Below are 104,176 nucleotides of genomic sequence, written 5' to 3' on the forward strand. Positions count from 1 at the left end.
TCCCAGGGTTGCATTTTGCACTCCCCCACCCAATACACAGTGAAACTTGCACACAGGAGCATCGCCATTAGGCACTCCTCTCTTTTAAGCAACAATGTAAAGTGTCATCAAGGTTTCCAGAGCAGTTTTATTTCTCCTTCATTTATATGCCCATCTCTACTAAGCAACCAATTTTTGATGGTCTATTGCATGGTCACATGAGGCTAGGTTCAGAGCTGGGCAAAAAAAGCCCAGTAAACTGTAATTGACTAGCACAGAACCAGCCAGGGATACATTAGAACTGCCATGAAGAGTGGTAATTGCTGTCTCCGGACACCTAGTATTTAGGTATCTAACTCCCTTGGAGGATCTGGGTCCTGGTTACTATGTAGGATTCTCAGGGAAGAGGGATTTGGCTGAAAATCAATCTGCGCCTTCTCTTACTAAGTACAAATAATACAAAGAGATTCAGTGGAAATCAAAGGCTGGACAGACTAGGCTCTGGTTCATCATATTTGGACCATTTCTTCACTGTCCAGAGTGTCTCCTTTAAAAAGGACCAGTTTCCTTCCACTTGGGGCAGAATGCCATCCAGCCAAGAGGATGGACCCCTCTCTACAGTTCTGGAGAGACCATACCTCTAATATTGTGTCCCTTTCTGTACCTCAGGTCCAACAGATACAGATGTGCTGGGGATAGTATAAAAAAGAGCAAAACGATGAAGAAAGGTTGAGGGATTGATTGATTTACGAGGAAAGATGTGCAGAGACTGGGTAATGCATGAACGTAACGATCTCAGCTAACCGAGGTATGTAAATACCAAAAAGAGAAAATATTTAAGGTGTGCAAAGAGGCATAACTGGAAATGAGGGGATGAAGTTAAGAAAGGGAAAATTTAGGCTGACAATAGGGGAAAATCTTCCTGGCAGCGAGCGTGACACCCAGGCACCACAATATTCACCACTATCATGTAATTAGGATATATTTTGCACAAAGTATGTCTTGTGAGGTATCATGTCTTGATCTGCTAGACAGTAATATCTCATTGGATTGTATGTGCTATCATCGTATGTGAAGTTTTGAAATTTGGCTCTGTGTGTGTTACTGAAACATGTTGTGAGATTGAAAACACCCACAAGCAGCCTTTCAGGTGCAACAGTAAAAAGGCCAAACAGTGTGAATGGTTTATTCAGGAAATGCACACAAGCACAGGGATTACCCCAGGAACTGTGTACAATAGAAAGTTCTCAGAGATAGCACTGCGCAATGGGAACTGTTTGACCCAGGTCATAGCAAAAGAGCTTTCCAGCAAGTGAGTAGAAAATATAAAAGGGGAAAAATGACATCATGGGCGGTCCTCACTCTCCCTACAACACCACACCTGGAAACATCTGAGGAATAAAGACTGAACAGGGGGGAAGTGATGATCCCAGGCTAAGGGATTGCTAACCCATGTATGAAAACCTGGGAAACCCAAGCTGCAAAGCCAAGGTAGCCTGTGCCTTAAGAATCTGCCAGCCTGTTTATCACTCCGGGTGGGAATTTGCTAATTCATATCCTATCTAGTATGTTAAATTCAGTTTGCAGTTTTGTTTATTTACTAGGTAATCTGCTTTGAGCTGTTTGTTATCACTTATAATCACTTAAAATCTATCTTTTTGTAGTTAATAAACTTATTTTATCTTTTAATCCACACCAGTGTGCATTTGACTAAGGTGTCTGGGGAAAAACTCAGCTTGGTTACCACAAGTGTGCATGGTCCTCGTCACATTGAGGGAGAGGCGGTCCGGATATTAAACTCATATACTGGCCAGATTTGACTAGGGCAGGATGGTACTACTCTGGGGTCCTAGGCTGGTGATTAGAGAGCCCGCATGTGACTGCAGCTGGGTGTGACCCTACCTGTGTGAATGCTGGTGGAAGTACAAGCTTGGAGGGCTTTGTAACTTGTCACAGCAGCACAGTGTGAGAGGGAGCCTAGGCTGGTGGGTCAGAGGGCTCAGTGATAACCCCAGTTCCAGATGGCACCCTGCGGGGAACCCATCACAGCGAGATCTATGGAATAATCTCCCAAGGAAAATTATGGAAACCACGTCTCATGGGATTTAAAAGTAGACTCGACAAAAATACTACCAAACATAATGCTGAAAACAATACTACAGTAGCAGGGGAATATACTAAATGCATGATCTATTAGGCTTTTCTAACTCTAATTTCTATGAATTCATGGAACAAAAGGTGTGAGACTCAAGAGCTTTTGGGCTGATGTCCAGTCCAAGTCTGGCAGCTTGATAGCCTTATACATGGACAAGACATTCCTCTTAATCGAGGGGTCACTTCACATGGGTTGAACTCTGATTCCAGACAGTAAACAAAGCTTGTCTTCCATATCTACTTGAAATGCAGGAATGTCCTGTTTGTTTGGATGATGGAAGCAATCCCTAAATTGTCCACTTAGACATAAAGCCATAGAATTTAAGTCCAGAAAGGACCATCAGATCATCTACTCACCTCCTGTAGATCACAGCCACCAACACCCTCCAGCATCCACACACTGAACCCAACAATCAAAATCAGACCAAAGTATCACAGCCCACAGGAGACTAAACTATTATGTGCCACAGACAGGGGGACCGAGGTGGCCTTGAGGGAGGTGGTTCCATAGAGGAAAGCTTATAAACAAAATTTTGCTTTTGAACAAAATCAGACCATATTCTCCCCTGCTGTGATTCCAATGACTTCTGTGAATAAGTTTGGCCACTGATGCTTAATGTTCAGCAGCAGATTTGAGACTTTCAAACCCAGTAAAACAATGTCTTGGATTACATGGAACAAGAAAGGGAAGAAATTAGACTTTTGAAATAAATGGTGATTGGTTAACTGCTGTGCAGGGACTTCTTATAGCCTAAATTGGAAACAGATCAGCTCATTTGCCCTACGCATCCTTCACAGCATAAGAATACTGCTGAATGCCAGAAGCAACCATGTTTTCGGCAGATTAGTGTGTTCCCTGGCAGTTTAAAGTTTAAAAAAAAAGTTACATTCCATTGCCAGATGATAAAAGAATTTATGTTCCTTTCATCCTTTAATTACTCTTCCCTTTACACCTTGCTTTCCAAATTTCCAGAAGTGATGATTAGTGTGGTGTATTGTGGACTGTGTTGGAATTGCAAGGTATCACTTTAAGAGTGGAGGGAGGGGTTCCTGGTCCTCCTTGCTAGGGCGTTTTGTAGGGAAGTATGTGAGCTGGGTCTAGCAGCAGTCATTCTGCAGCTAGCCAGCCTACAGTAAGGTGGGATGAGTTGTCCCTCACTGCCGTAGGCAGCAGCCTGCTTTGTCTTTCTCTGTTTTTTGCATTCTTGTGTGTTATCATGCTGAATTCTCAGAAATAAAGTCGTGTTACATTGCAACCTCCCAGCAAGAGCATTTTATGTTTTTATCTCACTTCTCTGTTTGTGTGCTGTGAAATATACCTGGTAGATCAGCACTCACACCTTTTGGTAGCTGAAATTTTGGTTTCTGCCTCTAATGAAGAGACTACACCTTGAACAATGCAGTGCAGAGAACTAGTGCAGCCAGGATGTGCGTATTTAAAGAAAAGACCAAGAGATTTCCACACTTTTTCCATTTAATTATCATGATTACAAATTATTGCCATCAGAACTCAGCAGAAGATGGCTTTTGCTACCATAGTTTCTATCAATCTTTTTTTGGTAGAATACCCCTGATCAGTTCAACCGCCAGCTGCCATAATCTCCAAGGGCTTGAAAAAAACCAGAATGGAATGGGCTGGGACCTGCAGCATGCAAACCAGAATGGCGTGTGGCTGGAGGACCTTCCCATCTAATGGGTGAAACACATCACACACAGAGGCGCCAAAGCACAGCACCGAGACTCCATACCAAAGTTCTAGTGATTAACTCGACCAAGCTCAAGCAAGCAAGCAACCAACCAACCAACAAAAAAAGCAGTGCCCACGTGAGCTTCGACTGCAGGAATCTCCACCTGCTCGGCTGCTAGGGAATCACATGCCACCACTTGAAGGAGAAGGGCTTGCGATGGACATTGGTACCGCAGTGGACCTCTCCCAGCATCTTATGGTAGGAGGAAATGTCATCAATGAAGCTGCACATCAGCCCGAGTGGCTCCAGCAGAGAGCGGACATGTGCTTCCAAGCAGCAATCTCCCTCGATGATTGGCCCGAATGGCTTTGGGATTCCCAGGTCTTGAGATAGGACAATCATGTTCACCTGTGTAATAAGGGAGGAGATCCAGGGTTGCATTTCAGGGGAGCCAATGCCAAGGCATGTATGGGGTTTTGAATATGTTTTGATTGAAATGTCACCTTAACATATAGAATAAAAAAGGCTAGTAACCAAGGTAAGAAGCAAAGGTAAAACTGACGTCTTGCTGTCCCTCCATGACTTCCCTGAGGAACTCACAGGTCACAACAAACATCCATGGAGCACATTGCTCATGTGTTTTGGAGACTGCATTGCTTTCCATTGGCCTCTGGGTGCAGTGCAAGGTGCTGATGATAGATGGGTGGGAAACGGTTTTCCTGTCCAGCGAAAATTTTTACGATTTAAATTTTTTTCCTGTTCAGGGTCAGGATGAAACTGTGACCTTTTGAAGTGGTTTGCAAAAAAACAGAAGAGACCAGAATAGCCTGGTGGCTACAGCACTCACCTGGATGTGGGAAAAGTTCCTGTTCTAACCAGTTGGTAATTCGGCTGTCTCTCTGGTTTTGACCAGAAATTCCATTCTGGACATGAGAAACATTTCCCAATGAAGGTTGAGTAGAAACTGTTACATTCCTACAAACAGTTTTGGTTTCAACAAATTGATGGACCATTTTTTAATTCTGATTTTAAAAAAATTCCATCGGAAAATTCCCAACCAGCCGCAGTATTGATCTAGCACTATAAATCTAGCACTTTATGGTTCAGGTCACAGATATGGTATCTTTTGCTCTGTCCCTTCCTTTGCGCTTTACCCTGACAGTGCATCAGCTGGGCTACTCAAGTTGGGTTTGAATATCTGAGAGTTCAAGGCTAAAGTGTTCTGAACAGGGGGCTCTTAACTCTGAGATTTGCTTCCCTTTCCTTGGTCTGCAAGACCCTACGTTTGCTGAGCTTGTGGGCAAGGGGCCAGGTCAGTCTATTTATTTAGGCCTAAATTAAAAAAAAGAAAAATCACTAAATGTTGGGTGCCCAACAGGAGACACCTCGGGGCCCCATTTTCAGAACGGCTGAGCACCCGTGACGTCTAATGAAGTCAGTGGGAGCTACAGGTACTTAGCAGCTCTGAAAATCAGACCCACAGAGTCCCAAATTGGCCCCCCAGAAACCAGGGAGTCTCTTAAGAAACGTTGGCCCTAGGCTTTGTTCTCAGGAGAAGGGTCATTTGGGCTTGGTAGTTCATTTCAGCGTCGGCTGCGGACACTTGGCACATATTGTGGAATTTATATTGCCTGTGTACCGGCAGCGATCATGATAGGCACCCTATTGAAACATTGAAACAGAATGGGTGGGGCCCTGAGCCAACCGGTCCCAGGGGAGGGGCCTCTCTCACCATGTTGGGGAAGTATGCCATGGCTTTGCCCATCTTGTCTATCTTGAAGAGCGCCGGGAGGTCTATGATGTCTTTTTCAGTCAGCCCCAGCTCTTTCTTGAGGATGTCTCTGTTCCAGTCGATGCAGCGCTGGGGTGGGTGGGGGGTGAAGAGAAGGAGGATAATCAGAGGGTTAATATGGACAAGCACAAGTTGGTCCAACAAGTGGAACAGCAGTATGGGATGGTCTAGGTGTTCTTGGTCCTGCCTCAGTGCGGAGGGATGGACTAGATGTCCTCTTGAGGTCCCTGCCAGCTCTACAATTTTATGATTATCTGATGACAGGGTAATCTCAGCTCCCACTGAAATTGGCTTGGTTCTCTAGCATGATTAAGGTGCAGTTGCATTAGCAGTGCAAGATCCCCACAGGAAATTCAAGGAATGAGGCTAACGTGAAAACTTCCAGGCAGCTGGCACACAGGATCACCACATTTATCTTCATCCTCGACTCTCGAAGCAGGTCAGGAGACCCCAAAAGAGCCTGGAGATTTATTGCCCAGGTCCCTCTTAGAGACCTGAAGATTTGCTTATTTCACTCCCTTGTCCCAGTGTTGATTCATGGCGTTGAAGGCCAGAAGGGATCAATACATCAGAGAAGACCCATGAGAATGCTTAAAGGATTAGAAAACATGTCTTACAGTGATAGACTAAAGGAGCTCAATTAATTTAGCTTATCAAAGAGAAGGTTAAGGGGTGACTTGACCTGCCAGGGTACTTAAATGGGGAACAAATATTTAATAACGGGCTCTTCAATCTAGTAGAAAAAGATATAACCTGATCGAATGGCTGGAAGTTGAAGCTAGACAAATTCAGACTGGAAATAAGGTGTACATTTTTAATGGTGTGAGTAATTAACCATTAGAACAAGTTTTCAAGAGTCACGGTGGATCCTCCATCACTTGCAATTATAAAATCAGGATTGGATGTTCTTCTAAAAGATATGCTCTAGGAATTATGTTGGGGCAGTTCTCTGGCCTCTGTTATACACAGGTCAGACTAGATGATCATAATGGACCCTTCCAGCTTTAGAATCTATGAGTCAACAGTGTGCCCTTGTTGCCAAGAAGGCTAATAGCATTAGTAGGAGATGAGCATTAGTAGGAGCATTGCCAGCAGATCGGGGGAAGTGATTATTCCCCTCTGTTCGGCACTGGTAAGGCCACATCTGGAGTATTGCATCCAGTTTTGTCCCCCCACTACAGAAAGGATGTGGACAAATTGGAGAGAGTCCAGCGGAGGGCAATGAAAATGATTAGGGGGTTGGGGCACATGACTTATGAGGAGAGGCTGAGGGAACTGGGCTTATTTAGTCTGCAGAAGAGAAGAGTGAGGGGGGATTTGATAGCAGTCTTCAACTATCTGAAGGGGGGTTCTAAAGAGGATGGATCTAGGCTGTTCTCAGTGGTGGCAGATGACAGAACAAGGAGCAATGGTCTCAAGCTGCAGTGGGGGAGGTGTAGGTTGAATATTAGGAAAAACTATTTCACTAGGAGGGTGGTGAAGCACGGGAATGGGTTCCCTAGGGAGGTGGTAGAATCTCCATCCTTAAAAACCTCTAACAAAGGTTTGACAAAGCCCTGGCTAGGATGATTTAGTTGGGGTTGGTCCTGCTTTGAGCAGGGGGTTGGACTAGATGACCTCCTGAGGTCTCTTCCAACCCTAATATATGATTCTATGAATCATCCATTCTGATCTCCTGTCTTTTGCAGGACATTCAGTTTCACCCCGTTGCAGTGACTGCCCGCCAGCCACGAGAGTAGGAAGGTTTCCTTTCATCAGTCCTCCCACTAGGGAATGAAAATGCTGCCTTTGCAAACTCTTAGCTCCTGCAATGACCCCCCCCGTGCTTCCACTAGCTTAACCTTGCCAGCTATGTTTCTCGTGGCACATATTTACTCAATGGGACAATACCATCTTCCTTTTTCCCCCTTGCCCTCCTCAGCAGCAGCGAAGCGCCTTTTGGGATGTCCTCCACATGCCACAGCCCCACAGTCAGCCCTCAGTAGCTATTTACCTGTACGTATTGATTCTCCTGCACCATGACCTCATTGGACAGGACCTTGTTAATGGTGACCCGTTTTGTGTCTGCCCCAGAATAACCTATACAGAGAAAACAAAATCAGCCATCTGATTAATGAAATGACAGCCAAAGCAAGCACCCTACACTAGAACATTCCAGTTCATGCTGGAGTTTCAGGGGCCTTGATCAAGGTACTTAAAATTATGAATAAAGTTGAGTCAAACCAACGCCCTGGATCAGAACACCCTGAACTTTGAATTTACATCAGGTCCATCAATAATTATAAAGGACACAGGGCCTGATCTTGAAGTCAACAGAACATCTCCCCCCTCCCCAACTTCTGTGGGTTTGGAGCAGGCCCACAGTGACGCGTGAGCCAGACCTTCTGTTTTACAATAGTTGATATACGCAGAGGTTTCTGGAATCAGGATGGAAAGTCCTGTGGTCAAGGCACTGCACGGCAGCTCAGGAGATTGGGAGTCAGTTCTAGCTTTCAGAGTAGCAGCCGTGTTAGTCTGTATCCTCAAAAAGAACAGGAGGACTTGTAGCACTTTAGAGACTAACCAAGTTATTTGAGCATAAGCTTTCGTGAGCTACAGCTCACTTCATCAGATGCATTCGGTGGAAAATACAGTGGGGAGATTTATATGCACAGAGAACATGAAACAACGGGTGTTACCATACACACTGTAACGAGAGTTCTAGCTTTGTCATTGTCGCACTATGTTACGCTGGGCAAGTCATCAAGGGCTTGTCTACACAGGGAAGTTAGTGTGGAGTCAGATAGGGTGTGACTTTAAAGTGCACTAACTACTCTAAATTAACTCCCTGTGTGGACACTCTTGCTCCGCACTAAGAGTGTCTTTGTGCACTTTAACTTAATATACTTCCAAAGTGTTCACGTGGGAGTTAGCACATGCTGGCGGCTCTGGGCTTTCCCCCGCATGTAGATAACCAACTAGGCCAAAGTTCCTAACCACGGCCAGTGATTTTGGGTGCCCGACTGGAGACGCTCATTTGCAGGGGTGCTGAGCACCCAGGGTTCTTGTGGACTTTATCTGGGGCTGTAGGGGCTCAACGATTGTGGAAAATCAGGTGAGCACGGTCTAAAGCTGTGTCCTCAAAACCAGAGGCACCTAAAAGCTGTGCTCATCCTGAGAATGTTGCCCTTAATTCCTCTGGGCCTCACATGGCTAATGATACTTCTCTACCTCGTATGGGGGTTGTGAGGACGAAGCTCTCAGTAACTATGGTGATGGGAGCTGTGTCAGTACCTAGGCCTGCACCAGAGATGGGCTGAAGAGTTTAAGTGGTGCACTTGTCCCTGACACTAGGGGGAATTTCATCCTAAGGGAAGAACTCATAATCAGAAGGTGTCCAAGCCAACTGTTCAGTCCAAAGAATCTGAAATGTCAGTGCTGCTTTGTGTGCTATGAGCCATCTAACGCCTTTACTGTTCATGAACGCTATTCAACAGCTGCACTATCTCGGTAATCTTCCTCTTTCTAAATGAGAGATTAAGTCCCTGGCAGAGCCGGCACAAAATAAATCATGGCACGTCAGGCCCTATATGGGAGAAAAGCTGCTGGAAAAAAAAAATCTGCAATTTGCAAACTATGGACCAAGTTTCAAGAGCTGTCAACAGAAGCATTAAAATATCTACTGTTGGTGGGTCCATATATCATTGTCTCACGGCCTCCATGTTACACAGTAATCCAGAGATTTAATGGCATTTCACCCCGGGGGAAATTCACCCCTATGCAGAGGGCCAACTCAAACCATATGCATCACTGAAGTCCCACGCAACTTCTCAAAATAGAGCTTGAATGGGACATTTGTGAATTGCACCCTCAGCAGGTGGTTATCTTGTGGGATCGGCTGCTGCAGGGGTTAGAGACAGTCAAATACCGGGGGCTGGATAACTTATGATAATTAACAACCAGCATGCTTGCTGACAACGAAAATACATCAGCTTCATTCTTCCGAGTGTAAGACAATCACTTCCGGGATTAGGGAAGAATTCCTTTCTTATTCCCCCTTGGAAATCATTGATGAATTGGCCAGGTGCATCATGGGCTTTTCCCACTGATGCATCTTGAGGCAGGACGTCTGACTTGATGGACCAAATGACCTCATCCAGTTTGGCAAATCTTCTCTTCTCTTTGGGAAAAAACCCCCAGCACTTTAGATGCCCCTTTCGGAGACCTAATCAATTTCTCCCATCTGATGAAAATGACAGTACTTTGGATACATTTCAAATGAAAACACAAGTACATTCTATGTGCCAGCTCAACATTTTGTAGATCCCCTTCTTTGTAAAGGGGCGCTAATTCCTTTGGCTTGTCCTGAAGCACAAAGAAAATAAAGACATGAAATCAGATGCATCTGTAGGGAAAAAAATACTTTGGAACACTTCAGATAGAATGTCCAGTTCAAAGTAATTATTCCACAGACAGAAAGGCCTATCTGATGACACGATGTTTCAGTTTTGGGTTACAGTCAGAGTTGCCTGAGTCTGGGGGTGTGCAGTAATATATGGCTCTGCACCATTCACTGAGGGTCAATACCTGAAGCCACATTTTATAGTTGGGGAAACTGAGGCAGGGAGCTGCTAAGTGACTTGGGATGAGTCAGTACAGGGTGGGGAATGGAACTCAGGCCGTCTATCACCCTTATTTGCTCTCACCACTAGGCCATACTGTCTCCCCTTACTGACTGCCTCTTTTTGCCGGGAAGCAGGTATGTAGTAACTTACCTTTGAACATGGTGGCTTCTCCATGGCCCTCCTTCTGCTTCTCTCGGAAGAGCTTGTAGCAGGCCGACGTGCTGGCCATGAGCATCCGGAATTGCTGGGAGAAAGAGGGGGAGGAAGGGAGTAAGGGACTCGCGAAGAGGAAAGCACCAAATAACTATAATCAAGAGCAGCCATAATAATTTACAACTCAGTAACAAACGCACAGTTGGTCCACCGCACTGAACACAAACTCCTTCTGGTCAGGGACCGCCCCTAAGAGCCAAGGGAGCTAATGGGAAAAAGCCAGGTTACTATAACTCCCTCTTACTCCACTGGGCACGGCCTCCCTATTGTACCTCATCAAGATTTGGAAACCCACAGCTCGCTGGTGCAGTTTCTCGGATCCTCCCAACCTAAGAAGCACCCGGCGCCTTTCACCCTGCATTGAACCCTATATATTTACTCCCATGTCCTGGAATCACTGACACTGGTTACAAAGCTCTCAAGAGCCATCGGTAAGGACCAGCTGTGCTAGATCTTCTTAAGGCCAACCAGCCGCTTCTGTCAAAACAAGGACTAAGAAGGTGTTTGCTTAGCAGCTGTGGCAAAGAGGACTGAACTGTCCATTATAATGGCTGTGCAATGAGCAAGGGAAATTCAGTGAACCCGCTCCACTAGGCACGCACTTCACAGGCAGAAGAATTTAATACATGTCTAGATGCAAACATTTCTGGCCATTTGTTTTTGGCCGGGCTTGTTTTTGTTTCGGTCGGTCAACGATCTAGTTCTTGGGATGGCGCGGCAGTCAAACTATTCTCTTCCGGGGCTGCATCCTGAGGGGTAAGGAGCAGCTGCAGCACCCACTGAACCTGTCTTGCCCACAGGAAATGCTAAATTAACCCTATGCCACTTTAGCTACTCGCTGCTTTTAGTCGCCCACATTTTAGACCTTTCTCATTCATTCAGAAATGAGCAGGCTGAGTTTTCTTTTGCGCCTGTCTCACATCACTGAGGCCTCGAAGCGCCTCACAGGCAGAACAAGGCCTGGGATGATCAAAGGAATCTAGCGGACAAAGGCCTGGTCTCTACTACAAAGTTTTGCAAGGATAGCTGTGTCAGCTAGGAATATGGAACGGGTGGGGGGGGGGAATCACACCTCCTAGCCGACACAGCTATGCTGGCAAACCCCCCCAGCGTAGATGTGACGACGATGAGAGAGCAGTGCTTCTGTTGGCAACACTAATGTCATCAGGGGTGGCAGGGTTGTATCATTTTTGGTGGTGCCCAGTACGGGTCCAAGTCCTGGAACCCCCCCCCCCCGCCTGCCTTGTAAGCCGATATATATATTTTTAAATAATGTAAGAATGTGAGGGCTCTGGGGTAGGGCTGGTGTTGAGGGGTTTGGGGTGTAGGAGGGGGCGTAGGGCTGGGGCAGAGGGTTGGGGTGCGGGGGGGGGTGAGGGCTCTGGCTGCAGGTGCAGGCTCTGGGGTGGGGTGGGGCTGGGGATGACGAGTTTGGGGTGCAGACAGGCAGCCCCGGGGCTGGGGCCAGAGAGGAGGACTCCCACCAGCCCTCTTCCCGCCGGCAGCAGCGAGCTCCAGAGGAGGAGCCCCTCTACCCCCTCGGCAGCACACTCACCCCGCACCACTGTCCCCTCTCAGGTGCAGGAAGCTCCCTCGCCTCCCCTATGGTGGGTGCTGGGTGCGGGCGGGGGGGAGGGCTGCCATCACGTGTGCACCTCCTCCCCTGCTGCTGCCCCTCACTGTAGCCTCACTGGGGGTGGGGGATGGGGCTGCCCCATGCCCAGCGTGCGGCAGGAGTGGTGACTGCGGGCAGGGGGGCCCTCTCTGCTGCTGGAGGGTCCTGCCAGAAAAGGGAAGGGTCCGTCTGTCCGTCCGAGGCAGAAGGGCAGGGTCAGGGTCAGGTTGCCCTGGCACTTGTGGTTGGGGGGTGCTAGGACCCAGCGGTGGCAGTTGATGCCGGGCACAGAGCGGAGCATGGAGCTGCAGGGGGCAGCCCCCCAGGGCGCAGGCAGGGACGCCCGGGGGCGGCAGGCTGGGCCGGGGCAGAGACCCGGCCCCGAACATTGTTGGAGCTGGGCCCCCGGGCCCTGAATATTGCTGGAGCACGGGCACCACGGGCCCATATAACTTGCCGCCCCGAACGTCATCCAGGAGGAGGTGTATTTACGCGGGCAGAACGCCTACTGGTGGTGTCTGCCAGCCTAGCAGTACCAACGTGGGCCCTGTAGAGTAGGCCTGGCCTTAGACACCCAACTCTGACTGAACTCCCATCGGTGCTTTTGAAAATATCAGCCCATGCCTCTAACAGCAAATAGATCAACGAACGGCCTCCTTCCCTGCCCTGAGACAACAGGGGCAGGTTTCCCTTTCAGTTTCATTTTTTCAAAGATGGGGCAAACATTATGCCCAAAGAGCTTGATAAATTTCCAACAAAAACCTAGCAGGGGCTTGAAGCTTGTTCCTTTCCCTTGTAACCTTTGGAAAATTGCCACCTGGTAGGTCACCTTTTTGTCAGGAAGGGGCACAAAAGTCACAAACTCATCCACATGACCCACGGTCAGCCAATCAGAGTAGAGCTCCACAGGCGACTGGACTTGCTGAGCATAGAGGAACTCTCTCACCACCTTGGTCATCCTCCTCCCAGCAGATCTAGCAGTTGATTGTCCAAAGGGCAAAAAAAAAAAAAAATACAAATGAAGAAAATAACATTTTAGACGGGAGACAAAGTGACAATGACGATGGTTTGAAGAAAAAAGCGATGCAACCAAAAGCGTGACTGCCCCGTCAATCCCCATCCAGCCCGGCAGAGACAGAGATTGTGGTGATGCTAACAATTCCTTTTCTACTGGCGTTTCCTAAAGACACCAACAAATACATTCATGAAGGTCACTCTGCTCCTGTGCGGACAGACAGCTCAAGTGCATGACCCACTTAACATCCATCCCAAGGTGATGCTGATAAAATTTCATAGCAAATTGTTGGTGACGAACGATTGCCATGGCCAAAACAGCTAAGAAGAGTCAGCCCGTGACCTTGCTAAACCACAGTCATTCACGACTGGAGAGGAGTCCAGACACTGCTGATCTTTGGAAGGGATTGTGAGGGACGATTGGAACCCAAATTGCAAATTGGATTTTGCACACACCCCTCCGTAGATTTACAGATTACAAGGCCAGAATGGACCATTGTAACAATCTGCTATGGCCTGTGTAAACCAGGCTGTAGGACTTCCCTGACTCAATTTGTGTTTGAACCTAGAGCAGATTTTTTAGAAAAAACATCCATTCTTGATTTAAAAAATGCCAGTGATGGAAAATTATGACGGGCCAAACAAATCCCCCGAATCTGTTGACGAGGTGTCAACAACCACAGCTCACCCTACAAGAGGGATCGAGAACTGCTCGGGCTAGAAATACACACACACACACACCATATACCCAGCTGTGTGGAGACAGATGGGCAGTTAACAGAGAACAGTGGTATCCTTACGACCCCCGATTGCTGTGAAACACGCCATCTTCCTAACTCTCTCTTACGTGGGGAAGCTGCTTCCAATGAGGATCCTCCCCAGGGGATATGCCTTCCCGTTGACGGTCACCGGAGGGCTGACTTCCAGGTTGCCGAAGGAGTCGAGACTGGTGACAGCCTCGAACAGAGGCTCCCTGGTCACGTAGCCGAAGTCTGGGCCCTGGGAACACAGCAATCAGCACAAGTGTTTATAGTGAATTCTCCTTCCTTGCCCCAACCCCATGTGGTCTTTACCAGACACGCCCATTACGCCTAAAGTTCCTGAACTCAGCATAGATGAATAAAATTAGTTTACCAAGATTGCTAGGGAACTAGAGCAGTAGGCATAAATTGGGCTAATGCTGCACTAGGGATTAATGGTGGAGCAGCACCCTTGGACCTGCTCTGTCTTTGGCATTTGACACACACAGTGCTCATAGATACAATGGCTTAACTGCTTCCCTTACAGCCTGAAGGTTTGATTGTGTCCGACAGTCCATGGATACATGATGAGGGTTCAGGAGGAGGGGGTTACATGGCAAGGGACCCCCTTCTCTCCATGAGATGCCCTCACTCTTCTCTGCACAATTGAGCAGATCTGTTTAGGCACGGAAGGAAGTGCAAGTGGACGAGAAGCTGGATATGAGTCAACAGTGTGCCCTTGTTGCCAAGAAGGCCAATGGCATTTTGGGATGTATAAGTAGGGGCATTGCCAGCAGATCGAGGGACGTGATCGTTCCCCTCTATTCGACACTGGTGAGGCCTCATCTGGAGTACTGTGTCCAGTTTTGGGCCCCACACTATAAGAAGGATGTGGATAAATTGGAGAGAGTCCAGCGAAGGGCAACAAAAATGATTAAGGGTCTGGAACACATGACTTATGAGGAGAGGCTGAGGGAACTGGGATTGTTTAGTCTGCGGAAGAGAAGAATGAGGGAGGATTTGATAGCTGCTTTCAACTACCTGAGAGGTGGTTCCAGAGAGGATGGTTCTAGACTATTCTCAGTGGTAGAAGAGGACAGGACAAGGAGTAATGGTCTCAAGTTGCAGTGGGGGAGGTTTAGGTTGGATATTAGGAAAAACTTATTCACTAAGAGGGTGGTGAAACACTGAAATGCGTTACCTAGGGAGGTGGTAGAATCTCCTTCCTTGGAAGTTTTTAAGGTCAGGCTTGACAAAGCCTTGGCTGGGATGATTTGATTGGGGATTGGTCCTGCTTTGAGCAGGGGGTGGGACTAGATGACCTCCTGAGGTCCCTTCCAACCCTGATATTCTATGATTCTATGATTCTATGTTTGCAGGCTCACATATCCCCACCCACAATGCAATTATCGGAAGATCACTGTCTGACTTACACAAACCCTTTGCTGGCCGAATGAATAGATAGGAGGGTAAAGTGGCAGCTGGAATGGTTTACAGTAAACAGTCAGACATGCAGATGGGAAAACGTCCTCCTCCTCAACTCAACACTGCTCCAACTTCCGGAGGGTCAAAATATCAAGAGTATTAGCAGAGGGAAACCTGTGAATGAGCAGTTCTTGATGAAAGCTGGCAAATGTTCATGGTACAATGTGGTCACAAAGGATGAAATTCACCCCTGTGCAGAGTCATGCCAAGGACTATGTCCCACTTAAGTCTTATTTTCAGGGGCTTACTGGAAGTGGCACTTAAGCGGTCTTGGGGTGATGCTCTGCAGGAGTTGAATTTCACACTATCTGCATTGCCCGCAATAATTTGCTGACATTTTGGGTCAACTGCACGGCAATATTGAAAAGGGAAATAAATGCTAACAGTGCAGCAAAACCGTTCACTGCCGTTCCAGAGGTATGGTAAGACTGTCTGGCAAGTGGTTTACAAAAGACAACACAAGAAGCCATTGATGTGCATACACATTGCTTTCACACTGTGATGTGTGAGTGACAATCTGATTTGCAACGTTATGGTTTAAATTCTAGGGGAAAGGGAAAAGCTGACAATGGAAGAGGCTGCTCGCGCTTGGGTATAAAGAAGTTGCATTAGCAAGGGAAAATGTATTGCAATGTTGCAGAATTGGCAGGCAGAATTGGCAGGCCGCTGTGCAACTTCATTGACATCAGCCTAGTTGTGCCAGGGATAAATTTGGGCCACTTAGTTTAGTGCAGCTGGGGGGAGGGGAACGGGGGGGACTGATTCTCCACTACCTTGCATCTTGTGTTCTCATTTACACCCATGCAAAATGCTGCCAATCCAGAATCCTACACTCACATTAAACCAGGAGGCCTGCTCTGCATTCACTGCCACAAGTGCGTATCAGCCTATGCGCAAGGTGCCCAGCCACTTGATGGCGTCGTCATCAGCCAGGTGGACGCCGTCCAAAGAAGTCTGTGGGCACTTGGCAAGGACATGCGACACCGTCTGGAGTTCGGAAGCCTCTGTCTGAACGAGCGGACGAGGACACATTGGACGGTGCTGGTTATAATGGGATACGCACTTGGACATGGGCCTCCGGCATCTCTTTCTTTTTCTGGAACGGTCACAGGCTTGTTTACGCTATGCCCGGGAGACACACTTGGCCAAAAGGGATCCCTTCACGCGCACAGTAGGCCCCATTTCTGCGGGGGCCATTAGACTGATTTATACGAGAATGCGGACGTGTCGGTTTAACAGGTTGGTTTCTGCTTACTCCTCCGAATGTTCTGGGCTCATTTAGCTCTAGAGGCACGAGAAGGGAGCCTGCTTTTATACGACGGGGAAGAAGATCTCACTTTCTCTTTCCATCCTCTCGCCAGCTTCCAGAGATTAGTTGTTTGGACTTTTTTTTTCTGAAAGGGCCTGAAATCCTTCCCTTGCCAGGATTTCCCTGGGGGAGCTCAGGGTTTATTTTTGCTTAAGCAGTTCAGGTTCTAAAGCACGGTCTGAACCAGTGATACTCAGATGGCTCGGGAGCCGCAAGTGGCTCTTTAATGCCTCTCCTGTGGCTCTGCAGCATATGGTATTAAAACACAGTGTAATATCACTGTTAACGAATCTAAGTTATGAACCAATCAGGATGCTTTCCCTGTGTTATTAACCAGTGAAGTTATCAACTTGCACTCAGTTATTAACTTACTTGCTGTGAGAATAATATATAAACTAAATATTTCCCAGTCACACTGTTTAAATATGAATGATGAGCGATCACTCGTTACCGAGTATGATCATCTTCCATGGGAGTTATGGGTCCTCAGGTGGCTAATAAGGCCAATCCTTGAACCATAAGTTCTATTACAATGAGGGCAGATGTTTTCAGGCTCAGCAGGAGGCTGTTCACCATGACTGGAAGCCAGTCTCTCCTTTCTTCTGCGCCTCTTGTCCTCTTCAGCTTGTCGGCGAGCAAGTTCACTATGCAAGGGACCATCACGTAGGACTTCACTCCATTTTAAGCGATCCTGGGCAAGTGTCTCCCAAGTGTCAATATTACACTTTTTTAGGTTGTCCTTCAGCAAGTCCTTATAATGCTTGTGTTGTCCACCCACGTTATGGTGCCCTTCTTTCAGCTGAGAGAACAGGACCTGTTCTGGGAGGCGATGGTCTGGCATCCGCACAACGTGACCAGTCCAGCGGAATTGCTGACGGATGATCATTGCCTCGATACTGGTGGTCTTTGCCTCTTCCAGAACATTAATACTGGTGCGCCTGTCTTCCCATTTGATCTTCAGAATCTTACAAAGGCAGCGTTGATGGTGCCTCTCAAGGACTTTCAAGTGGTGTCTATAGGTTGTCCAAGTTTTGGACCCATACAACAGTGTTGGGAGAATAACGGCTTGATAAACAAGAAGCTTGGTGTCTGTTTGAATGTCATGATCTTCAAAAACCTCGTGCCATAAACGAGAAAAAACTACACTGGCACAGCTCAGGCGGTGTTGAATTTCTGCATCAATATCTGGCTTGGATGAGAGATGACTTCCAAGGTAGAGGAAATGATCGACATTCTCCAGTGCCACTCCATTGATTTTGATAGATGGGGCATGAAATACCGCATTTGGAGAAGGCTGATAGAGCACTTTAATCTTCTTGATATTAAGAGTGAGACCAAAGACATGCGTAAGCATCGGCAAACACGTTCAAGACAGTTTGAAGATCTTTCTCAGAGTGGGCAAAGATTGCGTTGTCATCAGCATACAGGAGTTCCACAAGAGATGGTGTGGAGATCTTACTCTTGGCTTTCAGCCTGCTAACCCTGAACAGCTTTCCGTCCATTCTGTAAATGATTTCAATGCCAGCTGTAAACTTCCCAGCAATCAGGTAAAGAATGACAGCAATAAAAACTGCAAACATGGTTGGAGTGATGATACAGCCCTGTTTGACTTCTGTTTGTACTTTGAAAGGTTCACTCTGGGAGCCAGTGCTGCTCAGAACAGTAGCTTTCATGTTATCATGAAGGAATTTTAGGACATTGATGTATTTATCAGGACATCCAATCTTAGAAAGTACAGTCCAGAGGGCACGGTGATTCACTGAATCAAAGGCTTTAGTTAGATCAATAAAAGCTATGTACAGTGGTCAGTTTTGCTCCCGACACTTTTCTTGCAGCTGCCGTGCTGTGAAGATCCTATCCGCAGTTCTATGACATGGTCGGAAACCACTCTGTGACTCCAGTAAAATTTCTTCTGAGAGGGGCAGAAGGCGGGTTGCAAGGATCCACGCCAGAACTTTGCCTGCAATGGCTAGGAGGGAGATACTACAATAATTTCCACAATCCACTTTATCTGCTTTCTTGAAGAGGGTAACAATCAGGGCATCCCGCATTTCACTGGGTATCTCCTCCTTTATCCAGATTTTAAGGATAAGCAGGTAAAGCTGCCAAATTAGCTCTGGTCCACCATCTTTAAAGATTTCAGTGGGGATCCCATCTAGACCTGCTGCCTTGTTGTTCTTCATCTGCTTGGTGGCATTGTGTACCTCATACAAATCGGGAGGGTCTCCGAGCTCATCCCTAAATTGTTGGTGTGGGATTTGCTTAAGGACTTCATCTGCAACCATAGAATTACAGTTAAGGAGCTCTTCAAAATGTTCTTTCCAGCAAGAATTGATGGCTTCATTGTCCTTCAAAAGTGCGGTTCCATCCTTAGAGTGAAGAGGATTCATACCATGGCAAATTGGCCCATAAATAGCCTTGGTGGCACTAAAGAAACCACATGTATTGTGGATATGCGTGAGATGTTGGAGTTATTGCGCTTTCTCAGTCCACCATTTGTTCTTGAGTTCTCTGGTTTTAGGTTGGACTTCCGCTCTTGCTTTGGCATGGGCTTCTCTCTTTATGTTACAGTTTATGTTGTTCTGCCAAGCAGAAAATGCCATTCTCTTCTCATTGATGAGTTGCTCAATTTCAGCATCGTTCTCGTCAAATCAGTCCTGATGTTTTCTGGTTTGGTAGCCTATGGTTTCCTCACAGACATTGATGATTACTGCTTTCAACTGGCTCCAATGTTCCTCAATTTCTTCCAGAAACTCTGATGGGAGCTTTTCTTCTAAGAATGCTTGGAAGTGGTCACGCTTAATAGGGTCCTTCAAATCTTGAACCTTCAACTTGCGCCTGATCTACTTCTTTTGCAGCCTCCATTTGGAAGCGATCTTAATTTTCACTGTGGATCGAATAAGGCGACGATCAGTCCAACAGTCGTCAGCACTTGTTATTGCTCTTGTGAGAAGTACGTCACTATGAACGCGGGCACGAACTATGACGTAGTCGAGGAGATGTCAGTGCTTTGACCGTGGGTGTCTCCAAGATGTTTTGAACTTTTCCTTTTGTCGGAAGAGAGTATTCGTAATAATAAGTTCATGTTCAGCACGCTTGGTAAGGAGCAGAATTCCATTTGAATTGCTTTTGCCAACTCCTTCTTTCCCAATTGTTCCTTTCCACAGGTCTGGGTCTCACCCAACACGTGCATTGAAATCCCCTAGAAGGCTGATCTTGTCTTCTGTAAGGGTCTCTGATAAAATGGTTTCCAACTGAGAATAAAAATCTTCCTTTACATTCTCACCAGCATCCAGTGTTGGTGCATAGGTGCTCACAATAGTTGCCTGTTGATTTTTGGTGAGCCTCCATCGGAGTGTCATAAACCGCTCATTGATGCCAACTGGTACCTCAGAGAGGCACCGTACGAGCTTGCTCTTTATAGCAAAGCCCACTCCATGCAATTGGGCTTCATCCATAGATTTTCCCTTCCAGAATTAGGTGTATTCTCTTTTCTCCTCCCTCACCTGCCCTTCATCAGCTCTTCTAGTTTTGGACAAAGCAGCAATATCGATGTTAAACCGACTCTATTCACAAGTAATAATGGCTGTACGTCGCTCTGGTCGGTCGCTGTTTGAGTTGTCCATCAGGGTACGTACGTTCCAAGTTCCAAAGTTGAAAAGTTTATTACATTTTCGACTGCTGAGGTGATGATCTTGCTAGATGAGCCTATCCAGACAGGAAAAACAGAGGCAAGACTATTTTTAGGGTACCTTTTCTAACCCCCTCCCCATGTGGGGTGAGCAGAGTGGATCCTAAATAGGACTGCTCAGTTGTGGGTGCAGCTGCTGAGATGCTCGACCCACTTCGATCCTCGAGCAAGATCACTGTATCAACACCCACCGCCTGTGTGTCGTTCTGTAATTAGGAACTTCCGGATTTCGCTGTCCTGTTCCTGTTGCCACTCGCCGACTGCCATCAGACTTTTGATTTGTGCAAATGTTATTTTCCCCAAAACTGGAAGATGCCTGTGCGGGACTTCTTTTAAAGTGGGGAGATGGTGCACAATAGTCACCATGCTATCCTTGACAGATAGAGGACTTGAAACCAATGGCCTGGGCACTGTGACAATTGGAGATCCTCTATCTGCTGCAGCCTACGTCCACCTTCACAGCCATTGTAACAGAACACAACAGTTATCCTCCGTCTGCTCTGCCGTTAGGGACTTCTTGGATCACACTTTGTCTGGAACCTCGCCCTTGACCTTTCTGCCATGGGTAGCCCTAAGGGAGTACATCACTCCAGGCAGCATCGCTCTCGGGGTCATTGAGACACGCAAGCCTCTCCACCACTACAAGGTGGTGATCCATGGAGAGGAAATATCAACAGTACTATAGTAAATGAAACAATTAATTCACATGACTGGAACTCTTTTGGGTCATGTCGGTTGCTAATTTGGCTCCTGAACTACTGAGATCACTGGTCTGAACCATGGTCTCATAACCTGCTCAGCTACTAGCCTTTCCACTGCTTTGTATAACACTTGGCACCAACCATTCCTTTCATTTGAGGATCTCAAGGTGATTTACCAAGGTTGGGAAATAATATATTTTATGCGTGGGGAAACAGACAGAGAAGTTAAGACCAACATTTGCCAAAGGGGCTATTGGTTTGGGATGCCACAAGGTTTTGGTTCCACAACCCGAGACGCCTTGAGCCAGATTTCCAAAAGAGCTCAGTTCCCATTAAGGTGCCTTACGTAAGCAGCCCGATTTTCATAAGTGCCTGGCACCTGGTACCCCCTGTTGTTCTCCAAGGGAGCTGCAGGGAGCTGAGTGTTTCTGAAAATCTCACCTCTTTATTTAGGCCCCTAAATGGGAGCTAAGTTCTTTGGACTATCTGGTCCCCAGTGCTGATTTTCAAAGCTTACGAGCGCACCTAGCTCCAAATGGAATCAATGGGAACTGCTGGGGATCAGTGTCTCTGAAAATCAGACCCTGGATGTCTCAAGTTGGGCAGACAAATAACAAAGCAGCCAAAAGCAGCAGCCATTTGAATGTTTTATCCCAAATGAGTAAGTGGCAGAACTAGGAACAGAACCTCAAAGTCCCTGCTCCCAGTCCTGTGCTCTAAGCACTGGTCATTGCCAGATCCTTATTTACAACCTCACTTAGATTTGCATTTTTGAGGGGGAGCAGAAGGCCCATTGATGCCCCCAGTAATGGATATTGCTTGACTGAGGCTAGTGGATCAAGAGGTCTCTCATGGGGTCTATAAAAGGGAGCTGAAATGAGGAGGGAAGCTTTGCTGAAATCTCAGCTATGCTATTGAAACTTCCCGAGACTGAACGGTCTTGAAATCCCATTAGTGGTTTATCCCAGCAGCTGGAACACTGCAGAGATGCCGCATGGTGTTGCTGTCTCTGGTCAAAGCTGATCCTATGGGCACAGCTTGCAAAGAGCCCACAGACATATGGCTCTAGCCTGTTGGCAATGACTGTACATGGCAGGTTATAAGATTGCTGAGTGAAAATCAAATTCTAAAATATAAACAGTGGAGAAAAAAATATGCCCTGGATGAGTCTCCTTGGAAAAAACCCCTTGTGTGGGGCACAGTCACTGTTCTCAATCACCTGCACATCTGTTTTGTTTCACAACGGGTCCAATCAAAGGAGTCAGCAGCTGATTTTGGCAGGGGAAGGAAGTGGGTTTTCAGCGAACGAAAGACAAGACTAATAAGGCCATTTGTGTTCAGCTGTGCTCTGGGTATTTCCCCCGCACCCAGTGCTGCAAGATCTGCAGCTCCTGACTCTTGTGTGAGTCTCAGCTGTGGGTTAAAATGGCACAAGAGAATCAGGGGCTAATACAGCGGGTTCAGAGGGCCCCACCTGCAGCAGAACCAGCACAGATCTGCTTTGTGGGGGTGGTGGGATGGGACAGGGTTTGCGGCTGCCTGTACACTGTTTGTTTGGAGATGGCCAGGGCAGATGATCCACCACCAGGTAGCTCATTCAGTTCTTCCCTCCCTGCCAAAGGGGGGCACACTAGTGCTGTGGGGTGGGGATCTTCCCCCAGGTCCTAGATTGGAGTAGTGACCATGGGGTGGCTCAACTCCTGCTCTGTGGCTTTGGGCAGAGGGGAAGGGAACGCCATCCTCTCTCACCCTGATGAAATTGCTCAAGGCCTTGCCTAGTTATTGCGGCAAGGGACTGGGTCTGTAAGACATGCTAACCGTCTTTGTTTTAATGCACAATGGGGAGGGAGGCTGCCCGCAAGGCTCCAATCTCCGATACACCCTCGTTCTCCTCCCCACGGCCATTTCATCCCCGCTGCCCTGGGAGCATTCAAGCCCTATCAGCTCCAGCAAAGCTCAGTTTCACTCCAAGAGGCTAATTCCCTGCATCTCTTTTTCATGCTGCGGGGGGAAAAAGTGTGTGGGGCTAAATTGTGCCAGCTGGAAAATGAGATTGGGGAGATAGAAGGGGGATTAGGTGAGGCTTCAAAGCACAAGATTGGAATATAATATGTTAGCACTCCCAAGGCTGAAATTGCTTCTCTAAATACTAAGGAAAGAATTTATCAAGGGGGGGCAGAGATAAGTAGTTGCCTGGCTTATTTGTAAAGAAGACGGTCAATGTGCTATTCCCATCCTGCATGTCGACTCCAGGACTGCTTGTACTCATTTGAGGCATGGTAAATGATATATTTCAATGCATTTGAAAGCGATTAACCTTCTCAGAGTGGACACATAGCAAAGGGAGCCGCTTGTGTTAGTTCTGTGGCACCTTGCTCCCTTCTCCGGTTACCAGCTGCGCCGAGAGATGGGCCTGCCGCCATTGGCTTGGGATCCAAACCGCCCCCCATGAACTCAGATCTGGGCACCTTCTGTAGAATAAATAGGAATCCAACCACCGAGCAAGAAGTAATGGCTGTGGAAAGCTCCCTGCTTGACCCCTCCCTATGCCATAGCATTGCTAGATGCCGACAAGGATTTTGCCTGCCCTCAGCTGGAGCTGTCTGTTGCAATCTCTGGATGGATCTGGCTGTGGGAGGTTGGTCACAGGGTTCAGAGCTCCACAGAAGGACACTGAGAGGCAGGGGGATACCATTTTTATAACAGAACCAGAATACCTATATGAATAATAAAAAAAAAGACACCGGCCTCCAGCATGTAAAGCCTGGGGATGGCTCTCAACCAGATGCCTTGCATTCAAGCCCTTCTTTGCACACACAGCTGCCTGTTCTCTACTCTAGCTCCCCAGGTTAGAGTCCCTGCTTTGATGGGAACCTTTCCCAGCCTAACTTCTGGAGAGCTGACCCTTCACATTCAGCAGTGATAAGCCCTGAAAACAACCTAGTGGCAGCTGGCTGCATCCTCCCTCCTGCTCCGGGTCCAGTGGGTAAGTGAATCCTAGTAGGTTGTCCTTTCCTCTCCTTATGAAGGGGATGCCGCACATTTACAGGGGCACAAAAAAGCCCTTGGCCTCAAATAAGCAGGATCAAGGAATCCCTGGAATGGTAGCAAGAAAACATGACTGTGGCCTCTCAATTTAAATAGATATTAGGGCTATCCCATGACCCCCTTGATCTGGGATGCCTCGGCAGGAGAGCTGGGGATGTTCCCTCCCCTTCTGGCTTAAAGGTCAGCTGGAGAAATCAGAATGTTTCTGTGAAGCAGAAGAGGAGCTGGTCCCTGGACCAGGAAGGATTTAGCAGAAAGGGTGATTCATGGGACATGGGACATCTCCCTTGATGGCTTGGTCCTGCCATAAGTGCAGGAGATTGGATTAGAGGACCTCTCGAGGTCCCTTCCAGTCCTACAATTCTGATTCTTTACTAAACTGTGACCTATAACTTAAAAGCCTCAGCAAGCTGGAAGTGGACACAGGGGGATAGTTGCCTCTCTCGGTCACCTGCACAGCAAATAAATGGTATTAAAAACTCATCTTGTAGCAATTTGTTCCAGAGTCTCCCTGCCAGCCTCCGCGGTTTCTCTTCTACGCATTTCCTCTACTTCTTTGAAATAGTAAATACTGGGGCCACATTCTCTGTTGTGCTTTTGGGAGTCCAGTGAAATCCATACAGCTGCACGGTCACAGTGCAGAGGAGAATTTGGCTCTTGGTTCTTAGCAAAACTGTTTGAAAAATTTTAGACTGAAACAGTTTTCCAGCAGGAAAAGTGGTTTCAGCAAAATCAAAATGTTTCATGGGAACGTGTCGATTTCAATGAATTTTCCAAAGGAAAATTATTGAAACAATTCAAAATTGAAATGGAGTGTTTCATTCGGCCTTTCTTGTTTCAGTTCACTTTGACTTTTATATTATAAAACATTGATTATGATATGTTATATTTAAAAGATTATATTTAATACCACATATATTTAAGATCGTATACATTTAATATTATAAGAGGTTTTGTCATTATCAAAACAAAATAAATTAAAATCCGAGAATCTAACTACCAATACAGATTTAGCATAAAGAGCTATTTGAGATTGAGGCTTGGAAACAATCAGACAGGTTTTCTGGTCACAGGGAAAGCAGGAAATGTTGACACCATGTGAACTACCCTTACAGAATTATGTTCTTTCACACTGGGAAGTTGAGCTGGGAGCAGCCTTTGGAGAAAGATCTAAACAGATCTTAAACCCAGAACTGGGTTAAGCATCGGATTCCTCTTTGTAGAGATAAAGCACAATACAACACCAGACTATGGGGGAAATAACCAAGTGCTTTCACAGGGCCCAGTCCTGTTTCAGGATCCATGACACAGACCCCTGAAGTCCATGGGACTCTAGGCTAGGCAGATCCCAGCCCTCACTCAAGCAAATTCCTGTAGTCTTCAAAGGGAGTTTGCATGTATAGGGGGCCTCAAGATTTGGCTCCTACTCTTTTGTCACCTGGCCTAGAAGATGCTCACTGATAACCACAAGCCTCTCCCTCTGCCAGGAGACAATACAAGAGAGACCAAACATGTCTGCAAAACAGATAGGCTGCTCTTACCAGAATCTCTTTGATGGGAAAGTCTTTCAGGCCCCCATCTCTGGGAGAGTCCAGAACCACAGGGAAGCATTTGTGAGGAGCATGTATGTAGCCAAACTCAATTTCATCCTGTCCAAGTGAGAAAAGCCATCTATTACATACAGGCAGATGGAGAAGAATTATCCCTCTCTAGTAACACGCTCATACTCAGCTAGGATGGCCACCTTTTCAAAAGGCAAAAGTAGGATGCAAGCAGGAGCCCCGCCCCCATCCATGGCCCCGCCCTCACTCCTCCTCTTCCCCTGAGGCCCCACCCCCTGGCCAGGCAGAAGGTGGAACCGGGTCGGGAAAGAGTTTCCCAGGGAGCACGGGCTGCTGTGGGGAGCCCTGAAGTCCCAGACTCTCCATGTGCCCTGGGCAGGGGGCCGGGATGCTCGATAGCAACCCCCAGCCTGTGTCCCCACCCCGCCTGGGCATGCCACCCAAGGCAAGTGGAGGGTCTGGGACTCCAGGGCTGCCCACAGTGGCCTGGCTTCCCTGGGCAGCTCTTACTACTGCCTGGCTCCGGCTTCTGGCCTGGCCAGGGGCAGGGCCTCGGGGGAGGAGTGGGGGGGAAGAGAAGAAGCTGGGGGGGGGCCTCATCGTGAGGGGGGGGCTAAGGCCCACCTCAGTCCGCCACCCCACCAGGAAGAGGCTGGCACTGCCCCTGAGCCTTGGGCAGGCGTGGAGCGGCGCCGCAGGGAATCCGGGACAAATGCTGTCCTGGAGTCATTCAACCCAGGACCGGGACTAGAACTCTGCATTTTGGGACTGTCCCACGCAATTCGGGATGGGTGGGTACCCTATACTCAGCACTGATTGAGGCCCAGATCCTCAGAGGTATTTAGGCACCGAACTTCCACGGATTTCAATAGGAATTAGGCAGCTAGTTACTGTGGAGGATGTGGGCCTGAGGGCCTTTCACCCAAGCTCCTGTTGGCAACTATCGGCCCCATTTTACAGATGGGGAGAGGGGTGCAGAGAAGGGAAGAGTTACGTTTTCACAAGCATCCGCTCATTTGCGGGGCCTCAACGTGCGGAGACAACTAGTGTCTGATTTGCAGAAGCGGCGCACCCCCAGTTCCAGCCAGCTGGTTTGTGCAAGCCTTCCTCCCCACTTGGACAGTGCCCCTCAATCCAGCCCTGCAGCACCCTGAACAGATCTGCCAGTAAGCCTCTGTTAGGATTCAGAGTCCCCTCCCCCATCCCCAGAGTGCCCCACCCAAAGCAGAGATGATCCCAGTAAGCTCCCTGGGGCAGGGACCATCTTTGTGTTCAGTGTTTGTACACCACTGGCACAACGGCGCCCTGTCCACCAGTGGGGCGCCAAGAAGCTACAGTAATGCCAATAAGGAACTGACCATCATCAAGCGAAGCTTTGTACTTTATACGATTCAGTCTCTGGTCAGCTGGCCCTTTAAGGGGTTGGGGCTCAGCTGCATCCGTGCCAGGCTTTGCCCAGCTTCCCAGGTGATGGGCACGAGTTTAGGGGATCACATGACAAGGATGTCATGTGATTGAACTAGGTCTGCTGGGAGGTATTAGGAAGGGGAGCGAGGCCAAGGAGACGGTGAGGCTGCTGGGAAGAGAGCAGATGAGAACTCGCTGGAGTTCCCATGGGAGAAAGAGACCTGCAAAGGAGCAGGAGGTGAGAAGCCCCAGCTAGGAGGGCTGCAAAGGAATGAGTCTGGAGGGAGAGCGCTAAGGAAGGGGAAACGGAGGCAGTGTCTGAAGCCAGACTGGGCAAGCCTTGCCATGGAGACTAACACAAACCAACTTCATTTAACAACGGCTTTTGGCTGGCAGGTTCTAACACTGGAATTGTTTAATGTACTAAAGGAAGGAAGAGTCTTTGTATCGTCCGCCATCTCCCACGCCACCTCACCTGCATCCAGCGGTCTCCACGATTCACATACCCAAAGCAGACCTTCAGGTCGCAACTGGCTTTGCTCACTAAGCTCTTCACCGCCTTCAGGAAAAGATAATTATCCTTCACACTGTGAAAACAAAGGGAAAGGGGAAGACATTGGAAGAGGAGGCGGGGGGGGGGGAAGCTCACAGAAAGGAGAGGGGGCCGAAAATTACATTCCTCGTCCCAGGCTTCAGAAGTGAATTGTCCCTGGCAAATATACCCTTCCAAACTCTTACTGGGATGGGCACGGAAGCTGGGAGTTAAATGCTGTCAGTGGTGACATGTATGGATCTGGCCACAGCTATGAGGCTAGGCTGCTGTTGGCAGCATATTGCTGAGCTGGGTTCCGATGGATGGGTTTAGATTTTGGGCTGGGAACTCTGCCATACTGGGATGATCTACGGGATGAGAAAACCTGCCTTGCAGTGATGGATTCAAAGAGCTCTATTTGTTTAGCATAAAATAGAGAAGATTAAGGGGATGACTTCTTGATCTACGAGTATTACTAGCTGATCATGAGTCAGATTTCAGCCACTGGATCGTGTTATACCTTTTCTTGTCTAGATTTCACTCCTACATAGACCTGTTCTTGAGAGAGGACACATCAAGATTTTCAATATTTCAAGTTGCTTTCAGGTGAAAACTCGTTTCCTACTGAAAACATGTGACGTTTGAAATCTCACACATTTTTGAATGGGACTACGGTTATTGTCACCAAAAATGCCACGCACAAAGAGTTCTGGGCTGGGAATGGCCCTGGAACATTTCAGAACATTTCTGATATTTGCACAGCTCCAGTCATAACCACGCCCAGATTCCTTACCAGGTGGACACGACAGTAGGTTTATGGACCAACCACGCCAGTATTTCTAACCTCCTTTTGACTTTATATAGTCAATTGAGTGGATCATCCCTGGTGTAACTCAACTTCAGTGGAATTGCAGCAGGAAAAGTTGGAAAAAGCAGGAAAGCATGAGGTCCAGTAGCTTTGCCTTAGTGGATAGATCCTCAGAATAAGAAATTGCTGTGCAATACTTTGTACTCGAGCTCCCATCATGAGTGTTCCTTAACTGTGGACTGGAGCTCCCATCATCCTTCACTTTGAGTCACCTGGTTGAGCCTGGCCATCCTGACTCTCAATACTTAATCAATTAACAATCAATGGGACTGCTCTCAGCTCAAGTCTTCAGAAGGTTGGGTTTCTAATAGGTATATAGACAGGCACAGGGCAACAAAATCTGTTGGCCTGCACCATGCCCTGCAATCATTTGTGTCCCAAGAGATGCCAGCAACAAGCTGGCACGTGTACAGGGAGGCATCTTCACTGACTCTTTACCTGCATACAAAAACGTTCACTGGTGCCAAGGTGTTTGGAGTCATTATCCACGGAGCAACTCGGAAAACTACCGTGTCTGTGAAAATTGGAGCCCGTGGAATCCCCTGGAGGGGAAGCAGAACATTGCACACAATCAGCACATTCATAGGGCTGCAAAGCTCAATAGTAACAACGCATGGGTGGGTGAACAGAAAGGGTAGACAATGGATGTATAGGCCGGCGTCCCTTCAGCCGCAGGTAAAACCGGCAGCTGAACAGGTCAACCAAGATTTGCTGAGCGCTGAACTCTTACTCCCAGAGTTGAGAGACATCTGCTAGGGATAGGTTCAGAGTAATTCACTCAACCCCACCTCGGTACAGTGAGATGAGGCACCCTTCCAACCCTGAGGAGTCAATGGGCCAGATCCGCAGCTGGTGTAAATTGGCACAGCTCTATTGGCTTCCACAGGGCTATGCTGATTTACACGAGGTGCAGATCTGGCCTTTGGACTATCTCAAACCGTTCTCCATGGCTCCTTTGGACCCTATCTCCAGGAACCATGGAGTAACTGTGGAAATTGTCCTAATATAACCTGGAAGTTGGAAGGGTCAGTGTAGCCATAAAGCAAAAGCAGTGGAGAGCTGAATGACTGAGATGAGGACACGAGATGTGCTGTGAGGTGAAGAGATGCAGGGATGTCATGGGTACCCTTTTAATTTGGGATCTTATGTTGCATTCTAGGAATTCCTTACTCCATAGGTGGCTGCTTATTTGTGTTATGCAGCTACAGTACGCTCTGCACTGATATTGTCTGGGTACTGAGATTCCGGGGGAGTGCACATTTCTCGGGATATATTTCCCAAGTCCAGCTGACTTGCAGCACCTCAGATTTGCCCAAATTGGAATGTAGGCAGTGGAATTTAGAATGTAGATATGGTTTAAAACAGTGGAATTTAGGGATGTAAATATCGTTTTAAAAGTTAACCGTTTAAACGATTACAAATATTTTGTTTAAACGGTTAACCGATTAAAGAGCCGGCTGGCGCAGCTCGGGCCAGGGCTGATCCGGCCGGTTGGTGCTGCTCCGGCTGGTGCAGCTGGGGCTGGCATGGCTGGGGCTGCTCCAGCTGATGCAGGGCTGCTGGGGTTGGCGGGCTGGCCAGCCCAGGGGTTAACAGTTAAGGCAGGTTAACCGGTAAAACTAATGCTTACCTTTTAACAGGTTAACCAGTTAACATTTTACATCCCTAGAATTAACCTCACGCTTCTCTACTAACTTCCTGACAGAAAGACACCCATGATTGCTGTGTTCTGTAAACCCAATTCTGTGAGCAGTGAGGTCATAGAATCATAGAAGATTAGGGCTGGAAGGGACCTCAGGAGACCATCTAGTCCACTCCCCTGCTCAAAGCAGGACCAACCCCAACTAAATCATCCCAGACAGGTCCTAGCAGGGAGATCACAGAGCCAACCCCCTATGCATGTCATATTACATGCAGCGGCATACTCTGGTCTCAGAGAAAGGCTGAGCCTCTCAGCGGTAGGCCGGTGGTCTGTGTCTCCATAAAATTCAGCTCACTCTAAACCACCAGAAACCAGGTGCAGCATGCTCCAAAAAGACACTGACAACTTAGAACACAAAAAGGACTTTGAAATAAATATCTCAGGCCCGGGCCAATTTAACGCTGGCACATTAGATGTGCTAAGTGACGTGTTGAGCTTTAACATCACCAGCTCCTTCTTCTGTTACATAACAGCTCTAATGGGGAAGACGATGGCTCACACCAGCTTCTAGCTGGACCCCGCTGGGGAAGACCCCAAATTAACCTGAATGCCTGTAATTCTCAAAGGGAAGGGTGGGAGGAGTTTACTACTGGGGTGCAGCCCCAGGAGAGAGAGGTTATATATCCCCCTCCACGCCTGTCGCAACCCCACTGAGACATGGAACATTAAATCCCTTGTGGGCTTGGCATGGATCATCATTCCCTCTAAAACAGAAACACTCACACAGCAGAGCGTTAAGAACCGGTGCAGGCTCCGCTTCCCACCACAGATTTCATTATGTTACATTTACACATTTAGCCCTTTACTTTGCGGAGACATTATTTGCTTTGCCCAGGTGAAAATTTAGTGCTGAAGGACACAGCAGCCATGGAGACTGAAAACCTGATTGGTGCCCACCTTGTGTCGTCACTTACCCTCGTGCAAAGTGACTGCAGAACTCTGCCGCTGGTGTGAGGATGCAGAGAATTCTTGGGGGCCGATTCTGAACTCACTCACGCCAGTTTTGCACTGGCAAGACTCCAGTGGAAGTGCTCCTAATTTACCCAGGGGGGTAGTGGTCAGAATCAAACCCTGATTTGGTAGCATTTTGCATCTGCTTTATCTGGGGGATAAATGATGATACACGGTGCAAGGCCGTGGTCTAAAGTGATAAACACAAGCTGTCCACCCCATGTGCTTTAACGCTCAGTTGGAATGATCACTTCAAGGCTGGGATACCAGCAACTTCATGTCTATGGCTCATTCACTCCTTGGCCTCTCTGGTGAGTCTGCCAGTGAGGGAGCCAACCAGTGCCAACTATGGTGACATATGTGATATGGAGTCTATTCATGAAAAACGGAACTGAGACCCACCAAACTCACTTCATGTGAGACTCTGAAAAGTCTGCGTAACACCTTTCAGGCCCTACCGACCTGGACTGGATTTGAAGGAGCAACCTACAGGCTAAAGAGTCCATATCGCCTTACTGATTCCTTGAGACGTCCAGTCCCCATGCAATGATTATTGTAAGACAAGAGTGGCACAAAAGCACATCTGGAAGGAAATGTAATTCACAAACATCCCTGGGTTTAGCACATTTGACCTGTTCTTGGGCTTCCAATAGTTACTGAAATAAATTAATCTCCCAGATATCAGCTGAGTTACCTAAGGATGCATCATGCCAGTCGACTGATATTTCACAGCTTGCTATGTCCGTAGTGTTGCTAAACCCATGCAATTAAACATCCTGTTCCCAGGTGACATCATGCCCTCCCCTCCCTACCATGCCCAACAACCTCAGTTAATGACTCTAGAAGGCTGATGTTGATGGAGACCAGCCCAGAGAAGGTGTCATCTGGGAAGTGGAGACCCTCCACGAAGAACTCCAGCTCTGCAGATCCACCTGTGTATTTCACCATATGATACAGCTTTCTCCTACCCAGAACATGGATGTAACGCTGACCAAAGAAAGGATCTAGAAGAAAAAAGGGTGTTGGGGAGAAGGAATGTTTAGAAAAATGGGACTTTCCTGTAGCACATTCTCTCCAGCTATGTGATTTTGTGGGGCTCCCTTCCCCTCTCACCCTTAAGAGGTCCATGCTTGCATCTTTAGTTCTATGGCCCACATGACAAAACTCTGGGGATCACTGATGGCTCCAGGCCATAATTTGGAGACCAGTTGTTACTCCTGAAGGAATTCTGCACCACTGCAGACACAAAGAATTCATGTCCCCACAGATTTTTTTTTCTCTGCAGAATATAGATTCTACTGGAGAGATGCTGCAATTACACTTTTCGTCCAGCAGAGGCTGCTGTGGTGCCAGAGGCGAGGGCAGCCAGCCAGCAGAGAGGCTGCAGTCCTCACAGTGAGGCCAGGTGAGGAGGCATGGGACAGATAGAGTGGGGCACACAAGGCTGCTGGGGGATCATGCAATGGGGTTCAGAAGCGCTAGTGGGGAGACACACTGGGGCGTGGGCTCAAGAGCTATTGAGGTGACAGCATTGAGCCAGGGGCTGAATGGAAGGGGTGCTGCAGAGCCACATGGGGACAGGGAGGTGGGGATGCAGGACCACATGAGGACAGGGGTAGATGTGCCATACTGAATGGGAGAGGCTAGGGGTCTGCCAGGGTCTGCATGGGGGAGGCTCCTCACCTCCCTAACAATTCCCCCCCCCGCCAAAAAAAACACCCTGTTCCATACTTCTCCCACCCACACCCAACAACCCTCCAGGTTCACTCTCAGGCTTCTTTCCAGCAATTACTTCCTTCTCCCTCAGCTCCTCCATTACCCCGAATCCCCCAAGCCTTTGCACTGCTTCTGAGGGGTGCAGGAAATACGTTTCTGTATTGTAGTTTAAATGAATTCAAAGTTCTGTATTAATATGCCTAGTAAGAAATCTATTTATCAAAAAAACATTTCCTGAATCTTTCTCTTTGTCTGTATTGTTACAGACATACTGGCTGACAGGTATTTTGAAATAATTGAAACTGGCGTGATTATACTGTGTTATTTTGACAAATAAAATATGCAGAATTTTAAAATACTGTGTGCAGAATTTTTAATTTTATGGAGCAGAATTCCCGCAGGAGTAAATCATTGTGCTCCACAGATACAAGCGGAGACTGTCGCTAGTCTTTTAAATAGCCAGTTAATAAGTTAATTAAGTGGAGGGGTTATGAGCCCAAGTATCCAGCACTCCAGACCAGTGCACCGTCATTTGAGCTAAGGGAATGGCTCCACGCAATCTTGCCAAGCAAGGTTCTTAGATTTCAGTCCCAGAAAGGCAGGGCTCTCCGCATGCTGGAGAGCTGTGGCGTGATCATGTGCTGACAAGCTGCAGCCCCATACAGAGGTTTTCCTATAAGCTTCAGAGAACGATTTTTGTTTAAACCCGCGTCTCTGTTTTAGCTGTTCTTTCAGCATTGCGGGTGCCAGGTTTTAGAGGCACTTTGTGTTCTAGGGTTTTGATTGTGCTCTGTGGCCTCTTGAAGGCAGGATCAAAGCCGCATCCCAGCGAGGTTTCAGGCTTGGTCCCAGATGACACCACAAAATTCAGCTTTAGAGCCTCCTCTTGCCCAAGAGAAGCCGCTGTGGCTACTCCTTAATTCACGGCCACCAGGGCGTGCATTTTGTCCTTTCAGATATTTAAGATAATACTCTTATAGCGTCATTGAGTTTAAGGCCAGAAGGGACTGCCAGATCAGCTGGTCTGTTCTGTCTATCACAGGCCATCAGCCCCACCCAGCATCCGGACACTGAAACCAACCATGGTGAGCCAATTAAGGAATCTTGGACTAAGCTGTAGAGAAAGGAAGAATGGCCCTGTGGTTAAGGCACTGCCCCTAGAGTTGGGTGAATTTTTTTTCGGGGAATACATTATTCACCAAAAAATGCACCTTCAGGCCACCTTGAAACATTTTGTTTTCAAAACGATACATTTCAACACAACGTTGCATTTAGAAATGCAGCTAGATTTAATGAACCAACACAGAAAAGGAGTACAAACGCCCTCGGCTGAAATGAAATGTTTCGTTCAACCCAAAACAATTTTGGGGGAGAGGGGTTGGGTTCGGCCACCGAATCAGAAAAAAAATCAGTGATTTGCCCAGCTCTACTCAGGTGCTCTGGGATCAAATCCCAGTTCTGCCATAGCTTCACTGTGTGTCCTGGGAAGAATCACTTCACCTCTAGGTTCGCCATCATTAAAACAGGAATAATAATCCTCTCTTTTGGGCCAGCGGCTAACTCATTACATGTGTACCCCAGCACAGTGGCCTTACCTTAAAGCAAATAAAAATGATAATAAAGATTGGGTAAATCCCATGTCCCAGAAAGGGTGCTTAAAAAACACAAGTTTAAGAGCAACGAGCCAGCCTTGAAAACACTGTAGCTTTCCTTTCATGTATTATATTATTACATTGTTTTGAAAGGATTCCAGTGCACCTGGAAGAAACTCAACACCCTGCGAAACACCTGTGCCAGCTTCACTCCCTGTCTGAACGACTCAGAAGCATCAGAGAATTTGAGGTCAGGCAGGACGAGCATTTCAAACAGAATGCATGTGTCCTGGCTTAACGGACGGGCACTGGCTTCCTAGCAAGGTCCCATGAACGAAAGCTCTGAGAAGGAAGCAGCCTGGCCTTGTGGCTAGAGCCCTAACCTAGCACTTGGGAGACCTGAGCTCTCATCCTGGCTCCTTCACGGACTTGCATGTTGTGTCCCCTCTCTGTGCCTCAGTTTCTCCATCTGTAAAAGAGCGATATTCATCCTGACCTTCTTTGTAAAGCACTTTAAAATCTGTGCATGAAAACGTGCTACCTAAAAGCTAGGGATTATCCTGGCAAGACTTTTTCCCGGCAATGATTTTCTAAAAGCCTCTTTGCTTTGATTATTTCTCCCAATCTAATAAAATTTCATCTGGGTGATACGGCTTGTGGCAGGTAAAGATCTGGTAGCTAAGTCTCTCTTTGGCTGTTAATTGGAACCCAACCATAGGCAGGCACTGATTTTTTTTTTTTAAATCAGTCCAAAGCCCAAGTCAAATATGCTCTGGCATCTGCAACTGACTGCACTGCCCTGGTATGAACGGCCAGCTCTGGGAGAAACATTAGGCCAAAGGCACTTGCCAGAGATGCTAACGGCCCTGCTCTCTGTAACATGAGGTATTTAATTAATGTTCAGAGAGAGAACACAGTGCTTACATCAGTGGGAGCTCGCAGGGGAATCAGAGTGGAATTTTGGCAAGGGAGTGGGATCAACTCATCACTCATTCATTCGCTCCCTGGCAGCTCTCAATGGGGGGCAGGTAGTTGGCCTGGTGGATGCTGGCTTTGCATTGCACTGAGCTAAGGCAGAACACATCCCTGGGGGGAAAGGCCTCACCATTTCACAGCTCCAATAGGAAGTGAAGGTCGTTGGCAGCTTTAAGCATAGCACGCCTGGTGGGCATTGCCCCGTCTGTGTGACTATGGGAGACACATTGTGTCATCAAGCGGCACAGGGCCTGGTTGTTCAAGAAGATGGGAGACTGCCCAGCAACACCCGAAGGCTATAGCAGGGGTGGCCAAACTTTCTGAGCTGCATATGATAATCTTCAGAAGTTCAAGTGCTGGGAGTGCCTACTGGGGCTTCAGACCTGTGGGGTGCGCCTGCCTGGGTTCTCGCCCTGCAGCAGGGTGGTGGGGCAAGGGATTCTGCCCCGAGCCCCACCAGGTGCCTCCCGTGGGGCAGAAGTGCCAAGACCCCACTCTCCATTGGGCAGAAGCTCCTAGCCCCACCACTGCATGGCAGAAGCCCCGAGCTCCCCACCGACACTGGTAGTTGGAGGAGTGGGGGGCTCTGCGAGCTGCACTTTACCTGTAAAAGAGCCGCATGTGGCTTGTGAGCTGCAGTTTGGCCACCCCAAGCTATAGCAAAGCATGCTGGGTACTCAGCGGGAATCAACAGCGCATACACGTTTCCCTTAGAAGACAAACAAAACCATCCAAGAATAAACCTAATACAAACCTGGTCACCCCAAGGACCCCATAACCTGATTCTGAGTCCATTCCTCCGTCCGTCTATCCCCATTGCCTGTTACTACCCCCAGTGGTTTGTCTTGTGATCACCTTAGGCTGGGACACGGTCAGTGCGTCTCCTTGCTGTGTAAAGCACCATGCAGACGTGTAAAGCACCATTCACAAGTGTGAAATAACAAGATCAACTTGGCGTGGTGAGGATTCCGGCACAGCCGTGCTACGGCTTGAGATTACAGGGTACGAGCAATGGGGTGGGGGGGAATCCTACACAGACCTTCACCATGTCTGTGCTCAGCAGTGTTATCCCTAGGCCCTCACTTTCATTGAGGGTGAACTCCACCCTCAGGGAAAGCAGACATGAGATCCCAGGAAACGAAATATCTTGTGCTAGTTTTGCTCCCAATATGTCAGATGGAGACCGAGAGAGGAAGGGCCTGTTCCCAAACTCCACCCACAAACGGAGAGAAGTCAGATAGCTTTGCTACATTAACGAGCGGGGAAACTCGTAAATGTCAGCATTGCTTGGCTCATCATAACGCTTCAGAGTCAACACCCCATTGGGAGGGAGGAGGCAGTTCGCACTTCCCAAAACGGTTGTTTCTGTCACATCTCTTTGAGACAGGCACATCTCTAGTATCGGACAGACAGCATCGCTTCAGGGTCCATATTGGGAAAGCTATCTTTGCAACTATAAAGCTAGAAGCCTAGGGCCGCAGCCTAGTCTGTCCAAGGACTCCAAGGACTCCTAATTGATACCAGCCCAAGCAAGATCAGGTATTCTTTTACATGACAGTAAACTTTAAATTCTGGGGGAAATGCTGGAGCCACCAGAGAAGTGCTGGAACAGTGAACTACTGCCCGCTGGGTGAGTGATTCCCAAAGGGTCAATTGTTTTAGTGGGAGGGATGTGCATGGAAACCTTCAACAAAGCACATACAGGAAACAAGAGAAAAGGAAAGGAAGAGTTTGCAGCACCAGAGAGGGATAAAAAGCATCATGAAACAGGGGGGAGGGGAAGAGAAAGAAAAGAGGAACCACTTACTCTCCACATAAAAGACTCCTACTTTGTCAGAGTCAGACATAGGAATGTAGAGAACCATTTCATACCCAGCAGGCAGCCTTTGGGGGCCTTCGGTTCTCAAGACCATCCGAGACATGTCCCGCAAATCTAAAAAACAACAACAAAGGCAAATGAAGGCAGGACATCGGATACAGCATTGTCACCGCTTCCGTGGTTATTAAAGTTATCAGCTAACAACTGTGTGTGGCAAATTAATGAACAAGAAACATATGGAGGTGGGTGCCTGGGTCAGACTGGGAAAACCAGAGCACCTTCCCTAGGTGATCCATGAAAAGACCAATGGCAAAGGGCAGTTGCAGACACCCAAAGTTTCAGAGAATTCACAAACCGATTGCTTCTGCGCAGAGGACTCTGGAGAGGAAGGCGGTGATCACACTGCTGTGCGCATCCCATCCCTGGTTTAGAGACGCATGGTCACACAGGCGACCATCCTGCTGCCAAGCCCCAGAACGAAGGATGAGAACCACACAGGGGCAGACCAATCTCTTTAGCCTGGGCAACAGCTCCATTGCCTGAGTGTCACAATTCAGCATTTCTGATGCAAACAGCTGCCAGTAATAAGAGAGAGACTGCCAGTAGCTGGCTCACAGGGAAGCCTGCTGTACAGTTAAATAAAAACAGTAACATCTGTCCAGTGTAACGAGGCACAAGTGAGTGGTAGGTCAACGTGTGCGCTACAGCGGCTGATAGGCAACCCGGGGTCTTCCCCTTGATTACACCATCCAGTTATTACTGGAGGAAGTGGAACCAGCATGTTGCGTCTGCTCTTCACAAGTTCTCTGGTTGCTGTGCAGGGGAGATGCTGCCCTTCCCCGTTGTTACTGGCCTGTGAATCTTCACATATGTTGGAGAAACAATTTCCACTCTGGCAGAGGTTTAGAACTGGGGAGCGAGCACTTTGGACCCAGACTCCCCCTTAGCTCTGAAAGTCTGGCCAGGTTCTTCCCTTTTCTCACATTGGCACCTGTCATAAAGACTCTGCAGGCCAAATTCTGCCCACAGTGGTATCAGCGTAACTTCCACTGTCTTCAGGATCTGTCCTTTTACCCCTATGCAACCTCACCGAGGCAACTGGCTCACACGGATGTAACAAACCGAGAAGGGAATTTGGTCCTGCCATTGGAACTTAGTTACGGATTCTGTTTGTGATGCAGGAGCCAGAAGAGAAGCCAGCTCACTCACGGATGGGTTGCTAAGTGTAGCACGGCAGGCACTCACCACCACGGCGCCTCCTGCTGGTCAGCTGGGAATTAGCTCAGTTCCAGCCTCGGAGCGCCTCCTGCTAGCCGGTGTCTTCCTACCGGTGGGGCCTGCTTCCTCCTGATCTCCACCACTTATAGCACTTCAGGCCCTGCATCCCTCCCACACCCCAGTGCCTCTTACCTTGGGGTGCTGCCCCACAGCAGTGCTCCCACAGTCCGGATCTCCCCTCCCCGGGGAACCCCAATCCCCTAAGCCCACCTCGCCTCAGTGACCCACTGCCAGTCCTCAGCTAGCCCCTTCCCTCAGGGGCAAACTGTAGTCTGAAGTGGCCACTCATCATTGGCAAAGGGGTTTGGACCTGCTGCCTTTCCAGCCCCAGCTGCCTCCCTGCAGCCCTACTATTTCCCCTGGCCTTTAGCAAGGCCTCAGCCTGGGGACGCACCAGGCCAGAGCTCCCAGCTCAGCCTGCCTTTCCCCAACTCTGCTCTGCCTCAGGTACCCCGCTTGCTCTTCCAGGCAGCCTGGTCCTCTCTGCTCCTCAGCTGGAGCAAGTCGTCTCTCACTCCCTCCGCCTGCCCTTTCATCAGGGTCAGCTGGACCCTAATTGGGTGTGGCCACATCCCTGGCTGTTTACCCAACCAGCCTCCCCTGGCTGCTTTTAACCCCTTCGGAATCGGAGTGCGGTGACCAACCCGCTACACGACGCAAAGTAAAACTTACTCATCCCTAAACTGATCTGCCTCTGACCTGCCTCAAACACACGGGATGCAGATCTGCTGAGTCCAGGGTCAATGCTTATGTAGTTGCTTTCCAGGAGAGAACCTCACTTTAAAAGGACACTGAAGGGTCAAATGTGGCCCCAAATGCAAGTTTAGTGAAAAGAAACTTTTTAAAAAAGATAAATTATACCATATCAGAAACCGGGGGGGGGGGGGGGGGGGGGGGTTTAATGAGTAACCCATTCCTTTGCAGTTTTTGCAGCTTAAACACCGCAGCGTGGTGCTAGCACACGAGAACCTTAACCGTGAAAGCGACGAGAAAGTGAAACGGACTTTTTTCATCATCTGTGCAAATGTGACAGCAAACCTGAAAAGTGAAAGGTAAATTCACTTTTAAAAATTCTCCCTGCTTTGATAACCTGCGTTGTTATTAGCAACATAGAAAAGGAAATTTAAAAACAAACCAACACTCCCCAAAGAGTTTTAACCCAACTGTGAGTTATAAAGGACAGGGGTCTGCTTATACCTTCTTTGCTGAATATTTTTTCATCGTCGCAATCCAGTCCAGAGATAAAAGGGTTGTCCTTGTCGCAGTTCACCAGCAGGATGGCTCCTTGCCCGTCTGGGCCCCACGTCCATGTTCCCTGAAAATATAACACTCTGGCTTAGTGCATGGGCTCCCACGTCTCCCGCTAGTGGCCAACCCCAGTGACTATAAGCCTGTTACTCAAAGAAAAGAATAATTCCTTTAGCTCCCAGGGTTGGAGGCCTGTGGTTTCAGTGCATTCACTCCTCACTGATAAGAATGGTGTCTGCACACATGCGACCCCAGTTTGTGCCAAACAAATTGAAGGCCACTTTTAGGAAGAGCATCTCCAAAAACCCATAGCAGCCTAGGTGAGCAGAGAAACTCTCTCCTCCACCCCTTCCCAGCACCTGCTACAATCGTCAGACACCACAGTAATCTATCTTTACCATCCCTTCCAGTCCTAAACTGCTCTGCAGTGTTGGGAAACGGCATGTGCGGGGGAAAGGGAATCTCTAGCTAATGAAAGGATGCGCCCTCTGAACAAGTTGGAGAACTACACATGCGTTGCGTGGAGACCGCAAGGAGGAAGTTGCCTTGGAAGGATAGGATGCTTTTTAAACCCAAGAATGAGTGGCTTGATAGCGCCATGTGGACGCCTTCTCGCAATGGAGAGAAGGCAACTCTGATGAGGGCGATAAGGAAATGCATTTGCCTTGCTGACTTGGTTGCATTATACTTGTTCTGTCGTGACATGTACATTGTGATGGTGACTTGTGTGTGAGCAAAGCTTCATGTCTGATGAGGTTCAATAAGGATAAGTGCAGGGTCCTACACTTAGGATGGAAGAATCCAATGCACCGCTACAGAGTAGGGACCGAATGGCTAGGCAGCAGTTCTGCGGAAAAGGACCTAGGGGTGACAGTGGACGAGAAGCTGGATATGAGTCAGCAGTGTGCCCTTGTTGCCAAGAAGGCCAATGGCATTTTGGGATGTATAAGTAGGGGCATAGCGAGCAGATCGAGGGACGTGATCGTTCCCCTCTATTCGACACTGGTGAGGCCTCATCTGGAGTACTGTGTCCAGTTTTGGGCCCCACACTACAAGAAGGATGTGGATAAATTGGAGAGAGTCCAGCGAAGGGCAACAAAAATGATTAGGGGTCTAGAGCACATGACTTATGAGGAGAGGCTGAGGGAGCTGGGATTGTTTAGTCTGCAGAAGAGAAGAATGAGGGGGGATTTGATAGCTGCTTTCAACTACCTGAAAGGGGGTTCCAAAGAGGATGGCTCTAGACTGTTCTCAGTGGTAGCAGATGACAGAACGAGGAGTAATGGTCTCAAGTTGCAATGGGGGAGGTTTAGGTTGGATATTAGGAAAAACTTTTTCACTAAGAGGGTGGTGAAACACTGGAATGCGTTACCTAGGGAGGTGGTAGAATCTCCTTCCTTAGAGGTTTTTAAGGTCAGGCTTGACAAAGCCCTGGCTGGGATGATTTAACTGGGAATTGGTCCTGCTTCGAGCAGGGGGTTGGACTAGATGACCTTCTGGGGTCCCTTCCAACCCTGATATTCTATGATTCTATGATTCTACGATTCTATGTGAGATGGAGGGGGGCACAAGGACAGAGACACCCCCCTACCTGTTTGCATTATTCCTCTGCTCTAGCATTTGTTTTAATAGGTAGCTATGGAAACATTTCCAGAGGGACTGTGACATCTACTCAAGTGTCTGCCACTCACGATGCAATGACTTTGAGACAAGGGCTGGAAACAACCTGCCGTGAAGGGATCTGTGCTTACATACTACGGTGATGGATCCTCCCCCCTCGTCCCCTATTGCTTCATTCTTGGGACCACCGCCTCGTCTTCTGCAGGCCACAGATTTTTTTTTTTAAAAGCAAGCACCCATCGGCGCCAGGAAAAGTCGGCACCTGTGACTGAGATACCTAAGCCAGGGATTTAGGTGCTGAGCTCCTTCCGGGCATTCAGGACCTCAGCCAGATCCTCAATGTATGCAAATCAGCATACCTCTATGGAAATCAGTGGCACTGTGCTGATTTATGTGGGTGAGGATCCAGGCCTCGGACTGCACCTCTCTCCGCTCAGGCTATGCCATTGACATGTATCTGGCGCAGCATCAACTGGTCATAGATGAAAAATTGTAATGAGCAAGCAGGCTTCCGAGTGAAAAGATCGTGTGCAGATCACATCTTTACCTTGAGATAACTGATTGAGAAAGGGCCAGCCTGCCAGAGAACCTGTTGAACGTCATAGATTTCACCAGAGCTTTTGACTGCATTCATAGAGAGTCACTATGGAAGATCTTATGACAATATGGGCTTCCAAGAAAGATACTGTCACTGGTCAAGATGAGTACGAAGGTTCAAAATGGAGAGAAAGTGGCAAGACCAATCATTTTGATATCATTACTGGAGTATGGCAGGGCTGAATCCTATCATCCTTTCTTTTCTGCATTATGATCGATTACCTGATGTGAAGAGCAACATCAAAGGAAGATACAGGAGTTATATGGAATAGAGGAAAACTTCAAGTTCTTGACTTTGCAGGTGACATTGCTCTGTTGGACACAGATGATGATGCCATGAAAAAGACCCCTGTCAATTGCAAGTGTGAGACTGCCAAAGTAGGATTAACAATCAGCCCAAAGAAAATTAAAGTCAGGACTGTTGAAAGAGGAATTAGCAGTGATGGTATATATGTGATTGACAGTGTAGAATACGGCATGGTTAATGAGATTGTATACCTTGGGATCACAATCTGCGCTGATGGCCAACTCCATAAAGAGATGGAAGCAAGAATTGCAAAGACAAATTGAGCTTTTTTTGAGACTGGCTAATATTTGAAAAAATGAGGAGATTCACACAAGAAGCAAGATAAAGTTATACAATGTCACGGTGATACCTACACTGTGATATGTGACTGAAACTTGGCAAATACTAGAAGCCCACAACAGGAAACTCAACGCATTCCATCAGAGATACTTGCAGAGAATACATGGTGTCCACTGGTGGCATAAAAGTAACTAACGCTGATGTGCTTCGAAGGACTGGCCACCAGCCTGTAGAGACAATGATTCGAGAAAGAAGGCGGAAGTGGTTTGGGCATGGTGCAGATTCCTAGACAAGTCCCTGACTGGATACCACCTGGTGGAAGATGAAAAAGCGGAGCACAACAGATGACATATAAAAAAAACCCATTGAGAAAGATCACTGTCATGGAAACAGAGTATAATGGAGCAAGAAATGTGCCACCAGACAGATGGAGGTGGAAACTCGGGATTGCCTCCTGTGTCACAATGCGTGAGAGCATCTAATCTACCCTGATCTATCCTTCGCGGAGGCATCCAAGTGTATTACCACACAGGATGGATCTCCCCCTCAGCCACATGATTTGCAGCTTCTGGAAGCAAGCCCTGTGTAGGGGTGCAGCCACCAGTGGCTATGTCAGACGTGTTGTGTTCTATGTCAGATGTTGTTACTCTGTGGGAAACAACATAGCTTCTCTCTAACTCTGCAGCCCCCAGCTTCCTGTGGGGAAGAACAATCAGCCTAAAGTGCAATTTAAGCCCTGCATCAGATGACTGTGATTGACTAAGGCTGTACATAGGCACCAGGGGTCAAACACATATCCTAAGGGAAGGAAAGTCACAAGTTTATTGAACAGCGATTTCATTCCAGGCTCCACACCCGGGCCAAGGAGTCACATTTCACAAAGTGTCCTAAGAGGCCAGGAACAAGTGGATCCTTTAAAAAACACAATGTGGAAAGGCCTGTCGGAGTCTGCAGTGCCCTGCTGGCACATGGTAGCACGGTGGAATCAAAGGCAAAGTTACCTTCCTTGGGTTGTTCTTTTCGACCACTCCATCGCGATCTGCGTCAACGTCCAGAGAGATCCCTAGGAATACAACACTGCTATTAAAGATCACTGCTAACCTTAGGGCAAGTGGGGGAGGGACATCTCAGTGGTTTGAGGATTGGCCCCCTAAACCCAGGGTTGTGTGTTCAATCCTTGAGGGGGCCATTTAGGGATCTGGGGCAAAAATTGGGGATTGGTCCTGCTTTGAGCAGGGGATTGGACTAGATGACCTCCAACCCTGAGATTTTATGAAGCCCTGAGCCATGCAGTGCAAACAAGAATTGAGGCAGAAGAGGCAATTAAAAAAATCTGCATGGAACATAATATTCAGTGAATGTAACAAATCCATTTTATAGATTCACAGATGGTAAGGCCAGAAGGGACCACGGTGATCATCTAGTCTGATCTCCTGTATGGCACAGGCCAGAGAACGTCCCTAAAATAATTCCTAGCACAGATCTTTTCAAAAACTATCCAGTCTCCACCTACAAATCGTGAGGGATGGCGAATCCACCATGACCCTTGGCAAATTGTTCAGCTGAGATCCTTGGGCTCAGTCTATGGCGTGCTTTCCAATCCTTCCGTTGTTCTCGTGGCTCTCCTCTGATCCCTCCCCAAAGTGTCAACAGCCTTCATGAACTGTGGGCGTCCCTTCTGAATCACCTGGGAAGCAAGTGAGTTAAGCCCTGCGAATTGGACGGGTGCAAACATCTGCAGGGAGACCAAGTCTGCATCGGCAGCAGGCAGGGGGGAGACCCCCCGGTGCATTCGTTCAGGAGAACAATCTCACCCGGGTTTCGGAGCACTCCAGGGATGGGCGCTAGGGCCTGTTCATTAAGAGAAGCCACGCTAGGCGCAGCTGGGCCCAGTATTGGCATCACATCATCAGGCAAGAGACACTGGTGAGTTCCCTGGCCGCTCCTTGTCTCAGTAGCACAGAGGGGAGAGGGAGAAATTGTGGAGGTGGATGCCCAGTGCTGATGTATCAGCATTCCCTCTTGACAGGACAGTTTGCAGAGCCCTATTTACAGTGATGCAGACAGGGCCCCATCCAGCCCCCTCCCAGAGTCCCGCAGCTTCCTCATGCACGCAGCCCCCTCTGTTGTCTCCCGTTGAAGACGCCCCAGTGACCGCGGCATTCGGAGAGCTGGGAAGCCGGGGGGGAGCTGCAGTGCACCTGCCTGAGTAGGGAGAGGGCAGGATGGGCATTCAGGGGCCGATGGGCCACTGATGTTGCTCCTCGCGGAAGCATTTACGCCCGTGCCCATGGAGTGCACTTTGCACAGGTGCAGGTGCCATCCTGACATGCAAGAGCAACGGAGACTCAGGACGTCAGAGCCGGCAGTGGCCCAGTAGCACCAGAGCTGCGGACGGAGATGGAGACAGTGATTTGCTGGCACTGGGCGGGGTGAAGGGCGGGTGGGTGTGTATGGTGTAGGGGTCCTAGAATCACACAGACATTAATGATGCTTTATACTTCTCCAATTTATCCATTCAGGGGGCTCAAAGTGCTTCATAATGAAATTAGCCTCACAGACCCCTTGTGAGATGGGTATCACTATACCAGGGGTTCTCAAACTGGGGGTCGAGACCCCTCAGGGGGTCATGAGGTTATTACATGGGGGGAGGAGGGGTCGTGAGCTGTTAACCTCCACCCCAAACCCCACTTTGCCTCTGGCATTCATAATGGTGTTACAGAAGTTTGAGAACCACTGCACTATACTAACTGACCAAATGGGGAAACTGAGGCATAGGAAGATTAAAGTGACATGTCTAAGGTCATGCTGGAATACTATGCAGGGCTTCTGACTCCCATGTCTGTGCCTTAACAACAAACCTAGCTGTCTGCCACTTATCTTAACAGCTAGTTCTTACCTAGCACTAGATCTCAAAGCACTTGAGAAAGTAGGTCAATCTCATTATCCCCATTTTACAGATGGGGAAACTGAGGCACAGAGCGGGGACGTGACTTGCCCAAGGTCACCCAGCAGGCTAAGAGCAGAGCTGGAACTAGAACCCACATCTCCTGAGTCCCAGTCCAGTGCTCTATCTGTTAGGCTACCCTGCCCCCTGCAAACTGCCCCTTGGAACCATCGCTCACTGGAGCCCAGCGTAGGCATCTTCCTTTGTGGCTGTCCTGCTGAACAGCACATTTGAAAAAGGAACTCGCTTACAGCTCAGCGCCCAAGCATAAAACCAGCGCTGTCATGTGCTCTGCCAGGGTGCTAGGCAGATTAAGGGGAAATATCACAAGGATTGTGTTCACCGGGCACAGGGAACTTCCGAGAAGCAGAAGAGAAAGAAACTAAGGAGCAGCTGGCTCTTCTCTTCCCCTTGTCTCTTTTCAGTACCGGCTCTCCCGGAGCTCTCCCTCTGGTGCCGTCAGGTGGCCAGGTTCCGTCTAGGCTGTCATCGTTTCTGGTAGGGCATGGCCCAATGGCTAGAGCACAGGACAAGGAACCAGTATAACCCACACACCTCCTGGGTGTGGTGGTCTGGCCCAGCTAGTGGCCCGGAGACCAGTTAGAGATTAATGAGTCTGCTACAGCCTTAGCTAGTAGCCATGTGCCTTTTAGCTCACGCAGTAGTGGTTCATGCACTAAGCTTCAGAGGTCCCAGGTTCAATCCGAACGACCGGAGTCTGTCGGTGTTACACCAGAACTCGTGGGTTCCACTCTGAGATCAAGGAGTACGGGTGGTTCAGTGGCTACAGCAAGCGAGTGGGTGTCAGGATGTCTGAGTTCTGCTGTGTGACATGGGGTAAGCTGCCGCTCTGCTGTGCCTCAGTTTCCCCATCTGTAAAACTGAAAATAATACTCACCTTTGTAAAGAGCCCTGCCCTGGCACAAGGTCTGTAAGTGCAGCTAGTAAGCGTGAGAGCTCGCTGGGGTAGGAAGGGATTCAGCCATCACATTAGAAAGGCCTAATCTCCTCCTTTTGTGCCCCCCCCAACAGATATTATTTCACTCCTCCAGACTGCATGCGTGCCTTGGTTTACTACAACGGACCCCTGGAAAGCGGCTGCCTCTAGTTAGCCTGCAGGTCCGAGCGAATAATTGATTTCTCAGTTTGGTGGCCGAACCGAAAAAAAAAAAAAAAAGTTAAGCTCGTTTCAAACCAAAAATGATTTTCTCCCTGTTCTTTCTCACGAAAGGGGGAAACTGAACCCCTGAATGAAATGTTTCAAATGTCATTTTGAATGGCTGTTTTCTAAACAAAATAGCCAAACGGTTCATTTTGAAAATGTCAAAATGAAACATTGCTTGCAGTGTCGGTCCCAGGGTATTAGAGAGACAAGGTGGGGGAGTAGGGTTGCCAGGCATCCAGTTTTTGACCGGAACACCCGCTCGAAAAGGGACCCCGGCAGCTCCGGTCAGTCCAGTCGGCGACACAGCAGGGGTTTGGGGCTAAAGCAGGCTCCCTTCCTGCTCTAGCGCCGTGTGGCTCCCGGAAGCGGCCTCCAGGTCCTTGCAGCCCCATGGCGCTTGGGCAGCCAGGGAGGCTCTGTGCGCCGCCCTCTTGCCAGAGTGTCGGCTCCGCAGCTCCCATTGGCTGGAACCGTGACCAATGGGAGCTGCAGGGACGACACCTGCAGGCACGAGGGTGGCGTGTGGAGCCTCTCTGGCCAAACAGGTGTCTAGCGGCTGCACGGACCTGGTGGCCACTTCCTGGGAGCCGCGTTAAGTGCTGCCAGGACCCGGCCCACCCCAACCCCCTGTCCCGATCCTGGGCCCCCCCCAACCCTCTGCCCCAGTCCGAAGCCCCCTCCTGCACCCCAAACCCCTCATCCCCGGCCCCACCCCAGCCGGAGCCCTCACCCCAACCCCCTGCCTGGAGTCTCCTCATTCACCCCAAACCCCTCATCCCTGGCCCCACCCCAGAGCCCGCACCCCCAGCCAGAGCCCTCAGCTCCCCCCCACATTCCAACCCCCTGCCCCAGCCCAGTGAAAGTGAGTGAGGGGCAGAGCAAACTACGGAGAGAGGGGGGATGGAGCAAGCGGGGGCGTGGCCTCAAAGAAGAAGCGTGGCAGGGGTGGGGCCTTGGGATGGGGCGGGGCAGGGGCGTTCGATTTTGTGCAATTAGAAAGTTGGCAACCCTATGGGGGAGGTCATATCTTTTATGGACCAACTTCTGTTGGTGAGAGAGACAAGCTCCTGCTTACAAAGAGCTCTCTTCTTCAGCTCTGGAAAACGCTGACCTGTCTGACAAGAAAATTGAGGTTTTGTTTGGTCAAAACTATTTGCGCAATTCGACCCAACTTCATGAACAGTTTTGGTGCCCCGAGAGATGCATTTTTCGGACCAATTTCCTATTTGCCAAAAAGATTTCGCTCAGCTCTAGGCCCAGCTCAAGCTCTCAGCTACAAGGCAAGTGGTACAGACCCCGGACAGACAGAACGACGAGAGGTGAAATTCTGGCCCAGGAGTGCGGCTTCCCGTTTCCATAGTGCTGTCTTCTGTGCCAGCTTGTGCTGGAGAACCCAGATCTCTGGCTTTGTACTGTGCAGTGCTGGCCCTAAACCAAACCAGCTGGGGCGGGAGGGTGGCTTTGCTCTTCCAACGTGCCACAAGAAACCGAAGCCGGGAGAAAATATTGAAAGGCATGTACTGTTGACCCCAACAGAGGCGTGAAACTTCTCCAAGCTGCATGCCGGGTGTTTAGCATTCTAACAGACACATGGTCAGTTAAAGCCAGAGCCTAATCTCATGTCCAGTTATCTCCCAGGAGGACATGCTTGTTTTCAGATATGGGCGGGTGGGTACATAGTGGTGTGCATGTTTAAAAATGAACATCCGATCCTCAATAAAGAAATGTCTGAGGCAGCATTTCGGCTCACGCTCAAAGGCTTTAGCAAGCTGTCAGGGTTTGAAATCACTGCTCCCAACGTGACTATTCGTTTTCACTCATATAGCACTATAGGATTGCCAGGCATCTGGTGGAGCACCGGAGCAGGGCCGAGGCGCATGGTGAGGCCCCCCGACCCGGCGCTCCTGCCCGGGCACCGGATCGGGGCTCATACCATGCGGCTCGGCACTGTTCTGGGGCGCAGGGTCGGAGGCCCTCCACACTGGTATAAAGCAGGAGTAACTCCATAGAAATCAGGGGAGTTACTCTGGATTTCTACTGGTATAAACGTATGGCATGATCCAAACTGTATAGAAATGGGCAGAAAGACTCTCACTGACTTCAATGGGCTTTGGATCAGGTCCCAAGTCCCTGATTCAAGCCACTTGCTCCCAGAACCTGCAGCTATCCATTATTATTACTGTAACACCTAGGAGCTCTAGCTGTGGACTGGGACCCCCGTGTGCTAGGCGCTGTACAGACACCAAACAGAGTGACAGTCCTTGCTCCTCCGGTGACAGCAAAACAGTGTCTTTTACAGAGGCGTGGGTCCGAATGGCACCCACTGAGTCCGGTGGTGCTTCCCAAACAGTTTCACGGTAGCAAGCCAAGTGGTTTGTTGGTGCGCAGTGTTGGATTTCAGCGCCTAGTTTTGCCACTAGCTATCTATTTCAACACTTGGTGTGTCATCAGTATTTGCACTGAGGGCGTTTCTTTTTAAAGGCGGCTTGCGGTGTTATAAACAGCACCTTTTGAGTCACGGCAAAACCAACCCCCACATTAGGAGAGGAATTTTCGAGTGCGTGTCACTCAACCTTTAAGTCATCTCCCTGCTTGGGAAGATAAAAATCTCACCCTCACACTCCTCGCTGGTGCTTCCTTACTATTGGCATCACCTGCAAGACTCCCATTACTCAGGGCTGATTCTGCAAACTTGACATGTAGGCCTTGCACTAACAGTCCCACTGCGACCCCTTGCCCCACTAAGGGTTAGAGAACGGGGCGGCGGAAGCTTCCGGGGGGGAAGATTGGGGGGAGATAGGGGATGGTACCTGAACCATCCCCACACCCCCCCTTCCCCGAGCCTCCACCCTCATGCTGCCCCTTCCCCGAGACCCCACCCCGCGCCACCCCTTCCTCTACAGCCCCTCCCCCTGCTGCTCATCCTTACTGCCAGTAAAAAGTAGGAGGGCTCTTTTAAAAGTGAGGGGCCAATGGCCCCTTTGCCCCCCCCATTGGAGAATCAGGCCCTTAGGTGCCACTCCTGCAATTGGATGTGTGTGGGTGGACGCTTGCAGCTGTGTGGAGCCCTACTGAAGTCAAGAAAGACCCTTCTACGGGATCAGGGCCCTATGCGGTCGCTACGGGCCTGGCACAAAATCTCAGCTCTAAACGTGCCATCATTTTGCAGTGTCCTTTGGGGAAGAGGCTGCCGTTCGTCATGTGTTTTTGGACAACACAGACAGCAATAGGGCCTCAATCCTGACGGCATTACATTACAAATAAGAGAGCCCATGTCTATTAGTCGATCAAACTGCAGATCATGTACATGGCATTAGTTTATTTAGTCACATTGATCACACTCTAGATTTTATTCAGTATTAGCAGCAGTATTCAATACGTTTTTTCTTTATTCAGGCAAATGGATTTGGGCCGATTACCATATTCTTCTCCTAAGAAGTCACAGCTCCAAAGCATTTAATGAAGGCCCCAGTGCCTCCCACAACCTTTCCGTTTGCTCTCTGCCTTGCCGTTCAAACTCACAGCTTCTTCGCCACCAGTCCCTTTTTGCATGCGTGCTTCGATGGAGTCATTTTTCCACAGCTGCATGGTACCGGGGAGAAGGCTCCAGTATATTGGGTTTCCAGACACATTTCGAGACATCATGTGAAACAATTCTGTCCCTGCATAAGCTGGTTTGCTGCTAAGGCGACAACAGAAACAGCTCGGGCAACTCCGGTTACTTTTGAGTGAATTTTACAAGAGAAAAAGAGATTTGAGGCCCAGCGCCAAAAACAGCAGAAGCTCAGCGAAAGACGGTGAAGACAAACTACCAACATTTCCTCTGCACAAGCCCTGCGCAAACCAGATGCTACGGGCTAGGTTCTGATTTCCATTTTACAGATGTGACTCGAAAGCAAATCAATCAACAATGCTGCTAAATGGATGTATTGGTGTAACAACGCAGACTTCTCCTCGCTCTTGTGCGTCTGCGGGGACAGCATCCAGGACACACAGAAAAAGTTAGGCATTTGTATTTCAGACGTGTCTAAAAGTTTCAGCTAAGATCAGCGCCCCATCGTGGTAGGTGTTGTATAGACACATCTCAGAAATGCTCTCTGCCCGGAGGAGCTTGGACCCAGATCCTTGATTTCAATGGAAGTTAGACATCCCAATACCTTTGAGGATCTGGGCCCTGCAGTATAAAGAGCCAAAACAGACAAAGGACCAGCAGAGAAAAGGATCCCTATTTTACAGGGGGGGAACTGAGGCACAGAAAGTTTTATGCCTGTATTTTTGGGAGTTTTTGGCACACACAGGCAGGGCCAGATTTTGAAGCATTCAACTTCCATTTAGACACCAAAGCGAGAGGCTGGATCTTCCAAAGAGCACCATGCATCGGGCGCATGCGGTTTACGGAGCCCTTTTTAAAAGCCTCCGTCCAATTGCACCCCCAAGGAAGCTGCTGGCTCCTTCGAAACGACGATGCCTGTCGTGGGTGCTGAGCCCTGGAAATTCTCAGCGTGGGCTCTTCTGAAAACCTGGCCGGAAGCGACTTGCTCAGGCCACCCGGAGCGTCTCTGGCCAAGCCAGGAATTGAACCTAGCTCTCTTGAGTCGCAGACAAGCGGCTCATTCACAGATGTATCCGTGTTTGCCAAACTGGACAGGCTCGCTCAGAATACTTGCTCTTAAAAAAAGAAAGAGCCCCAGCCCTGTTTATTTTTTCCATCATCAAGGGAAAGCCGAGGGAGTAGATCGTGCATCTGGGCTTGCGTGTTTTCATAACAATATTGCAGCACTGGACTCTGACCCCCCAGTTCTGTTAGGATTACAGATGAGTCCAGAGTGTAACCCCAGATCAGAACACAGAATCAGGGAAATGTAGGACTGGAAAGGAAATCAATACATCATCTAGTCCACTCCCCTGCACCGAAGCAGGGCTAAGTATTATCTGTAGACCATCCCGAACAGGTGTTTGTCCAACCTGTTCTTACAAACCCCCAGGGACAGAGATTCCATAGCCTTCTTAGGTAATTTGTTCTGGTAATTTGTGCTTAACTACCCAAACATCCTTCAGCTGTGTGTGCATGAGAGTGAGAGGAAGAGGGAGAGAAAAGGACACAAATACATAATGGGGAATAACTGGCTTGGCAGCAGCACTGCTGAGAAAGAGCTGGGCGTTGTGGTGGATCACAACCTCAACAATGCGATTCTGTTGCAAAGGAAGTAAATTCAATTTTAGGTTGCACTGACAGAGGCATAGCATGCAAGTCACGGGAGGTGACAGTACCACTCTGCTCGGGGCTGGTGAGGCCTCAGCTGGAGTATTGTGTCCAATTTTGGTCACTGCTGTATAGAACGGATGTAGAGAAACTGGAAAGGATCCAGAAGTGAGCAACAAAGATGATCAAAGGGCTGGAATTCAGGCCGTACAAGGAAAGGCTGAAGGAACTGAGTATGGTTAGTTTGGAAAAGAGGTGATTACGGGGGGCATGACAGTGGTTTTCAAATACGTGAAAGGCTGCCATAAAAAGGATGGAGAAAAATTGTTCTCTCTTGCCACAGAGGGCAGAACAAGCGGCCCTGGGTTCAAACTACAGCCCAGCAGATGTAAATTAAATCTCGGGAAACACTTCCTAACTGTAAGAGCAGGAGGCCAATGGCACAGACGGCCTAGGGAAGTCATGGAAGCTCCTTCACTGGAGGTTTTCAAAAAGAGGCTGGAGAGCCACCTGCCTTGGATGGTTTAGACACAACAAATCCTGCCTCTTGGCAGGGGGTTAGACTCGATGACCCTTGAAGTCCCTTCTAACCCTGTGGTTCTATGATTCTATGATCCAATCCTGGACCCATATCCATATCTCTTACCTATGTAACCCACACAGCTCCTGGGTGCGGTGCTCTGTCCCCTCTAGTGGCACTGAGACCACTTGGAGATGAATGAGTCTGCTACAGCCTTAGCTAAGGGCCCTGTGGCTTTTAGCTCATGCAACAGAGGCTCATGCATTTCGCTCCAGAAGTCCCAGGTTCGATTCCGCCCACTGATGACTGGGGTCTGTCGGCATTACAGCTATATACCAAGGTGAGCAAAGTCCCAGCAATCCCACTGCACTTCGGGATTTTGGAACTGTGACTGAAATTCGGCAGGTTTAACCTGTCTCCAGTTAATATCAGGCAGGTAGCAAAGCATTAGCTCAGTACTTCAGGGCTTCCCAATGTCCAGACCGCTCCTAGCATGGAGAATGACTATGTATCAATGTAGAGGCAAACCCTGATGTAAGATCCAGCTTCTGAAGAAGATAAAAATGGGTTTAAATGGGCTAGCGTTAGAAATCTCTTCCTGCCCTTGCTAAGCCCAACACCAGCAGTAATGGTCTCCACAGCTGTATCTGTGGGTTGAGTGAGCCTTGGTGTATTTCTCAGACACAATAGAGGGGTGGGGGACAATTGCACCCACATAAGTGCCTCTGTTGCTAAGAATTCTCCATCTCAGATGCTTCTTTGACTGGGAAGGCAGGCACCAGGCAAAGACACAGCAGTGGGTCAGAACAAAATTCCCAGTGGGCCCTGGCCACTTTACTGCATGCAGCCGACTAGCAAGACAGCTGACTTCCCAATTTCATCTCAAAGACGCATCAAAACCGCCGACTAAAATCAAGAGGCCCCGTTTCTGAAAGAGTTGTGCCTCTCAGACAGTACCTCAGCCACAAACTTTCTAAGGCTTTGTGTACCCTGGCAATTGAAGGACAAAACTTATGTCTTTCAGAGGTGTTCCCCCCATCCCAATGAAAGACAAACGTTTTGCCACGACAAGTGCCTGTGTGAACAGCGCACTGTCGGCAGGAGCACCCACCAGAAACCAGCATCCCCTCCTCCCCCCACAATACCTCCCGCCCACTGGCGGACCTGATGATCACCTCCTCCCACGCCCTCCACGATCAGCTGGTCCGTGGCATGCAGAAGGTGCTGGGAGGAGGGGGCGGAGTGGGGCTAGGGCGCACTTTGGGGTGGAGTGGAGGCAGGAAGAGGTGGGGCGGGTTGGGGCGGAGTGGGGGCAGGGCCTGGGGCTGAGCAGGGCTTGAGCACCCGTGGGGAAAGGAGAAAGCTTGTGGGGCTCAAGAACAAACCCCGGGCCCTCTGGTTACGGACTGCGCTCGTAATCTACACGGCGGCTGGACGGGCTTGATGTCTCTGGATGCTGCTGCTGTGGGAGGGTGGCTACATCACTTACCCAGCCGCTAATTCAGTGCTTGTGCTGTCACAAGCCACGTGCCGGAAGACGACCCAATGGCAGAGGTGGGAACAGAACTACGGTCTCCTGGCTCCAAGGCCACCCTCTTTCTCTGCAGCACAGCCACTGGACCCAAAGGGAAACTGGAACCGTTTCTGCTAAGCCCAGCAGCCTAAAGAGGCCAGAACCCCCGTCACTCTTACGTGGGTCCAGAGCAGCATGGTAACTCCTTGCAGGCGAAGCATGGGCCATCACTTTGACTACAAGCTCAGCATTGCTGGATTTGCTTGGTCTTTGGCCCCGTGCTTGCCAGAAGCAGGACCAGCAGTTCATTTCATTCCAGAGTTCCCAGGTCTAAGCTGATTTCTTTAAGTAGCTCACAAAAGCTGTCTTCATTTGCAACATAAAACCCAAGTGACACGAGATTATAGGTTTTGGTCTGCCCCGAAAGCACTTGCACTTACCAATGCCTGTCAGGAAGACGCCAGCTTGGTCTATGGGAGGCCCTCCAGTCTCGCCGTAATAGTTCACCGTTACCTGGAAACACACAACGCAGGCTAGTGAGTGAGAGGGGTGGGCAGGACAGGGCCTGGCAATTTACACCCGGTAACCGGAGAGCGACACAGTGCCAGATCCTTTGTGCCACTCTCCCAGTGCCGCTTTCTGCCCCAGCGCTAGCACTCCAACCCCTGCCTTGGGCTTGGTTCTGTCCCTGCCGTTACTCCTGCCCCTGCTCCTCTCTGGCCAACTTTGCTCCCTTCTCATCCATCCAAATTGCTGCTGCGACTGTTAGCTGCCACCAGGTCGCTGCCTTCCCGGAAGCTCTCCCCTCAGATAGGGAGCCATGAGAACAGCAGGCGTTTAAGCACAAGGATTTTACAGTTAAAAACCTTTTAGTTTCACGATCCCAACAGCCAGATTGTGCATCTATTTCACAGCCCAGCCCAAACTCCCCAAGTTTGCTAGCTAGCTTGCAGAGTTGGACGGAGGATCCCATGCAATGAATTGATCTGATCGATTGGGCCCGTTCACCCCCTCATTTGCAAGTTGTTCATGAACAGACCAACAAAACAAATTTCAGCCGAGGAGTTGTCAGCAAACAACCGGTCCTGGTGTGCCACCATCTCCGTAGGTCACAGGATATTTTAACTGCTTCCTCATTGGGTGAGTGAAACACTTGAAACATGAGACCAGCACCAACTCCTAACAAGATTGTGGCCATCCAACGCTTGCCAGCTCCCGTGGATGCCAATGAACGTGGCAGTGTCTCGGGAATGCTCAGCTCTGGGAGTTTTTCTTGCTGGTCCTGCCCCTGGTCACTGAGTGACCTGAGTGAAAAGTACAGCGAGTGGAACATTACGGTCGGATGTCCTCAGACTGACCCTTCATCAAGGGACAGAGTGGTGTTACCCTGTTGGCTTTGGGCCCATCCTAGTACAGCAAGATCCTGTGTCAGGTGCCCCTCACGTGGTAACCTGCTGTTACCTCATCCCTGCTCCTGTCTCAAGCCAAGTGAGTGCCCAGGATACAAGAACTCTCACTGGGCTTTCCTTTACCTTGTTGTCATTGGCTTCGGTGCTGGCTTTGTTCATGCTGAGTTTCAGGACTGTCCCGTGGTCGAGAGGCCACTGCTTCCCTCCATTTGCGGGGGCCACCTGCGATTGGTCATCGGTAACTATTTCAACTTGAACCCCGGCCGTGTGCTTCACGCTGAACGACACAGCACCTGCGGGAGCCGCTCTGCAACAGAGAAAGGGAAGGGGATCAGTCAGAGGGCTGTGGAGAGAAGAATCGGAGATGCCTCACTGTCCCCTACCCGGCAGCCCTGACCCCCTGACTTTAGGCAAGAGGAAAAAGCGGCTCAGTGATCGCTGCAGACATGCATCCCGGCAGCATTTTCATATGTAGTGACCTGATTTTCAGAGAGGCAGAGCGCCCGCAGCTCCCATCAACAGAGGTGGCGGGTGCTACAGCTAAGCACTTAAATCCCTATGAAGGCACCTACAGAAGTGGCACTGGAAGAGATGCTGGGCACTCCTGAGTTTACACTGAAGTCAATAGAGAAGCACCTGCTCAGCACCACCAAAGATCAGACCACTCAAGCGCCAAAACATGGATTTAGCTGCCCAGTTTCAGGCATCCGAGTTTGAAAATACTGACCAGCCCACGTAACACAACTGACGCCAGCATGGTGCAGCCCTTCACTTCCCCGGCTGCCCACAGAGCTGGCTAAGCAGGGTGCCTTCTTTGCAGTTAAAATGAACTCTCGACTCTTGCTGCCCCGATAAGAAAAGATCAGACCTTCCATTGTGTGCATGATGGGAGCAGCCTACCCCAATGGTTGGAGCAAGGGACTAGGAGCCAGGAGCCCTGGGTCCTATTCCCCCACTCTGCCACTGGCTAGGTTAGTTTGAAGAAGTCACTTAACCTCTTGGAGCCAGATTTTTAAAGGTACCTGTGTACAAAATCCCACTGATTTCAAAGAGTACTAAGCATCTAAATACCTTTACAATCTGGTCCTGTGTGCCTCAGTTTCCCCATCTGCACAATGAAGAGAGTCATATTTTCCCACCTTTGCAAGAGCTCTCAGATCCCTGGCTAAAACTAGGGATTTCCTAGATGGGAACTAGCTGTGAGAGCTCTTTGAAAACACTAACCAACCTGATCCTTAATATCCAGGCCTTTTAATGCTATGCACGTGAACTGGATCACGACCTCTCTTCCAGCCAGCCCCAGTTATAACAAGCCATGCGGCTCAAATGCTGAAATCTTAGACAAATGCCAGGCGTCTTTTTGGAATGACTCGTGGACATTTTGTACATACTACAGAAGGCAAAGATTGCATGACTAGCTGGAGACCCCCAAAGACCCTTAGGATGGGGGAAATCTAAAGAGACATCCAGCCAGTTTCTCACAATTAAAGACTTCTGTCTAGAAAAGGATTAACACTGGAATGTCAGCTAGTTGTAACTGATGGCTAGTTTTAATACTATAGGACAGCTTACAGACCCCAGTCTTTGTGCCAGGCGCTGTACAAACACTTATGAGACAGTCCCTGTCCTCAAGGACGTACAATCTAAACAGACAAAAGAGGGGGTGGGGAAAAGGCAGACGACATTCTAGTAGAGTGATCAGAGCGATGTTTGACAAACATGTTTATTTCACATTTTTTCACCCCTTCAAGCAATTGACAAAAATCAACCAATCAACACCCCCCCTCCTCCCCCCAAAAAACCAAAAACAAAACCACCTCTCCCAAACCACAACAAAACTGAGCGCTGAAGAACATTCCCTCCAGTTATAGGACCCAGTCAATCCCTTTTTAACTTCTCTGATCACAATGAATGGATCACAAATCTATTCCATAAGCCGACATGGGCATGTCAAGTGCCAGTTAAAATTGCTACGTGACAGTAATGTCCTGGCCTACCCACCACTTACAAATGCAAGCAGTTTAAACCCAGTGGAATGAATCCCTGAGGAAACACACAGCTTTCCCAGTGCACTCAAAGAAACACACACATTGGGTGAGATTTTCAACTCAGAGGATTTAGCCATACGACTCCCACTCACTTCAATGATCTTGCAAGGGGCTGAAGGCCCTCAGCTTCCACTGGAGTCTGAGTCTCTTCTAAAAAAAGTTTAGATATGTTTAAGAACATAACGGCCAGACTGGGTCAGACCAAAGGTCCAACTAGCCCAGTATCCTGTCTTCCGACAGTGGCCAGTGCCAGGTGCCCCCGAGGGAATGAACAGAACAGGTCATCATCAAGGGATCCATCCCTTGTCGCCCACTCCCAGCTTCTGGCAAACAGAGCCTAGGGACCCCATCCCTGCCCATCCTGGCTAATAACTTCATGGAGGATAGGTCCATCAGTGGCTGTCTAGTTCTTTTTGAACCCTGTTTCTGTTCTGATTGGCTGAACACGGTAGATCTCCACTGCAGAAAAAGGGGTGGTCTTAACTCGGGTGAAAATAGCAGCCAAGACTCAGCCGTGTACTCCAGTGAGCAGTTCGAGTTCGAGCCACCAGGGCAGCCTGGGGTTGAACTTGACTTGCCAGTCCACGTTAAAACCCAAGTTGCCATGTCTTCACTGCTATTTTAACCTGGCTTAGGAACATACCTTCGTTTCCTTTATATTTTTTTTTTTGCAGTGTAGACTCACCTTTAGGATCAGCGTGAATACTCACGATTATACCTCGGAAATGGCCTCTCTGCGAACACTCCTCACGGTCTGTCTAACGATGTGCTGCTCCTGCGCTCGCTAGGATAGGAGTTGCAAGGGAATGCTAACAAGGTGCGGCTCAAACTGGAGCGAATTCACTGAAAAACCTCCCAGAGGAGGTTCAGTGCATTCACCCATTTCTATGTACAAGGCATTCTGTGGCTCCCCCATGCCCAGCCTCGCAGCCCCATGCTAATGTGAATACAACAATACAGCTGGCACAAGCCCCAGTCCTGTGAAAGTCACATTTTTTAAAACGGGGATGGGGGGAGGAGATCAGAGCAGGAAATCTTTCCAGGAACCCATTTGCCGTAGTGCGGCCAGAGCCTGCTGGCACCTGTCTGCTGTGCGAGCAAACAGGATCCAGGCTGTCCTCACTCCTTTTCCCTCCTCCCCCTGGGATCTTTGGCTTTGCAGCTACCTGTGGAGGAAATTAAAGGGAAAACATATATACCAAGGAGGGAAGCAGCTGCAGGAAGAGCCGAGGTTGCAGCCCGGGAGCTGGTCTGACTCTGGAGCGAAGTGAAGTTCTCTTTACAGTAGTTACCTGGGCCCAATCATGTTACCCTTGAAGTCAAAGGCAATACTCCCACTTATGTGGGAGTTGGCCCCACTGACCCACGCAGGCTTCACCGTGTGTTTTCAGGGCCCATCCTGTGCCCTTCGATAGCAATGAGACCAGGGCCGTTCATTGTGCTGGAAGTTGTTTTGGGCTCTGAGCAAGTCTGGGGTGGTCCGTGGGGACAGGCGTCCCGTAAGCATGCTGACAAATCTGGGGAGGCCACCTCTCAATGCTAAGACGACGAGACCTCTCGGCTGTTTTCAACACAGCGTGCGGCTGGCCTGCCTCTGTGACGTAGCAGGAGTAGAAGGCGCTCTGCCTGGCGCCAGCCATCCCTCCCCACAGGACTCTGGAAGTAGCGACGGGCCAGCTGACTTAGCGATTGGCCACATTCTGTTGATGTCCCCCTGCTGTATCGCTCGTTCTCCACCAGTGCAATCCCTGCCTCTTCTAAGATGACTCTGTCCTTACAGGAGATCAGCTCCTGGATGTAGAGCAGCTGGCGCGAACTCAGCTTTGGCAAGGCTGAAGTGATGCTGATCAGGAAATGCTTGGAGAACTAGCCAGGTGGTTGTCCTGCCCTTCCATCGAGGGCATCTGCCCCCTGTTTAAGAGGCAATGTGGCCTAATGGCAAGAGCAACAGATTGGGACTCAGGCAACCTGGATTCCATTTCCAGCTCTGCCACTGACATGCTGAGTGACCTTGGGCAAGTCCCTTCTCACCCTGTGCCTCAGTTTCCCCACCTGTAAAATGGGGATAATGAGACTGACCTCCTTTGTAAAGCGCTTTGAGATCAGCCGATGGAAAGCACTAGATAAGGACGTGTGCATTATTTTAAGCCTCGGGAACCTACTCAATTCCGCATTTAGTCTGGATAGCAACGTAATGCCCCCTTCCACCTCTGCCTTTGCTAGGAAACTTCAACTCTTCCTGCCTGACAAGGATCAGCCCAGCACGACCCATATGTTCCTTGCTTCCAGTGTGGTTAACTGCAACTCGCTGCATCTGGGTGTGAAGGGGCCAGCAACGTGGCGGCCCCACCACATGCAGAAAGCAGCAGCCTGCTCGTCAGTGAGATGCAAGCTCATCGCCCCTCTACCCCTCCACTGGCTGCCTGGCTGCTTCCATTGCCAGGTCAGGGCCCATGTCCTGATCTTGGAGACCATCAGAGGGTCAACGCTTAGCTCCCACCAGCGGTCGCGTCTCAGTCTGCGTTCCACCAAGACCTCTGCAGTCCTCTGGACAAAGCAGGCTCACAAAGCCCAGGACAAAACGAAAGCCCCAGATGCAAACTGTTCTCTGTTGCGGGGCACAGCTGGCTGCGGAACGAGCTCCAGAAGACGTCGGACCATCCCAAGCTGAGCCCCCTCCGCTGGGGAACAGAGAAAACTCGTGATGGCCACCAGGGTCCTCACCAAGCAGATCTAGTTTACTGGGATGCCACGCTGACAGGCACTATAGCAAACCCTGGAGAAACTTTGCGTGTCAGGGGCCTGATCCTGCAGGAGGTCCTGGGGTGGAGCACTTGCACTATCAGATCCAGGACACCAACATTGGGTCTGACCTTATCACTTGGAAGCAGGAACCCCCAGAACCTGTTGAGCTGTCTGTTATTTCAGATAGGGCCCGATCTTGTCACTGACTCCCGTGGGAGTGCAGATCTCAGCCCCCTGCACCTTCAGGCATGTAATGAGTGGGCTCGTGTGTCAAGCAGCTGCCTCATAACTGCACAGAGCCTCCCTGCTCCCCAACACCTCACGCAACCAGGCCTGGGTAGGCGGCGGTGAACCTGTGAGACGCCCAGCTTGAGCCGCAAAACGCTCTGTGTGTCAATATCGTGGGCGGGTTTATCGCAGCAGACACATGTCAACCCAGCTTATGCCGGTGAATCCTGACACGTGGGAACTCTTCACATGCCCAGCATAGCTGCCTCATCCTCGCTATTGCTAAAATAACCCAAGGGCAACAATCTAAGAGCTGGGCGATACCAGTGGAGACAGATTCAATTTCCTTTCAGTCTAATAAATACAGGATCAAACGTAGCATATTTGCATTGGGCTAGAGGGGAGTCATCTTCTCTTGGCAGGAGATGTTTCCGAACAGCAGAGGGTTTGCTGGACAGGGTGCCACAATAAATGGAAAAATAGCTTACCCTTCTTTGCAAATAGCTTCATGGTTATTTTTCCTGCGAGTTTGACTTAAGACCCGGTGGCTAGCTAGCCTAAGAACTTGCGGGTACGTGAGAATGACAATGTAAACCCGGGTCTTTGGGACCTGGGCTTGCGGACTCACTTCCAAGCCTGCACTTGTGCATCCTCACTACACTGTAGACTTGGGCTAAGAAGTGCTGGAGCTGGGTCTCCCAGCTGTGCTAATGCGTCCACACTGCACTACGCAGCTCTTCTGACTCCACACTGCGAAATGACAGGGCTTGCACCCGAGTCACAGTGGGACTTTGGCTCTGATCCATTCTCCTTGCTGGGTGTGCACACCCAGGTCCTCAACCTTTTACAGCAAAACCCCTTCCTTTGTCTCTCGGTCACTGGAAAACCCAGTTTTAACCAGTCTACGCAAAGCATGGCCTGGGGTGGAATTTCTCTGCAGCTGTTTACAGTCCCAGGGCAATCCTCCCTCTCCCCCCTTTTAGCTCCTGGAGGAGCTGCAGGACCCCTCCCCCCCAGAGTAGAACATGGTCACACATAAACCGTTCATTAAATTCACACGATGGTCCCCAAAGATGGGGTCGCAGCACCTGTCACACCAGCTTCCAGGTGGAAACTCTGGCAGGTTTTAAAATATTTCACATCCTCTCCCAGGGCCCGTCTCTGGTCACAGGGTCATGTCAGTTCTCGGAGTGAGCGTGTGAAGGTTCGTCTACACCACAAAGAAATACCTGCAGCACCGAGTCTCAGGGCCCAGGTCAACTGACTCGGGCTTGTGGGGCTTGGACTGTGGAGCTGAAAATAGCAGTGTAGACATTCCCACTCAGGCTGAAGCCCGGGCTCTGAAACCCAGCAATGGGGGAGAGTCATTTCGGGTGTGTCTAGACTACACTGCAGTTAAAAACCAGCGGCTGGCCGGTGCCAGCTTCCTCAGGCTAACGGGGCTGTTCAGTTGCAGTGTAGACGTCTGGGCTCCGGCTGCAGCTGAGCTCTGCGACCCTCCCACATTGCAGGGTCCTGAGCCCCGCGAGCCTGAGTCAGCAGGCATGGGCCAGCCGCGGGTTTTTAACTGCAGTGTGAACATACCCAGGAGACCGGCCCTAGGTCAGGGCTGTTGCTTTAGACAGTTCTAGTTCCTTTGTCGGTTGGCCATCTTGAACCAGCTCAAACCAGTCTACACTATTTCCCCAGGGGCCAACACTTCAAAAATACCATCCCTTCATTAGAAAGACAAGGCGGGTGAGGTAATATCTGTTATTGGCCCAAAAGAAATAAGCTTTGAGTTTACACAGGGCTCTTCTTCAGGTCTGGGAAACTGAGGCCATGTCTACACTACCAGTTATAAGAAAAGGAGGACTTGTGGCAACTTAGAGACTAACAAATTTATTTGAGCATAAGCTTTCGTGAGCTACAGCTCACTTCATGAAAGCTTATGCTCAAATAAATTGGTTAGTGTCTAAGGTGCCACAAGTCCTCCTTTTCTTTTTGCGGATACAGACTAACACGGCTGCTACTCTGAAAACTACCAGTTATGTCAGCAAAACTTATGTCGGTCAGGGGTCAGAATATTCCACCCGCCTCAGCGACATCAATTACACCGTCATAAGTGGTAGTCAATATACACAGGTGTGGCTGAGGTGTTTCTGCAAGATGTTACCTGCCGCCCTGCTCAGTGGGACCTGGAATCTGTTATAACGAGATGTGTCAGGGCTACAAAATTCACAAAAGAACATGTAAGCTCTGAACACCTGTTCCTAAACGCATGGGGGGTGGGGGGGGGGGTGTAGGTCAGCCTCTCGGAGAAATAAGGGCCAGCTGCAAAATTTGGATCAGACTTGGGTCAGACTGCAAACCCCTCCCAGGTGTTAGGTGTGCAGGCACTGGGTTTTGGTCAAGCCAATTACAAAGACACAGGGCAGCTAGGATACCTGAATATGGGTTATGAATTCCTACGTCTTGGGGGGGTGCATGTTTGAATCAGGGCTTTTGGTTTCACTTCTACTAGAATAAGTCTTGTTTGCTGACCGCACTGTGGCTTCCCATCCCCTTAGCAAGTGAATGGGCCAGATTTCACAATACCAAAGAGCTGATTGCTTTGGCAACGTAAGCTTCCAGGTGCAGTTATTATGGGCTCTTTCCAAAAACTAGCTCCGAACATTAATACAGAGACCATTATGTTCAGAAAGCCAACCTGGGGGGACGTGCTGATTAGATTTTGCACCACGCATCCTGTTGCTGCAGGAGAGCATGAAGCTTGACCACAGCTGTACCGGGTCTTGTTGTAATCCCTCGCCTGCTGCGGGTCACTGCAAAATAATCCTATAACCAGCCCACGGTGGTGCAACAAGTAACCAGAAACTCACAGTTACCAAAGCAACTAATCCTGTGGCTCATGTCTAGTAACTGGAGCCTCTCTGCTTTCAGACACATTCAGCCCTGTTCATTGCAAGCGGTGATGTAGCTTGTCTCCCCAATGACACGGACCCTCCCCTCCTCCACCCCCTTGTGAGGCCTCACAACAGAGCAGACGTTGCCAAGAAAGAGGCAGCACCATAAAACCCAAGCAGATGCCCTGCACGTCTCTAGGAGGCCTGGGTGATCGGCAAGAACTGGGGCTAGGCATCTTGACACCATTTCTTTTGAGTCGCGATACCCTATAAGGAACGTTTTCTGGTTCGTCCAGGAGAGGGGCAGGGGATTGGTTCATGAAGTTGTCCGTCAATCCTCAGCACGTCCTTCTGACCTTCTCAGCAAGCTCTGCTGTTGGAAAGGTCTCAGCTTGGGACCGTCCCTTTGAGGACATCTCTTTTCCATTTACAATTTACTGGGGAAATTCAGTCAGTCTCGGTAAGAGAGACCAGCCAGGTCAGGTGCAGATTTCTAGAACCTTGGGGAGAGTCGGAGGCCAGGTGAGTTCAGCACAACAGGAAGGGCAGGTGCTCACAAAGGTGGCACTGCAGAGGGAAGGGGTCTTTAGCAGCTTAGGCCTCGTTGACCATGGGATTTTGCCCCAGTTCCAGCCATCGGGATAGGAATCCTAGTGCTAACTCTTGTGCAAAGCAGGCCAAGTTAACAGTAACACCAGTTTCTAGCAGAGTTTGGGGCCACCCGTGCAAAGGGAAGCTTTCCATTTCTGCGCTCGGAGTTGATCCGAGTGTCCCGTCACCAAAGGCTAGAATCAAGGCAAGCGAGGATATGAAAATTCCTGGAAAACACTCCAAGGAAAAATAGCATTTTAAGGGTTCCTCCCAACGTCAGTACCATCTTCCCAACCCCCTGCATTACTTCCAGCATCTGAATCTTCACTCCCGAGAACCTGGTCCTTGTAGCAAGGACCTGGAGTCGCCATAAAAATCAATGTCATTTGCCCAAACTCCTATACACTGAAAAGCCCCCCCCCACAGCACTAACTCTTCACCCACCCTCACTCCTCTTCCCCACCCCGTCTTCCCTCTGCAATGGCCTTTTCGCTATTTTGCTTGATTTTTAAAAAAAAAATATTAAAAAAACCAAACAACCCACCAAACAACCTAATATTATAACTACAGGGCTGTGACAATTGACAAAACATCACCTGGTGCCCGAGCTGTATCATAAACAGATAGCATAGGTGAGTGATCCTTTATGCCCTTGAAATTCACATGCAAATGCAGGCCCGCGCACTGAAAGCTGGCTTACTGTGATTTGGCAATTACAGAAGCCCTGGGGCGATGCTTTCTTGAGCAGCGTGAAAGTTTGGAGAGGCAGCTCCAGCTGCTAGCTACCGGCTTATAAATACTAGGGCAGCAGCGGTGCCAACTCCTCAACAAATGAGTTTTCATTATCTTGAGAGTCGCCGGAGGCCAGAATCCCTCTGTAATGCTCACCAAGAAAGCCCTCTCGCTGGCTCGCCAAGGGACAGGCAGAGACTCGGGACACCCAGGTCGTGGCCTCCAGGAAGGCTGTGTATGGAAATTCCAAGTAAATAGGCTACAGGGCCTTCAGCAAGCTTAGAGGTGCATGATGCCTTTCAGAAACATTCAGAGCAGAGACTGTTCTGCCCACACACTGGCCCCTCTACAGGTTTTAAGAGCCTGCCGGATCCTTAACCTCCATCCTGGGCCAAACCCAGCTCACTGGACTAGTCCCCTCGAACTTTGTGGAGAAACCCTGTCTGCCTAGCCTCCTATCCACCTGTTGTCTCCTGTTTGACACAGAGATTGTCCGCTTTTTCAGGCAAAGACCATCTTTCTGTTCTGTGTGCGCTAGGTGCTGGGCAAAATGGGGCCCTGGTGTGTGGCGATGTAAATATTTACATTCAGGGATTTTAGGGGAAAATCCCCACCCCAGGCTCTCACTAGAGGGAACAGTAGTGTCAACAAAGCTTTTGTTTTTTCTCTTTTAAAACCACAACGTCAGTTATGTGTCTGGGTCGTGAAATAGACACATACTACACAACCCCCGGCAGTTTCACCTGACGGCCGATACCATGTGGAGGGGCAGACAGAGATGCAAAAGAGAAGCGAGAAAAGGCAAGGAGAAGAGTATCCTTTTTAGAGAGGTGCTTGCATTAATTGCTTCTTTGGGCTGCCAGCCCCAGTCAAATCCTAAAATTCACCATGCGCATTTGACCATGGGTTTGTAATAACCCCAATAGACAAAAGTGCTATAGAAACTCCCTCCTCTGACAAACAGATTATTTTCTCCCCACTGACTCAGGATGTCAAATGGAGCAGAAATAGAGCGGCAGCAAGTCCATTGTGCCCCGTGGTGCAAAAAAAAAAAAAAAAAAAAAAAAAAATTCTCTTTGCAGCATTGCCAAGAGAAGTGGTGCAAGTGAGCCCTGCGAGCGGCTGGGCTCCTGCTGCATAGACTGCAGGGGGAGTGAAAACCATCAGCCTGGATTCTGCTACGCGCTGGGGTGACGCCCTTGATTTCCAAGGAGTGGACATGACCTTGGAGCGGGCTGGGGCGGTTGTAAATGAGAGCAAAGTTCCGCTCATCGGCTTTCATGGGAGCTACTGTGTGAAAAGCCTTTAGAAACCAAAGGGCCCAGCCTTCTGGAGCGGATGAGAAAACGTCCGCTGACTTCATTCAGACCAGAATCTGGACCATATGTGCCAACATTCTACTTTCCCTATGGGTGCTCGACCCCCCACTCTGCCCCAGGCCCCATCCCCACTCCACCTCTTCTCCCAAGGCCCCATCCCTGCCCCATCTCTTCCCATCCCCGTTCTGCCCCCTCCCCTGAGCATGCCCCCCATCACTCCTCCCCCCCCAGCACCTCCTGCATGCCGCTAAACAAACACTTGATCTGAGGCAGGCAGGAGGTGCTGGGAGGAAGGGGGAGGTGGTGATCTGGGGGGGGCGCCAGCGGGTGGGAGGGCTCAGGGGGGAGCTGATCAGCAGGGCTGGCGGTAGGTGCTGAGCACCCACTATTTTTTCCCCCGTGGGTGCTGCAGCCCCGGAGCACCCACGGAGTCAGTGCCTGTGATATGGACAGTAAAGTACTGGTATTTCTTTTTTTAATTCTCAACAGCTTAGTGATGGACTGAATTCAAACCAACCCCTTGGTATCCTCTCAGTATCTAGAATCCCAAGCCCATTCTTTAGCATCTTTTAAAGAGCCTCAGACCCCAGTAAACACACACACACAGCTCCTGCCGACTTCACTCGATGGGGTAGTGTGGTCTAGCAGACAGGGATGTAGGAGACTTGGGCTCATATCCCAGCTCAGCCTTAGACTTCCTGTGTGATGCTGGGCAAGTCAGTCTCACCTGATAGTTTTCCCCTACCTCATGGAGTGTTGCACAGGGGAAAAAAATCCATTAATCATTAGGATGCACTCGTATACCTAGACCAGCCCTGGCAGGGCCGGATTATGACATTCTGAAGCCCTAAACTATGTCAAGTGTAAAAATAATGTATTATTTTCACAGAAAGGACACTGAATATATAAACACGAAAGCTTTATATTTGCATATATACAAAGGCGAAGTTGTAAAAATAGAATAATCATCTAACTAAAACACATCTTGCAAGATGCCTGTTTGCATTATAAAATAGTTTCAAAGTAACATATTTTCATCTATGATTTTTTAATTAGTAGATATGAAAACTTTATATCTACAGGAACACAAAAGCAATTACAGTTACACAGATCAGCTTACTTAATGGAAGCAACCTGCAGTATGTCTGTTTGCACATCACATTAATTTTAACACTGAAATTGAAAACATTTTCTTTCGGGATTTTTGGAGAGCAAAATCACTGATGATGTCCTCGAATGATAAGCTATGGAGTTTGTCACTTTCGATGCACAGAATGCTTAGGGCAGGTAGCTTTTCTCACAGCACCTTCTAGGCAGAGATCTCTCTTCGCATTCACTTCTCTATCCTCTGTCTCCCCCAGAACCACTAATTAATCTCGAGTAAACACCTCAGGCATACAGAGTGACAACAAGCTATATGTGCGAAAGAAAAAGAATTTACCAGAAAAGAGACTGGTAATCTCTAGACAGGCACTGAAAAAGTGAGAAAAACTAGCCTATATTCAAGCAAATATAATGAATATTATAGACTTTAACAGCCTATACATCATAGATGCACATTGTTTGAAATAGCTTGCTCACCAAGTACTCAGAATATATATCTTCCTTCACTTCTCTCAAACCCTTTATTTATTCTTTCGTCAGCACTCTGATATTTACTGTGAAGGTTCCCGAAACTGACGGAGGGAAACCAACACAAATTCATCCTCCTCAAAATCCACTCGACCCAAGTCCATAAGACGATCACCTGCGAACTCAATCCCGTGAAGCACAGACAGCGCATGGAGCCGAAAGCGGCGTGCGCACTAACACACACAATTGTCCGTAGGAACAGATCAGAAGAGGAAAGATCACACGGACCCTTAAAAAACGAAGAAAAACAGGAGGGAAGGCACTATACGACTGAGTGTGCTGGACCGTAAACAAAAGACGGCGCCCCTCTGGCTATTACCCGCCACGAGGGACGCGATACGTGACGTCACTCCTCAGATGAGTCCCGTACGAGCATGAGCTTGGCAGGATTGTTTCACGACACTGCCGTCTCCGAGCTCCCATTTTTCCCGGGTTTAACAGCAGTGAGATTATTTATTTGTTGAAATAAGATCTGAAGGCACAGTCCGAACTTTACCAGCAGCAGCTGGCCAACAAAATGCTGCCTTAGGAGACCGATAGCAGACTTATTCGTAGAAATACTGATTTTACAAGTGCAATTATCATTTTTTCTCAGCCCTGTCCTCCCGCCTGTCAATAATGAACAATTAGTGACAGGTAAGGGTATTGGTGTAGCCAGATGTGTATATTTTTGTCATATTTGAATGAAAATGTCTATATTTAGAGAGAATCTTCCCCCCCTCATATCTCCTTTATTTATCAACCGATTTTGATAACATTTGAAGTAGAGTCAGATTTTTCTTTTTTAGAGGCCCCCCATATTGCGAGGCCCTAAACTGTAGCTTAGTTAGTTTATGCCTTAATTCGGCCCTGCCTGACAGGGGTTTGTCCAACCTGTTCTTGAAAACCTCCAATGATGGCTATTCCACAACCTCCCTAGGTAACCTGTTCCAGGGCTTAAGTATCCTTAAAGTTCGAATGCTTTTCCCAATATCTAACCTAAATCTCTTGATGCAGATTAAGCCCATTAACTTCTTGGCCTACCTTCAGTGGCCACAGGGAACAACTGATCACCATCCTCTTTGGAACAGCCATACCTGAAGGCTTATCAGTCTTCTTTTCTTAAGACTACATGTGCCTAGGGTTTTCACCTTTCCTCATAGATCTAAACCTGTTATCATTCTTGTCGCTCTCGTCTGGACTCTCTCCAATTTGCCCACAGCTTTCCTAAAGGGCAGTGCCCAGAATCGGACACAGTTCTCCAGCTGAGGCCTCACCAGGGCTGAACAGAGTGGAACAGTTACCTCCTGTGTCTTACATACAACACTCCTGTTAATACACCCCCCTTATTAGCCTTTTTGCAACGGCATCGCCTTGCTGGCTCATATTCCCTTTATGATCCACTAGAACCCCCAGGTCCTTTGCAGTAGTGTTACGGCCTCGGCAGTTATTCCCCATTTTGTAGCTGTGCATTTGATTTTTTCCTTTCCAGTACAGCACTTTGCACTGGTCTTTATTGAATTTCACCTTGTTGATTTCTGACCAATTCTACTATTTATCAAGGTCTTTTTGATTTTGGATCCTGTCCTCCAAAGTGCGAGTAGCCCCTCCGAGTTCAGTGTCATCCATACATTTTAGAAGCATACTCTCCCCTCTATTATCCAAGTCGTTAGGAAAAATATTGATCAGTACTAGATCCAGGACAGACCTCTGGGAGGGTGGGAGAGCTCAGTGGTTTGAGCATTGGCCTACTAAACCCAGGGTTGTGAGATCAATCCTTGAGGGGGCCATTTAGGGATCTGGGGCAAAAATTGGGGACTGGTTCTGCTTTGAGCAGGGGGTTGCACTAGATGACCTCCTGAGGTTCCTTCCAATGCTGATATTCTATGACCCCATTAGATATGTTCTCCCCGTTTGGCAGCAAACCATTGACAACTCCTCTGTGAGTAGAGTTTTTCAACCAGCTGTCCATGCACTTTATAGTAGTTTCATCTAGACTGCATTTCCCTAGTGTGCTTATGAGAACATCACACGGGACTGTGAGAGACAAGATGGGGGAGGTAACATCTTTATTGGACCAACCCCTGTTGGAGAGAGCTATCCCGGAACCAACATGGCTATAACAACACTGCACACGGGACTGAGCCAAAAGCCTTATTAAAGTGGAGATAAATCATGTTTACTGCTTCCTCCCATTCCTCTAGGCCAGTATCCCTACCAGAAAAGGAAAGTCTGGCATAATTTATTCTTGGCAAATCCGTGCTGGCTATTATTTATCACCCTATTATCCTCTAGCTGCTTACAACGCGATGTAGAGCGTTATTGTAGGACCACATTTTCCCCTGATCATTTCAGGACACAATGGGTCCATTTCTGACAGAGAATATCGCATTTCCACTGTCCACACAAAGGGTCTGTAAATCTAACCCATTCACAGATGGTGCCCAGCACGGATGCTTTGCTTCATGCAAATATGTCTCTCAAGTCTTTAAAGCTCTGCTTCCCCTGGGTTCACATGGGCCCGGTTTTTAAAGCCCAAGGGACTATTTGCCAGCACCAAGGCAGAGGGCCAGGAAAAGTGCTGTGTTTGAAGGAGCAACGGAGCACCATCTGCTGTAAATAAGAGTTTACAATGACAACAGTGGTTTATATTGGATTAAGAGAGCTCATAGCTGATGGCTGGCTGTTAAAAATATAGACAATATATCTCACGGATTAGAAAGTGACAGCTAAATGTTTATTCCCTTCCCAGATTACCACCTGCTGACCAGGAGTTTGGCAGAGCAGCTCTACCAGCTGCATGACATCTTCCTAGAAATAATATGTAACTCATAAATAAAGTCATCAGAATTCCATAAGGATCACAGGCGTTATGGATGGAGGACCATTCAGATCATTGAGTCTATCCACCTGTAAAGGCAGGGCACAATCCTCAGACAGGGGATGCATCAGATAGGACACATGAGAATGGCCATACCGGGTCTGACCAATGGTCCAGCTAGCCCAGTGTCCTGTCTTCCAACAGTGGCCAGTACCAGAAGCTTCAGAGGCAATGAACAGAACCTGGACCCCCCAGATCTGAATTTTGTGGCGTTGCCTATACGCTGAAGAGCTGAACCAAAATCCCGTATTGAACCACCCCCAATCACTGGGGTGTCAGTGATTGCTGGATCTGAATTTTGTTGCCATAATTACAAATTTGAGGCTGGCTGAGTGCACACCTTTAAAGCATCTACAAGTCTTTTTAGCCTGCTCCTGCACAGTGTGGTGTATTGCCCGCACCCAGGTAAATGAAAGCACTGGACAGCCTGAGAGGTCTCCCCTCAGCGTAACCATTGGCAAATGAGGATTAATGCTGGCCTCAGGGAGGCAGTGTGACCTAGTGGACAGAACACTGGACTGGGAATCAGGAGACCTGGGTTCTATTCTCAGGTCTGCGGTTAGCTTTCTGTGTGACCTTGGACAAGTCACTTCCCCTCCCTGTACCTCAATTTCCTCATCTGTGAAATGGGGATAATGATACCGAACTCCTTTATAAAGTGTGTTGAGATCCACTGATGAAGAGCACTAGATTAGAGCTAAAAGAAAAGGAGGACTTGGGGCACCTTAGAGACTAACAAATTTAATTCATTCATTCATTAATACCCCCCCCCCCCTCACAGAGCTAGGAGCTGCTGTGAGGGGGGGTATTAATGAATACTTGAAGGGCTTTGAGATTCCCCCGACAGGACAATAAGGCTGTCCCTAGGTCACTGCTGTGATGCAACCCTCTCGTAGAGACGTGCTGCACTGGCACAAAGAGGGGGTTTATGCCAGCGCTGTTTGCTTTGGTGACTGCAGCGTGTTTGTGCTAAAGACTTTGCCTTGGGGTAACTGCATCAATCTGTTTGCATAGGTGCAAATTTCCTTAATGTTGCCAAGGTCAAAGTCTTGTGTTTCCTTAAGCCACATTCAACCTAAGGAGTGGCTGGCGTCAGTGTCCTGGAAAGGGAAGCAGAGATTGCGTTCCCTGCACACAGCTCCGTTTAACAATGGGGAACAAGCACAACCAGCCAGCGACACCCGTGGGAACAGAGCGCTCCATGGAGAGAGAGAGGGGTGTGTGTGTGTGTGTGTGCGTGTAATGCCAACTGGCATCTCCACCAAGGTTTACTGTGTTGTGATCTTTGGGTGCCTTGCTACTTACATTCTACCAGAAAGAACCCCACCCCACAGCCACCACCCCGTTGACATAGATCTCACCCCGCAAGGCATCGCCGATGGCCACTAAAATACAAGTGAAGAGACTTGTACAACACCGAAAGTCCCAGGGACCTTGCAAGGTTGGGTTGGGCCTGCTCCGGAGCCGGCAAACCACTCCACCACCTCCTGCCCCAGCACAAGCAGCCACAAAATCAGAAGTGCAGGAATCCAGGGCTCAGGACTGAATCTGACTCCCGCACCCGCTGCTCCTGGGGCCGTGACTGACACCCACATGCCCCTCTCCCTGGGAGTCAAATGCTGGATTTTGATCCCCCAGGCACTGTTTAAGTGAGCACACTCATTAAATAAGAGCTTCCTAGGGGAGGGGAGATGGGTGCAAAGGGGCAGGGTGGGGAAACCCGTAACAGGGCAGGTGAGCTGCAGAAGGGGGTGGAGGGGGGGGGCTGCATTACAGTCCAGGCACCTACAAAGGAAACATAATGCCTGGCTGCAGAGGAGCAGGAAGTGCTGGCTGAGTTCAGGAGGGAAGGAGGTGAAAGGTGCCAGGGTGCAGACGGAGCAGCGAGAGGGTGCCAAATGAAGGCTGCAGGGGCAGTGTGTGGGTGGATGCTTCAGTGTCAGGGTGCAGTATGGGGGGGGGGTGCGGCAGGGGCAGAGTGCCCAGGTGCTGGGGGCACAGTGGGGGGGGGGGCGGCAGGGGCAGGGTGCCGGGGGCACAGGGGGGGGGGGCGGCAGGGGCAGGGTGCCCAGGTGCCGGGGGCACAGTGGGGGGGGGGCGGCAGGGGCAGGGTGCCCAGGTGCCGGGGGCACAGTGGGGGGGGGCGGCAGGGGCAGGGTGCCCAGGTGCCGGGGGCACAGTGGGGGGGGGCGGCAGGGGCAGGGTGCCCAGGTGCCGGGGGCACAGTGGGGGGGGGCGGCAGGGGCAGGGTGCCCAGGTGCCGGGGGCACAGTGGGGGGGGGCGGCAGGGGCAGGGTGCCCAGGTGCCGGGGGCACAGTGGGGGGGGTGCAGCAGGGGCAGGGTGCCCGGGGGCACAGTGGGGGGTGCGGCAGGGGCAGGGTGCCCGGGGCACAGTGGGGGGGGTGCGGCAGGGGCAGGGTGCCCGGGTGCCGGGGGCACAGTGGGGGGGGGTGCGGCAGGGGCAGGGTGCCCGGGTGCCGGGGGCACAGTGGGGGGGGGGTGCGGCAGGGGCAGGGTGCCCGGGGCACAGTGGGGGGGTGTGTGGCAGGGGCAGGGTGCCCAGGTGCTGGGGGCACAGTGGGGGGGGGTGCGGCAGGGGCAGGGTGCCCAGGTGCCGGGGGCACAGTGGGGGGGGGTGCGGCAGGGGCAGGGTGCCCAGGGGCACAGTGGGGGGGGGGTGCGGCAGGGGCAGGGTGCCCGGGTGCCGGGGGCACAGTGAGGGGGGGTGCGGCAGGGGCAGGGTGCCCGGGTGCCGGGGGCACAGTGAGGGGGGGTGCGGCAGGGGCAGGGTGCCCGGGTGCCGGGGGCAAAGTGAGGGGGGGTGCGGCAGGGGCAGGGTGCCCGGGTGCCGGGGGCACAGTGAGGGGGGGTGCGGCAGGGGCAGGGTGCCCGGGTGCCGGGGGCACAGTGGGGGGGGGGTGCGGCAGGGGCAGGGTGCCCGGGTGCCGGGGGCACAGTGGGGGGGGGGGTGCGGCAGGGGCAGGGTGCCGGGGGCACAGTGGGGGGGGGGTGCGGCAGGGGCAGGGTGCCCGGGGGCACAGTGGGGGGGGGGTGCGGCAGGGGCAGGGTGCCCGGGGGCACAGTGGGGGGGGGTGCGGCAGGGGCAGGGTGCCCGGGGGCACAGGGGGGGGGGGGGCGGCAGGGGCAGGGTGCCCGGGGGCACAGTGGGGGGGGGTGCGGCAGGGGCAGGGTGCCCGGGTGCCGGGGGCACAGTGGGGGGGGGTGCGGCAGGGGCAGGGTGCCCGGGTGCCGGGGGCACAGTGGGGGGGGGTGCGGCAGGGGCAGGGTGCCCGGGTGCCGGGGGCACAGTGGGGGGGGGTGCGGCAGGGGCAGGGTGCCCGGGTGCCGGGGGCACAGTGGGGGGGGGGTGCGGCAGGGGCAGGGTGCCCGGGTGCCGGGGGCACAGTGGGGGGGGGGTGCGGCAGGGGCAGGGTGCCCGGGGCACAGTGGGGGGGGGTGCGGCAGGGGCAGGGTGCCCGGGGCACAGTGGGGGGGGGTGCGGCAGGGGCAGGGTGCCCGGGGGCACAGGGGGGGGGGGGTGCGGCAGGGGCAGGGTGCCCGGGGGCACAGTGGGGGGGGGTGCGGCAGGGGCAGGGTGCCCGGGGGCACAGTGGGGGGGGGTGCGGCAGGGGCCGGGTGCCCGGGTGCCGGGGGCACAGGGGGGGGGGGTGCGGCAGGGGCAGGGTGCCCGGGGGCCGGGGGCACAGTGGGGGGGGGTGCGGCAGGGGCAGGGTGCCCGGGTGCCGGGGGCACAGTGGGGGGGGGTGCGGCAGGGGCAGGGTGCCCGGGTGCCGGGGGCACAGTGGGGGGGGGTGCGGCAGGGGCAGGGTGCCCGGGTGCCGGGGGCACAGTGGGGGGGGGGTGCGGCAGGGGCAGGGTGCCCGGGTGCCGGGGGCACAGTGGGGGGGGGTGCGGCAGGGGCAGGGTGCCCAGGGGCACAGTGGGGGGGGTGCGGCAGGGGCAGGGTGCCCGGGGCACAGTGGGGGGGGGGGTGCGGCAGGGGCAGGGTGCCCGGGTGCCGGGGGCACAGTGGGGGGGGGTGCGGCAGGGGCAGGGTGCCCGGGTGCCGGGGGCACAGTGGGGAGGGTGCGGCAGGGGCAGGGTGCCCAGGGGCACAGTGGGGGGGGGTGCGGCAGGGGCAGGGTGCCCGGGGCACAGTGGGGGGGGGGGGTGCGGCAGGGGCAGGGTGCCCGGGTGCCGGGGGCACAGTGGGGGGGGGTGCGGCAGGGGCAGGGTGCCCGGGTGCCGGGGGCACAGTGGGGGGGGTGCGGCAGGGGCAGGGTGCCCGGGTGCCGGGGGCACAGTGGGGGGGGTGCGGCAGGGGCAGGGTGCCCGGGTGCCGGGGGCACAGTGGGGGGGGTGCGGCAGGGGCAGGGTGCCCAGGGGCACAGTGTGGGGGGGGGTGCGGCAGGGGCAGGGTGCCCGGGTGCCCAGGGGCACAGTGTGGGGGGGGGGTGCGGCAGGGGCAGGGTGCCCGGGTGCCCAGGGGCACAGTGTGGGGGGGGGTGCGGCAGGGGCAGGGTGCCCGGGTGCCCAGGGGCACAGTGGGGGGGGGGGTGCGGCAGGGGCAGGGTGCCCGGGTGCCCAGGGGCACAGTGTGGGGGGGGGTGCGGCAGGGGCAGGGTGCCCGGGTGCCCAGGGGCACAGTGTGGGGGGGGGTGCGGCAGGGGCAGGGTGCCCGGGTGCCGGGGGCACAGGGGGGGGGGGGTGCGGCAGGGGCAGGGTGCCCGGGTGCCGGGGGCACAGTGGGGGGGGGGTGCGGCAGGGGCAGGGTGCCCGGGTGCCGGGGGCACAGTGGGGGGGGGGTGCGGCAGGGGCAGGGTGCCCGGGTGCCGGGGGCACAGTGGGGGGGGGGTGCGGCAGGGGCAGGGTGCCCGGGTGCCGGGGGCACAGTGGGGGGGGGGGGTGCGGCAGGGGCAGGGTGCCCGGGTGCCGGGGGCACAGTGGGGGGGGGGTGCGGCAGGGGCAGGGTGCCCGGGTGCCGGGGGCACAGTGGGGGGGGGTGCGGCAGGGGCAGGGTGCCCGGGTGCCGGGGGCACAGTGGGGGGGGGTGCGGCAGGGGCAGGGTGCCCGGGTGCCGGGGGCACAGTGGGGGGGGGGTGCGGCAGGGGCAGGGTGCCCGGGTGCCGGGGGCACAGTGGGGGGGGGGGTGCGGCAGGGGCAGGGTGCCCGGGTGCCGGGGGCACAGTGGGGGGGGGTGCGGCAGGGGCAGGGTGCCCGGGTGCCGGGGGCACAGTGGGGGGGGTGCGGCAGGGGCAGGGTGCCCGGGTGCCGGGGGCACAGTGGGGGGGGGTGCGGCAGGGGCAGGGTGCCCGGGTGCCGGGGGCACAGTGGGGGGGGGTGCGGCAGGGGCAGGGTGCCCGGGTGCCGGGGGCACAGTGGGGGGGGTGCGGCAGGGGCAGGGTGCCCGGGGCACAGTGGGGGGGGTGCGGCAGGGGCAGGGTGCCCGGGGCACAGTGGGGGGGTGCGGCAGGGGCAGGGTGCCCGGGTGCCGGGGGCACAGTGGGGGGGGGGTGCGGCAGGGGCAGGGTGCCCGGGTGCCGGGGGCACAGTGGGGGGGGGGTGCGGCAGGGGCAGGGTGCCCGGGTGCCGGGGGCACAGTGGTGGGGGGGGTGCGGCAGGGGCAGGGTGCCCGGGTGCCGGGGGCACAGTGGGGGGGGGGTGCGGCAGGGGCAGGGTGCCCGGGGCACAGTGGGGGGGGGGTGCGGCAGGGGCAGGGTGCCCGGGTGCCCGGGGCACAGTGGGGGGGGGGGGGTGCGGCAGGGGCAGGGTGCCCGGGGCACAGTGGGGGGGGGTGCGGCAGGGGCAGGGTGCCCGGGGGCTGCCCAGGGGGCCGACACTCACCCGTACACGTCGGCGGAGATCTGGGTGCCCAGCACACACACCGCCTCCATGCGGCTCCCATACTGCAGCCGGAGAGTCCGGTCCCGCAGCATCTCCCCAGAGCGGCGCCCGGCGCTGTCCAGCCCTCGGCCGCCCGCTCCCTCCTCCTGCCCCACCTGCCGCCAGGTGAGTCCGAGCCAGCAGCGGCTCCAGCGGCAGCGAGCCCCGGCTTATCCCCCTGGCCCCAGACACGCCCCTCCGCCCCAGCGGGCCCACAGGGAGCCAATCAGCGGCAGCCGACTGCCCAGGGTGGGGCCTCGCCTTTGTATTTAGAAAGGGGGAAGTTTTGGACAATTTCCCCCTAGTGCAACCCCCCCAGTCCCGTCCCCCATAGCCCGGGGGCTGCATCCACACTACAGCGGACATGAACATGAGCTGGGGGGCAGACCCCAGACAGCTCCAAGCCCCCAGACAAGGGGCTCCCCCCGCTGTCCCAAACTCAGACCCGGCCGAGCTGTAAACCGATCCCAATGCAATCAGCCCCCCCTCCCGGCCCCACACTCTGCCCCAGGCCGCCCAGGGAGACATCCGGGGCCGCTAGAGCCCTTTAATCCTGCCCAAGATCTTCCTCAGTGGTGACATTGCGGCACAAGTACCACCGAGGAAACCTGAACCTGGCACAGTCCCTGGTGGCAGGGCAAGCCCCACTGCACGAGGGTGCCAGTGTTAGGGGGTATGGCCTGGTGAGCCACTGAGAGTCCTTAGCTGGGGGCAGGTTATGGGGCTTTCAAATCAGCTGCCATCTCTTTCCTTCCTCCTCCAGTGTGCTGCTGGTCTTAGGAACCAGAGACAGTTGTCTGATGATTTGAAGAAGTCTCTCTCCCACAACTGTCACATTTTTTAACACTAAAGTTACAGTGCCATAGCTAAAAGTTGTGTGTAGGGGGAAAAAGCAGCAAGATGAATCTCACTGATGTGTGGGGCAGTCGTAATTCATCCACCATTGAATCCTTTAAAATGCACTATGTTTATAGATGTATATAGATTTTTCTTTTGTTATAGTGTCTCATTTGATGAATTTATTAATGCTCAAGTTAAATATATCTTTTTGAAACATGCTTTAAAAAGAAGATGTCTTCCCTGGGTTACAAGATAACCAGCGTTAAATGATTAAACCTGAAAGAATTTTAGAAACATCCAAAGATCCCAGTCAGAACGGAGACCCCTTTTGGTCCTAGATGCTGTGTAAACACATAGCAAAGCACAGTCCCTGTCCTGAAGAGCTTACAGTCTGGGTCCCTGGGTGACATTTTAGTCAATTTAATTTCTGGATACCCAAGCCCTTGCCCCAGTGATCTAATGCAGTGGCTCTCAATCTTTCCAGACTACTGTATCCCTTTCAGGAGTCTGATTTGTCTTGCATGCCCCCCAGTTTCACCTCACTTAAAAACTGCTTGCTTACAAAATCAGTCATAAAAATACAAAAACGTGTCACAGCTACACTATTACTTACAAATTGCCATAATAGAGGCTCTACTTAAATGTACACCCCAAATTAAAAAAAACATAGTAAAAGAACCAAAAAAGTGCCACCGTGGCTAAACAACAAAGTAGAAGAAGCAGTGAGAGACAAAAAGGCATCCTTTCAAAAGTGGAAGTTAAATTCTAGTGAGGAAACTAGAAAGGAGCATAAACTCTGGCAAATGAAGTGTAAAAATATAATTAGGAAGGCCAAAAAAAGAATATGAAGAACAGCTAGCCAAAGACTCAAAAAGTAATAGCAAAATTTTTTTAAATGCATCAGAAGCAGGAAGCCTGCTAAACAACCAGTGGGGCCATTGGACAATCGAGATGCTAAAGGAGCACACAAGAACGATAAGGCCATTGCAGAGAAATGAAATGAATTCTTTGCATCAGTCTTCACAGCTAAGGATGTGAGGGAGATTCCCAGATCTGAGCCTTGTTTTTAGGTGACAAATCTGAGGAACTGCCCCAGGTTGAGGTGTCATTAGAGGAGGTTTGGGAACACATTGATAAACTAAACAGTAATAAATCACCAGGCCCAGATGGTATCACCCAAAAGTTCTGAAGGAACTCAAATGTGAAATTGCAGAACTAACAACTGTAGTCTGTAACCCATCATTTAAATCAGCTTCTGTACCAAATGATTGAAGGGTAGCTAATGTGACTCCAATTTTTAAAAAGGGCTCCAGAGGTGATCCTGGCAATATCAGGCCAGTATGCCTGACTTCAGTACCGGGCAAACTGGTTGAAACTATAAGAAAGAAATTCTCAGAAACATGGATTAACATAATTTGTTGGGGAAAAGTCAACCTGTTTTTTGTAAAGGGAAATCATGCCTCACCAATCTACTAGAGGGGGTCAACAAGCATGTAGACAAGGGAGATTCAGTGGATATAGTGTACTTATCACAATCGTGATTTTCAGAAAGCCTTTGACAAGGTTCCTCACCAAAGGCCCTTAAGCAAAGTAAGCAGTCATGGAATAGGAGGGAAGGTCCTCTCATGGATTGGTAGCTGGTTAAAAGATAGGAAACAAAGGGTGTCAGTTTTCAGACTGGAGAGAAGTAAATAGTGGTGTCCCCCAGGGGTCTGTACTGGGACCAGTCCTATTCAACATATTTATAAATGATCTGGAAAAAGGGGTAATCAGTGAGGTGGCAAAATTTGAAGATGATACAAAACTACTCAAGATAGTTAAGAGCCAGGCAGACTGCAAAGACCTACAAAAGGATCTCTCAAAATTGGGTGACTGGGCAACAAAGTGGCAGATAAAATTCAATGTTGATAAATGCAAAATTATGCACATCCCTGCGACAGGGATGGTCCTTGGTTGATAGCAATGAAATGCAGAGCCAGAGCCAGAGTATTTATGGAAAAGGAATGCCCAAGCATAGCTGGATCATTGCTCTTTTGACAACATTCTGTTACAATGAGGCCAACAATGGAGGGAGATGTCATTGTTCATTGCGCTTGGCGGATATCGCTTCTGGGGAGTGACATGCACAGTGCACTGTTTAGGAATAACTACATTCTGATTGGCTTCGGGCACAAGATAAGTGCGATTCAGCCAATCAGGGAGCAGCTTAGCCATAAAAGTATGGAATACACCGATGGCCAGCCGACATTTACTTTTTTTGTTTTCCATTTAACCCTTCTCAGTCAAGAGGTGATGCCAGCAGAGACTTGCTGACCAGCCCCTGCTTCATCAGCTGTAACAAGGACGTTCGTCTCTTCCGAGGAGATTAAATACTCAGCATTGCTAAAGAGAGGCTATTCATATCGGGAATATCCTCCTCGGTGCTGTAGCTATGGGTTCCAATTCCACTGGTGGTTTTCATGGAAACCAAAAAGTCTTCAAGTGACCCTGAAAGGTCCTGGAGCTTTTGGGAGGCCCTGGAGCTTTTGGGGTTTGGGGAGGCCCTGGAGCTTTGGGATTTTGGGGGATTTCAGAGACCCTGGAGTTTTGGGAATTTTGATGGGATTTTCATTAGAAATTGGATCATCTGCTCTTGTTAACTAATACAGAGGTCCCCAGGAAGAGGACCTGGCGGGTGTGCGGAGAAAAGATGGTCTTGCAATTAAGGTACTGGACTGGGACTCGGGAGGGATGGGTGTGGGCAAGTCACAAAGTCAGTTTTCAAAAGAACTCAGCAGCCTTGATTTCATCACTTCATTAAGAACGGTTGGGTGCTGAGCACGTCTACAAATGCAGTCACTTCCCTTTGGCTCTCTGGCAGATCGCACTAGGGTCAATATCCCTGTAAATAGTCCGAGACCGTCTCGTGGTGCTCACTCTGTGCTGTGTCTTAGAACCCACCCGAAGGCAGCCTGAGCAGCCGTGTATATCGAGCTGCTATGTGCAGTTAGCAAACACAGTTGTTTGGGACCCCACGGTGCCTCTGTGATTTCCTGACATGATTTTTGTTGTGTCAGAAGCGCAAGACACAATAGGTGCCTGAATGCTAGGAGTTCATTCAGAGATCTAGCCTGACACTGCTTTGGCGATGTCTACATTATAAACTAGGGGTGTGAGTCCATTTGCACATACCAGCGCTAGCCCTTATTGGGCGAACAGGAGGATAAATAGCTGCGTAGCCTCGGTAGCGTGGGGAGTGGCAGCTGAGGCGTGGCTTAGCCGTGCCAAGCACCAACCTGCCCGAAACCGGTGGGTCCATGCTCAGCATGGCTAAGCTGAGCCTCCGTGGCTACACTGCTATTTATAGTCAAGCTAGCCCGATGAGAGCTAGCCTGGGTATGTGTCTGCGAGCAGGGGAGCCATGCCCCTAGCTTGTAATGTAAACGCAGCCTTTGTGTCTCCGTTCCCCTTTTGCAAAATGGAGGTGCTAATGATATTTCCCCACCTCACAGAGCTGTTGCGAGGATAAATTCAGGAATGAATGTGATAAGTACTGCCATGAGGAGGCCCAGATAAACACCTAAACAGAAGGGCTAAAGCTATTTTTACGTGTGATCACCATAATTTTGCAAGAACAATTTTTTAAGCAAACCTAACAGTTATAAAAGGGATTCATTTTAGTGGGGCTCTCTCACTGCCCACTTTTAGCTCTTTGATTATAAGCAGGCAGGTGTAAAGGGAAATCATGCCTCACTAATCTATTAGAATTCTTGGAGGGTGTCAACAAGCATGTGGCCAAGGGTGATCCAGTGGATATAGTGTACTTGGACTTTTAGAAAGCCTTTGACAAAGGTCCCTCACCAAAGGCACTTTAGCAAAGTAAGCTATCATGGGATAAGAGGGGAGGTCCTCTCATGGATCAGTAACTGGTTAAAAGACAGGAAACAAAGGGGAGGAATAAATGGTCCGTTTTCACAATGGATAGGAGTAACTAGCGGTGTCCCCCAAGGATCTGTACTGGGACCAGTGCTGTTCAACGTATTAATAAATGATCTGGAAAAGGGGGTGAACAGTCAGGTGGCAACATTTGCAGATGGTGCAAAGTTACTCACCATAGTTAAGTCCAAAGTTGACTGCAAAGAGTTACAAAGGGATCTCCTAAAACTGAATGACTGGCAACATTGATAAATGCGAAAAAATGCACATTGGAAAACATAATCCCAACTATACATACAAAGTGATGGGATCTAAATTAGTTGTTATCACTCAAGAAAGAAATCTTGGAGTCATCATGGATAGTTCTCTGAAAACATCTGCTCAATCTTCAGTGGCAGTCAAAAAAGCCAACAGAATGTTAGGAACCAATAGGAAAGGGTGAGATAGGATGAAAAATATCATAATGCCACTGTATAAATCTATGTTCATCCATGTACAGTTCTGGTCTCCCTATCTCAAAAAAATATATATTGGAATTGGAAAAGGCACAGAGAAGGGCAATAAAATGATTAGAGGTATGGAACAACTTCTGTACGAGGAGATATTAAAAAGATTGGGACCTGAGAGGTTTTTAAGGCCCGGCTTGACAAAGCCGTGTCTGGGATGATTTAGTTGGGGTTGGTCCTGCTTTGAGCAAGGGGTGGGACTAGATGACCTCCTGAGGTCCCTTCCAACCCTGAGATTCTATGATTCTATGTTCAGCTTAGAAAAGAGATGATTAAAGGGGAATATGATATAAGTCTATAAAATCATGAACGGTGTAGAGAAAATGAATACAGCAAGTTTTATTTACTTCTTCACATAACACAAGAACCGGGCACACCCAATGAAATGAATAGGCAGCAAGTTCAAAACAAATATAAGGAAGTACTTCTTTACACAATAGCCAACCTGTGGACCTAGGGTGACCAGATGTCCCAATAAAATTGGGACTGTCCCGATATTTAACCCTTTGTCCCACGTCCCAATCGATGTACGATCGGGATCCCATTTGTCCTGATATTCAGGTAAGGAGGCGAAAGGGAGGGAGGCACTGACTCCGTGGGTGCTCTGGGACTGGAGCACCCATGGGAAAAAATTAGCGGGTGCTCTGCACCAACCGGCAGCCAAGCTCCCCGCTCCTCACCTCCTTCTGCCACCCCGAGCGCGCTGCGTCCCCACTCCTCCCCCTCCCTCCCAGTGCTAACAAACACCTGTTAGGTGGCACTTAGGACTTTCTGGGAGGGAACGGGAGCAGTGGGGACCTGGCATGCTCAGGGGAGGAGGCGGAGAAGAGGCAGGGCAGGGGCGGGGACTTGGGGGACAGGGGTGGAATGGGGAAGGGATGAGGGCATGCAGGGGCGGGAAGAGGCGGGGGGGGGTGGGCGAGCACCCACCGGGCAGAGGAGAAGTTGGTGCCTTAGGGCAAGTGGCGGGCAGGGGGATGAAGAGGCGAGCGGCAGGCCAGCAACGGTCGGGGGGTGTGAGGAGGCGAGCAGTGGGTGGGGGATTGAGGAGGGACTCAGCAAGCCAGGGCGGGCCGGGGGATAAGGAAGGGTGCGGTGGGGGGAAGGGAGCAGGACCTGGGGCAGAGTGGGGGCGGAGCCTGGGAGGAGCAGGGGTGGACTGTAGGCGGGGCTGACGGCACCCCAATGTGTCCCGATATTTTGTTATGATCTGGTCACCCTATGTGGAACCCATTGCCAGGGGATGTTGTGAAGGCCAAAAGTATAATTGGGTTTTTAAAAAAAATTAGATAAGTTCATGGAGGACAGGTCCATCAATGGCTTTTAGCCAACCCCACATTCTGAGTGACCCTAAACCTCTGACTGCCGAAAGCTGGGACTGGAGGACAGGGAATGGACCACTTGATAATTGCCCTGTTCTGTTCATTCCCTCTGGGGCATCTGGAACTGGCCATTGTCAGAAGACTGGATACTGGGCTAGACACACCATTGGTCTGACCCAGTGTGGCCATTCTTATGTTCTGTAGGTTGATTTCAGTTCTAGGGGGGAAGTGAGGTGGTATTCTTTTATATTCTAAAATGGTTGTAAAATCCATTGACACGAGCCTGTGGAGGAGGAAACCCCACAGCTTCTCACACTAAATCCTCCCACTGTTAGGTATTCAGGAACTGTTGTCAGGTGTGGTGCTCTGCTCTATTCAATGTTGATAACAGTCGGCTGCGTGGATGTGTTCCCTCTGTGTGCTGTCCCGGCTCTGCAGATTGCTGACACATCAGACCCTGAGAGAAACCCCAATGACCACAGACTCCGATAAGGTACGAAGGCACCCTGCCAGGTTTATTGCCAAACAAAACACAGTCTCTAGCTCCCCGGATCAGATGTCTGCAGTTCTGCTACTACATATGTGCTCCCTGACAATGGACCAGCTCAGTCAGTGGTGGGCCCCTTAGGCCAGACAAAGACAACTCTTTTATACACAGGTACAACCAAGTTACACATCACTCCCAACGTATAGAGGTGCAGCCCCTCTACGTGTTAAGGTGCCGCCTCTCACCTTGTACATGTTGGTTTGAACAAAACAACTCTATCCTATTACTCTCCTGCCCCTGTCTTTAGGATGGGTCAGCCTGTTCCTTGTTATCTATGTGAAATGTGCTTGTAGTGGAATGTTCTGGTACCATCCTGGCACATGTTTATATTACTTGTGCTTAGTACCTTTTAGGTATGTGTATATGTGCAATATCAGCCTTCTTCTTGCCAGCTTCTGAGGGGAGGGCCTGCCTCTGGCTAACAGCTTAACTTTACTTTATGTTAGCAAAGTCTTGACCATTACTTTAGTTCAGGCCTTAGGCTTCATACCAGGCCTCTGATACGAGGACTTATGTTTCAGGACCTCATCTTACTACAGGAACATTATGAAATATGAAATTAGTGAGTCTTAAACAAGAGGCATTTGGTAAATAAAAGTACAAACTCTAGACACAAACAAATAGGTTTCCACATAGCTTGCGTCCCAGCTTTGTCTCCCTTGTGTACCAGGGATGCCACCCTGCTGGAAATTCTATAAAGCTTACAGAGACATAGAATGGTTAAACAGCATAGTCAAAGTATACATATATTTATAGGGGAGACGCATGTCTTACAAATTCAACCCTGAGACATTTGTTCTCTACCAAGAGGCAGAATTCAAGACTTCACAGTGAGAGACTGATAGCCCTGGCTAGAAACAGGCGTGACATACTGGATCCACTTTACAATCCATGGCTGCATATGTGTGCAGGGAACTCTGGCCAATTAATAGCCTAGAGGTCAACAGAGCAGGAACTGAATGTGATCTTCCACTCTGAAAACACAGTTCCACTTGAGCGCTAGAAGAGATTCTTCTAGATTGCAGCCATAGCTTGACATGCTCTACTCAGGCCAGTCTCTCCAGGGCTAACAGTATTCCCACAGTATTCTTGCCAGCAAGTTAAAGAAGTATGGGCTGGATGAATGGACTATAAGGTGGACAGAAAGCTGGCTAGATTGTCGGGCTCAACGGGTAGTGATCAATGGCTCCATGTCTAGTTGGCAGCCGGTATCAAGTGGAGTGCCCCAAGGGTCAGTCCTGGGGCCGGTTTTGTTCAATATCTTCATAAATGATCTGGAGGATGGTGTGGATTGCATCCTCAGCAGGTTTGCAGATGACACTAAACTGGGAGGAGAGGTAGATACGTTGGAGGGTAGGGATAGGATACAGAGGGACCTAGACAAATTGGAGGACTGGGCCAAAAGAAATCTGATGAGGTTCAACAAGGACAAGTGCAGAGTCCTGCACTTAGGACGGAAGAATCCAATGCACCGCTACAGACTAGGGACCGAGTGGCTAGGCAGCAGTTCTGCAGAAAAGGACCTGGGGTTACAGTGGACGAGAAGCTGGATATGAATCAACAGTGTGCCCTTGTTGCCAAGAAGGCCAATAGCATTTTGGGGTGTATAAGTAGGGGCATTGCCAGCAGATCGAGGGACGTGATCGTTCCCCTCTATTCGACACTGGTGAGGCCTCATCTGGAGTACTGTGTCCAGTTTTGGGCCCCACACTACAAGAAGGATGTGGAAAATTGGAAAGAGTCCAGCGGAGGGCAACAAAAATGATTAGTGGACTGGAATACATGACTTATGAGGAGAGGCTGAGGGAATTGGGGATGTTTAGTCTACGGAAGAGAAGAATGAGGGGGGATTTGATAGCTGCTTTCAACTACCTGAAAGGGGGTTCCAAAGAGGATGGTTCTAGACTGTTCTCAGTGGTAGCAGATGACAGAACAAGGAGTAATGGTCTCAAGTTGCAGTGGGGGAGGTTTAGGTTGGATATTAGGAAAAACTTTTTCACTAGAAGGGTGGTGAAACACTGGAATGCTTTACCTAGGGAGGTGGTAGAATCTCCTTCCTTGGAAGTTTTTAAGGTCAGCCTTGACAAAGCCCTGGCTGGGATGATTTAATTGGGGATCGGTCCTGCTTTGAGCAGGGGGTGGGACTAGATGACCTCCTGAGGTCCCTTCCAACCCTGATATTCTATGATTCTATGATTCTAACAGCCCCACCCTTGTGAAGAGGGCCATAGGATCTTTCATTACCCCATTTCAAAAGCTCAGACTTGCGGTGCATAGCGCATGCGCATAACTCTCAGTGGAATACAATAGGGACCATCGCTTGAAGGAGAAGAAGAAGAAGAGCGCCATCTACTGAATCACGACCCTCTGCCCTTGTAGCAGCTGGGTTTTTCTGGGCCGTGTCCCAACTAACTACTGGCTAGACTCTTCCCTTCTTAACTTTCAAGCTGTGGTCTTTGTAAGTGTCTGGGGAGCAGCCTCAGGAACCCCTAATCCAGGGGACGACTCTAACAGAATGCCCCTGCAGCAGGGTAAGTTTTTCTAGCTGCGTAGCTGACAGGTGCCATCTGTGGGAATGAGGCCTGATGAGTTATTTCCTCTTCAGATGCAGCAAAAGCAGAAGTGGCAAGAAACCTCCCGGTTGAACAGCTGGTGATTTATGTGACCAGCGCTGAGCTGTGGACTCTTTCAGTTTGAAGGGGCTGGTTTACATCCAGCCTAGTTCGGGAAGGACCAAACATTAATTACCAGCAGAGGGGAAAGTAAGCCGCTACGCCTCGGTACGGCATACCAGTAAGAGCTGGTGCACCGTACCGGTACCGGCTTTCCCAGAAGGCAATTTAAAACCTTGGAGTAGCGGTGGCAGGGCTGCCGCAGGGATTTAAAGGGCCCCAGAGCTCCAGGCACTGCTACCGTCCCGGCCCTTTAAATCTCCATCTGAGTCCTGCTGCCGAAGCCCTGGGGTAGCGGCGGCCGGGCTCTGGCGGGGATTTAAAGGGCCCCAGAGCTCCAGCCCCTGCTACCGTCCCGGAGCCCTTTAAATCCCCGCCTGAGTCCTGCTGCCCGAGCCCTGGGGTAGCAACGGCAGCGGGGCTCCGGCAGGGATTTAAAGGGCCGGGGCGGTAGCGGCGGCTGGACCCCCGGGGCCCTTTAAATCCCCGATGGAGCCCGGCCACCGCTACCCCAGGGCTTCAGCAGCAGGGTTCAGGCGGGGATTTAAAGGGCTCGGGGCTCTGGCAGCCGCTACCACAGCGGAGCCCCAGACCCTTAGCTGGAGCCCTGGCCCTTTAAAACAAGATTTAAAGGGCCCGGGGATTTAAGGTCCTGCCTCTTCCGGTTAAGGCCACGCCTCTTCCGGTTGAGGCCACGCCCCTGCTCAGGACTCCGGCGTACCGGTAAGTCCTTTAACTTACTTTCATCCCTGATTACCAGGCTGAATGGCTGGAGAGTGGCCAGTGGGTCCTGTTGCTAGTTGAACAGGTATCAGGTCAGCACCCCATTCAGTGGCAGTCCCAGCAGCCAGGTTAAGAACTGAAGGGCTGTGCAGACCAAGCCGCCCCCTCTTGCACTGGTGGACATGGCTGAGGTTCATTGGTGGGGAGATGTGACTGCTACTGTCCAGCCTGTACCTGTTTTATGGCTACAAGGAGGCTGCCGTTCCCCAGGGCTCTCAAGCCAGCCCCCCTGAATGGAGCCATGAGCATGGGCATGGTTGTGGAGCACAGGCTCCAGGCACCTGGCCCTCCTGCAGCAAGGAGATCCTAGTGCCCTACCCTCAGTGCATCAGGTCGCAGCCCCTCTTCCAGGTCCTCCAGAACCTGATGCTGAGGTTCTCGCTCTGCTTTTCCTGAACACGCCCCACATCTGGAGCTCCACAGAGCCCACAGGCCTCTTCGCCAACCTCTTCCTGGTACCGGCCAGGATGCCATCTACCAATCCAGGAAGCAGAAGTTCTCCAGAGACGTTCCGTGCTACGGTCAGGTCTACTTCTGTTCCCTCACTGGCTCTGGGCAGCATCCATTGACTCCTTGGACACTTACATGGAGCAGCAGGTGCTGTCTGGGGTTCTCCGCTTGGTGTCCCCATCCAGTTCCCTTGTGTTTGCCTGCCCCCTTCTCACGGGGTGGGCCTGGTGCTTGGTGGGCCAACCTCTTCACCACCACATTCAGTTCCAGTACAATGACCTGAGAGATTGTGTCCCTCTAATGAACTTTTACAGCCAGGAACGATTCTCTGACTGAGGGGAGGAAGTTCACTGCTGGAAAATCCAGGGAGGCCTGAGTTGTGGGGCCAAGGTGTTTTAATTGGCTGCGTTACCCAAGGGATAAATCTGGCCCAACATAGTTCCTGTTGTCCCCTCTTCTGGGCTTGAAGGACCGCCCTGGGGCTCTCTCATTGGTAGTATTGGATCTAGTACTGCTGAAACAGTCTGAATGGGTTTAAACATCCTCTCAACAATCTTAAAATCGAATGGGCAGCTCAGAGTCTTCACAGCTGTCAACACTGTGACTCCTTTGTCTGGAAAGAGGTTATTTGTCTGTCTTAATTCCATCCGACCCCCCGTGCCTCGGACCACGTCTGAGGACAACCCTGCGAGGGGGTGTGGACCCCAGACTGGGCTCGAGCTGCTCCGTGTGTGTGTGTGTGTGCACCAGGAAGAAACTGGGATTATAAAAGAGAAAATGGTGACCCAGAATATGGGGGAGGATAAAACGGTCTCCTAGCTCCTCAACACACAGAGTTCCTGCATCCGGAGCGAAGAGCCCCCCATAGCGTGTGCTCCTGGCTGAGATGGGGCACATATTTCTGGGGTCAGCAGATTGGGGGGAGGGGGGCACCTGACAATAGCCTTTCCCAGGTTGGGAAATACCCTGATCTGTGCATGCTGGGAAACATGCTGCAAGCAATGCCACCAGCCCCCCAGTGGCCACTAGGTGTCGCCTGGGCACCACATCACGGTTCTCAGCACCGGCTGGGATGTGACACAATTCAGATGGGAGAACTGAATTCTCTATTTGCTGCCCAGCCCGTCAGGAAGGTGTCCCCAGGCCCTTTGCTGTAGGGTGAAGGAGGGGAGCGGGGAAAGCTTTAGGGACTGAGCGCTGCTGGGGATCAGGAGGACATGGCTAGGGGGTCCTTGGAGGAGGGGGTTACCAGGCCTGGTGGGGAAGGAAGAGGATTATTTATAGCTCAGTTGTGGGATTCCTATTGTTTGTCCACTGTCCAGACCCCACCCTCCGCCGAGAGTGCATCACCATATATTATATGATAAAATGAACCATAACCCCCCGCCCCCAAACCAGCTATCTTAGACCCCCCCAGTTCAGCTGCCAATAGGATGCTGACACCACACAGCTGTACATTTTATTCCCAGCTGACACAGCCATGGTCACTGCTAGAATGTCCACAGGAAGTCAGTTCTTGGGTGAAGAGCCCCTGGCTGCAGCTGAGCCCTGGCAAGACCAAAATGATGCTGGGCACAGAGGGGAGACCCTTCGAAGAGGTGGCCAAGATATTGTCTGCACCTGCCATCGAAGGCTTCAGCCTCAGGGTCCCGTCTGTCTCCTTGCTAAGCTAGCTCCAGGCATCGAGGGCTCTCAGCACCCATATGACTGGGTGCTATACTCACATTGGCTCAGGCATGCGTTTCATCCTGGGAGATGCACGGTTTGAGAAGCTAGCCTGTCATAAATATAAAGGGAGGGTAACCACCCCTCTGTATACAGTGCTATAAAATCCCTCCTGGCCAGAGGCAACATTCTGTTACCTGTAAAGGGTTAAGAAGCCTAACTAACCTGGCTGGCACATGATCCAAAGGACCAATAAGGGAACAAGATACTTTCAAATATTGGGGCGGGAGGGGGGAAAGGCTTTTGGTTGTGCTCTTTGTTTACGTGTTTGTTCTCTCTTGGGACTGAGAGAGGCCAGAGAGAAATCCATCTTCTCCAAGCCATCCTAATCCAAGTCCCCAATATTGCAACCCGTATAGGTAAACCAGGCAGGGTGGATTAGTTTATCGTTTGTTTTATGTGAATTTTCCCTGTGTTAAGAGGGAGGTTTATTCCTGTTTTCTGTAACTTTAAGGTTTTGCCCAAAGGGGGATCCTCAGAGTTTTGCATCTGAATACCCTGTAAAGTATTTTCCATCCTGATTTTACAGAGACGATTTTTACCTTTCTTTTCTTTTTAATAAAATCCTTCTTTTAAGAACCTGACTGGTTTTTCCATTGTTCCAAGATCCAGGGGTTTGGATCTTTGATGATTTTGTAACAGATTGGTTAGGATATTATTCTCAAGCCTCCCCAGGAAAGGGGGTGTAGGGCTTGGGGGGATATTTTGGGGGAAGACGTCTCCAAGTGGGCTCTTTTCCTGTTCAAGGGTTCAAGGACAAGGCGAAGTTTGGGGAGGAAGTTTTGTTTCATGGTCTCTGCGTGTATATAATGTCTTCTGCAGTTTCCACGATATGCTATGCATCCGATGAAGTGAGCTGTAGCTCACAAAAGCTCATGCTCAAATAAACTGGTTAGTCTCTAAGGTGCCACAAGTACTCCTTTTCTTTGTACCTTGGGGAAGTTTTGAACCTAAGCTGGTAAGAATAAGCTTAGGGGGTCTTTCATGCAGGTCCCCACATCTGTACCCTAGAGTTCAGAGTGGGGAAGGAACCCTGACATCACCAAAACCTCACTCAGCTCTGGCATTGTTCAATCCGCTGTTCCCAGCCTCTGGTGCTGGTTGAAAGCTCCCACAGCACAGCTCCTGCAGTGGACTAATCCGGGGAGAACTCCTAGTGTTCAAACCGGTTTCATCGCTGATGTTACGAGTGAGGCCGAACCTGCCACTATGTGTCCCAGACGGCACCTCTCGGGCATCCCTTTTGTTCAAGTTGGTGCAATCTTTAGGAGGGGCTGATTCCTGGGGCTGGAGCTGGGCACAGGTTTTGAACTTTCAAAACTAAAATGGGAGGAAGGGGGGAGGAATTTGGAAAAAAAAATGTGAAATTTCCCCACAAACCAGCTCTGCTTGGGCTCTGGCTGCCTTGAGGCTTCTCCTGAAATCCCCCCACCACCGAGAAGATGGTTGATCTTGTCATTAGGCACAGGTTGGAATAAAGACCTGTAGAACTGATCAATGAAATTATTTTTAATTGTTCACTTTATTAATATAACTTCATAAGTAAAGTATGATGAATGAAACTACATTCATTCATAAAACCAGGTACCCCAATAACTGGCTAATTGAGTTTCACTTTCAATCCAATTGCTGCTGAAATTGCTGAAATTTGCACTGTTTCAACATTATAACTTCTGCTCACTGTTTGCCATTCCTTACCCTTGTCCATATTGTAACTCAGACTCCATTTTAACTTGTCCCAAACTCCATTTTAAAATGCTCACTTCATTTTTAAAACCCTGCTGTAATCTGATTAGTGTAGCTTAGATGTGGGAATGAGGTATGTATGGATGATGGAATCAACCTCCAGCCCCAGGCTGTCCTGATGAAATAAAGTGTAAACACCAACCACTGAAGATGCAGACAGCAGCCCTGACAAAGCAAGAAGAGTCCACCCTCAAAAGAAAAGAACAAAAGTACAACTGAAGAAACATCAAAGCCAGGTCCCAGGCTGAAAGTCATTGTCTGCAATTGACGGGTGATCAATCACACCGAACCCAGAGACCGTGTGACACAGCAAGACCTGTAGACTCTGGATTCAAACTAAAGCCTACAAAAAGAATGAGTGAGATGGAAGACTTTGGAGGGTAACATTCTGCTACCAACATGGAAGGGCATCGGTGCGCGCCCAACAGAGACCCAGTTCTTTCTTGTGCCCGGCTTTCCTGGCCAGTTAGCCGCCACAAGCTACGAACCCAAGCCACGAATTCAAGCTACATTCAGGACTGGTAACTATCTAGCAGCTGCAGAACATTTGGGGGGGGTGTGTGCGTGTGTTTGTGTATAGATATTATATATTAGTTATTGGTCTTAAATCCAATTGTGTTATTATAATAAACGTGACATCTTGTCTTGTCCCCTGGAACAATCCTGTGCAGTTTTGTCCGTATAACAGACCCGCTGCATGACTTTGGGCAAATTACTCTCTCAATGCCACTCTGGTCCCCATGAGTCACACAGATAAACCCCTCCTGTATAGAGAGATGGGCCCTACATGTGATTTGTCTGTCATCTCCATTTAGACTGCAAGCTCTTTGAGGCAGGGACTTCTCTGTCTCCATGTGCAGCGCCTAACGAAATATGGCTCTGATCTCAGAGCCTCTAGGCACCACCATAACACACCCAAAATGGCAGGAGCTCTGGTGTAGACTGGCCAGCAGGGCTTTTATCACCATGCCATCTAGATCTGTTCTAAGCAGGGTTAGACAACCCGGGAGTTGGAAACACCAGTAGTTACTATACATGGGCATCCCTGCTGTTGCTACCACCTGGGAATTTGGACTTCTGCTAGACCGACAGTGGGAGAATATTCAGAAATGTCTCCGTGTAGATGCAACCAGGGAGGATTAATTTTCCTCCCCACCTTGCACCTTGTGAAGATGTTATCCAGGTCAGGTCTGAGCCAGGATTCTTTCCGAATGCTTAGTACCAGTCACACATGGTAGCAAGGATTTTGCTGCTTGCCAGACCAAGCCATTCCACTGCCATGCCCTGATTCTCCAACACGCTGCACCAGCTTTGTGTTAGTAGAACTCCATCAACTCCAATGGGGGCTACGCTGCAGTAAGTCTGGAGTCATTCATCGCAGGGTCCGGTGCCCAGCCTCCACTGAGGTTATATTCTCCACCAAGGTCTCCTTGCTTCCTCCATCCCTAACGGAGTCTCTTGGAACACATCCTTTGGCTACATTTTTCAAAGGCAAAATGATGACAAGTTCCAAAGCAGTCTCTGATGTTCAGTGCCTGCATTTTGGGACAGTCAGCTAGAGACAGGTGGGGCCTGGCTTTCCGAGGAGCCGAGCACTGGAGTTAGTTGAAAGAAAATTCAATGAAAAATAGCTTTTTGACCAAATGGATGTTTTCCTCAAAAAATCCCATTCCCCTCAAAAATTTTCAGGTTATTGTTGAAAAAAACAGAAACCTCAAAATGGAAAGGGGTGGGGGGGGGGAGGGGTGTTGTTTTGGTTTTGGTTTCCTGAAGCTGGAAAACAAATATTTTTCTGTTTTTGGATGAAAACCTAAGGGTTTTGTTGGTTTTCAGTCACGTATTTCATGGGGAGTGAAAAAGACTGGCCAGTTCAAACCACAGCGGACGTCAGTGTGAGCTGTGGGTGCTCAGCACCTCTGAAAAACTAAGGTCCAAAGAGTCTCAGGATAGACCACCAGGAACGAGACGCAGCTTTTCAAAACGTCGGCTTCGGCTGGTGGGCAAAGCACAAATGCACAACGATTCTCATCGTGGCCTTGGTCTGGGCGCCAGCCCATTCCAGTTTGGTCTGTTATGGGAGTGACCCTTCACTCTGGAAGAGGGATAATCGTAATGACTTTGTTTCTGCAAAACCGTCTGAGTCACGTTTGGCGGGTGCCAGACTCCACACCAGTGCAGAGACGGTCTGAAGCGGGGACACATTTTTACTAAGGGGGGACTTGCAAAATTTTGTGGTGTAAAGTGATTCATAGATTTCAGAGCCCCAAAGGACCATCCTGATAGTCTCACCTGAGCTCCTGCATAACCCGGGCCAACTAATTTCAGCCACTAGCAAATGGTTCTGGTGTAGGGCCCATCTCTTGATACAGGAGAGCTATTTAGGATGTTCCCAGGCATTCTGGAAGCCAGGTCCAGACAGAAAAGCAGCTCACATTTGCACTAGTGCTGGATAACAATCAATCAACTGTGCAGATGGGAAAACGACTTGATCAAAGTCAGCCAGTGTAGCGGGGCAGGAAACAATGTTATGTCCCACAAGAATGCGTAAGAATTGTTTTCCCATCCAAATTCGGATGAAAAGTGGAAATCTCAAAAAAATTTTGCAAACTGAAAATCGAAACTTTTTTGGATCGGTGCGATCAAAAAGTTTTGTTTCAAGTTTGACTTTTTATTTTTTTCAAACACTATAAATTTACTTAATCCCAAAAGAAAAAGTTGTTTTTAATCAAAAAAAGAACACTTTTGTTTTGAAAATATGTCAAAATGGGATGTTTCAACAATTTCAAAACTTTTTTCCAAAATTTTTTGCGAAACAGGAAATTCATTGAAACTGGCCCTTTCCCCTGTAAAGCTTACGCTTTAACAAATTTGCATTTACCAATGAAAAAAAATTGAGTAGAAAAATTCCCAGCCAGCTCTAGTCAGTAAGCAAGAGCTGGGAAGAGAACCCAGGAGTTCCTCACACCCACCCCTGGGCTCAGTCACCTACATCGCACCATGTCAGAACACACTTCTGTTGTCAGCATCCCCGTTTTACACAGAGGCCACAAAGGCTTGGAGAAGTTAAATGACCTGCCCATGGTCGGACCATGGATAAGTGGCAGAGACGGGAAGGAAAGCCCAGGCTAAAAGGACCCACCAGGCTTTGCTTTAGGGCCACCAACTCCCCCATTTGGGTCATTTACGTAAAGTGCTTTAATTAATGATTATGTAATTCTGGGAAATACTCTTCTTACTGATCATTAGCACTTAACTGCACACTTAATGGCTTTATCTTAGGTAAGGCATCGCTCTTCAAAGCCATCTTCAGTCACGCTCTGCTGCTCCTTGCTGACCTCAGCAGGAATGCTGCCACTTACACGCAGTAATGGGTCCTCCCTTGATATTTTTGGAATCATCCCTGTATTTCTGGCGAAGGTGAAGAGGCCTGGCCTGATTTTTCCCAGAGATGCTGAGTCCCCGCAGCTGCTAGTGACTTCAGCGGCAGTTGGGGGTGTCAACAGCTTGGACCCCAACCCATTGTGCCCAACCATGTAGGAGAGAACCCGGGCAACACAAGGGTCTTTACTTCTCTCTTATAACTGGGTTATTACGGTGGGTCACAGAGTAAGGCTCCTTCAGCCAGGAGTCAGAGAGTATTTAAACCCCTCTGAAAGCCAAGGTGTCTATACGGACACCAAGTTCCAGGAAGACCTGGTCGGCTGACACCTAGTAACCTGGAGACCCCACACCACCAACGGCACTTAAAGAGTACCGGATCTCTGGTTCACCCATCTGAGTACAACATTTACAGTTTTGCCCAAGGACACTCAGACACCTCGTGCCCACGGGCCCCGTTCTTCTGTAGGCAGCAACAGCCCACAGAAGAGCTGAGAAACACGTCTCATTTTGCCACGAGGTGTTGCCACTGAACAGTCTCATTGGCTGTGGGGAGGTGAGACACAACTCCCTCTCCCCACCACACACCTTCCTTCATGGAATAGGGGATAGGACGGAGGTCACTCTGCTTCGTCTGTTGCTCTTGGGATACGTTGGGAAAGGGAGGCCATCAGCACACAGGCCCTGTGTCTCCCCCCAGCCCTAACTAGGGTTGTCAGCCCTCCAGGATTGTCCTGGAGGCTTTAACTAAAGATCATGTCATGTGATGAAACCTCCAGGAATACGTCCAACCAAAATCGACAACCCTAGGCATAAAACAGCCGTGTGGCTCACCAGGAAGTGAGCTCCCGGGCAGTCATGGGTAGCTCGTAAAGCGGTGGCTTCTCTCAGAGAAAGGAGCGCCTATACAAGAACCCCAAAGAATCATCAAGATCTTTGATCCTTGCCCAGACAAGCCCTGGCAGGGCCAGTGGGGAGCAGCTGTCCTCCCAGACCTACCCCTTTCCCAGCTCAGAGCCCAGTCCCCACAGGGCACCAGGGGAGGGACTGGGAGGGAGAGGGGGAATCAGAAGGAAAGGGGGAGCACATCACAGAGCCAGCTGTCGTGCTCTTCTGTGCCCCTCCTCGCCCTGATCTGCCCAACTTGGGGATTGCCAGGAAACCAGGGGGACAATCAACCCCCTATATCAACAAGTTCGGCCCCGCCCCCTGCAGAACCTCCGAGCAGGTGCCATGTAAAACCAAACCAACCAGTTGTTAAACAAACCAGCTCTGCACCCTGAGCTCAACCCCTCCTTTAAATGAGAAAAGCCGAGAAGTTACCAAGCGGGATTGTTATTCCTGGCATTGAACGTACAAGCGCTTATCTTGTTGGCTGCTGCCAGACCTGCCAAGCATGTACAGACAGGACGCAGCCAGGATGGTCTTGCGGCTGGTCTCCATGGCACTTCAACGGCCTTTCTCAGCAGCGCAAGGGGTCGAGCCACGGTGCCGTTGAGTTTCACGGGTGCGACCCTGGGGCCAGAGTCGCCCCAGGCAGGGGGTCAACACAAGCTCAAAACGGGGTTTAGTTGTTGACTTCAATGAAGCAAAGGCCCCTGTGCTGGCCCATCTGTACTGGGACAGGTCCACCCTGAATGATCAGTCGAAAAATCAGGACACACAATGCCATCAAAGGAATCAGAGGGAGAGGAGAGGAATGACAAAACTTCCCTCTATGCAGATGTCCGGATTTACCGACGTTGGTCCCTCTACCATGGCTCCTCTCACAAGCATGGAAACATGGGGGAGGGAGGGATTTTTCACAATTTAAAATAACTTCGCCAAGTCTGAACCTTTCCCCTGCTGACCCCTCTCATGGAGATCTCTCTCAAATGGCCCCGTAGCAGCTGGACGGGACTGGGGACTCAGAAAGCCTTGCAAGGTCATCACATGCGTATACGGGAACAAAACTTACTCTCCCACCAGAGACGCCACTTCAGATTTTGGAGGGGGCTACTTAGGCACCTGAAAACTCTCTTTATTTTATTTTATTTTATTTTTACTTTTTTTGGCAGATAACTTAGCAATTAGCTGCCAGGAGAACTGTATCTAATTCCTATGTAAAAGAAAGAAAATTAAATAAATATTAGACCCACTTCAACTTTAATACTAACATGTTCTGACATCTTATGGCAAGTCACTTAAGGGACCCTGGTTACATTTAAAATTGTAATGTATATTCTTACTTTGTTACTAACTCTGCAGAGAGAGAGACCCTGTCAGGACTCCTGGGTTCCAGCTCGGCTCTGGGAGGGGAGTGGGGTAGGGGGCAGATAAAACTGGGTTATATATAAGAACATAAGAATGGCCATACTGGGTCAGACCAATGGTCCATCTATCCCAGTATCCTGTCTATCGACAGTGGCCAATGCCAGGTGCCCCAGAGGGAATGAACAGAACAGGCAATCATGAAGTGATCCATCCCCTGTTGCCCACTCCCAGCTTCTGGCAATCAGAGGCTAGGAACATGCAGAATATGGCACTCCCTGCCCATCCTGGCTACTAGCCATTGTTGGAACTATCCTCTATTAATTTATCTAGTTCTTTTTTGAGCCCTGTTATAGTTTTGGCCTTCACAACATCCCCTGGCAAGAAGTTCCACAGGTTGACTGTGAAGAAGTAATTTCTTCTGTTTGTTTTAAATCTGCTCCTTATTAATTTCATTGGGTGACCCCTAATTCTTGTGTTATGTGAAGGGGTAAATAACACTTCCTTGTTCACTGCCTCCGCACCAGTCATGATTTCATAGACCTCCGTCACATCCTCCCTTAGTCGCCTCTTTTCCAAGATGAAAAGTCCCAGTGTTTTTATCTCTCTTCACACAGAAGCTGTTCCACACCCCTAATAATTTCTGTTGCCCTCTCTGTACCTTTTCCAATTCTAATATCTCTGTTTTGAGATGGGGTGACCAGAACTGCACACAGTATTCAAGACGTGGGCGTACCATGGATTCATACAGGGGCAACATGATATTTTCTGTCCTATTATTGATCCCTTTCCTAATGGTCCCCAACATTCTGTTGGCTTTTTTGGCTGCCGCTGCCCATTGAGCGGATGTTTTCAGAGAACTCTCCACAATCTCTTCAAGATCTCTTTCTTGAGTGCTAACAGCTAATTTAGACTCCATCATTTTGTATGTATAGTTGGGATTATATTTTGCCATCTGCATTATTTTGCATTTATCAACACTGAATTTCATCTGCCATTTTAAAAACAACAGGAGGATTTGTGGCACCTTAGAGACTAACAAATTTATTAGAGCATAAGCTTTCGTGGGCTACAGCCCACTTCATCGGATGCATAGAATGGAACATACAGTAAGATATATATATATACATACAGATAAATTGGAAGTTACCATATAAACTGTGAGAGGCTAATTAGTTAAGATGAGCTATTATCAGCAGGAGAAAAAATTTTTTGTAGTGATAATCAGGATGGCCCATTTAGACAGTTGACAAGAAGGTGTGAGGATACTTAACATGAGGACATAGATTCAATATGTGTAATGACCCAGCCACTCCCAGTCTCTATTCAAACCCAAGTTAATGGTATCTAGTTTGCATATTAATTCAAACTCGGCAGCGTCTCGTTGGAGTCTGTTTTTGAAGCTACGCTACCAGCACTCCCAGCTATCTTCAAGACACCACTGACTTCCTGAGGAAACTACAATCCATCAGTGATCTTCCAGAAAACACCCTCCTGGCCACTATGGATGTAGAAGCCCTGTACACCAACATTCCACACAAAGATGGACTACAGGCCGTCAGGACCGCTATCCCCGATAATGTCACGGCAAACCTGGTGGCTGACCTTTGTGACTTTGTCCTCACCCACAATTATTTCACATTTGGGGACAATATATACCTTCAAGTCAGCGGCACTGCTATGGGTACCCGCAGGGCCCCACAGTATGCCAACATTTTTATGGCTGACTTAGAACAACGCTTCCTTAGCTCTTGTCCCCTAATACCTCTACTCTACTTGTGCTACATTGATGACATCTTCATTATCTGGACCCATGGAAAAGAAGCCCTTGAGGAATTCCACCATGATTTCAACAATTTCCATCCCACCATCAACCTCAGCCTGGACCAGTCCACACAAGAGATCCATTTCCTGGACACTACTGTGCTAATAAGCGATGGTGACATAAACACCACCCTATACCGGAAACCTACTGACCGCTATACTTACCTAAACGCCTCCAGCTTCCATCCAGGACACATCACAGGATCCATTGTCTACAGCCAAGCTCTAAGATACAACCGCATTTGCTCCAATCCCTCAGACAGAGACAAACACCTATAAGATCTCTATCAAGCATTCTTAAAACTACAATACCCACCTGCTGAAGTGAAGAAACAGATTGACAGAGCCAGAAGAGTACCCAGAAGTCACCTACTACAGGACAGGCCCAACAAAGAAAATAACAGAACGCCACTAGCTGTCACCTTCAGCCCCCAACTAAAACCTCTCGAGCGCATCATCAAAGATTTACAACCTATCCTAAAAAGTGATCCCTCACTCTCACAGATCTTGGGAGACAGACCAGACCTTGCTTACAGACAGCCCGTCAACCTGAAGCAAATCCTCACCAGCAACCACACACCACACAACAAAAACACTAACCCAGGAACCTATCCTTGCAACAAAGCCCAATATCAACTCTGTCCACATATTTATTCAAATGACACCATCATAGACCTAATCACATTAGCCACGCCATCAGGGGCTCGTTCACCTGCACATCTACCAATGTGATATATGCCATCATGTGCCAGCAATGCCCCTCTGCCATGTACATTTGCCAAACCGGACAGTCTCTATGCAAAAGAATAAATGGACACAAATCTGACATCAGGAATCATAACAATCAAAAACCGGTAGGAGAACACTTCAATCTCTCTGGCCACTCAGTAAAAGATTTAAGGGTGGCAATTTTGTAACAGAAAAGCTTCAAAAACAGACTCCAGCGAGAAACTGCTGAGCTTGAATTAATATGCAAACTAGATACCATTAACTTGGGTTTGAATAGAGACTGGGAGTGGCTGGGACATTACCAATATTGAATCTATTTCCTTAAGTTAAGTATCCTCACACCTTCTTGTCAACTGTCTAAATGGGCCATCTTGATTATCACTACAAAAGTTTTTTTCTCCTGCTGATAATAGCTCATCTTAACTAATTAGCCTCTCACAGTTTGTATGGTAACTTCCAACTTATCTGTATATATATATATATATATATATATATATATTACTATATGTTCCATTCTATGCATCCGGTGAAGTGAGCTGTAGCCCACGAAAGCTTATGCTCTAATGAATTTGTTAGTCTCTAAGGTGCCACAAGTCCTCCTGTTCTTTTTGTGGATACAGACTAACACGGCTGCTACGCTGAAATCTGCCATTTTGTTGCCCAGTCACCCAGTTTGGGGAGATCCCTTTGTAACTCTTTGCAGTCAGCTTTGGAATAATTTTCTATCATCTGCAAATTTTGCCACCTCACTGTTTACCCCTTTTTGCAGATCATTTATGAATATGTTGAATAGGACTGGTCCCATTAAGACCACTGGAGGACACCACTACTTACCTCTCTCCATTGTGAGAACTGACCATTTATTCCTATCCTTTGTTTCCTATCTTTTAACTGGAGTGCCTGGCAATGCTTTCAGGATCATCTAAAGATCCTTAATTTAATTTAATTTAATTTAATTTAATGACAAGCCTTTTGTTATCTTAATCACCGTGCCTCTGTTTATAAACAAACTCCCTGCCCTAAGGACGGAAGCTGGGAGCAGCACAGAACTCATCACATTCCATCTGGGGCTAGGGCGTGCGCTATGAGAAGACCTCTGGTAGGAAATGTCGGGGTGCGGGGGGAGGGCAGAAGCCCCCTCCACCCCTCCAAATGGCACCCCATCTCCCACTCAGATGGCAATGAAAAGAACCAATGATGTTATACTGAACCATCAAAGGTTTCAGCGTAACAGCCGTGTTAGTCTGTATTCGCAAAAAGAACAGGAGGACTTGTGGCACCTTAGAGACTAACCAATTTATTTGAGCATAAGCTTTCGTGAGCTACAGCTCACTTCATCGGATGCATACTGTGGAAAGTACAGAAGATCTTTTTATACACACAAAGCATGAAAAAATGGGTGTTTACCGCTACAAAAGGTTTTCTCTCCCCCCACCCCACTCTCCTGCTGGTAATAGCTTATCTAAAGTGATCACTCTCCTTACAATGTGTATGATAATCAAGTTGGGCCATTTCCAGCACAAATCCAATGCCCCTCTGCCATGTACATTGGTTAAACTGGACAGTCTCTATGTAAAAGAATAAATGGACACAAATCAGATGTCAAGAATTATAACATTCATAAACCAGTCGGAGAACACCTCAATCTCTCTGGTCACGCGATTACAGACATGAAAGTTGCGATATTACAATAAAAAAACTTCAAAACCAGACTCCAGCGAGAGACTGTTGAATTGGAATTTATTTGCAAATTGGATACAATTAACTTAGGCTTGAATAGAGACTGGGAGTGGCTAAGTCATTATGCAAGGTAACCTATTTCCCCTTGTTTTTTCCTACCCCCCCCCCCCCAGACGTTCTTGTTAAACCCTGGATTTGTGCTGGAAATGGCCCAACTTGATTATCATACACCTTGTAAGGAGAGTGATCACTTTAGATAAGCTATTACCAGCAGGAGAGGGGGGTGGGGGGAGAGAAAACCTTTTGTAGTGGTAAACACCCATTTTTTTCATGCTTTGTGCGTATAAAAAGATCTCCTGTACTTTCCACAGTATGCATCCGATGAAGTGAGCGGTAGCTCACGAAAGCTTATGCTCAAATAAATTGGTTAGTCTCTAAGGTGCCACAAGTGAACCATCAAAGTTAGTCCAGTGGGCTCATGGCGTTTTATAAGGCCAGTGATAAACGGGCTAGTAAATCCCCAAACTCGCACATCCTTTACTCCTTCGTAAGCATGAGAAATGTCCAATTGCTGTTTGAAGTTTGCTAAGCTTCCCTGCCTCCACCTCCCCATCCTCTCTCATTGTTGAAATCTCCCTTTTTAAAGTTTAGCGTCACGGTGTCACTCGTTGGTACGCTACATCCCCGAGGAGGTTGACCCTAGTTATATCGTGATCAGTATGAAAAAATGGCTCAGCAACAGTTGCTTGCTGAATTAGCTCCCGTGTGCTACTTGTGAGACCCAAGTGTTGCTTGGTGAACTGATCCTGTGCTTCTAAGGTGGCCACTCACACATCTCCCGAGTATTGTACATTCCAGCACTGCTGGGAATGGTTTGGGGCTGCCCCTGCTAGCACGACTGCACCTCCACCGGCATGATCGGTGTTGGACCCAGGACAAACCATTTAAAGCCAGGACCGTCTGGCTTAAAACTGGCCTGCCTTCATGTGTCTGTGCTCTTACGTCACTGAATGACACACAGGATATCTAGGCCCACAACGAACTCCTGTCATGAGGGAGTGCAAGAGAAAGCTTTCCTACCTATATGCCTCCAGCTTTCATCCAGACCATACCCCACGATCCATGTCTACAGCCAAGCTCTACGATACAACCGCATTTGCTCCAACCCCTCAGACAGAGACAAACGCTTACAAGATCTCTATCAAGCATTCTTAAAACTACAATACCCACCTGCTGAAGTGAAGAAACAGATTGACAGAGCCAGAAGAGTACCCAGAAGTCACCGACTGCAGGACAGGCCCAACAAAGAAAATAACAGAACGCCACTAGCCCGTCACCTTCAGCCCCCAACTAAAACCTCTCCAGCACATCATCAAGGACCTACAACCTATCCTGAAAAGTGATCCCTCACTCTCACAGATCTTGGGAGACAGACCAGTCCTTGCTTACAGACAGCCCCTCAACCTGAAGCAAATCCTCACCAGCAACCACACAACAGAACCACTAACCCAGGAACCTATCCTTGCAACAAAGCCCGTTGCCAACTGTGTCCACATATCTATTCAGGGGACACCGTCATAGGGCCTAATCACATCAGCCACACTATCAGAGGCTCGTTCACCTGCACATCCACCAATGTGATATATGCCATCATGTGCCAGCAATGCCCCTCTGCCATGTACATTGGTCAAACTGGACAGTCTCTACGCAAAAGAATAAATGGACACAAATCAGACGTGAAGAATTATAACATTCAAAAACCAGTTGGAGAACACTTCAATCTCTTTGGTCACTTGATTACAGACTTAAAAATTGCAATTCTTTAACAAAAAAACTTCAAAACCAGACTCCAACGAGAGACTGCTGAACGGGAATTAATTTGCAAACTGGATACAATTAACTTTGGCTTGAATAGAGACTGGGAGTGGATGGGTCATTACACAAAGTAAAACTATTTCCCCATGTTTATTCCTCACCCCCATCACCCACTGTTCCTCAGACATTCTTGTCAACTGCTGGAAATGGCCCACCTTGATTATCACTACAAAAGTCTCCTTCCCCCCCCACTCTCCTGCTGGTAGTAGCTCACCTGAAGTGATCACTCTCCTTACAGTGTGTATGGTAATACCCATTGTTTCATGTTCTCTATGTATATAAATCTCCCCACTGTATTTTCCACTGAATGCATCCGATGAAGTGAGCTGTAGCTCACGAAAGCTTATGCTCAAATAAATTTGTTAGTCTCTAAAGTGCCACAAGTACTCCTGTTCTTTTTGCGAATACAGACTAACACGGCTGCTACTCTGAAACCTGTTAGCTGTACAGATCGGGAAGTGAAACAGACACATACTGCGTTTCCATTAGCTGACCTTGGTACTCAGAATGGGAAAATGGGCGTACGTGCACAGCCAACCAAGGTGTAGTCATTGGTATAAGGTGCCAGGAAAGTGACACCCACAGGATGAGAAAAGCAACTGGATTTACCTGAATTTCAAATGGCAATAGGTTTTTGTCCAAATTTTAGCTAAACAACAACTGAAATCCCAAAGCGTGTCACAGCTGGAGACTGCCAGCAAGGAAGAGAACATAACATGCTTTGATCAGAGACGTGCTCCAAAGACACACAAAGGCCAACACTTCTGGTTGGAAACCTCCTTAGGTGAGCCAAGCAAGCACCACAGAGAGAGAAAGAGAATTATGACACATCAGGCTAAACCAAAAGGAGCCACGGAGCTATCATTGCCTTTATAACTTGTCTCCCTGAGGTTTGGGGTCCAACACATCTAGTTCTTAAACCTTGATCCCGCAGGTCCTTGTGCTATGCTCAAAGCTGTTTTCTTGCCATAGGGGTGTGAGTGGAGGTGCCACGGGGTGGTTTGATATCTGGTTACTGTGCGACTTAAAGAGTCCCAGCTTTTGCTCTCATGGGCAGCAGCACCAGACATTTGGTTGCCCTCCCTTAGAACAGGCAAGAAGCTGATAGTTGGGGAGGATGGTTGCAAGAATCTAAGCAGAATAGATTAAATGCAGAGGAGCTGGACAAGTCCACTGAGGAGCCAGATCTTCCAGTCTACTTGAGGCTCATGGAAAGACCTAGGCGTAGAGGAATGGGTGTGATTCCATGCCAGGGAGGAGCCAGATCCTGCACTGAGGTTCAGTCATCTCCATATACCACAGGCCACCTGCTCCTCACGGATTCTATCCGTTGTAGACACTGGCACCAACCTTCACCAGGAGAGAAGCTTTAATAGCCCTTCTGAGCTCTGCCAGCAGGGGGCAGCTGATGAATCAGGCCAGGATGACGATCAGTGGTTTGTATCGTGGTAGCCTCCGTCAGGATCGGGGCCCCATTCTGTCAGGCGCGTTACCAACATATAGGAAGGCAGGTTCGCAGGACCACCTCAGTGTTAACACTCCCAGCCCATTAAGCACAAGCACATAGGACAATCTTGCTAAACTTGGCTGGAGGTTCTGTGCTCATTAGATAGGCTTTCCATATGGTACAGTCGCCCCTCTAATTAAATAAATCCTTATGCAAACAAGAAGGGCAAGCGACGACTGGTTCAATGCCTCTCTTTATTGCAGGTAGTTAGCCAACAAGGCTATTGAAATTACTGCCTTCAGTTACGCACATGGAGGAAT

At 49.9% G+C, this 104,176-nt stretch overlaps 1 protein-coding gene across 4 annotated transcripts; it reads right to left on the reverse strand.

Annotated features, from left to right (window-relative positions):
- Positions 1-1,126: 1,126 nt before the first annotated feature.
- On the reverse strand, positions 1,127-76,326 carry PADI2 (peptidyl arginine deiminase 2). 4 transcript variants are annotated; one of them, XM_037881431.2, is made up of 16 exons: positions 76,129-76,326; positions 55,367-55,550; positions 54,275-54,347; positions 43,488-43,549; positions 39,633-39,750; positions 37,146-37,271; positions 31,881-32,059; positions 28,841-28,944; positions 27,478-27,589; positions 25,575-25,682; positions 13,907-14,058; positions 12,875-13,019; positions 10,368-10,461; positions 7,607-7,692; positions 5,554-5,682; positions 1,127-4,229 (listed from the first exon to the last, which is right to left on the reverse strand). In XM_037881431.2, exons 1-16 carry the CDS (start codon positions 76,218-76,220, stop codon positions 3,996-3,998), a joined length of 1,998 nt encoding a protein of 665 aa, XP_037737359.1. In that variant the 5' UTR covers positions 76,221-76,326; the 3' UTR covers positions 1,127-3,995. The 4 variants fall into 4 exon arrangements, with proteins under 4 accessions (XP_037737359.1, XP_043387852.1, XP_043387851.1 ...); XM_043531917.1 differs by lacking the exon at positions 76,129-76,326 and adding an exon at positions 58,010-58,219 and having other exon boundaries at positions 3,596-4,229; XM_043531916.1 differs by lacking the exon at positions 76,129-76,326 and adding an exon at positions 57,977-58,219 and having other exon boundaries at positions 3,596-4,229.
- Between the last annotated feature and the right edge of the window lie 27,850 nt (positions 76,327-104,176).

The sequence above is a fragment of the Chelonia mydas genome, chromosome 18 (genome assembly GCF_015237465.2).
Source record: "Chelonia mydas isolate rCheMyd1 chromosome 18, rCheMyd1.pri.v2, whole genome shotgun sequence".
Taxonomy (NCBI): Eukaryota; Metazoa; Chordata; order Testudines; family Cheloniidae; genus Chelonia; species Chelonia mydas.

Bases quoted from the DNA above. Each gene is read 5' to 3' on its own strand.
- PADI2 (XM_037881431.2), bottom strand. From the start codon at position 76,220: ATGCTGCGGGACCGGACTCTCCGGCTGCAGTATGGGAGCCGCATGGAG. The intron at 28,945-31,880 runs GTTGTTGGGCAT...CTTCCCCTCCAG, and splicing joins TTCTAGAGTCATTAACTGAG to GGGATTCCACGGGCTCCAAT. The intron at 13,020-13,906 runs GTAAGAGAGAGT...ATCAACTGCTAG, and splicing joins ATTGGAAGCAGCTTCCCCAC to ATCTGCTGGGAGGAGGATGA.